We start from the raw sequence: 144,179 nt of genomic DNA on the forward strand, positions 1-144,179 counted from the left end.
AAGCCTTCGCTTGGTTTCCCCAATGTAGAGGAAGCCGCACCGGGTACAGTGGATGCAGTATACCACATTGGCAGATGTGCAGGTGAACCTCTGCTTAATGTGGAATGTCATCTTGGGGCCTGGGATAGGGGTGAGGGAGGAGGTGTGGGGACAGGTGTAGCATTTCCTGCGGTTGCAGGGGAAGGTGCCGGGTGTGGTGGGGTTGGAGAGCAGTGTGGAGCGAACAAGGGAGTCACGGAGAGAGTGGTCTCTCCGGAAAGCAGACAGGGGAGGGGATGGAAAAATGTCTTGGGTGGTGGGGTCGGATTGTAAATGGCGGAAGTGTCGGAGGATAATGTGTTGTATCCGGAGGTTGGTAGGGTGGTGTGTGAGAACGAGGGGGATCCTCTTGGGGCGGTTGTGGCGGGGGCGGGGTGTGAGGGATGTGTTGCGGGAAATACGGGAGACGCGGTCAAGGGCGTTCTCGATCACTGTGGGGGGAAAGTTGCGGTCCTTAAAGAACTTGGACATCTGGGATGTGCGGGAGTGGAATGTCTTATCGTGGGAGCAGATGCGGCGGAGGCGGAGGAATTGGGAATAGGGAATGGAATTTTTGCAGGAGGGTGGGTGGGAGGAGGTGTATTCTAGGTAGCTGTGGGAGTCGGTGGGCTTGAAATGGACATCAGTTACAAGCTGGTTGCCTGAGATGGAGACTGAGACGTCCAGGAAGGTGAGGGATGTGCTGGAGATGGCCCAGGTGAACTGAAGGTTGGGGTGGAAGGTGTTGGTGAAGTGGATGAACTGTTCGAGCTCCTCTGGGGAGCAAGAGGCGGCGCCGATACAGTCATCAATGTACCGGAGGAAGAGGTGGGGTTTGGGGCCTGTGTAGGTGCGGAAGAGGGACTGTTCCACGTGACCTCCCACCCACAGCCTCCAACCTCATTGTTCCCCAACCCCGCACGGCCCATTTCTATCTCCTTCCCAAAATCCACAAACCTGCCTGCCCTGGTCGACCCATCGTCTCAGCCTGCTCCTGCCCCACCGAACTCATCTCCACCTATCTGGACTCCATTTTCTCCCCTTTGGTCCAGGAACTCCCCACCTACGTCCGTGACACCACCCACGCCCTCCACCTCCTCCAGGACTTCCAATTCCCATGCCCCCAACACCTCAAATTCACCATGGACGTCCAGTCCCTGTACACCTGCATTCCGCATGGAGATGGCCTCAAGGCCCTCCGCTTCTTCTTATCCCGCAGGCCCGACCAGTCCCCCTCCACCGACACTCTCATCCGCCTAGCTGAACTCGTCCTTACACTCAACAACTTCTCTTTTGACTTCTCCCACTTCCTACAGACTAAGGGGGTGGCCATGGGCACCCGCATGGGCCCAGCTATGCCTGCCTCTTTGTAGGTTATGTGGAACAGTCCCTCTTCCGCACCTACACAGGCCCCAAACCCCACCTCTTCCTCCGGTACATTGATGACTGTATCGGCGCCGCCTCTTGCTCCCCAGAGGAGCTCGAACAGTTCATCCACTTCACCAACACCTTCCACCCCAACCTTCAGTTCACCTGGGCCATCTCCAGCACATCCCTCACCTTCCTGGACCTCTCAGTCTCCATCTCAGGCAACCAGCTTGTAACTGATGTCCATTTCAAGCCCACCGACTCCCACAGCTACCTAGAATACACCTCCTCCCACCCACCCTCCTGCAAAAATTCCATCCCCTATTCCCAATTCCTCCGCCTCCGCCGCATCTGCTCCCACGATAAGACATTCCACTCCCGCACATCCCAGATGTCCAAGTTCTTTAAGGACCGCAACTTTCCCCCCACAGTGATCGAGAACGCCCTTGACCGCGTCTCCCGTATTTCCCGCAACACATCCCTCACACCCCGCCCCCGCCACAACCGCCCCAAGAGGATCCCCCTCGTTCTCACACACCACCCTACCAACCTCCGGATACAACACATTATCCTCCGACACTTCCGCCATTTACAATCCGACCCCACCACCCAAGACATTTTTCCATCCCCACCCCTGTCAGCTTTCCGGAGAGACCACTCTCCCCGTGACTCCCTTGTTCGCTCCACACTGCTCTCCAACCCCACCACACCCGGCACCTTCCCCTGCAACCGCAGGAAATGCTACACCTGTCCCCACACCTCCTCCCTCACCCCCATCCCAGGCCCCAAGATGACATTCCACATTAAGCAGAGGTTCACCTGCACATCTGCCAATGTGGTATACTGCATCCACTGCACCCGGTGCGGCTTCCTCTACATTGGGGAAACCAAGCGGAGGCTTGGGGACCGCTTTGCAGAACACCTCCGCTCAGTTTGCAACAAACAACTGCACCTCCCAGTCGCAAACCATTTCCACTCCCCCTCCCATTCTCTAGATGACATGTCCATCATGGGCCTCCTGCAGTGCCACAATGATGCCACCCGAAGGTTGCAGGAACAGCAACTCATATTCCGCCTGGGAACCCTGCAGCCATATGGTATCAATGTGGACTTCACCAGTTTCAAAATCTCCCCTTCCCCCACCACATCCCTAAACCAGCCCAGTTCGTCCCCTCCCCCCACTGCACCACACAACCAGCCCAGCTCTTCCCCCCCACCCACTGCATCCCAAAACCAGTCCAACCTGTCTCTGCCTCCCTAACCGGTTCGTCCTCTCACCCATCCCTTCCTCCCACCCCAAGCCGCACCCCCATCTACCTACTAACCTCATCCCACCTCCTTGACCTGTCCGTCTTCCCTGGACCGACCTATCCCCTCCCTACCTCCCCACCTACACTCTCTCCACCTATCTTCTTTACTCTCCATCTTCGGTCCGCCTCCCCCTCTCTCCCTATTTATTCCAGTTCCCTCTCCCCATCCCCCTCTCTGATGAAGGGTCTAGGCCCGAAACGTCAGCTTTTGTGCTCCTGAGATGCTGCTTGGCCTGCTGTGTTCATCCAGCCTCACATTTTATTATCTTAGAAATAGTAAATGTGACTTTGTGCATGGGAAATTCTGTCTCACTAACTTGATTGAGTTTTTTGAAGAAGTAACAAAAAAAAACTGATGAGGCAGAGCACTGGACATTGTCTATATGGGCTTCAGAAAGGTGTTCAAGAAGGTTCCGCAATGTAGACTGTTTAGCAAGGTTAGATCACAGGGAATCCAGGGAGAGCTACCCAATGGATTAAAAATTGGCTTGAAGTTAGGAGGCAGAGGGTGGTGGTGGAGGGTTGTTTTTTTGGGACCGGAGGTCTGTGACCAGCAGTGTGCTACAAGGATCGGTGCTGGTTCCACTGCTTTTTGTCATTTATGTAAATGATTTGGACGTGAATATAGGAGGAAAGGTTAGTAAGTTTATAGATGACAGGTGGTGCAGTGGACAATGAAGAAGGTTGCCTCAGAGTACAACAGGACCTTGATCATATGGGCCAATGGGCTGTGAGGTGGGAGTCGGAGTTTAATTTAGATAATTGTGAGGTGCTGCATTTTGGGAAGAGAAATCAGGGCAGGACTGGTACACTTAATGGTAAAGTCCTGGAACATGTTTCTGAACAAGCAGACCGTGGGTGCAATTTCATAGTTCCTTGAAGGTGGATTCACAAGTAGACAGGTTGATGAAGATGATGTTTGGTCAGTGCATTGAGTATAGGGCGTGGGAAATCATTGCAGCTCTATAGGGAATTGATTAGGCCACTTTTGGAATACTGCATTCATTTCAGTCCTCCCTGCTCAAGGAAAAATGCTGTTAAACATGAAAGGTGCAGAAAAGATTTACAAGGATTTTGCCAGGCTGGAGGGTTTGAGATATAGGGAGAGGCTGATTAGGCTGGGGCTATTTTCCCTGAAGCATCGGAGGCTGGTGTGTCCTTATAGAGGTTTGTAGTATCATGAGGGGCATGGAGAGGGTGAATAATCAAGATCTTTTTCCTGTAGTAGGTGAGCCTAAAACTAGCAAGCATAGGATTAAGGTAAGAGGGGAAACGTTTAAAAGGGACCTAATGAGCAACTTCTTCACGCAGAGGATGTTGTGTATATGGAATGAGCTGCCTGAGGCAGTAATAGAGGCTGCTGTAATTAAAATATTTAAAAAGCATCTGGATGGGTGCATGACTAGGAAAGGGTCAGAGAGATCTAGGTTAAATGCTGGCAAATGGGACTAGACTTTTTTAGGGTATCTGATCAGCATGGATGAGATGGACCGAAGGGTCTTTACAACTCTGACTCTAAAGACAAATACAAAATATTTGTTCAATACCTCTGCCACTTCTTCATTTTGCATGGTAAATGTGAAAGTGAATGAGCAAATTAGGTTATGGATAGGTCAACTGAGATGCAGTAGCTGTCATTCAATGGGATATTTAAGAATATGCAGAGTAGATACATTTTAACAAGAAAGAAAAATTCCAACCAGTGGACCCATCGTGTTTTGGTTACCTAAGAAGTTAAAGATAGTATCTAACTTGAGTGAAAAGCTTTTAATTATGCAACAATGGGTGGTAGGTCAGAAGACTGGATAGAATATAAAAGAAACAGTAAATAATAATTTAAAGATTAATCAGAAGGGAAATTGTAGAGTAAGTGAAAAAGCTGGCTATAAATACAGAAATAGATACTCAGAGTTTCTATAGATTTATTTTAAATTACCAAAGTGCATTTTAGTCTCTTGGAAAGTGAGTCTGGAGAATTAATCATAGAAAATAAAGAGATGGCAGATTAAAAAAAGATTGCAGCACACTGCTGTGCAGAGGGACTTGGGTGTCCTTGTGCATGAATTACTAAAAGTAGGATTGCAGGTGCAGCAGGTAATTAAAAAGGCAAATGGTACTTTGTCTGTCATTGCTAGAGGGATGGAGTTTAAAAACAGGGAGGCTATGCTGCCGCTGTATAGGGTCCTGGTGAGGCCACACCTGGAGGACTGTGTGCAGTTTTGGTCCCCTTACTTGAGAACGGATATACTAGCACTGGAGAGGGTGCAGAGGACATTCATTTGGTTGATTCCAGGGTTGAGAGGGTTGCATTATGAGGAGAGACTGAGTAGCCTGGAATTATATTCATTGGAATTCAGAAGAATGAGGGGAGATCTTATAGAAACATATAAAGTTATGAAGGGAATAGATAAGGTGGAGGCAGGGAGGTTATTTCCGCTAGCAGGGAAACTAGGACTAGGGGGCATAGCCTCAAAATAAAGGGAAGCAGATGTAGGACTGAGGTCAGGAGGAACTTCTTCACCCAAAGGGTTGTGAATCTGTGGAATTCCCTGCCCAGTAAAGCGGTTGAACCTATCTCGCTGAATGTTTTTAAGGCAAGGCTGGATAAATTTTTGAACAGTAAAGCAATTAAGGGTAATAGTGTGCGGGCGTGTATGTGGAGCTGAGTCTCAAAAAGATCAGCCATGATCTTATTAATGACAGGGCAGGCTTGAGGGGCCACATGGCTAACTCCTAGTTCTTATGTTCTTAACTGAGCAAGTTTTTTTTGTTTGTTCATGGGATATGGTCATTGCTGGCTGAGCCAGCATTTATTGTCTATCCCTAATTTTCTCTTAGTCTGAGTGGCTTGTTAGGACCACTGTGGGCAGTTAGAAGTCAACAACTATACGATGGGTCTGAAGTTGCATGTAAAGACAACATTTCCTCCCCGAAAGACCATTATTGAACAAGATGTGTTCTTATGACAATTATTATATAGCTGCTACCAGGGCAGCTTTTAATCTCAGCTTTTTACTGCATTCAAATTTTGTCATATGCCATTGTGTGATTTGAACCCACATCTCCAGAGCATTGGCTTGAGTTTCTGGATTACTAGCCCAACGACGCTATGACTATACCACTGCCTATCCATTGATGATACAAAATAGGGAAGAAAGAGCTATGAAGAGAAAATGAGGCTGCAGAGGAATATTGATAGGTTAAGTGAGTGGTCAAAGGGCTATCAAATGGAGTATAATGTGAGAAAATGTCAAATTGTCCATTTTGGCAGAGAAAATAAACCTAAATGGTGAGAGATTGCAGAGCTCAGAGATGCAGGGGGATTTTGCTGTCCTCATGTAGGAATTATAAAAGGTCAGCATGCAGGTACAGCAAGAAATTAGACAATGAATAGCCTTCACTGGAACAGGAGTTGATTACAAGTAGGGAGGTTATGATTCATATATACAGGGCTCTAGTGAGACCACATCTGGAGTACTGTCTTCAGTATTAGTCCCTTATTTAAGAAAGGATGTAAATGCATTGGAAACAGTTCAGAGAAGATTCACTAGACTAATAGTTGGAAGGGTGTGTTGTCTAATGAAGAAAGTTTGGACAACCTAGGCTTGTATTCACTGGAGTTTAGAAGAGTAAAAGATGGCTTAATTGAAAAATGGAAGATCCAGAGAGTTCTTGGCTGGTTAGATGTGGAGGAAATGTTTTCTATAATGGGAGAATCATAGCTAGAGGTCATTATTTATAAATAAGGTATCACTCATTTAAGATAGTATTGTGAAGACATTTCTGCTCCAGAGGATTGAGTAGCTTCGGAACACCTGTTCAAAAAGTGATGAAAGTTGAGTCTTCAGATATTTTAAAGCAGAGATAGATTCCTGAGAACGAGTGCAATGTAACTGTGGGTTGGCAGGAGTATAGAATAATTGGACAGTCATAATCTTATTAAATAATGGGAAATGTTTAATATGCTATTTTCCTGTACCTACTTTGCATGTTTGTATCATTTCTCCTGTCTCTGCTTCTAAGGGATCAAAGCTTACTCTAGCTACCTGCTTCCTTTTCACGTGTGTAAATGTTCTCACATTTTTTTAACTCCTGACTAGTTCATTTTCATTATACATTTTCTCTTTGTATCGATTATTTTAGTTGGCCCTTTTCTGGTTTTTGGAACACTCACATTCCCCAGAATTATTACTTTCTATTCTTTACACATCATAAGGATCTTCTTCTAAACTTAAAACAATTTTAACATTCTTAATAAGCCACAGATGTACCTTTTTTGCTGAGTTTGTTTTTCAGTGGAGTTTAATTGATTCTTTAAATGCTTCACAATGTTAATTCACAGCTATTCATTTTAATCTGTTTAACCAGTCAATAGTGAGCTCCCCCTTAAATCTATATAATTATCTTTAAGCTCAATATTCTTGTTTTTTGTGTGATCAAAGTGTGTTATTTTCAAACCTAACATGGAAATGAATTGTATTATGATCACTGTTGCCTAGTGGATCTTTTACCAATTCTTTACCAATGAACTTGCCTCATTCCACAGTACCAGACCTAAATATTTAGGTTTATATAAATGTTTCCACCAAATATTGATCTAGGAAGCGGTCACCAAAATATTCCATGACTTATAATCCAAACCACTTTTCCCAATTTAATCGAGTCTATTTGAAGATTATTGAGGCTCTCCATAACTATTATATTGCCTTTGCTGTAAGTTTCCTCTATGCCAATCTGCTTGTGGCTCAGGTATAAATCAGATCTTTGCAATCTAGCAGTTCTATTCAGCCCCTAGTCATTCATACTTGGCTCTCAGGAAGCTGCCTATGTAGTTCTCCATTGTGTTGATTCTTTGTAACCAGATCTTTCCATTCCCTCTCCAAGTTATTCTGCAAACCTGAAGATAGGACCTTAACCCCAGCGTGGGGCGGTCAACACATCCTTAACTACCCTCTAACTACACTGTTCCTTGATAATACCTTCTGGGTCTTTGTACATGCCTCACTTTCAGTCATGCCCTCCTGTCCTTTACTACAGATCAGATCACAAGTACCAACACTATAGGATGTGTTAGTCTCTCAGAAGAAAATAAGTGTCCAGGTAACTTTTTCCCCTCCCTGATGCATTACAGTGTCTGAAGCTATAGCCCCAGCCCATCAACTAAGCAAAAGTTGCTCAAACTGTGGACAGTTCCAATGTGATAGAGACATATTTAATGTTCTAAAGATTGTTTTGTGATCAAAGAGCCTGGGAGTTCATGTACATTGACCTTTGAATCAGTCCAGTCCTATTGAAAGCAAAGGTAACAAAGTTTAACCGGGAACAAGCGCTAAGTTGAGAATTCTATACATTTGGGAATTTGGTGTAGAGGAAGAAATAGCTGTTTTTAGACTTTTTTTCAGCTTCCACTAAGTATTGAAGCCATTCATTAGGTAAGCAAGTAGGTGATTGGAGAGCTTTTAAGATTTTATCCCGTCCTGATGTGCACCATTCGCAGTTCTTTTGGTTTTTTGAGGGTTTAAGTTTAAACAGTTCTGGGGAAATGCAGATACAGCTCAGCTCTGATTTATAGATCACTCGGGACAAGCATTCACATGCATTGGCTGCAACACATCACCAGGCCCTACCATACTTATTTTGTTTTACTTAATTAATTAGGTTTAAGTTTGGAAATATAGCTCAACTGTTATCTGTTGTTATATGTGGTAATTCAACAAGTTGGACAAAAAAATCAATACAAGGCACCCGTCCATATAAAGGCATGCAACAAGTGTGGAAAACAAGAATGTAATCACGAAATAAAAATAAATTGAAACGCAATTACCTTGATGTTCTTGCAGAACGTATTGCCTAGTTGCTGAGCTTGTTGGGAATTGGGCTTGTCCCGGGAGGGAAAGGTTCGATCTCTGTGAAAATCCCTCGTTCTGAAATCCTGTCGAACGCTGCATTTTGAGTCCAACTTTTGTAGTCAGTGAGAAAGCGACTTAATATGTTAAAGACGTACAGTAAATATAATGTTTGTCGATGGGTTTCCAGGGAGATAACGTTCCAAACTATAACGAAATGTTCGGAAAATGAACAATTGGAGATTCTAGAGAGGAATTGGTGCATTCCAAACAATACTTCAAAGTTCCTTCTCGTAATTTACAACAGTTTTTATAAACGTCCTAGCGGTGTTATCCATGTGTGGAAAACAAGTTAGAAGTAGTAATAATTGAAAAAGTGCAAATTTAGGAGCTATAACATTATTTGTACAGTGATATTGAGATGCATTGTTAATAATGCCTTCCTCTTAGGATCCATGATCTCAGTTCAAATATCCCAGATTTCATCGGCCAAAGTTTCATTCAGTTGCCCATCCTATAGGTTGATGCTAGTGGTGATTTCGAGCTTTTATATATTGTGTGTGTAATATTTAGACCAAAATACGCAAGTACAGAGTTACTGGCTGCCAGGAGATTTGAATTGTCCGCCATGAGTAGAAGAATGGATTGAAAGTTGTGAAAATATATAAAGAAAATGAGACTATGGTTTGTGGGCTGTTGGGATCATGGGCCTTGAATTATGGACATGAAATGATAAAACTGGATTGAGGCTCTTGATTGTCAGTGTGTGGTGGAAGGAGAGATACTACTAGTTTGTATTTGCCTGGGATTCCTGTGAACACCATCAGATTCCAGTTCCAAGAAGACCCTGTAGCTATTGGGTAACTTCCCTGAATATTTTCTAATGAACCTGTTCAGAAATGTTATTTCATACCTCTGGAACAGGTGAGACTTGAACTTTGTTCTGGTGCCTCAGAGGGAGAATTACTACCACTGTGCCAAACGACCCTATGTAGGTTACATTCTTTTTTTCAAAACTTAATCTATTTTTCTAATCAACCTGTTCAGAGATATGGTTACACACCTCTGGAACAGGTGGGACTTGAACCCAGAACTCTTGGTTGAGGGGCAGGGACTCTACCACTGCCTCAAAAGCCCTATTTAGGTTACTTTCCTAATTAACTTGCTGTAATAAATTCCATATGTCTGGATTAAACCTAATTGATCTAATAAATCTTTGAAGACTTTTTATTACTACTGAGGTGATGGAGATCGGGCTGAAGATAGGTTTTCACTTTAGCATATTTCTGTTAATGAATTCAATTTGATTAAAAATGTAACTCTCCCAGTGATATTAACATTACTCTTCACAAGTGAATTTAGGAATTGTATGTGTACTTCTATAATCATAGTGTCAGCAGTGACTCAAATGGTAGCAAATTCATGTCTAAGCCACAAGGTTGTGTTCAAGTTCTCCTCCCGGGCTTGAATATCCAAATCAAAACTGACACTCCGTGCAGTCCTGAGGGTGAAATTTACTTTCAAAGGGACTATCTTTTAAATGAGACATTAAATCAAACAGTTAAATCTACCCATTAGCATACTGCTTTGTGGTAATTATTACACGCAAATTGGTTGCCAGGTTTCCTGCATCACAAAAACAATTTCACTTCAAAAAGTATTTAATTGGATCTGAACACTTTGAGACCTCTGGTGACCATAAAAAAATGTTTTATAAATGCAAGTCTTTCTTTATCTATAATTATTGGAAAAAATGAAATGAACTTCAAGTAAGCACAGGAATCTATTTCATCATTTGGACACTTTGAAAACATAACCAGCCCATTATTGTGGTGGTCAGCTCTTATAGAACTGTTCGCTAATAGGGCAGACAGCTGGGTCCCAACACAGGAATTTGCTGTGCCAGTTGGAAACTTAAGCATAATTTGCACGTCCTGGCAAAGTGCTTCTAACTAGTCACTTTCAGAATTTCTCAGTTTGACAGACAGCATTGATAGAACTGCAAAGGTGATAGTGCTAAATGAGGTTTATAATTCAGGGAATAGCATATTTCAGGAAGTGGTAATCCCACAGCTTCAGAAACGGAGGAAAAAGCAGGCAATGTAGGAAACCCTTATGAATATAATACACACAAGCTAATATTATTGGTGAAAGTGATGATAGCTTTAAGTTTTCAGCAAGAAACTACAGAAACATGGAGGGCTTGTTTGACAGAGGAGAGTAATGGACAGGAAAGGAGTTAGTACATTACTGGGTATTTATTACTGTCCCCTAAACAGTGAGAAAGAAATTCAAGAGCAAATTGTGTAAGGACATTTCAGAGAAATGCACAAATAATAGTTTGTCATGAAAAGGGAGTCTAATTACCTTAATTATTTTTAGCTGATTAAAATTATTATTGGAATTATTCACTATCTTTGCCCCAGAATATACAGAAGAGAACTTTTTTCCTATATTTCCAGTTCAATGGAAAATGAAGCTGCACTAGATCTGTTTCTGGAAAATGAAGTAGAGAAAGTAGAAAATGTTACATTTACTATGACCCCAGCTAATGGTAGTATCAGAAATTTCAGATCCCAAAGTGAAATCTGACTTGATAGACTAGGTTTACTTTTCTTTTTGTTTAAATGGAAATCAGTCACTACCATATTCATAAAAAGCTGTCAATATACATTTAACAAAACAATATGTTTATTACACAATATAGAAAAGAGACAAATTATATTTTACAGAATGAGAATCATTCATTCAATTCATTACAAACATCATACAGAAAGATTGTGGCATCATCCTTACAAGCACTCAAACCTCATTATGCAGTCACTCTAATTTCCAGGTTAAAGCTTCTTGCTCTGCTAACATAGCAGTAGTTTGTTTCCTTTTAGCAAATTTCTGCACTTTCACTTTTACATTAATGTATCTCCCCATGAGCCTGAAAACAAACTGCTAACTTAGTTCATTTTTAGTTAACACGGGTTCCCTAAATTCATTTCTTCAGCAGTATCGTAGGATGTCTTCCTTCCCCACACTCCATCACTACCTCCACCTCCCACCCCAACCACCTACCCCCCCCCCACACACACACACATATGCACTTGCATGCACACACACAAATGTTTCTGAAGGTTTACAAGATTAATTCCACAGATGAAAGCCTGTCTTCAGAGAAGAGCTTGAGCAGTTTTGGTGTATACTCACTAAAGCTTAGAAGGATGAGAGGACACCTAATTGAGGTATATAAAATGCTCAGGTGAATTGAAAAAGTAGATGTGGAGCAAATATTTCCCCTTTTGGAGCAATTCTAGAATGAGAGGTCACAGTTTTAGGCTGAGGGTTGGCTGATTTAGAACAGATGCATATGAATTAATTCTTTCAAAGGTTAGTAGACTTATGGAATTCATTACACAACAGTGCCTTTGGACACTGGAAATTTTTGAGCAGATGAATAGGTTTTTAATTATAATAGGTTAAAGGTTTATGGAGAGCGGCATAAATGTGGAATTGAGGCTGAGATGAGAACTGCCATAACATATTATATGGTGGGATAACAAAGTGTAGAGCTGGATGAACACAGCAGGCCAAGCAGCATCTTAGGAGCAGGAAAGCTGACGTTTCGGGCCTAGACCCTTCTTCAGAAAAAAAATTTTGTCAGCTTTCCTGCTCCTAAGATGCTGCTTGGCCTGCTGTGTTCATCCAGCTCTACACCTTGTTATCTCGGATTCTCCAGCATCTGCAGTTCATATTATCTCTGATACAATATTATATGGTGGAGCTGACTCAAGAGGCTGTATTGCCTATTACTGCTCCTAATTCTTACGTTCTTATGACTTTTTAGCACTTTAGGAGTTCTTACTATCTCTAACTGCTTGTAGACTGCTAATTACAGTACCTCTCTCTCATGGGCACCTTCCCCCTGAATGATTCTGTTTCTCATCCTCACTCTCTGGTGCTCGTGGAACTCAGAAAGTAACTGAGCAATTATCTCCCTAATAGGCTTAATCACATAGCTGAAATCAACTTTCTTTGTTCATTTCCAGGATATGGGCATCACTGGCTAGGTCAGCATTTATTGTCTATCCCTAATTGCTCAGAGAGCAGTTAAGAGTCAACAATAGTGCTGTGCTGTGAAGTTACCAATGTATAGGTCAGTCCCGGTAAGGACAGTCGTTTCCTTCCCTAAAGGATGTTAGTGAACCAACGAATTCATTTAAATATTGTTCTGAAGTCGAAGTGACTTTCTGACCTTTTCAAATAAAAACCCAGACCTTCAGAGAATTGAAAAACTATAATTCACTTTCCCTACGCTTTAGCAGCCAATTTCTCAAAATAATGTTATGATTCTCCACAAAGCAAGAAATGAACATGTGGTTAATAGTGATCATTATATAAATAAGTTTCAAGTAGCTAAAGTGATGGATGAAGAAAAATCAACAGCAAAACTTTTCACATGGAGGAGGGCCATTTTCAATGGTCTGAGGAGGGATCAAACATCTTTGGACTGGGAAAAAAACATTGGGCAGAGTAATAGTAAATGAGTAGGATAGGTTGTGAAGTTTCAAGTGCATCAAGCATATTACCATAATGAGGAAAGATGGGGCAGCCAAAGCTAGAGCAAAGGAAATAAATTTCAAAAGAAAATTAAGAAGGAAAGTTTATAATATATATATACCATAAGACCATAATACATAGGAGTGGAAGTAAGGCCATTCGGCCCATCAAGTCCACTCCGCCATTTAAATCATAGCTGATGGGCACTTCAACTCCACGTCCCTGCACTCTCCCCATAGCCCTTGATTCCTTGTCAGATCAAGAATTTGTCGATCTCCGCCTTGAAGGCATCCAACGTCCAGGCCTCCACTGCACTCCTTGGCAACGAATTTCACAAGCCCACTACTCTCTGGCTGAAGAAATGTCATCTCATTTCAGTTTTAAATTTACCCTCTCTAATTTTAAGGCTGTGCCCACGGGTCCTAGTCTCCCCACCTAACAGAAACAGCTTCCTAGCGTCCACCACTTCTAAGCCATACATTATCTTGTAAGTTTCTGTTAGATCTCCCCTTCTAAACTCTAATGAGTACAATCCCAGGATCCTTAGCTGTTCATCATACGTTAAACCTACCATTCCAGGGATCATCCATGTGAATCTCCGCTGGACACGCTCCAGGGCTAGTATGTCCTTCCTGAGGTGTGGGTCCCAAAATTGGACACAGGATTCTAAATGGAGCCTAGCTAGAGCTTTATAAAGCCTCAGAAACACATCGCTGCTTTTATATTCCAACCTCTTGAGATAAACGACAACATTACATTTGCTTTCTTAATCATGGACTCTACCTGCAAGTTAACCTTTAGAGAATCCTGGACCAACACTCCCAGATCCCTTTGTACTTCTGCTTTACAAATTTTCTCACCATTTAGAAAATAGTCCATGCCTGTATTCTTTTTTCCAAAGTGCAAAACCTCACATTTACTCACAGTGAATTTCATCAGCCATTTCCTGGACCACTCTCCTAAACTGTCTAAATCTTTCTGCAGCTTCCCCACCTCCTCAGTACTACCTGCCTGTCCACCTTCCTTCGTATCATCGGCAAACTTCGCCAGAATGTCCCCGGTCCCCAAAACTGAAAATCAGACAGTGTACACAGTGCACTGAGGAAAATTGAAAAAAATGTTGTTACAATTCTCATAGAGATAGATAACTTTTAAAAATATTTAAAATGCAAGGTTTTTTTATCCTAAGGAATTACAGGACAAGATTTTAAGACCTAAGACTTCCGCTGTAATTAATAAACAAAAATCAATATATTGGTTAAATGCTGTTTTGGAGGCCTTTAATACACTAAAGTAAAGTTGGCATAGTCCAGAGGACTAAGATAACAAAGCGTGGAGCTGGATGAACACAGCAGGCCAAAATGCTGTTTGGCCTGCTGTGTTCATTCAGCTCCACACTTTGTTATCTCGGGTTGTCCGGCATCTGCAGTTCCCCTTATCTCTAATAGTCCTGAGGACTGCTCTCTCATTAGAGAAAGACAACTGGTGGTTAGTTTATCCTAAGGGTCAACATGCCTCGAGCAAGTATGAGGTTAGGAAGGTGGGACATTCATGGTAACCTCAACCGGTGCTGGATTTGAACCTACATTTTTCGTCTCATTCTTCGTTACAAACCAGCCATCCAAAATAACTCCCATGTTGAAGTACAGAGAAGACAGCCCCATTTAACCTCTAATATGGCTAAAAGAAAAATTCTACACCACAGTTATATTTCATTGCCCACATTCACAGAGTTATACATTTTCTAGGAACCAACATCACTTCCAACTGGGTTGTTTCTCCTGATTTTGCAAAGTCAAAAATTCAAGTGGTATCAAAAAGTTAATTTTTCCTTCAGAAACATTTTTAACTAACCACCAGTGGGTAAAGCCCATTCTTCACTCCAGCCGTGTAAGATTGAGTTTTCTGGATTCCTTAGATTGCCACAGATGTATCCCTTTGACTAAATTGTTTATCCTGCATTCTAACTGACAGTCCACAGAAAAGTCACACCACGTGCTGTCTGCACTAGCTGTAATCCTTGGTCTATCTGATGCTTCCCTCTCCAACTCTCTCTGTCTGAGAACTTGGAGACAGGAAGTTCATCTATATCAGCCTTAGCTACTGTTGCATTTCTTTAAGGTGTAAGACTTTTGCACCTTACTTTCAGTAACTTTGGATTTAACCCACCATCTCTACTCCCATGTTAGCCAAGCCACAGGCAAACTTCAACAAGTCATATGACTCCTTTTTTTTAACCAATTAGTCAATTTATTTTGAATTAGAGAGATGCTTTGAAACATGAAATCTTATCATCATTTGTAAAACATCCCATAAATGATTAAAAATTATTGAATTAAGTTTTCAATGCTTTTTGAATATAAATGTGTAAACACCTTTTAAATATATGCAGGACAAGTAAGATCCTTTCCTGTATTTTTTTCAGTTCTCCATTAAATGTTTGGTTTGAGTAACACCAGTGATTCTTCATCAGATGGACCAGACTCAAAAATTAACTCTGCTTTCTTTCTACAGATGCTGCCAGACCAGCTGAGTTTCTCTGGCAATTTCTGTTTTTATTTCATGTCTCCAGCACCTGCGAGTTCCTTGTTTTATTTTTCTATAATGTTTTACCTGCACCAATCAAATATATGTAATAATTTGGAGTCAGATCCAGGCACACGATTTTAAGGATCTCCAGTTTTCTTCTGAATAAGCATCTATTTTATTCCTGCTGACTTCAATTTCCATCATTCATCATAGCAAATATCCTTTCTCATTTTGAGTGAGTTCTACAGCTTTTCCTCGGGTTATAAAATTGTATGCTTAGTTTAATGAGATTAAATCTGCCAAGAATAATATTGCTTATATTATGATAATATAATGTTAATATTATCAGGGTATTGACCTTTTAACAAAGTCTTTACAACTACCATCTAGCTATAAGTCATGAGCTCCATTCTCTTTCTTGGCTGTAGTTTTTTTGACTGTCCAACACTGTAAAAGCAGTCTCAGCCAGCCGTTCAACTATCTTCTTATAGCTTTAAAGGTAGAATTACTTTTCATCATTAAGTTCATTCCTAACATTTAAACTTTCACTGTTTTTCTCAGGATATGCAAGTTCTTAGCTGCTTCAAGAACATTATCAAGTTCAGATTAATGACCAGTCAAAAGATCCTGACAGCTTTTTTTAGTTTGTTCACTTTCTTAAAATTATTTTAAACTTATTTTTCTTTTATTTATTTATTATTATAGACTTTATCTATTCCTTTATCAAAAGAGCAAAAAAACACATGTATGAATGCAGAGCAGGAGTAGGCCATTCAGCCCCTTGAATCTGCTCCACCATTCAATAAGACAACAGCTACTCTGATTGAAACCTTATAACTGCATTCCCACCCACCCATGATAACCTTTAAACCCCTTAACAGTTTTGTCATATAATATTTGTAGACTCTATTTCCACCCATCTTTTCAGGAAACAGTTCCAACGACTCATGATCTCCTGAGAGAAAGATATTCCCTTAATCTCTGCCCAAATGGACAACATCTGATTTTTAAACAGTGATTCCTCGTTGTAGATTCATGAGATGTACAGCACGGAAACAGACCCTTCAGTCTAACTTGTCCATACCAACCAGATATCCTAAACAAATCTAGTCCCATTTGCCAGCATTTAGCCCCTGTCCCTCTAAACCCTTCCTATTAATATGCCTTTTAAATGTTGTAATTGGGCTGGCCTCCATCACTTCCTCTGGCAGCTGCCCTTTGAAATCTTTCCCCTTAAATGTTTGCCCTTTAGTTTTGGATTCTCCCACCCGGGGGAAAAGATCTTGGATATTTACCCTTGCATGCAGCTCATGATTTCATAAACCTCTGTAAGGTCACCCCTCAGCCTCCAACACTCCAAGGAAAATAGCCCCAACTTATTCAGCTTCTCCCTATAGCTCAAACCTTCAATGCTGGCAACATCCATGTCAATCTTCTCTAAACCCTTTCAAGTTTTACAGTTCACCATTAAATATTTAAGTTGAGTAACAGCAGTATTTTTTTAACCAGACTCAAAATGTTAACTTTGCTTTCTTCCTTCAGTTGCTCTGGACCTGCTGAGTTTCTTCTGCAACATCTGCTTTTATTTCAGGTCTTCAGCATCCGCAGTTCTTTGTTTTATTTTTCCAAGGCAGGGAGACCAAAATTGAACGCAGTGTTCCAAAAGTGGCCTAATCAAAGTCCTGTACAGCTGCAACATGACCCCTCAATTCCTACACTCAATGCACTAACCAACAAAGGCAAGCATTCCAAATACCTTCTTCACTAACCTACCTTCCCAAGCAGTCCACTTTCATGGAACTATGAATCTGCATTCTAATGTCTCTTTGTTCAGCAACAGAAGTTCTCCATGACTTCACCATTAAGCATATAAGACCTGCCCTGATTTGCCTTTCCAAAATGCAGCACCTCACATTTATCTAGATTAAACTCCATCTGCAGCTCCTTGACCCATTGGTCCATCTGATCAAGATCCTATTGTACTCTGAGGTAACCTTCTTCACTGTCCACTACGTCAAATTTTAGTGTCATCTGCAAACTTACCACCCATGCCTCCTATGTTCACATTCAAATTTATATAAATGATGAAAAGCAATGGGAGTTCCAGATTATTCCATAAGAAGAAACCTTCTCTCTATTTCTATTCAGTCAAAACCCATCAGGTGTTTATATGTTTCAACCAAGTCACCCCTACTCTTCCAAACAACAGCAGATACAATCCTAGCCTGTGCATACTTTCCTCATAAGGCAACCAGCGCTTATCTGGGATGAGCCTAATAAACCTTCAATGTACTGTAGCATAGGCTTTTAGACCCTTCCATAAATAAGGTGACCAGTGCTATGTACAGTTTGGAAATGTGACCTCATCAGAACCCCGTGTACTTTAAGCATAACCTCCCAACTTGATTGGATTCGACTGTACCCACATACAAACCGTTTTCAATTCATGCACAGACACCCGATCCTGCTACAGCTCAGAGCTCTGTAATCTCTTACCCTTTGAAATGCTTTGTTTTTATTCTTCCTGCAAAATGAACAGTTTCAGTTTCCCGCATCACACTGTCACATCTTCGCCCCCTCATTTAACCTACTTATTTTTGTGACCTCTTCAAAATGTATTTCCCTACAACTAATTCCCGTAGACTGCTGTCTTTCGTCAACATACTGAATTAAGTTGAGGCACCTGTTTAAGTGTGTAGATATTGCAATGTTAGTGTCCGATATAAAAGTATTTGCTATATATGAGATGGGATGTTGATGATTTTTCCTTTTTTTGTGCAATTGTTGATAGTTGGAGTTTTAAATTCAGTTTTTCAGAATAAAGTTAAATGAACGGTGATTATTTAAAATTATTCCGTTGCTATATATCCCTTCATGGATGTATTTTTGTGCAAAAGGTGATACAAGCTGTTACTAATAAGCGCTGTCCCTTTAAATGCTTCTGGACTTGAATACAATACTCCACAATAGCCAATGTTAATACGGTGTAGCTTAGCAACGCCAAGCCTCTGCAATGTAAACTGAAACTCGCTTTTTCTCCTTGTTGATGTACAGTGGGATCATTGGCAGCGCACAGACGCTTCAACTTAAGGCCCCGGGGGACGACGAAACAGAAACTTTCCATCATCTAGACGTGAATCCCGGGCAGGGTGGAAAACGTCGCTCGCTATGGGCTGCGCCTCGAGTGTAAAGACAACAGCCGCCGCATCGCCGCATGGAGATCCCCGGCCAGAACCACCCACCCGCAACACGCTCACTGATGCCGACTGCTCGGATCCTGCCGACCTCAACCAGCCCCCGAAAGAACACTCGAGTTTGGTCTCAGGCTGCGAAAGAGCAGACCAGGAGACCGGGGAGATAATGTGCCAATCCCGGTCATACGTAAACCAGAGAACTGCAGATCCTAAAGGCAAGTACCTACAGTAATGTTAAAAATACTGTTTATTTTAGATCTGAGGTTGATCCATAAGAAGTTTATCAGTTCCATAAGCAACTGGTTACAGCAACTTGACAAAGTGATTCAGACTTAGGGAACACTATATGTTACCTTTTGAGAATAGTTAATAAGCTGTGAGCCATTGGTCTCCCGGGCTCTAGTATAACACACGTGAGTGGTCTCCTAACTGTTGAACTTGGAATATGTCACCGAATCCGGTAAAAATTACGAGCAGGATCCAAGATTTTATCAACGCGGAAAGACGCTCTTCGGCCTGTTGTGTCCAAGGTAGCTATCATAGATCTATCTATCTAAATTCCATTTTCCAGCACCTGGCCTTGTACGCTATTTGGAGTTTCAAGTGTTGGTATAAATATTTCTTGACTCCCTTGAGGGTTCCCACCTCTATCACCCTTTTAGGTAATGTTCTAGAAACCCACAACCCTGGGATGAAACTAAATCCTCAATTCCCTCTAAAACTTCCTTTTTGCCTTAAAATTATGTCTGCTGATTATTGACCCCCTCCCCCCTACAAAGGGAAACAAATGTCCCTATCCACCCTGCACATCTCCTTCAGAACTTTGTACATCTCAATCAGATCCCCTCTTGTCCTTCTCTGCTGTGGAGAAAACAACACAGCCTATGCAGTCTGTCTGCATAGCTGAATCACTCCGGCCCAGCCAGTGAATCTCTTCTGCACCCTCTAGTGCAGTCACACTCTTTCTATAATGTGGTGACCAGAAAGGCATACAGCACGCCAACTTTGACCTAATTAACATTATGTACAGCTCTATAATAACCTCCTTGTATTCAATGTCTTGACTAATAAAGCCAAGTATCCCATATTCCCTCTTAACCACCTTATCCACCTGCCCTTCACCTTCAAGGATCTTTGGAGAGCAACACCTCAGCTTGTCTGTCCTCTCTGACATAATAATTACTAGGGTCATCTTTGCCTTTTACCTTTGGCTGTCAATATAGGCTTGGGATGTAACAGAATCTTCCTATTCTGTATTACCCAGACCCATAGTAGTTGGCCATTCACCCATAAAATTCAGGGAAGGTGTTTCCTAATGAATTGAAGTGCTGAGCTTTGCGTATTCTGTGATATGTGATGGGAGTTATAATTGTACTGAATTAAGTCATTCTAAGAATATGTTTCATTGCATTACTATGGAAATGTTGCATTATTCAAAGTGCTACCTTTTTGACAAAATGACAAACAAATATGTTACATGTGCTTGCAAAAGACACTTTTCAAAGAATGATGTCAGCTTCATTCCCTAAATCCACATCAGCTAAAATAGGTTTCTGGATCATTTGTTGCTGTGTGCCCTGGCTGAATGCAAACTTTCTGCTGCAGTTGCTTATTTAACATTTATGACTGTATTTTGAATTGGTTGTAAAACTCTTGCATGTTTTAAGGAAATGATAAGACACTATTTTAAATGTATCTACTGTCTCTGGTAAGAAAATGTGGAGATGATTTAACTGGAGTTCTCAATTTTATCAAATGGATTGTTAATGACCAACAAAATGGGAAATTAGATGAAAGCTAAGCTAAAGTGAAATATAGGAGCAAATTACTGCAGAAACTGAAGTCCATGCTGAAAACAAAAAACGCTGGAAATCATAGCCGTCAGGCAGCAGCCATGGAGAGAAACGTTAGCTTGCTCTCTCTCCATGGACGCCACCTGACCTGCTGTAATATCCAGCATTTTTTTGTTTTCAAAGAAGTGAAGTATATTTGTCCATGCTGTTGACCAAATTGCCAGTCAGAAATATTTTCATAAAGGAATCTGAAGGAAATAATGCACAAATGCATATACAGAGAAAAGTGCATCTAAATATTTTTTTCATAACTCATAAATATTTCCATGTTTCAAAATATAAGTGTTGCTTGGTCATGTATATACTCCTTTGTGGAAACACAGTGGTAAGATGGAATGAAAATCTGTACAAATACTGCTGTAATGAAACAATTTTCAAAACATAGAAACATTGCAGTTGTGGATCTATGTCCATGGATAATCAGGAATAAATATGGTTTTCTGTAATATTCAATTTAAGTTTACTAAAAAAATCCTCATGTTAGCAGTCTGTTCCTCCTGATTAGGAGTGTTTTAACAAATCGCAACCATTTCAACAAAGAATCACATTGCTTCTACAGTCTGAATGTAGTATAAGATATAAAATGTTTGAAAGTATCACACCTCCAGCGTTATTGCATTTTCTGTAATTCTGAGTATCTGAATGATTTGTTTCCTTTTTCTTTTGTTCATATTGTAGTGAAAATTAACAATAAAAAAGTTAATCTTCAAAGTATTCTACATCCAAGAGTTCACAAGTCAGAAGTTCAATCTGTACCAAAGTGTCAAAATTAAGTGACAGCTAAAGTCTAGGATTTAGAACTAGATAGAAAGAAATGAGGATTGTCAAAGTTAAAGATGTTGTGACCTTGTTCATAAGGAGATTCACCTAATTCATAAACTTTTACTAAATAACAGAATACAAGTCTTTTGAATGATATAGAAGTTGAGAATGAAGAATGAATAAAGAATGACATTATAGTTGCTACCCCCATAATTTTGGACTTGAGATTTCTACTACCCAGAAATGCCTAGAAGACAAATGGGATTGTCATTTTTCTGTTAATTTTTAAGATGTTGATCTGTTGTTTAATGATGCTTCAATGAATATTCATCACCTACAAAATTAAACACGTGATTTAACCTGCATCCCTTGCCTTTTGCTTTCGACCTGACAAAGTATTTATCTTCTGAATCCAGCTCACTTGTCCTGCAGCAAAATTACAGATGCAGTTTTTTCTATTAATTTAAAGGAAGCTGGATTTAATATTATAAACACAGATACCATTCATTACTTTCCAGGAACATGAACAAAATGAGAAATAGTGCAAAGGCATTAACATTTGCCTATTTGTAGGTGTTAATTTTAAACATGCAGGAAATGGTACTATTTTATATTAAAATATAAGATTTTATTTGTTCTGCCTCCTGTTTCTGGAGTAGAGGTCAATCTCAACAACTGGCAAGCAATCTGCACAATATGTGATGCCTAGATAATCATAAGAATTCGAGTGTCAGCCTGCTCACGCTTAGTGTTCACTAATAAAGTTCAAAAGGGGGTTACCGAATGATGATTTAGAGAGAATATCTAGGTACCATTGGTAGACAATTGGATAGTTTGTCCAAAATACAAAAATTATGGCAGTAAATTTAATAGACAATTTGTAAAATGTGGGTGAAAGTAATGTGACAGAAGTGGAATTAACTGTTTTTCCCCCTTCCCCTGTTCATGAACAGACCCAAGGTAACTCTAATTGTCCGTACAATTCAGCATCACTGTTTACTATTAACTTAGATATGTAATTTAGAGAGAGAGATTTCTTCAACAGCCAAGAGGGGGATGATTAAAGATGAACTAAGTACATCAGGACCATGAGCATGGATCAACCTGCTTACTTGGCATCCCAAGGATTATTGAAAGAATATTCAAATTAGACATCTTATTTTTAAGACTACTTATCATTTAAAAAAGCAGTAATTAACATATGATGATTCATCAGTTCAGCAACTGAGGTGAGGTTGGCAGCTTCAATGATAAAATGCTGAAGACAAGAGTTTGGCTGGCAATGGTTGAGTTTTTGCTCCATTTGTTCAGCATTGGACTATAAACAGTCTGAATCAAGGCATTTATGGCTGGCAAAATTGGAAGTGTTGCCTCATAAGCTGGTCAAACAACAACCTCACATTGCCAGATATGATTCCATGAGTATGACTATGTGCCAGACACTACCATCCCCTCTTGACTGACCCTCTAGCGGGATACAGTCAGTTTGGAGTTACCCTTGGAGTATTTATGATTGACAGCACAAATTACGAATTCTCATGCCAACAGGTCAATCATGGGCACCTTGATGGCGATCGCCTACTCCTATACACCAGCACCCCAACTGATAAAGCAGTACATCTTCAACATGACGGTCAACAGCCCCAATCAGGGATCTCATATTCCATGCCATCCATCTACATGACCTCATTACAATCTTTCCAGTTCTCACTGGACATCCTTTCATTTATCTGGTGCTTTCACTTGAAAGAAGCACTGATGGTGGAAAGGGCACAAAATATACTTTGTGTGGAGGACTTCAATACCTATCACCCTAAGTGACTTGGTCACTGACCAAGTGGTTAAAGTCTGAGGAAGGATCACTCACCCAAAATGTTAACTCTGACTTCTCTCCACAGATGCTACCAGACTTGCTGAGCTTTTCCAGCAATTTCTGTTTGCGTTTTAGAGTCTTGAAGGATTGGATTTATCTCTGGTGATGAATGATCTAACAAAATCGAAAAACCTACTTGACCTCACCCGCAGCAGTGCAAAGTATCCATCTTCAAATGAGGATATCCTTCTTTGGTATTACATGGTACTAGTACCATGCTAAATTGGATAGTTTTTCAAGCAGATATAGCAACTCAGAGCTGGGCATCAGAGATGTTCTATGGGACAGCAGCAGAATCAACCAGTTTTGTAAACACGTGACGAAGCATCTCCCCGATGCTACCATTACCATTGAGCTGGGGAGAGGGGAGGTGGGGTGGGATTAACTCTGGTACTACAATGGCAGGTGGCCATGTAGTAATACGAGGAATAATACCAGACACGTCTAAAAATGGAATATCAGTTTGATGAAGCAAGCTAACATCCTGGGAATTAATTTTAAGAAGTCTCTTGTTAAGAGTCTCATTAAATTCTTTAATTTTAGATTCAAACAGTTCAATTACTGTGGAGAGCAACAACAGGAGTAATGAAAGAAATTTGGGAGAACAGCTGTGTGTTTCGAAAGACAATCTAGACTTGGTTCCTGAGGATCAGGGCCAGACTATCAGCAAGGTCAATGTGAGTGTTCAGGATGATGTAAATGATCCAACACAGCCAGAAGCAACCGAGACACAACATGTTAATTTCCATAACCTAATGCTACATTGTGAAAGAGACCTGCTTATGAGACATGATGGTAAGAAATGTGTTCATTTGTATAACTTCTCATCAAGTGCCATTGCCTGTAGTTTTCTTCATTTCTCCATCATCTACTGCAGCTGCTCACTCTCGACTAACTCCACAGAGGCAGGTCTCCTGCCCCCAACTTTTACACACACTTAATACCTGACACTGGTCCAGCTTCCTCAGAGCCAGCTGTCAAAGTGAATATAACCTCTGATACTGCTTGTCTACATCTGTCAGTCAGAGCTCCCTGATTGGACCAGGTCAACAGCCCCAATCAGGGATCTCATATTCCATGACATCCATCTACATGAGCTCATTACAATCTTTACAGTTCTCACTGGACATCCTTTCATTTATTTGGTGCTTTCCTGTGCCTCACTAAAATGGCTCATTTTCCTGTATAAGCACAGTGATTGCTGCCAGGATATTAATGATCAAAACATAGTCTTCCTAATGTTGGTCTCAATTGATTTTCATTTGATACCATTGTGAGGTTTAACACATAATTATATATTGGGACTTTAGTTTTAAATTGAGGGTAAATTAAGGGGATTGTGTAATATTTTCAGCAGTCTGCCAGACAGTAAATTAGTTTTCTTGTTAGGGAACAAAGGAACAGCTGTATTGTTTTAGTGAGTGGAAGCTGCAAGGTATTTGTCCTTGGCAAAAATGATAGTTCTCTGAGTATGTCATGAGTATGTATCGAGTCTCCCAAAGTCCCACAAAGGTGTTGTAAAATATCTAGTTATAAACACTTTTGCTGGAAACTATCTCTCCTAAGATGAAAGTGTGTTGGGATCAAGTACAGATAACTAATAATTCTACCCAGATACATGGCCAGTGTGCTTCACATTGTCTTGAGGAAGATGGTGGGAAAAACCAATTTTGGTATCAGCTTATAGGCTTCCCTACAAATCCAGGAATATCGTGGACAGAAACAGAACTTGTTGGAAAAACACAGCAGGTCTGGCAGCACCTGAAGAGAGAAAGCCGACCTAGCATTTCAGATCCAGTAACTCTTCTTCAGAACTTACAGAGCGGCAGCCAGAAGTCAGCTCTGGGATTATAAATTACCTCGCGAAGGAAAAAAATAGAAAGTGAGTCACTGGGAGCTCAGAATAATTACAGTAGTCTCTGGAGAATGAATAGTCCACATAAGAGATGGAGTAACATCTAACTGTAGAAGAAAAAAATTTGATGATACGTAAAAGTACTCTTTTCAGTAGCTTAAAGCATAGCTTGCCGAAATACGTGTTTAGTCAATAGTGTTTTCCTTCAGCCATTTGTTACAGCAAAACTTAAAACATGATATTTTAATGTGGCTTGCTTCAAGCTATTAACTGTAAGTTGAAATTTCTCCAATCATATGGAGATCATAACATTTACTAATGAAGGTTGCTGAAGGTTGCTAATTGTTTATCCTCTCTTTAGACCAAGGCAATCTCTTTCACACATTGTGGATTCATACTTGCATCTAACTTTCTACTACTGAGGCACAACAGGCTCACTGTCATTGAATTTTTAAGCTTTAGATAGATTTTACTTGGATTGGGTGTGCTGTTAGGCTAGACCCATGTCATTTTTCAGCAGTCATAATTATGTTTTGCCATACTTATTTCTTCATTTAAATTCTTTCCAGATTGTTCAGTTTTTGGGGTGACCAACTCTTCTTCCAGCCTACCTAGTGACCTGTATCCTCCAGTTGTAATTGATAATGGCAGTGGGCTGATAAAAGCTGGACTCTCAGAAAATCATTCACCAACACATGTTTTTCCAAGTGTGGTAGGAAGACCAAAGAACACAACATTGAATGTTTTTGGATTATCAGAAAGGTGCACTTACGTTGGAGAAGAAGCCCAAAGAAAGCGTACTATTCTTCATTTGGTTGTAAGTAAAATGCTTATGTGCTGATATGGGAATAACCTTTTATAACCATTCCGCCTTAGTCTGCTCATCTCCATGCTGTGGATTGTGCCATTTCTTCAATTAACTCTCTATCCACTTAATTTGGCACATTGTTAGTGTCACTCAACAAGGATGGTTTGACTGCAATGTGAAAGTAAGGTAAGTTCAGGCTTTTGGCTTAGGTTAACACGAACTATTCAGAAAGAATAAAGATAGCTATATTTCATTCAGAGAATGTTTGCTACTGGATAAAAATAAGGAAGGTTTGATTTTGCAACCCTGATGTTTATCTAGCAAAAGTTCAACAAAAATGTTGAAATCTGTACATCAAAAAATATAATCAGTTCAAGGAGTGAATAGGTGCTGTGGAGAATCTTATTCGTGGGCTGATTAGTAGAAGCCTATTCAGATATTGATTAAGTTGTGTTTGATTGTAGTATCCAATTCAGCATGGACTGATTACAAACTGGGCAGAAATGGAAGTGCTCTGGAGGCATGCATTTGAAAATGAATTGCGTGTTGACATTCAGGAGCACCCAATTGTTATGACAGAGCCACCAAATAACTCCCAGCAAAACAGGGAGAAAACAACTGAGGTAATAATCTCATAACAAACTCTACCAAAGTTTCTCTGTGACAACGCTTTCAAATCCATTTGTAATTTTAAGCTCTTTAATCAGATCACCCTTCATTTTTTACACTCAAGTACATATCATCTTGTTTATACAGCCTACATCCATAAATTAAATCCTAATCTCACTCCAATGAATTGGTAGCATACCCCTTCTGAAGCTTGGTATGCAAAACTCAACACAATTCAGCTCGAATCTGGCCAAAGCTGGGTTATAACTGAAGCATTGTTTTCTCACTTCTTACTTCCAGTGGCTTTGAGTCAAAGACCAACATTCTATTAGCCTTTTTGATTACGTTTTACATTTGAGCATCAGCCATTAGTGACTTCTGTACAAGGATGCCTAAATTTCTTGCTCCTTTACAGGTCCTGGTTTCCTCACTGTTAAGAAAATATTCAAAGTTGATGATCTCACATTTCCCCACTTAAAATTTTATCTGCTATGGTTTTTGCTCCTTTGTATAAATTGGTCTGATCATCATAACCTGTTGTGCCTCCTTCATATAACGTTTAATCCACTCGTGATGTAAACATTGCAGGCAAATCATTTATTACCCATAATTGACATTGGGGTGACGGCGAGATCTGACAAATAAGTGGCTTGATATACCATTTCAGAAGTCATAGAACTGTACTGCATGTAAACCTGGTCCATGCTGACTAGATGTCCTAAACTATCTAGTCCAATTAGCAAGCATTTGGCCCATACCCCTCTGAACTCTTCCTATTCATGTACTCATCCAGATGCATTTTAAATGTTGTAATTGTTCCAGCCTCCACCACTTCCTCTAGCAGCTCATTCTACACACACAACACTGCCTGCGTGAAAATGTTGCCCCTTAGGTCATTTTTAAATCTTTCCTCTGTCACCTTAATCCTATGCCCTCCAGTTTTGGACACTCCAAACCAGGAAAAAGACCTTGGCTATTCAGCCTATCCATGCACCTCATGATTTTACAAATGTCTATAAGGTCCCCCCTTAGCCTCTGACATTCCAGGCAAAATAGCCCCAGCCTTTTCAGCCTCTCCCTTTAGCTCAAACCCTCCAACCCTGGCAACATCCTTGTGAACGTTTTCTGTACCCTTTCAAGATTCGCAACATCCTTCAAATAGCAGGGAGGCCAGGATTGAACACAGTATTCCAAAAGTGGCCAAACCAAAGTCCTGGTTGGAGCTGCAACATGACCTCCCGACTCCTATACTCAATGCACTGAAAAATAAAGGCAAGCATACCAAATGCCTTCTTCACTATCCTTCTACCTGCAACTCCACTTTCAAGGAACTATGAACTGGCACTCCAAGGTCTCTGTTCAGCAATACTCCTCAAGACCTTACCATTAAGTGTATTATTCCTGCCCTGATCTGCCTTTCCAAAATGCAGCACCTCATCTAGATTACACTCCATCTGCAACTCTTCAGCCCATTGGCCTATCTGATCAAGGTCCCATTGTTCTCTGAGGCAACCTTCTTTGCTGTCCACAACACTTCCAATTTTGGTGTCATCTGCACACTTACTAATGACACCTCCTATGTTCACACCCGAATCATTTATATAAATGACGAAAAACAGTGGACCCAGCACCAACCCTGTGACGCACTGCTGGTCACAGGCATCCAGTCTGAAAAGCAACCCCCTAACACCACCATCTGTCTTCTGACTTTAAGCGAGTTCTGTATCCAAACGGCTAGTTCTCCCTGAATTCCAGACGATCTAACCTTGCTAACCAATCTATCATAAGGAACCTTGTCAAACTCCATACTGAAGTCCATATAGATCACGTATACCATTAGTGAAATACAATTTCCCACGCACAAAGCCATATTGACTATCCCTAATCAGTTCTTGCCTTTCCAAATACATGTAAATGTAATACATGTACATGTAAATCCTGTCACCAGGATTCCCTCCAACAACTTGCCCACCAGTGAAGTCACCAGTCTATAGTTCCCTGACTTATTCTTACCACCTTTCCTAAATAGTGGCACAATGTTTGCCAACCTCCAGTCTTCTGGCACTTCACTTGTGACTATCAATGATACTGTCATCTCAACAAGGGTCCAACAGTCACTTCCTTATATTCCCACAGAATTCTAGGATACACATGATCAGCTCCCAGGGACTTATCTACCTTTATGTGTATTAAGACACTCAGCACCTCCTCCTCTGCAATATGGACATTTTTCAAGATGTTGCTATTTATTTCCTCAACCCACACTTCTGTGGCTCTGGAGTTGTATGTAAGACAAACCATGTAAAGATGGTAAATTCCATTCCATAAAAGTGAAAAAGTCATCGAGATGAGTTTTTACAACAATCTGATAGTTTTATAATCAGTTGATGATACTATCTTCTTACTCCAGCTTTATTTAATTAACCCAATTTCAGTTTCCAAGCTACAGTACCGGGATTTTAAATCATGGTTCCAGATCACTAATCAAGTTACTCAACCAATATGCTACAATGCTGTACCTGTAGGCTTGACATATCAGTTTCTATTCCTGCATACAAAATGAATGAATGTATACCAAACAAAGGACAGCACCAAAAAGACTGGCTTTCTGTTCTTATCCTTTGTAGGTAAATATTTATGACTCTTCCTAAAAGGCACAGGTTTTTTTTAGATTCCCTACAGTGTGGAAACAGGCCCTTTGGCCCAACAAGTCCACACCGCCCCTTGAAGCATCCCACCCAGACCCATCTCCCTGTAACCCACACACCCCTGAATACTACAGGCAATTTAGCATGGCCGATCCACCTAGCCTGCACATCTTTGGACTGTGGGAGGAAACCGGAGCACCTGGAGGAAACCCACGCAGACACGGGGAGAATGTGCAAACTCCACACAGACAGTCGCCCGAGGCTGGAATCGAATCCGGGTCCCTGGTGCTGTGAGGCTGCAGTGCTAACCACTGAGCCACCGTGCCACCTATTTAACTTCTCCACAATTAATTCATAAACGTACCCAACACCTATCTCTCAGATACACACAATAATAGTCCACATAAAAAGTGAAAACTCTAAACTGGCAAGTTAGAAGCACTGTAATGATTTTGAGTGTATTTCATTCAAAGTTTGCAACTAACATTCTGTTGCATCTGTTTTGTTCAATATAGATTCTTTTTGAAGCATTTCAAGTTCCCTCTCTATTTCTGGGCGTCCAGGCAGTGCTGGCACTACACTCCACTGGCAAAGTTACAGGAACTGTTATTGATTCAGGTAACATCATCTTTGCAATTGATCGCAGAATTATTTCCATAAATATCCATTGTATTTTCAGGGCTGGTGACCGCTGTACTGCAGGAGACAGTCTCAATTTTTTTGTAGAGTGGATTTGTGCTGATCACAAAGTAGGATGGCTGAGAAAGATGGCATTTCATCAATGTATTTAACTCTCCTGTTGATAATTTGCTTGTAGACTTCAAAATTTACTTAGTCCACCATAAAACATCCCACAAAAGGTAAAGATAATTTTGCAGTTTGAGACAGGATTTTGTTAAAACAATGCGGCAGGTCTGTGAACTGTTAACATTTGTAGTTGATGCTGTTACCCTGTTGCTATACCAAATTATCAATTGTTTAATAAAAAGAATTTATTTCCTAATTTTACTGCTTACAGGATCAACTGTGACACATGTAGTTCCCATTATTGAAGGAGATGCTTTGGAAAACATCACCCAGCATGTACACCTGGGAGGAGAGGACTTGACAGAGTACATGATGAGATCACTGGCTGAAAATAATAGCTGGTCCTTCACTTCCCAAGGTAATATTCACAACGTACCAACATCCACTAAGAGTACCACTCAATATAGGAAGATTGAGTCATATTTTTCAAGGAGTAGAAACCAAGTGATTTGCTACTTTATCCCTTTTTTGCACAATAAAATAATTCTGACATGAGATTCCAGTCAAGGTTCCTTAAGAAATGCAAGACTGTACTTACTTTCTGACAGGTTCTTTGTAGTGCACAACAATCAAGGGAAAGCAAACCATGCCTCCTTTTTACTTCAGTTGCATAATCTATGACTTAACGGTCCCAGCACTGCTGTCAGCCACTTTGACAGCTCCTATGAAAGGGTAAGTATGTAGAGGAAGTGCGGGTTAGGGTGCCTGGTGCACAGGGTGTCAAGTAAGTCGGATGCTAGATGGGTAGAGTTCCAAGTGGGTCAGGATAGGATTTCAGGGAGTTGGGTGCCAGGTAATTAGGATGTCAGGTGCACGGTGGCTAGTTAAATTATGCAGTGTTCAGGGTAGGTGGGAGTGAGTAGGCGATATCGGGCTTTGGATGCCACTGGATGCAGAACGTCAGGTCCCAGGGTACTGGTTCCTGTGCGGTGATCCCCCTGAATTTTCTTTTCCTGTTCCACAGACCTCTGAGGTCCATATGGAACCCAATGTATCAGCACCCAAATTGGCATGAACAGAGGCTTTGCAGTTTAGAGGTTAAATTGGTCCTGAGGCAGGCTAGAGGGTTTGGACTAGTGGCTGAGCAATGGGGACAAGTTGGGACATGCAGTTCCCCTACCTCCACCCTGAACAGAAGGGAGTCTCAATCAGAACAAAGGAGGGATGTTGGGTCTGTTTGCTGGCTTTTGGGACTTAGGGTGGAGGTGGTATTGGGTCAAGATCTGTGAAGTTTAAAGCTTCTGGGGAGATGTAGCAGGGGATCTGTAAGTTAGTATGGAAATCAGTTTAATGGCTACTCAGACTTTAGATTAGGTATTTAATACTCTGACTTTTCCTGTGCAATTTTTACTTGACTGCAACAGAACCATCTGAATTCTACAATTCCACAAGATTACATTTGGAATGCTGCATATAGACAGTTTTGGTCGGCCAGCTTTAGGAAGGATTACAACTATGTTACCATGACTACAGGATTTGATTGACAAGGAGAGGCTAAATATTTGAGACTTCATTCCTTTGAGCATATGAAGTTGAGGGGTAACTTCTGGAGGTTTATTAAAATCATGAGAGGCAAAGATAAAGTGAACAGAAAAGATCTTTTCCCTCAGGGTGGGGAGTTCAAAACTAGAAGGCATAAATTAAAGGTGAGAGGAGAAACATTTAAAAAGGAATTGAGGGTCAACTTTGTCATGCATTGTGTGGTGCGTATATGAAGTGAACTGCAAGAGGAGGTGGTAGATGCAGACCATTTATAACGTTTTAAAAGACATTTGGACAAGTACACGAATGTGGAACGCTTCGAGGGGTGTGAGCCAAATACAGTAAATGGGCCTATTTGATTTTGGAAACCTAATCAACATGGATGATTTGGACCAAAGGGTCTGTTTCCATGCTATATGACTCTACAACTCTATAAATTATAGAAGCAAATGGAAATCTGAATATTATCACTTCTCCAAAAAATCCAGCCCATAGAAAAATATAACTATAGTTTTAAAAAGGCAAGGTCAACGTAGTTAAAAGTTTCAGTATTCCTGTTTGTTATCTTTAATTGCCTTTGTACCAATTGCCATGATATTTTAATACATAATTGTTCATTAGTTAACACCAAACATCACCCTCATTCATTAACTGATGTGTATCCAATGCCAGTTCTGATCAAATGCGAAGCTGAAGAATAGCAGCTCTACTGCAATACGAAAAGATCACTGGTGTAGAAGCATTTCTTTCTTCTGATGTTCATTTGTTATTCTGCTTCTTAAAGAGCACAGGCCAGAGGAGAAGCACAGAGGTGTGGGTGAACATGTCAATTCAGCAAAGGACAATGTGTTCCATTCAAAGTTTCTCATATTACATTGCATTTTGCACACAGAAGCAAGACAATTTGTATAATCTGTCAGTGCCTGTGATTTTTTTTTTGTTCCTGACAGTCCTCCTCCCACCTGACTTTATCAGATATGGTTTGATCTAGTATTAAATAATGGGATCTCAATTATTAACATGGAGAGTATACCAGCTACAACTCAACTTCTAATGACTCATGGTAAAGGTGCAATATAAAACAGAGCAAGACAGACTAACAAGGCATGATATGCTCCTACTTGTTCTAGGTATTAATAGCCTGATGCAAGTTAATGTTAAAATACAACCCAGTAACCTGACTTCCAAAGTATTTTATTGATCTGGGAAATCTCAAAATGCACAAACAATAATTTAAATGATCCACTCTGTACATATTGAATTGTATTTTGTGTCAATTTCCAGCTGGGTTGGATATCATCAGAAACATCAAGGAGAAATTTTGTTACGTTGCCCTTAATTTTGAAGCAGAACTCAAGAACTTCAAGAATAATCCAGAAGAAATAAAGGAGGAGTATGCGCTTCCAGATGGACAAAATATGATTATCACAAGTCAGAAATTCATCTGCCCTGAAGTCATCTATAAGCCATTTTTAATAGGTAGCGGTTCAAGACATTTGACCATACACCGATCACCTGCTCATAGACTGTTGACAGTAGAACAATGTGTCAGTGCAAAATACCTCCTTCATGACATCTGTCTACTGACTGTACACTGTGTTCCACTGATAATTAACCTAGTGGTTATACAATTTGAACGGTATTTCTTTTCATTTCCATTTGTATTTCACCTCTAAACATGATTTTTGAGAATTATCTAATTACAACTGAATTCAAAAACGGATGCGGAAATAACACAGACGGTGTGGAGTGAAGTAGCAGATTTTTAAAAACTTTTGCTTTGGTGCAATGTATGTCTTGAAATAACATTACTTTATTTCAGGCAAAGACATACAGAACCTGCCTACATTGACACATTCAGTGATTGAGAGATGCAGTGAGGAGATCCGCAATGATTTGTATGCCAACATTGTACTAGCTGGTGGTAACAGTATGTTTAAAAATTTGGAAGAACGATTACAACATGAGATGTCAAACCTTGTAAATACAGGGATAAAGGTATTTTTACAGATTTTCTACAATCTTCTCCAGAAGGTCTAGACTCTTAACGGGATAGGATTCTTTGACTGTAACACCCCTACATTCTCAGCTACATTTTCATTTGTTCAGTATCTGCCTAGATACCAAGTGATTTTAGGCTACTTGATCACATCCTAACCATCTCCTGTAGATACCAGTCATTTATACTAGTTCCAGTGGAGGTTACTTGTTTGTAAAATTTTATAGTGTAAATTTATCAAGTCAAACAAAATGTTAATGTTTAAAAAACCCATTTGAATTGAACAGTCCTTTTCCTTTTTCCAAATCAACCTGACCCAATCATTTCTTTGCCGTAGAGCAAACACTTGCTAAACTGGCGAAATGGCAGTCTCATTAACTGAAGTTTCCACATACTCCTCTTTTTTTTCCTCTCTCCAGCCATGCATTTAATGGTCTCCTCATTTCTTAGCTCAATAGCAATAGTGGGGGTCAAATGTTATGAATTAGTGTTTTTGGGCAGACCAGCACTGGATAGTACGGTGGCTCAGTGGTTAGCACTGCTGCCTCACAGCACGAGCGGCCTGGGTTCGATTCTACCCTCACAAAACTGTCTGTGTGAAGTTTGCACATTCTCTGGGTGCTCTGGTTTCTTCCCATAGTCCAAAGATGTGCAGACTAGGTGGATCGACATGCTAAGTTGCCCATAGAGTTCAGGGATGTGTAGATTAGTTGGGTTATAGGTCTGGGTGGGATGCTCTGAGGGCCAGCAAGGCGGGACGAGCTGGGCTGATTTTGGGATGCAGTAGGGGGAGGGGAGATTTTGAAGCTTGTGAAATCCACATTGATATCATTGGACTGCAGGGTTCCCAAGCAGAATATGAGTTGCTGTTCCTGCAAACTTTGGGTGGCATTGCTGCGGCACTAAAGACATTTTTCCCTCCCCACCCTTATCTGCTTTCCGGAGGGAGCACTCTCTCCAGGATTCCCTTGTCCGCTCCACACTCCCCTGCAGCCCCACCACATCCAGCACTTTTCCCTGCAACTGCAGGAAGTGCTACACCTGCCCCTACACCTCACCCCCATCCCAGGCCCCAAGAAGACTTTCCACATCAAGCAGATGTTAACCTGCACATCTGCTAATGTGGTATACTGCATCTGCTGTTCCTGTTGTGGCCTCCTCTACATCGGGGAAACCAAGCAGAGGCTTAGGGACCGCTTTGCAAAACGCCTGTGCTCGGTTCGCACTAAACAACTGCACGTCCCAGTCGCGAACCATTTCAACTCCCCCCTCCCATTCCTCAGACGATATGTCCATCCTGGGCCTCCTGCAGTGGCACAACGATGCCACCCGAAGGTTGCAGGAACAGTAACTCATATTCCACTTGGGAACCCTGCAGCCCCATTGTATCAGTGTGGACTTCATAAGCTTCAAAGTCTCCCCTCTGTCTACCGCATCCTAAAACCAGCCCAGCTCGTCCCCACCTCCCTAAACTGTTCTTCCTCCCACCTATCCCCTCCTCCCACCTCATGCCCTACCCCCATCTCCTACCTACCAACCTGATCCCGCCCCCTTGACCTGTCCATCCTCCCTGGACTGACCGATCTCCTCCCTACCTCCCCACATATACTCACCTTGACTGGTTCCATCCCATCTCTGACTGCTCTGTCTCCCCTCCACCCATCCTCTCCTCCCCCTCTCTCCCTATTTATTTCAGAACTCCTTCCCCTCCATTTCTGAAGAAAGGTCTAGGCCTGAAACGTCAGCCTTCCTGCTCCTTTGATGCCGCTTGGCCTGCTGTGTTCATCCAGCTCTACACCTTGTTACCTAAAGGGAACAGTTGTTTTTTGGTCAATCTGACTAAATCCATCATAATCTGTATATTTTTAAATCAAATCTCCTTCCTTATTTTTTCCTAGGAGAAACAATATCTCCAACCTGACTTTGTGGCTAAAATTTCTCAACCACAGAACTACTCCTGAAGTGTGGTGATCAGACCGTCCCTGCTTTCTTATTCCAAACCCCATTCACGATACTCAGAATCACCTGCTTTACTAGATACCCTCATACTATGACGTTCAACCTTCCAAGATCTATCCACATGACACTGTCCTTGCAAATCAAAAATAAATGACAAATAAATCAATGACCACAGCCCTGACCCTTGAAGAACCTTATTATTTACCCTCCTCCAATCTGAAAAGCAACCATCTTGCATGACTTACTGTTTTTAGTCCTTATTTATTCAAGCTGACACTTTTTGTTAATTCATCAAACACTTATTCAAACATGGTCTGCTTTTTACAAACCTGTTGGCTCTCCTCTTCATTTCTCTGAAAGCCTGTTTCTTTTGTGCAAAACCTTACCCATCACTGATGATAAACTGAGTGTCCAAATGCCCTTGCTGTTGCTGAGATTAAGGTGTCAGTATTTGACAGTCTCCAATATTCTGGCATCATTTTTGTAAATCGAATTGTACAGTCCCAGCTGATGGTACTACAGACAGTTCAGACTCCAACCTGGCCTGATAGATCATATATTTTTGTTAGTTAACATCGTGGTCATTTACTGTAAGTAACTTGGTCACATATGGCTGCAGATTGTCTTAACAACAGAACAGGAGTTCACTATACATTGGACAAAAACAAAAAAAAAGCAAAGCTGCTTATGTTGAGCATAGTTAGAGAAGAATCTTAAAACACCTAGCAAAACCATTTCAGTCTATTCCTCAACCTCACCATGTTACAGAGGAAGGACCCTTCATTTCCTATCTTTAAGTCTTCTTAAATAACTATTCACAAATTGACAGCGTGGACTTTCTCAGCATTATAGTAACCTGTAGAATTCTAATTAACCAGTTCCAGTCTGAAGTTGCACAAACTGAACCTTTCTACTGAGGTAATGGGAACTGCAGATGCTGGAGAATTCCAAGATAATAAAATGTGAGGCTGGATGAACACAGCAGGCCAAGCAGCATCTCAGGAGCACAAAAGCTGACGTTTCGGGCCTAGACCCTTCATCTGATGAAGGGTCTAGGCCCGAAGAACCATGAAGGCCATGAGAACCCATTGGTTATCATGGAGACTGATGGGATCTGTTCAGCAAAATTTGCATAGATCAAATTCAATTATGACATGAAGGAAATAAATTGTAAATTATTTTTTAATTACAACCAACTAAGATCAGAAAGGAATTTGACTGAGTCAAACTAGATGGCAATTTTTTTTTCATCTGAAATTCTCTTCTCTCCTTCAACAGGTGAGGGTTCATGCACCTCCCAACAGGAACTACCTTTCATGGAAAGGAGCAGCCATTTTGTCTGATCTTTCCAATTTCCACCAAATGTGTGTATCCCGCCAAGACTTTGAAGAATTTGGAACCACTGTTTTATACAGAAAACTAAGTTAAGCAAGAAAGGAACACTTGCCTGAAATCCGAAGAAAAAGATCCATCATTAATAGAGTAAAGGCAGAACAGAAAGGATCAATACTTGCTTTAAGCCATTGCTCTTGCTCTACTTAATCATCACAGAAGCAATGGGGTACAGTGGGGTATCATGTGGTGATGTCATTGCTATTTGATATTGTTGCTGCCGATGCCCAATCTATTTGGGGAACAGATAGGGATGCATTTGATGGGAGGCCATTGGCCATGACTAGATTGTCAACTAGTTCTGGACCAAGCATCATTTTAGTTTGTGCCTTAAATGAACTTCATTAGGAACACCACAACAAACTTTAAACTTCAATCCTTAAAATGTTGACGCCTTCTTGCCAGACTACTACAAAGTTTTCAATCTCAGAAATGTGTATTCCAGTCTAACTTTTAGTCTTTTACTTGTCTGCAATAAAAATGAAACATTATCATTTTGTTATTTCCAAAAATACATTTTTGAGACCACAAGACCTGAGCAGCACTCAGCCTGAAAACATTCCCAACAGTGGAAGGTAAGACTGTTGAAATAAAGCCCCATGAGATGGAGGAAATTAAAAAATTATTTACAGCTCTTCTGCAGCAGTTTCTTAATCTTAAGAATTGTATCCACAGAGTCCTCAACAATCAGGTCAGTGAATATGTCTCAGAGATAGTAGGAACTGCAGATGCTGGAGAATCTGAGATAACAAGGTATAGAGCTGGATGAACACAGCAGGCCAAGCAGCATCAGAGGAGCAGGAAGGCTGACGCTTCGGGCCTAGACCCTTCTTCAGAAAATATCTGAACCATAACCAGGAAATGCTAGAAATACTCAGACCTAGCAACATCTGCAGGGAGGGAAAGGGTCTAGGCCCAAAACGTCAGCCTTCCTGCTCCTCTGATGCTGCTTGGCCTGCTGTGTTCATCCAGCTTTACACCTTGTTAACTTAGTGAATATGTCTAACCTCATTTAAATATTCTATACAATTCTGAATGTAAATTGAAAGCATATTAATTTGTGATTTATGTATAATGTTTTTGTGGGAAGAGGGGTTACTTACTTTGAAAGCAAAACTCTTTCCTGTGTAACTGTACTGAATAATAGAACTGAGCAATGTATACATTTTCTAATATGTAAAATAGTTAATATCTAACTTTTTTATATTGGCAGTAAAATATTATTCTCACCTTTTTGCCCTTTAATGAATAGTTTGCATGGTGTTTCATTAATAAAAATAAGAGCTGTGACTAGGTGGTCCAATTATTGTTTCATTTTCAGAAATGTTGTGCGCATTATTGACAGGGTCAGGTTTTCCATTTAGGAGTTCAGGTATGGTGTCAAATCCACTGTGGCCCATGACAAGTTTTTTTTTTGGAGCTATCATTGGCTCTTCTGCTCTTTTTGTATGCAAGTGGCTTCTACGGTAAGTCAGTTAGTAAATCACATGTCGTTGGCAGCCAGCCAGTCTCACCTGCACCCAGCACTTCCTAGTCTTGAAGGTTCTGGCACCATCTTTAAAGGGATTCCAGCATTCTTCCGCTTGGCCAGAGATGTTTCCGAGCATTACAAGGTGTTTTTATGATGTCACACTGAATACAGCTTCTCTGGATCAGAAAGAAAGCCTTTCCCAGTGAACAGCAGAAAAGGTCCTCCCTTTATACCTGGATGGCCTGGGCCCAAGTTGCAAACATTAGCAACTCTAAGATATCAATGCACCAGGAAACATTAAAGAAAGAGGATGATTGATCTGCTGTGCTCTGTAAAAATAACTGCCAACATCTTCTCACTGCATCCTAACCCTCAGGGTCACTACTCAGTCTGACTGTGTCGACCATGTCACATGGAAGGGGAGGTGATGGCCTAATGGTATTATCGCTGGACTGTTAATCCAGAGACCCAGGTAATGTCATGGAGACCCATGTTTGAATCCTGCCATGGCAAATACATAAGTATCTGGAATTATAAATAACTATCTAGAATTAAGAATCTAAATGATGACCATAAATCCATTGACGAATGTCAGGAAAAACCCATCTGGTTGACTAATGCCCTGTAGGGAAGGAAGCTGCCATCATTACTGGGTCTGGTCTACATGTGAAACCAGTCCCACAGCATTGTGGTTGACACCTAAATGCCCTCTGGGCAATTAGGGATGGGCTATAAATGCTGCCTAGCCAGCGATGGCTTCATCCTGTGAAAGAATAAAGAAAAAATGACACGCCCAGCTCACCATTACATGCATAACATGCACTGAAGGGCTCACACCCACATTATGCTGCCATTCCACTAATACTTAACAGGTACATGCACTTTCTAGTCAGAGGAAAGAGCTCACCGTCTAGCAAGCCCATGCATGTTCGACTGTTTCTGCACGCATTCCCATTAAACTTAAACCTTCTCTTTCTCACACTGCAGGTCAGTCTCATGCACAAGAGGAAGGAGAAGGCCCAACTGGCAGAGGGCTTCCTTATCTCCACGTCCTCACTGCATTGAAGAACTACGGATGAACTTGCAAATGAAAATTAAGACCATCTAACGCTGTTGAGGAGATAGGCATGGCAGAAGCCAGTAAGCAACATGATTTTTCCTCAATAATGCAGCCACATTTTTACATTCCTCTATGTAAAGTTCCTGCACTGGCTTAGGTCACTGTGAAGGTCCTGCCTTCTTAACCTTGCCCGTCATCCGAGGCATGGTGACGCTCAAGTCAAACCACCACGAGTTGTCTCCCCTTTACTTATTTTATATCAGTGGATGTGTTTCTTCATCTAACTCTCTCTCTCTCTCTTCTTCCACAGGTATGAGGGTCAACAGGCAGCCAATTTAAAGTAGGTACAGTGGCTGCCCAGCTCAAGCACCTCTAAGGATGAAGTCTCTGACACCTCAGACAGCCCACCAATAATGCATATATCTGAACCTTCTTTCAATTCACCGGATACTTTAACTAGAGTACACTAAAGCAGTCAATCTGATCAGCACATCACTAATATATGTCCAGATAGTGCAGGAGGAAAAGCCAAAGGTTTCAGACACTCAAGAGGACTACCAGACCAAGCAGCTGTTCTGATCCAAGCAGAAGAAATGGATCAGGATTTGGCCATAACTGACATACCAAATCTGCAGAGACAAGCAGGGAAACATCAGGCAAGGATGCCAAAGGTTCACAGCAGACACTGAATGAAAGATGGAGTCCACCCATCATTTGTGTACTGTGATAGCTCCAGCATTCAAAGCTTGGGAAGGGTGGCACATGGCTTAGAATCCTAGGTCTAGCAGAATGTACAGTGACTGCAGGATGTGAGCTCAGACCTGCAATTTGCTGGTTTACCCACAGATGCCCAGCATCAATGATAAGGGAATGAGGCACATCACCTTCTCTCTAGATGGCCCTTCTTCTCAAGGATACAGCTTCTGCCAAGGGGCACCAACAGGAAGTGAAACAACAGACAAGCACCCTAGATGTTTCACCAATTCTTTGGTAGATATGGACGGGTACTGGGGAAGTCTGAGCAGTTGTGCATTTCATGATTCTGGAACCGCACTTGTTAAGAATACACTGCCATTGAAACTGTACAATGCAAGACTCTCACTGTTGAAATGAGCAAGGGAGGTGGTCTGAAATGCATGTGTTTTAATGCAAGAAATATAATAGGCAAGGCAGATGAACTTAGAGCTTTGGTTACTAGTTGGAACTATGACATTGGAACTATGAGTAGTACTCTGGAACAAGAAAGGTGAATTCACAATGCTGGAAGAAGTGTTGTGCATCTTAAAAAGTATTAAGGTAGATAAGTACCAGGGTCCTGACAGGATCTATCCCAGAATATTGAGGGAGGCAAGAGGACAAATTGCTGGAGAATAGCCAATGTTGTCCCATTGTTTACAAAGGGTAACAGAGGTAACCCTGGAAATTACAGACCTGAGTCTCACTTCAGTGGTAGGGAAATTATCGGAAAGGATACTTGAGGACAAGATCTGTATGCATTTAGAAGCAAATGGATCTATTAGTGATAGGCAGCGTTGTTTTGTGTGGAGACAGTCATGCCTCACTAACAGAATGCTTTGAGGAGGTGATGAACATGATTGAAGAGGGGAAAGTGGTTGATGTTGTCTACATGGACTTCAGTAAAGTCTCTGACAAGGTCCCTCATAGCAGACTGGTACAAAAGGTGAAGTCACATGGTATCAGCGGGGACCTAGCAAGATGGATACAGAACTGGCTAAGTTAGTGGAGACAGAGTGTAGCGGTGGAAGGACGTTTTTCAGAATGGAGGGTTGTGACTAGTGGAGTTCCACAGGGATCAATGCTGGGACCTCTGCTGTTCGTTATCTACAGAAATGATTTGGAGGAAAGTGCAGCTGACTTAATTAGTAAGTTTGCAGACAATACAAAGGTTGCGGAGAGTGAGGAGGGTTGTCAGAGGATATAGATCAGCTGAAGACATGGGCAGAAAAACGGCAGATGGAGTCTAATCTGGAAAAATGTGAGGTGTTGCATGTTTGAAGGTCTAGTACCGATGGAAATTATACAGTGAATGGCAGAACCCTTAGGAGTATTGATATAGAGAGGGATCTTTGTGTGCAGGTCCACATCACTGTGGCAGTGCAGGTAGATAACATAGTAAAAAGGCCTTTGGCATGCTTGCCTTCATTAGAAGGGGTATTCACTACAAGGAGAGACAAGTTATGCTGCAGCTTTATAGAACTTTAGTTAGGCCACACTTGGAATATCGCATACAGTTCTGGTCACCACACTATCAGAAGCAGGTGGATGTTTTGGAGAAGGTACAGAAAAGGTTTGCTAGGATGTTGCCGGGTATGGGGGATTTCAGCTGTGAAGGAAAGTTGGATAGACTGGGTTTGTTTTCACTAGAATGCAGGAAGTTGAGGGGGGAGTGGCAACCTGATAGAAGTTTATTAGATTGTGAATGGCATGGATACAGTGAGAATTATCAGGTTTTTTCCCAGGGTGGTGAGGTCAATTACTTGGGGACACAGGTTCAAGGTGTGAGGGAGGAAGTTTAAAAGATATGTGGGAGGCAAATTTTTCCACACAAAGTGTGGGAAAGGCCTGGACTGTTTAGCCAGAAGAGGCGATGGAAGCAGACAAAATAGTAGCACTCAAGAAGCTCCTGGACAAATACATGAAGAGGAAGGGTAAAGAGGGATATGGTGAAGACAGTTAGTTTGGAAGAGCAAAACGTGTGGGTGCATGCTTGGAGGGCTGAAGGGCCCATTCCTGTGTTGCACTGGTCATTGTCCCAACTGTTGCGATTTTGTGCAGTGCAATATCTGTATTGTGTCAGTTGTTAGATTACAAGATGGCAGCCCTCAGTAAAACGCCTTATGGTGGAGGTTACATGACTATGACAAGTTAGGAGACACATTAGTACACGTTTGCCTTTCTTTCCAAACATTCCCTTAAAAAAATGCACTATGTTTATTTTGAGTTATTCACTAGCTGACAACTGTTCTCACGCATTAGCAATGTTTTCTTCTCATCAACTCTATGCATATGCATTATACACTGCCTTTAAATTGCGTTGGCATCTTAGAACATAGAACATAGAACATTACAGCACAGTACAGGCCCTTCGGCCCTCCATGTTGTGCCGACCTGTCATACCGATCTCAAGCCCATCTAACCTACACTATTCCATGTACGTCCATATGCTTATCCAATGACGACTTAAATGTACCTAAAGTTGGCGAATCTACTACCGTTGCAGGCAAAGCGTTCCATTCCCTTACTACTCTCTGAGTAAAGAAACTACCTCTGACATCTGTCCTATATCTTTCACCCCTCAATTTAAAGCTATGCCCCCTCGTGCTCGCCGTCACCATCCTAGGAAAAAGGCTCTCCCTATCCACCCTATCTCGCCCTCTGATTATTTTATATGTTTCAATTAAGTCACCTCTCAACCTTCTTCTCTCCAATGAAAACAGCCTCAAGTCCCTCAGCCTTTCCTCTTAAGACCTTCCCTCCATACCAGGCAACATCCTAGTAAATCTCCTCTGCACCCTTTCCAAAGCTTCCACATCCTTCTTATAATGCGGTGACCAGAACTGTACACAATACTCCAAGTGCGGCCGAACCAGAGTTTTGTACTGCTTCACCATAACCTCTTAGTTCCGGAACTCGATCCCTCTATAAATAAAAGCTAAAACACTGTATGCCTTCTTAACAGCCCTGTCAACCTGGGTGGCAACTTTCAAGGATCTGTGTACATGGACACCGAGATCTCTCTACTCATCTACACTACCAAGAATCCTACCTTTAGACCAGTACTTTGCCTTCCGGTTACTCCTACCAAAGTGCATCACCTCACACTTGTCTGCATTAAACTCCATTTGCCACCTCTCAGCCCAGCTCTGCAGCTTCACAAGGAAGAGGTACCAGAAATCCTTCAGAGGGTGAAGACAGATACGTCCCCTGGGCCGGATGGGACCCACCCTCGGATCCTCCGGGAAGCCAGGGAGGAGACCGCCGAGCCCCCGGCACCGATCCTCAACCCGTCACCGTCCTTAATGGTAAGTTTTTAACGGTTATTAATCTAAGTGACATTCCTTCCCTGGGAAATGTTGTTATTGCCAGTTAGTACTGTTATTACCATTTCTGTTGTCACTGGCTCCTTGAAAATGATCATCTGCATGAAAATGAAGGAACACTAAAAACTTCTTGGCAAGCAGTTGGGGTTTCCTCCTAGTCTGTGATGTTGCAGGTGCTCAACCACCTGCTGGCAGAGGTATCAAATAACTTTTTGGGATTTCCCAAGATGTTGGTGACACTGTTGGTCTGTCATATGCAGATAGCTGCATCAATGCCTGTAGACTCAATTTCAGACCAATGTCTGCCATCGTTGTTGGTGTTCCTGTGCAATTTTGCTTTCAGAGTGCTGAACTGCTGGTAGTGGCTCTCGAACATGCTGTTGTCTTAGGAGTTCAGTTGATGCGCAGTTTCTTCTGAAAATCAAGATGATCAAAGGAATGGCAGGATTTATCTCTGGAGCAGTTTACAGTGAGAGTGGTAACTCAGGTGCAAAAGGACTAACAAGGTATTGAGGCTACGATCAGATGAACTGGGATTTTAAGGAATAGCAGAGCATGCTTGGCTTATTCCCATCCCGACTTCATAATTAACAATTTAAGAGTTGCACATCAACAAAATCTTGAAATCTGTGGCATAGATTAATGGGTCAGGGAAAGAAAGAGAAAAATGGAAGTGAAGTAGAAATCAGAAAAATAGCCAAAAAAAACTAAGCCTTCTACGAAACAAATTCATTTATTATAATAAAAATTCTATCAAATCTTTAGTTATTTTAATCCTTGACATCTGACAATTTTCCAAATGATATCTTCAAATGCATATTTTGTATTGTCCTTGTAACAAAGGCTATTTAGGACAGACTAATGGACACTTTGCGCCACAGCCCCCCACACAGACAGTTCTTAATCCACCGCTGTTCCCATTGTTTAACTGCAGTCGACTTGTTTGGCGATTTCAGCATGGTGTTGCACCCACATCTGTTTGAAAGGAAAAAGGCTTCAGTCATCCCGTTCTAACCCTGAGACACCAAATTCCAAGTCAAACACATTTCACACAAATGGACAGTACTTTTGCTGCATTGGCATTATTTGCAAATATTGAAGTTAAGCTAAGCGTCGTCACCAAACTGATGGCAGATACGGGAAGCATATTATCTAGACAGATTCACAGTCAGAGCAATGTGGGGAGATTTTGTGGGCAACTTGACTTAATAATTATACTTCATTTTAATGTATAGTAACCATCACAAAAAAGAATTCTGACAAATGAAGCAGCTGGATCTGTGAAAAACCATCACTGGTGCATACATTAAGCAGGCGCTCAGTTGTACAGGTAAACAAATTAAAATCCTACATAAATTGCCTTTTAATTTATTTGCTGCTTACCTAGTACAGGATTTGGTTTCCTCTGTTGGACATACTCCTAAATTAAGTCTCCTTAAGTTGTCCATTTTCTGATATCCTGGTGATCTGCATGTAACATGAATATGATAGCATATTAAGTATTGTCACATGGAATACTTACGACACAGTGATACAGAGGGGTTTATTTACATGCCTTGCAATTTATTGGGAAAACAAAGTTTAAACCCGTTATGGTGCTTCAACATTTTGCTTGGGCTGATCAGCGGAAATGATTCAGTGCTTATGCTGAACAGGATTGTATTTCTCCATATGGAGTTTACTAAAGATGGCTTCCCACCAGCCTGGACACAGATCTACAACTGCAGCAAAGGAAGATTCAGTTATTGAACAGATTTAAGTACCCTCCATCCTCCTCGTCATGCCAAGAATTTGGACTGAGCACATATAAGGAGTGCAAGATTTCATTCTGAAATCTCAACCAAGCATCCTAGGAGAAGCTTATTTCCAAATTTCAATAACAATATTAATCAAAGAAAATGTTTACAATGCAAAGGTCTTGTTGATCATCAATGCTACTTCGGATTCTCTGCAGACAGCCCAATATTTGGCTAAGGCAGTTGCTAAATCATCATGTATGACAGCAGGTGAATTTTTAAAAAATTCTTCAACATTAGTTAGTGTATTTAGACATTAACGCAGAAGCTTGCAAAACCATTCATTATGGCATTAAAGAAAGCTCAGCATGATAAGAAAAACCAGGTGAGCATTAAAAAGCAAGATAGGAAAATTACCTCGCAAAAATATCAAGCTGAGAGGTTGCAAAGTGACTGGGTACACTGATTGGTTTCCCAAACTGCAGTTTTAACAGCTGTTTACTCTGTAATTTACCAATAATTCCGTCATTCACTGGTAACCAGTCCATACTGGGAACAAGCAGTTGGCTGGGAAGCAGACAACATTCATCTATAAGATTGTCATCAGGTTCAGTTGTATGATTTTCATCTCTACCTGAAAAAAAATTGCGAGAAGCATTAGCCTTTATAAAAACAACTTTATTTTCTTTATTAAACTGTTTATTGGGTTTTGTGTGTGTGTGTGTGTGTGTTCAAAGTTTACAATATTAAGTAATATTAAAAGCGAAGTACAGAGAGTCATCATTAAAAAAGGAAAACTTTACGAAGATGAAGGAAATATTACTTTTTCCTTCTGGGTAGCTATTCACCTTCCACCAATTATGCAGACTTTAATCTTAGCTACTGCAGTCCCAGTAATGTTTCAATTTAATTATACTCTGTCCTGCACAAAAGAGTCGACATTAACTAGTGCACCCATTGAAAAGCATCTTTCAGCTCCAAAACAATAGCCTATTGGCAGGAAGACAACATAAGCTACCGGGCATGAGAAATTTCCTTTATGAATATAAAAATTCAAAGCTCCATAATAAACAAAGTTAGCAAGAATTTGTATTATTGATCACCATCTCTATTCCTTCTCGTTAGGTCAGCGAGTCTGTGTATGTGTCCCCCGCACATATCCATTCCAAATGTTTGTTTCCATTCGTGGGGGAAATCACAAACTAGGGGAGTCACAAAATAATGGGTCATTTATTTAAAACTGAGATGCAAAAGAATTTGTCAGATGATACTAAATGCCTGGAATTCTCTACCCCTAAATCACAAAGTATTGAAATAGAGGAGGCCTAGAGTAACAGAATGGTGGGACAGGCCTGAGGAGATGAATGCCCTAGTCCTGCTTCTATTTCTTATGTTCAATTTAAATTTGCTGAGCTCCAGCCTTGAAGTTTCAAAATGTGGTGAATCAAAGCTCCAAATTAATTAATTTGTGTTTAAAAAAAATTTCGAACTTAGATTTATGGCTAGATGCTTCCAACTATATCCCAACAATGCAACTTCACTTCAATTTCAGACAACCATTTTTCAGAAACTGTTATTTTTTCTTTGACTCTTATCAAAATCCTGTGCGCTGTCTCTTGTGCTATGAGTCCATTTTCATGAGATACACAGATCCAGCTCACATAGTAGCACCCTTATCAGCCGATTATTTTAGTATGAGCAGGAATCAAACTAAGAACATGCAGTGCCAAAGTATCATATCAAATCACTATCATTCAAACTTCAGAACTGTTGTTTTAAGTTATCTGTGGAGAATATTTCACGAACCAATTAATAAACGTAAAGCTAATCTCAGACCTCATACTGACATAGTGCTTTATTTTTAAATGCTAGATCTTATTTCAGTATTGTGTTACAGACTCAATTATTTCTACAGTCAGAACAGTAAATTAATGTCCTCTTGGGGAAACAATATACCACAATTAGTTTGTCATTTTGTATCAGGTGCGGAGTGTATGAACACCCATAAGTTTGAAAAAAAAATGTTCAGGTTTACTTATTTGGAAAATTAAACTGAACTTCAGTAACTTTTATAGCAAACTTTAAACAAATCCAGCAAAACACATTCTGAAACTAGTATTACAGGACATAATGCAATTGAATACATCCAACCAGTCCTTAAGTAGCCAATCAAAATGATTCAAGAGTTTTTTTGATTAAAGTGGCAGACACAGATTTTCTGAATTAGATTGTCCTGCTTTATGCACTAAAAACACAAACTAAAGATGACCACTTGGTTCTTCAAGGTTGGTCTACCTTTCAATAAGGTCATGGCTGATCTGTTTGTTTCCAAAGTCTATACTCCCATCTATGCCTGATAACATCAGATTGTTCTTGGACAAGCGACACAACCCACTTTTATCTTAACAATTATATTTGACCTTGCCTTCAGCTCAGAAGGTGGAGGAGGCAGGATTATTGAATATTCTAAAGACTGAGGTGGATAGATTCTTATTAGGAGAATAAATCTAAGGTTACTGGGATGGATGGGAAAGTGGAATTCAAACCACAAACAGATCAGTCAGGATCTTATCAAAACTGCTCTTCAAGAATAAACAGCTTTTCCACACCCATTGCATCAAGATAGTTCAAGACGTTATAAACCTAAATCAAATCATTCCTCCCTCCATCTTCTAAACTTCAAAGAAATCAAACTTAGGCAATTCAATATTGCTTCATAAGGCAACCTACTTATTCCAGGTATCAAACTAGTTAAACTGAACTGAACCGCCACCCTACAATGCCTTTAAATTCTTCCTTACAGGAGATGGTCAAAACTACACATAGTATTTGATATATGGTCTCCCTAAAACCCTGTATAACTGAAGCATCACACCCCTACTTTTAAGTTTAATTCCTTTTGTGATAAAGTATAGGCAAGTTAATTGTTTAAAAGATTACCTTGTGGGATCAGCGGGGCTCATTCTTGCAGCAGCAACGGAAGCAGTGAGAGCAAGGACCGGGGGCTCCGGGTAGGTAATTTAATGCTTTAAAAACTGACCTCGAGAATGGGCAGAGTGCACGCTGAGCAGGAGCGGATACGGGACGGCTGAGTAAGTGAGGTAATATATTTGGGTGGTTGCTTTACCCGAAACACTACTTAGATAGTGTCTCCCACCCATCCTGCTCCTCTAACCAAAAAAAAGGTTCTGAACGCCAATTTGGTAAGTTACTAGTTTTTTTTTCAGTAGTCTGTTTGGGAATTCAGAACAGTGGGAATGGATGTTAGGGCAGTTGCATGCTCCTCCTGTAGAATGTGGGAGGTAAGGCTCAGTTAGGGCGCTTGAGAGTTACAAGTTAGCCAGGAAGGACCTAAAGAGAGAGCTAAGAAGAGCCAGGAGGGGACATGAGAAGTCTTTGGCAAGTAGGATCAAGGAAAACCCTAAAGCTTTCTATAGGTATGTCAGGAATAAAAGAATGATTAGAGTAAGATTAGGGCCAGTCAAGGACTGTAGTGTGAAGTTGTTCATGGAGTCCAAAGAGATAGGAGAGGCGCTAAATGAATATTTTTCCTCAGTATTCACACAGGAAAAAGATAATGTTGTCGAGGAGAATACTGGGATTCAGGCTACTGGACTAGAGGGGGTTGAGGTTCATAAGGAGGTGGTGTCAGCAAAAAGAAAGAAAATAGTTAAGTCTCCTGGGCCAGATGGGATTTATCCTAGGATTCTCTGGGAAGCTAGGGAGGAGACTGCAGACCCTCTGGCTTTGATCTTTATGTCGTCATGGTCTACAGGAATAGTGCCATAAGACTGGAGGATAGTAAATGTCGTCCCCCTGTTCAAGAAGGGGAGTAGTGACAACCCTGGTAACTATAGGCCAGTGAGCCTTACTTCGGTTGTGGGTAAAGTGTTGGAAAGGATTATAAGAGATAGGATTTATAATCATCTAGAAAGGAATAATTTGATTAGGGATAGTCAACATGGTTTTGTGAAGGGGAGATCATGCCTCACAAACCTTATTGAGTTCTTTGAGAAGGTGACCAAACAGGTGGATGAGGTTAAAGCAGTTGATGTGTATATGGATTTCAGTAAAGTGTTTGATAAGGTTCCCCACGGTAGGCTATTGCAGAAAATATGGAGGGATGGGATTGAGGGTGATTTAGCAGTTTGGATCAGAAATTGGCTAGCTGTAAGAAGACAGAGGGTGGTGGTTGATGGGAAATGCTCAGCCTGGAATTCAGTTACGACTGGTGTACTGCAAGGATCAGTTTTGGGGCCAGTGCTGTTTGTCATTTTTATAAATGACCTGGATGAGGGCGTAGAAGGATGGGTTAGTAAATTTGCAGACGACACTAAAGTCGGTAGAGGTGTGCACAGTGCGGAAGGATGTTGCAGGTGACAGAGGGACATAGATGAGCTGCAGAGCTGGGCTGAGAGGTAGCAAATTGAGTTTAATGCAGAGAAGTGTGAGGTGATTCACTTTGGAAGGAGTAACAGGAATAGAGAGTACTAGGCTAATGGTAAGATTCTTGGCGGTGTGGATGAGCAGAGAGATCTCAGTATCCATGTGCACGGATCCCTGAAAGCTGCCACCCAGGTGGATAGGGTTTTTAAGAAGGCATATGGTTGTTAGGTTTTATTAGTAGAGGGATTGAGTTTTGGAGCCATGAAGTCATGTTGAAGCTGTACTAAACTCTGGTGCGGCTGCACCCGAGTATTGCGTAGAGTTCTGGTCGCCGCATTATCGGCAGGATGTGGGAGCATTGGAAAGTGTGCAGAGGAGATTTACCAGAATGTTGCCTGGTATGGAGGGAAGGTCTTATGAGGAAAGGCTGTCGGACTTGAGGCTGTTTTCATTAGAGAAAAGAAGGTTAAGAGGTGACTTAATAGAGACATACAAGATGATCAGAGGATTAGATAGGGTGGACAGTGAGAGCCTTTTTCCTCGGATGGTGATGGCTAGCACGAGGGGGCATAGCTTTAAATTGACGGGTGATAGATATAGAACAGATGTCAGAGGTAGGTTCTTTACTCAGAGAGTAGTAAGTGCGTGGAATGCCCTACCTGCAGCAGTAGTAGACTCTCCAACTTTAAGGGCATTTAAATGGTCATTGAATAAACATATGGACGTACATGGAATAGTGTAGATTAGATGGGCTTCAGATTGTTGCGCCGACCTGTGAAACCATCGAGGGCCAAAGGGCCTGTACTGCACTGTAATGTTCTATGTTATCCTATTACCCTTCTTAATCATTTACTGTACCTCTGTACTAACTTTGATCTGCATTAGAAGACCTATCTCTTGCACCTTGGAATGCTGCTGTCATTCATTTTAACAATACTACATTTTTATTCTTCAGCAACTTCACATTTTCCCAATTTGCCATATTTTTGCCCATTCACTTAAACTGTCTGTAATGGTCTGCATTCTTGTTACATCAACTTCAAGGTGCTTTTCTATGTTTCTTGTATCATCTACATATTTAGTTACCAAGTCTTTAATACATTCATCTAAATCATTCATATAAATTGTGAAAATCACATCCTGCCAAACTGAGAAAGAACTATTTAAACATACTGTTTTCTACCAGCCAGTCAATCTTCTTTTCATGCTACTATATTACCCTCCAAATCATGAGATTCTGATTGGCACAATAACCTCATATGTGGAACCTTGTCAAACGCGTTCTGGAAATCAAAGCACAGTATTTCAACTTTATCTGCAGTGAATGCTACGCCTTTGAAGAATTCTAATAAATTGGTTAAACACAATTTCATTTGCACAAAACCATCCTGTCATTTCCTCATTACCTTGAGTTCTTCCAAGTGCCCAAACCTCCTTAATGATCGATTCAAACATATCCCACTTGACAAATCATGCAAACTGCTTCCTGTTTTCTGTCTCCTTCACTGTCAAGTACTAATTTTACTGGAACACGTAGGGTGACTTTGATCTAATTTTGACAGGTGATCACCATCTACCCCAACCCAATCTTATCTAAATAAGATATGTAATTTGCCTCTACCCCAGTTAGAAACAAACAAATAAACCTGGCTGAGGAAGGCAGATACATGCTTTGAACTTACAGCAGAGCCAGAGTTTAGTGAGCAGTCGGAAGAGCAGTGACATGCTGTCTTGGGTGTCAGATGTAGCAGTATATATTGGCAGACAACCGGGCTTAAGGAGACCCCATATTCGGATCACCACCATTAGTTCTCTGAGCATTCCAAGCGAGGTGCCATCTCGGAGGAAACTAAACCCTGGCCGAACTGGAGAACCCTGAAAATACAGATTGAGATACCAGTAAGATGCTAACGCACACACTGGTATGAAAAGGCAAAGTAAGGAGGAAGGACCGTTTTTCAGAAGATATTCTTCACAGCTATTTTGTTGCTGTATGTTCTATGTAAACTCACTCTCCTCAGTCATGTAAATGCTGGAATAAGCGGGGAGGGGTGGGGGGGGAGGAGGAAAAACTGATAGATTTCTTTCTCATTAAAGTAAATATAGTGATGCTACAGCAGGTCAACATAACTGTTCAATCTAACTACCACTGAAATCTTACTACTTGCACTCCATACTCCTGCCTTCTACATTAATATTAGCACACAGTGTGGAGCTGGAGGAACACAGCAGGTCAGGCAGCATCAGAGAAACAGGAAAGTTGACGTTTTGGGTTGGGACCCTTCATGAGGATAGTTCCTCTGTCTCCACACAGTGTTGTCTCTGACTCCAGCATCTGCAGTTCTTCCTATCTCTGAATATTAGAGTACATTAAGACATAATAATGGAACTTAAATGTCATATTTCTCAATGTTCCCCAAGAAACATTTCTACACTGTTCAGCATTTCTCAAGTTTCATGCCTAGGACACACTAGAGGTAGCCTAATTGTAAACTGTGTGTGTAAGCCCTACATCTGGCATCAGTTATTTGTAGGCATGCTGTGCATATTGTTTAGGCACGCAAATACTGAATTCTCATCTAAAACACCATTTTAAAAATAAAAATCACAGGAACTAAAAATATGCTGCAAAGGGTAAGGAACAGAAGCTGACTATTTTAACAAGATAAGTGCTCCCCAATCTTTTTCATGTGTTTTTTTAAAAAAGATTAGATTACTGACAGTGTGGAAACAGGCCCTTCGGCCCAACAAGTCCACGCCGCCCCATGAAGAATCCCACCCATCCCCCTATAACCCACACACCCCTGAACACTATGGGCAATTTAGCATGGCCGATCCACCTAGCCTGCATATCTTTGGACTGTGGGAGGAAATCGGAGCACCTGGAGGACACCCATGCAGACACGGGGAGAATGTGCAAACTCTGCACAGTCGCCCGAGGCTGGAATCGAACCCAGGTTCCTGGCGCTGAGAGGCTGCAGTGCTAACCACTGAGGCACTGTGCTGCCCGTTTTGATCCAATATTCATCTAATGGATGATCAAACCAAATTTTAAAAAGGCAATAGATATCTTCCGCAATGGACTCGCTATGACAAAGAATAGAAATAACATTTTTTATAAACAAAATAGACACAAAATTTGAAACAAATTGGCGTTAAATCAGTAAAGCAATGCAGCACCAGTACAAAATAATGTTTACATGTAGCAAAATAACACATCATCATTTAGCCTCTGTCGTGGTTCCTAATTGGAGGAACATTTTCACTTTCAGACAATGAAACTCTCGAATTGAAAGAGTAAACATCTTGCTCAGTTAACTAAAATACTTATGCGAAATTATTGATGATGCAGCCTTTAATCTTTGGGAAAGATTCTGAAAAGTTCTGATTTCTTATTGTGATGAATTCTCTTTTGACAGAAATATTTAAGTATACCACTCTATATTCGGGCTATACTCACTTGATTTGGCAAACTAGCCAGAAGGTACAGCACAAAGTCTCCAACCCACTGTATGAGCTGCTGAAGTGACTGTAACACCCAAGCATCCAGGACAAACTCTTCAGTTTTCAGGTTTATCATAACTTTATCAATATCTGAAACAAATGTACCAGTTAGACCCTTTAAACAACTGGTCACTTGAAGAACAGAAACATTAAGCATACTTTTTGTCTCTCATATACAGGTTTATTAAATCACAAGGGGCACGGATAGGGTAAATAGGCAAAAGTTTTTTTCCGGGGGGGGGGGGGGGGGGGGGGGAGTCCAAAACTAGAGGAGGCACAGGTTTAAGGTCAGAGGGGAAAGATTTAAAAGGGACTTAAGAGGCAACTTTTCCCACACAGAGGGTGGTGTATGTGTGGAATTAATCGCCAGAGGAAGTGGAGGAGCCTGGTACACTTACAACATTTAAAAGGCATCTGGATGCATATATGAATAGGAAGGGTTGGGAGAGACATGGGCCAAATGCTGGCAAGCTGGACAATATATACTTAGGATATCTGGTCGGCATGGGCAAGTTGAACCGAAGGATCTGTGTCTGTGCTGTAAATCTCCATGACTATGACTCTAATACGCTTCTACATCTATTTCTGTCATCAGCAAATTAGGATATATGACTTTCTATGGAAATCATTTGGTTGGGGGCTTTGCCACTGTTTGTTGTTCTTTTCCTCTTCATTGTTGTTTTTGTTATGTAAATTTATACAAGCTCCTGACCTTGACTCAATATTGAATGCTTTGAGATATCTGGCATGTTGACCTCTTCTCCAGTAAGTGATGACATAAAATAGCTTCTCCTTTACCTTAACAGGATTGCTTGACCCCAGTTAGACATTGTTCTCCAAAGAGTATGCACCCTCCTTATTCTTCCTACCAAAATCTATTACCTTGTATTTATGTTTCTGCAGTTTTCCTCCACATTAACTAAATTGCAACTTAGAGTCATCCGCAAATCTGAACTTGTACTTCAAGTCCAAACTGTTAATGCAAAAGATGAACAATGATTCAATCATCATCGATTATTAATACTGACCATTTGACAAATTGAGTAACTACCCTTAACCCTTGCTCTGCTTTTCTTTTGTAACTAGTTTTCTATCCATCTTGCTACTCATGTGACCCTACATCTCCTAAAGCTCTGCTATAAATATATCTATAATCTACAAACAAAAGAAAGCTGAAAGCAGGTTTGTAAACACTGGGTTTCGTCATTAACCTAAGGGGTCTGGAGAAAGGGTTGTGAAACTGTATTACAAATATAAATTATTCACATGGATTATAGAATAGAAGAGTAGCACTGAAAGTAAAATAATTCATTACATTTTTGTTTGAGAAAATCCAAAAGCATGCAAAGTCATTATAAAGATGGGTTGTCATAGATAAATTTCGGAACAGACAGATGCAGTCATTACTTTGCTTTTAGGTAAACTGCTTCACGTAGGATTGAGACAGTCAACCAGAGATGCTTGTTAGTACACTAAGTAGAGAAAACAGTAATTATGTTGTTTATTATGTGAATTGCAGGTGCACCTTTATCTTAGCTTGTATTTTGTGACAGTAACTGTAGTTTCAAAGCTGTAAGTCTTTTGAAATGTACCCTAACTGCAACAAAACAAAGAGAGAAATGATACAATCATAGAATCACAAAATCTCTACAGTGTAGAAACAGGCCTTTCTGCCCAACAAGTCCACACCGAACCTTGCAGCATCCCATCCAGACCCATCCCCTCTAACCCACCTAAGCTCTACAGGAGTTCGCTGCCCTTGTCCTTCTAAGTAGGAGGGATCATGAGTTTGGAAGATGTTAAACAGACATGGTGAGCTGTTGAAGTGCATCGTGTCTATAGTACACAATACAATCCTGTGTGCCAGTGATGCAGGAAATATTCATGATGAATGGAGTAAATGGGCTGCTTTATCCTGGATGGCATCAAGTTTTTTCAGCGTTGTTGAATCGACTTGGGAAGTAATCAGTATTCCATCACACTCCCAAACTGTGCCTCGCAGTGGGGAAACAGGAGGCAAGTTACTCTTTGCAGAATTACTCGGCTCTGACTTGCTCTTGTAGCCACAGTATTTATTTGGCTATTCCAGTTCAATTTCTGGTCGATAGTAAACTGCACAATTCAACAAGGGTAAGGCCACTTAATGTCAATGGAAAGCAATTAGATTCTCTTTTGGTGGAGACGATCATTGCCCACATTAGTATCACTTATCAGCCCAAGCCTGAATGTTGTCCAAGTTTTATTGCATATGGACATGGGCTGTTTCAGTATGAAGAATTGTGAATAGTTCTGAACATTGCTCAATCATCATTAAATATTCCCACTTATGACTTTACGACGGAGGCAAGTTCATTCACTGACAATGTAGCTGAACATCGTTGGACCTGAACATTACTCAGATGAACATCATCTGTGATGTCCTGGGGCTGTGACAGTGCAGTTCTAATTTATCTATAAACTGTCCAACTTTATCTTAAGATGTAGAAATTAGTTAACTAATTCAACAACTCAAAAGATGAACAAAACGTAAATCAATGATCCAAGCTCCATGTGTATTTGCCTTGGGTTTGGAAGAAAGGTGGCAACTGCATTTAAAAATAGACAGCTAGAACAATTAAAGTCAGAATTTTACTACAGCTTCTCTTGACTTTAAAAACATCTTTAATTTATAACTGAAACCTGCAAATATTAGCACCAGTATCTAAACTGGAGAATCAGAAGGCTTACATTTCCATCACTTGGCCTACATACACAAAATCAGGTACATACCAGTGTCAGTGTTTTTGCAGCAGATTTCAGTCAATCGTTCTCCAGGGCTCTTGTCCGGTGTGTTGAGCAGGTGTGGTCGAAGGAGTGATTTAAGTGTGGAACCAATTGCAATCAACAACAGCTTTGCATGGAAGTCACAGGCTCTTGCCAATGTGTTTGTTGACAGCTTACACAAAGATGCTTTCATGGCAATAATTCGAGTAGACAGAACCTTAAATCAAAGCAAACAAAACAACTTAAATGTGTGCATGGAAAGAGTGCTCCAAAGTTTCCAAGGAAGGAATATTTTAGTGAACTGAGCAAAGCTCATTGCTATCCCAAGATATCACTCAAGGAACGTTGGACGACTCTGGCCTATAGATGGAATGTTACATCATAAGCAAAATGTAATCTTCAGCTATCACAATGCAGCTGTGCTCTAAGTATAACATTGATACTAATCAGATACGCTAAAAAAGTACACATCTAAAGCTAGCAGATATTTATTTCTTGGAGAAATCAGAAAAATTGGAGCAGCCAAATACTTTGAGCTATGAACTCCAGAAAAACTAAACTGCAATTATGAAATATTTAACAATCTCATCTCAAATGCTAAGCAGATATTTTAGCACTTTTGAAATACAGTCATTGCTGTAATGGTGGAAACAAGACAGTAAATTTTCAAGGGGAGATGGTGACATTGTGGAAAATCCTGAGCTGGAAATCAGCAGCCCAGGTTAACGTTCAGAGGACACACATTCAAATCCGATCATACCAGCTAGTGTGATTTGGAATCAATAAAATCAAGAATTGAAAGCTAGCTTCAATAATGATGATCAAAATATTATCAAATGTCATATATACCCATCTACTTTACTAACATCCTTTAATGGAGGAAATCTGACATCCTTAACATGGTCTGTGCTGCACACTACTCCAGAAACACAGGAATATGAACAACTCTTGCCTGCCCTCGTAAATGGCCTAGAAAACCACTCATTTCAGGCAAATTAAGAATGAGCAATAAATGCTGGCCTTGGTTGGGATGCCATATCCATGAAAGAACATTTTTGTAAAAACACAAACAGCAAATGAATTATAGAAAAAACACAAAAGCAATTGTAGGTATAAAAGCAAAAATGCTGGAAATGTTCTAGTAGTATCTATGAGAGAGAAACTATGCAGGACAACCTACAGATGTCACTGGTTTTTGAGAAAGTGAAAAAAGGGTAGGATGGGAAAATGTACAATAGGGAAGGTTTGTGACACCAGTTCTATGTAACAAAAGATTAAATGACAATGAGGAAAGAACAATACCAAAGAAAATGGAACCGATGTGGTAGCTGAGGATATGACCTAAAATTTCTGAACTCACATTTGAATTCAGAAAGCTGTACAGTACTTCATGAAAAGATGTGGCATTGTTCTAAATTTATGTTGAGTTTCACTGGAACGCTGCAGGGGCCCAAGGACAAGTAGTCAGAGTGGGAGGCATGGTGGAGAATTAAAATGCCAGGTGACTAGATATTTGAATCACACTTGCAGACTGAATAGAAGAGTTTTTGAAGTTACACGTTCAATCTGTGTTTGGTCTCCAAATGTACAGGAGATCATATCATCATTCAGCAATTCAGTATACTAGATTTAGAAACAAAAAATAAAATCACTGTTCTACTTGCTAGAAAGCTTTAAGGCCTTTGACCATAAGGAAATAAAAGGACTCAAATCACATTTCCTGCACTATCACGAAAGGTGCAGGCAGAAAGTCTGGAACATTGTGGAATGAATCACTATATTGAGGAGGGAGCAGTCCCTTTGGAATACAACGACTGAGAGAGGCCTTAATGGTGACTTCACATTGGTGGTGAAAGGTGAATGATCTGTCAAGATTTGAGGCTGATAAACTAAGATTAGGCCCAAGCTGAGCTGTCAGGCCCCTAGTCCACATCCACTCCATTTCCGTTTTCATTCCTTTCCCTTCCTCCAAGAATCATGATAGGGGTTTCCTCAAAGGTCTGGCATGCTCCTTCCAGGTGAAACAATGATTTAACACTACACCCATTTTAATATACTGTACTTATTGCTCACAATGCAGTCTCCACTGCCTTGGGGGTCACCAAAACATAGATGGAATGATTGCTTTGTGTCACATTTCTGTTCCACCACTAGTTGTTCTCAGTTTCTGGTCTCCTGTAATTTAGTTCTCCATCTTGTTCCTCCTCTGACTTTGTTGTCCTCAACCTCCTGCAATGTTGCAGTGGAGTTCAATGCAAGCTCAAGGCACAATACCTCAGCTGTGTCTGCCACATGGAATTTGATAGCCTGCCAAACTCAATACTATGTGTAGCAGTTTTAGATCAAAACTTCTGACTGATTTTGTTTCCTTTTGCTTTATTAGATGGTGATTTTTCTCTAGAAAGAATCTCTCTCTTTATTTATTCCATTGCCACTATTTTTCATGCACTATGCCGCATTTGTCATGTAATCTCTTCTGCTATCCATCCTATCTTTTCCTACTTCTTTACATTTTACCTACTTTTTAAAAATCCCATTCTGAAGAAAATCATTGGCCTGAAATGTTAACCCTTTCCCTCCCTGCTGATGTTGCTAGGTCTGAGTATTTCTAGCATTTCCTGGTCATAGTTCAGATATTTTCTGAAGAAGGGTCTAGGCCCGAAACATCAGCCTTTCAGCTCAGCCCGCTGTGTTCATCCAGCTCTACACCTTGCTATCTCAGATTCTCCAGCATCTCCAGTTCCTACCATCTCAGATATTTGTATGTTGTTTCAGAAATTTGTTTTAGGTGCGAATTGTGGAATATATGTCAGCTTGGATGCCAGGAGTACTCCTCTGTTCCTTACTGAAGTGTCATATAGGCTTACAATCGAGAAAACAGGTGGTAACGTTTGTTTTTCATGTCAGTGGTAGTGTTGAACGGTTTCATTCTTTAACTCCAAGGCAATACCTTCAACAAAGCAGCACACCCTCAGCATGGGACAGAAGTGCCCAGATTATGGAGAATCCCTACGGTGTGGAAAGTCACCATTTGGCCAATCAAGTCTGCACCGACTCTTCAAATAGCATCTCACCAAGACGCAGTCCCTCTGTCCCCCTTTCCTGCATATCCCTGGACACTATCGGGCAATTTATCATGGCCAATCCACGTAACATGCACATCTTTGGACTGTGGGAGGAAACAGAAGCACTTGGTAGAAACCCAAATAGAAATGGGGAGAATGTCTATATGGAGTTTATACAGTCACCCAAGACTGGAATCAAACCCAGATCCCTGGCACTGTGAGGCAGCAGTGCTAACCACTAAGTCATCGTGCCACCCATGTGCTCAAATCCTTCCCGTGGAAGCCAAATTTAAGCACATGTGCCACCACCAAGCCAAATATTACACTTGAAGATGCCTTGAATAGTTTTAAGAAAAACTGAAGAAGTGAACAAGCAAGGATATGACAATGTACAAAAATTCTACACTGCTAATTTTTTTCTTTATTCTTATACAGGATGTGAACAGTATTTGTTGTCCATCATGACTGGAGATGAACGGATTGACTCTCAAGCCATTTCAGAGGGCAGGTAACAGTCAACCGCATTGCTGCAGATCTATAACTACATGTAAGCCAGATATGTTTTTATAACATTCTAAAATGGTTATATGATCACTATTAGGCTAACTTTCAATTTCAGATTTTACTGGATTCAAATTTCACATCTACCATGTTGGCATTGAACCCAATGTTCCAGAACTAAGGCTTGTTACTGCTCTGGATAACCTGCCTACTGATAATTACCATTCACTATAACACTGCCTCCCCTTTATTTATGTCTATATACGTTGTCCACTTCAAAATGTTGTCAAAATTAGAATGGGCCCCATCATACTGAGAGAAATCCTTTCTAAAAAAGGAAGTGGATAAATGTGTTTCTTTTTGTTTTTCAATATGAACTCAACTGGATACATTTCAATAATCTGCAAGGCTATGAAAGGCCATATGATCTCATTCTTCTGTCGTAACAAGCTGTGATTATGTAATTAAGGATTAGGTTGTATGTTAAGTACTCAGCTGTGAAAATATAATGCGTTCCAATGATAAAAAGCACAGTTTCAAATATCTGAAGCCATAAATAGCATTTTCCTAACTGAGTCCCATAGCCATAGTCTTCTGATTTAGTGAATGCACTTTTAACCAACTCAATTTAGAAGATACTAAACTGACAAAATTCGTGCTGCAGAAAGTTGCAGAATTGCCAAATCTGTCCTCAATTCCATGCCTTCATCACTCTCCAAGTTGAGGGCTGTGTTCCTTGAGCTCACATTTTGTCAGTAAGACAGGATTTAGCCAGGCTTTTGTTTGTATATAGAGGTTTAGTAATCAGTAAAAGTGAGTATTACACACAGACACATTATGTAACAGGCACAACGTGACACTCCATTTGTCTTTTACCTGTTGCAAAGCCTGATTCTGGCGTGTATATTCCTCATGTAATTTCTCCACTAGGTTTTGCACCATATTAGGCTGCACATGCAAAAGAATGTCCCACCAATCGTAACCAGTCACCATGCAGTACTCCAGTAGAAAAAGCAGGTGACGCAGTGATGTGTTCATGTCTAATGTGTGACCCATTGAAGGTGAGATCCTCAGCATACTTAACTGTGAGGGAACAAGATATCAAGCCAGCCTTCAAAATTTCGAGGAAAAGGACAATGTAAAGTTTCATTGTGAATACTGTAGTAATTCCTCTAACAATTCACACACAAGAGCAGAATTGACTCTTTCATAGTTTATTTCTATAATTTTATCAAAAATAAATCAACTGTCAAACCATGAAGAACCTTCAAAAAGTTAGTTAATTAGCTTTTTCTTACAATAAGCTTACAGTTTCCTTATACTATTGCCACTAATAGTAGGGGGAGCTGTGACATGTATTAACACTCAGTGTCACTGATTCAAGATTAATCAAACCAGTCCAGCTCTATAAGACTGCAAGTCATTGGAAAATAAAATGCAAATTCACTTAAGTAGTCCACAAATAGGAAAGGTGTAGTGAGTGGGAAAATGTTTCTGCAGTGTATAGCATTTTTCTGCAAGAATACATTTTCAAAATTTGAAATGACTGCTTAATTTTGTTAATGTTTTCCAGATGTACTTTTTAATTAATCTGACTTTGTTCTCACCTTTCCATGATTGTCTATTCCTACCAGTGCCAATGAAGTCCAGGACAACTGTAATGCTTTGAAGTGTACAGAAGATGCAGTTGTACGCTGTCGTTTAATAGCTTGGTCATCTGTTGGTCGCTGAGAGGGAGTGCTGTAGAAAACTCCCATTGTTTGTAGCGAAAGCCTGTGAACAATGTGAATAGTTCCATCATGGAATGCTAATGCAAGTCCTAAACAGAAAAAAAAGGTTTAGAAGTTAGTACAGATATGTTGTCTACATCAGACACAATATACTCCTGTAGCCCAGAGATTATCATTGGTTATCATTAGTATAGGATATTTAAGTCAATCATGGAACAAAAAGCTATCACGTGCTTGTTCAACAAACAACTACCTGATGAAAAGAGCACAGTTATAAAGAATATAATAACAGATAAACCCATTTTTGGTAAATCTTTCATAATTTCTGTTAAATTTTGATATCTATTAAATAAAGCATGTTCACCACAGCCTGATGGAGTGCACATTTAGTTCAATGTGGGAAGTCCAGGAAACTTTAAGTTCTTAACAACAATAAGTGCAATAAGTGTCATGACTTGGAGAAATTTAAGTGTTCGGTTGTCTCAAACTAACAGGAATAGGCAAAGGGTTTAAATTAAGTTTACAGTGCACGTATGCACAATGGATGGCCAAGGTCTTTTCCCGGGGTTGGGGGTGTCCAAAACTAGAAGGCATAGGATTAAGGTGTGAGAGAGAGACAAGATTTAAAAGCGTCCTAAGGGGCAACTTTTTCATGCAGAGAGTGGTGCATGTATGGAATGAGCTTCCAGAGGAAGTGGTAGAATCTGGTACAATTACAACATTTAAAAGGCATTTGAGTATATGAATAGGAAGGGTTTACAAGGATATGGGCCAAATGCTGGCAAATGGGACTAGAATTATTTAGGATATCTGGTTGGCATGGACGAGCTGGACCAAAGGGTCTGTCTCTATGCTGTAGAACTCTATGACTCAAAAGTCTGGTGAGTAAGATTGGTGAGTTGCAGGCAAAAATAGCCACATGACGTTATGATGATAATGAAGACCCAGCTCGAAAAATGTCAGAATAGGGTGTGTTCAGAAAACACAAGGAAATAAAGGAAGGAAATTAGGTGGTTATAATGATTATGGATAAAATTAGTGCTGTAGAGAATGGACACCCTGAAGAGATCAAGAACAGGATCTATTTGGCTAGACAAACAATAAAGGTACCATACACTTTTGATTATTTTCTATAAACCATCAGCTACTGGGAGAAATACAGAACAGCAACTTTGCAAGGATACTGCACAGAGATGGCGAAATTAAAGTAACCATACTGTGAGGCATCAATTAACCTATTAAAGTCTAGGATAGGATAATAAAATGTGAGGCTGGATGAACACAGCAGGCCAAGCAGCATCTCAGGAGCACAAAAGCTGACGTTTCGGGCCTAGACCCTTCATCAGAGAGGGGGATGGGGAGAGGGAACTGGAATAAATAGGGAGAGAGGGGGAGGCGGACCGAAGATGGAGAGTAAAGAAGATAGGTGGAGAGAGTGTAGGTGGGGAGGTAGGGAGGGGATAGGTCAGTCCAGGGAAGACGGACAGGTCAAGGAGGTGGGATGAGGTTAGTAGGTAGATGGGGGTGCGGCTTGGGGTGGGAGGAAGGGATGGGTGAGAGGAAGAACCGGTTAGGGAGGCAGAGACAGGTTGGACTGGTTTTGGGATGCAGTGGGTGGGCGGGGGGAAGAGTTGGGCTGGTTGTGTGGTGCAGTGGGGGGAGGGGACGAACTGGGCTGGTTTAGGGATGCAGCAGGGGAAGGGGAGATTTTGAAACTGGTGAAGTCCACATTGATACCATATGGCTGCAGGGTTCCCAGGCGGAATATGAGTTGCTGTTCCTGCAACCTTCGGGTGGCATCATTGTGGCAGTGCAGGAGGCCCATGATGGACATGTCATCTAGAGAATGCGAGGGGGAGTGGAAATGGTTTGCGACTGGGAGGTCTAGGATAGGAATAGTTTAAAGAACACAGACGATAGAAAATTCTCCTTCAGCTTCAAAACGCTATCTAAATGAGGAAAAAGGTCTTACTGGATCTGGTTCTGGAGAATGTGCGAGAGGTCAAATGTCAGTTGAGGAACTTGCAGACAACTATGACGTGGTGTTTACGTTTAGGTTAACTACGGAAAAGGACAAGTAGCAAACTTGTAGAAGTAGGAAAAAAAACATACTAAAATAGAAGACATCTATTTTAATTGGGATGAAAATGAATCTGCCCAAGGTAAATTGCAATCAAAGATTGACAGTCACAACTGGTACCTATATGGGTAAATTCCCACTGAGGAGACAAATAATGGAATGCAACGAAAGCCAGAACTCCCCAACTGATGACAGTGACAGATGTCAGATTGATAACATAAAGATGATCAGACTGAAAATGGGAAGGTCAGAGGGGAAGCAAAAAGCAAATATGTGAGGCAGAGAGAGTGAGAGAGAACCACTGGCATAACTCCTCCTTCTTCGGCAGTCCGTTGAGACAAAGTATGATTTACTTGCACTCCAGAGTTTTTGTTCCCAAGGTGACTAAATAGTCCACTCCTAGATCTTTATACCCTGCCAGAAGTGGCGCAGGTGTGCTTGAACAGGCAGGCAGGTGGCTTGGGATTTTGCACAATGTTTCTACTGCCTCCGTGTGGCCACCAACTGGTCCTGTCGGAGATTCTCAAGATGACTAGCACCTTTGTGAATGCTTCTTCTCCAGTTTAGACAGTGTGGGGCTAGAAATTCCAACAAGTCTATAGGGGCATTACACATTTTCAAGGAGCAGATAGACTGTTTTGGAAGTCTTGTATCAGGCATGTGAACAATGTGATTTGCCCAATGACAATGGCATAACTAACACAAAATGGAATCCATACGTTTTCAGTAAGCACTTACATATGGTAGGTCTTTGTGGTGAAGTTAAAGGAGGAAAAAAAAAGCAGATGCAGATAGAGGTAGAGGGCAAAATTAGAGGTACCAAAATTACTGTTTGGAATTTGACTTCATCTAGGATGAAGCTGCTGCCAAAATCATACTGAAAGAAAATGTAGTTAGATGTTAGATGGGCAGAAATGATAAGGCATGAGAAAGATTGGCTGTACTTTAAGTTGATAAGTCACCTTGACCAAATAGAATGCAAGGTTGCTGAGACAAATTAGGGTGGAAATTGAGGTGGCACAAGTCATGTTCTTCTAGTCTATTCACGGCTCATAATATGGTTTCCTCTACACTGCGGAGGCAAAATGCAGACTGGTCAAGCACTCCAGGGAAATCCCTCGTCCTGTCCACAAAAATGACCCCGAGTTTCCACTTGTGGCATTAGTTATCGATTCTGAGTACAGTGGGATGGATACAAAGGTTACAGACTTCTGCAAGAATGATGTAGAGGTGCCAGTGTTGGACTGGGTTGGACAAACTCAGAAATCATATGACACCAAGTTACAGTGCAACAGGTTTATTTGAAATCACAGGTTTTCAGAGCCCCTTTGTCATGCTCTGAAAGCTTGAGATTTCAAATAAACCTGTCGCATTACAAGAATGATTTAAGGTATGAGAGACTTCTGTTAACTGGATATGCTGGAGAGGCTGTGGGTCTTCCCTTAGAGATGTTAAAGAGGCTGTAGCATAAAGTACTGAGAATCATGATGGGTTTAGACAGAATATTGAGTGAGGAACTGTTTCCATTGGCATAAGACTTTAGAACTAGAGGTCACTGTTTGAAGTGATGAGTAAAAGAAACAATGATAACATTATACAATACAAGAATAGGCAGGAAAATACGTTGTGAAAAGAAAATAAGGTAGATACAATAGGATAAAATAGATTAAGTGAGAGGGCAAAGATCCAGGATATATAGTAGAGTTTGAAAGAATGTGAAATTGTCCATTTTGGCAGGAAGAATAAGAAAAAGTATCATATTACCTAAAATAATGCAGAGCTTTGAGATGGACGGATCTGTAAATCCTAGTATATGAATCACCAAAAGCTGGCATGCATTTTTTTTCTTTATTTGTTTCCAGGATGAGGGCGTTTATTGCTCAACTCTAATCACCCAGAGGTCAATTAAGAGTCAACCACATTGCTGAGAGTCTGGAGTCACATCTAAGCCAGATTGGGTAAGGATGGCAGTTTCCTTCCCTAAGAGGACATTAGTGAACAAGATGGGTTTTTCCCAACAATCAACAACTGATTCATGATTAGCATTAGACTCTAATTCCAGATATTTACTGAATTAAAATTCCACCATCTGCTTGTGTGGGATTTGAATCCAGGTCCCCAGAACATTATCTGAGACTCTGATAACAATTCAGCCATAATACCACTAGATCATTGCCTCCCCAATAACAAAAATATAACAAGTAATTGGGAAATTGTTTCTTGTGAGGTGAGTTGAATAGAATAGAAAAGTAGAATCTAGAGTATGGTGTACAGTATTACTACAGTTTAGATTAGATTAGATTAGATCAGATTCCCCACAGTGTGGAAACAGGCCCTTAGGCCCAACAAGTCCACACGGCCCCATAGAGCATCCCACCCAGAACCATCCCACTATAACCCACTCACCCCTGAACACTACAGGCAATTTAGCATGGCCAATCCACCTATCCCGCACATCTTTGGACTGTGGGAGAAAACCCACGCAGACACGGGGAGAATGTGCAAACTCCACACAGACAGTCACCCGAGGCTGGAATCAAACCTGGGTCCCTGGTGCTGTGAGGCTGCAGTGCTAACCACTGAGTTACCATGCCGCCCAGTTCAGTGATTTACCAGACTAATCCATACAATAGGTGAGTTTTCCTGTGAATAAATATTGGACAAGGTAAGCTTGCATCTGCTGGAGTTTCAAACAGTAGGAGACAACTTAATTTGAAACACGCAAGGTCCTGAGAGTTCTTGATAGGGTGCATGTGCAAAAGATAGTTCCTCTTGTGATCATTGTTGAAAAATCAGGGATTGTCAATGTAAGGCGGAGAGAAGGAGAAATACTTTCTCACAGACGATTGTGAATTTTCCTCAAAAGGCAATGGAAGCATAGACTTTGAATATTTTTTGATGGAGGTAGATTCATTCTTGACACGCAAAGGATGAAAGATTATTAGGAATAGAATGGAACGTGGAATATCAGATCAGTCATGATCTTTTGAAGTGATCTACTCTCGCTCCTAATTTGAATGTCTGCATGCGTGCCCCTAAGAAAAAAAACCATGCAACCAGTGGGTTAGCAACTAGAATAGACACCGTATGATGGAGGCAGACACAATTAGGACTTTCAAAAGGAAAAGTGTATAAGCACTGTGGAGTAATGATTTGCATGGTTGTGGGGGGGAAAAAGCAGACGAGCGGAACAAGGCGAGTTGCTGTTGTAGAGAGCTAACACAAACATATTAGACAGAACTGCTTTGTTCTGTGCTGTAACCATTCTATGAACAGTTTTATAATATAAATTTAAAAAGTGACATTGTCAATACAGTATATTGTCAAGTTTTACTCGATCAACAGTTCTTCATCACTGAATCTTTTCCTAAGAAAAGTCAAACTGGCCTGAAAACAATATGAATTGGACTTCAGCAGACAGAAGACAAGCAGCCATAGACTGCAGCCATTTCCAATGCTAACAGATGCCATCAAATACAGGTAACTCAAAAACCATACTCTACTTAAGCTACCAATCTGGGATTTGATGATCTGAAAGGTATTCTGTTCAGTTACAATCATAGCTGCTCTTTAGTGATTTCTATTGTGTGTTACTGTAGTTATTGTTCAGCAACTAGTTTATGCTCAGCAATTTCTAAATCTCACCATGACATAATCAAACATTATTAAACAGAGAATGAAGTCCTTCAGAAGTTCTACCCCAAGGAATAATAATGCCACATTTTATTGGACAACTGGGAAAATATTAACTAGATTTCCATTTGGATTTAATGTGAAGGACAGCACTAACCGAGTCCTGGGAAGAATTTGGTGTCTGTCACCACCTTTAGGTCAGTGCTGGTCAGTGAAATTGGAAGTTTGGGTAAACCCACAGCTGTTACTCGATCCAGATCATTGGTTGCAGATAGAATTCTCCACTTCAGAATGCTTGGTTGTTTATCACCTAACCAAAGCAAATCAAAAATTACAATACTATGAATGAAAGAAAAATACAAGGATATTGGAGATCACAAAATGATGGAGAAACTGAACATAAAATGTCTGAAGAAAAGTCATATTGGATGCAAAATATTTCTGTTTCTCTTTCCACAGACCTGACTAGTTCCTCTTCCATTTTGTTTTTATTACAATGAGTAAAAGGTGCATTCAATTTCAACAATAAATAGGCAACATGTTTCTCATGATATATTCAGTTCACAGACCACTTTATGCAGAAACTTACACAACTAGAGGAAAACTCAAAGCTCAGTTAATATGACAAGCTTCAGAATACAAAAACAGTATACAAAATTCATGACCTCTAGCTCTTAATTGATTGTCACACCAAATTCCAGCCAAACCACATGAGTATCCGATAAGAATGTACTCTTTGGGCAATAGCACAAAGAATATTAATCCAGCTACGAGAGCAATATTCTACCTCTTAGGTCAGTGTTAAAGAGAAACAGAAATTGGGAAAACTCTTAGCTTTCGGTATAAAATGAGATTGCCATCCCTGGTACAAAAGTTACCATTGTTTTAAATGATGCTTCATTAATTACTTACAACAAATGGTTTATGAAACTATCTCACGAATGTGACAAGCCTGATCATTTCCCTCATACACAGCCGAAGAAGCCCATTGATTTTAGTTACTCAGAATTTTTCAAAGAAACCTCACAGATATAAATCAATGCTCCTAAAAATTTCACTCGTTAGCAATCCCTGGAAAAAGAATCAAGCTAATTCAAAATCTAGCACAGATAAAATAGGCTGAGTGGTCCCTTCCATTCTATCACAATTACCTTTTCCAGTGCTAAAAAGTAAAAGACAATGCAATATACCAACTTCTTGAACCCTATGTCTACAATTATTCACAAATATTCTGCCCTTTTCATGAATCGTTTTTATGCTGAAACCCTTCTCTTTAGCCTAGTGTCAAACTTGTTTCTTAGACCACGATTTGACGTGATTTTGATTAAACTATAACAGCTATTTCAATGGAGTGAAGATCAAGGGGTGAGCCCAATAGCAGTAGCACAAAATGTTAACATCCACATTTTGCCAATAAAATTGTCACATGCAGAAGAATAGTACAATTGCTACGTGATTAGTTTTTCAACAAAATGTTTGATCTCAGCTTTGTATTCAGACTTCACTTAGGAAGAGCTCACAAAGTTCAACTTACTGGGGAGTCATCAAAATGGGGGAAGCATACCCAATATGATTTACTAATGAAAGCCAGGTTACAGAGGAGTATACATTCTCCAGAGAATCCATAGAATCCCTACAGTGTGGAAACGGGCCCTTTGGCCCCAACAAGTCCACAATGACCTTCAGAGCATCCCAGCCAGACCCATTCCCCAAACACACCCAATCTACACATCACTGAACACTATGGGCAATTTAGAATGGCTAATCCATCTAGCCTGCACATCATTGGACTGTGGGAGGAAATCCATACAGACACGGGGAGAACGTGCAAACTTCACACAAACAATTGCCCAAGGGGAAACAAGCCCAGGCCCCTGGTGCTGTGAGGCAGCAGTGCTAACCACTGAGCTACTGTGCCACCCGATGAATATACTTCTTGCAGCCTCTTTGAAAGAACAGGTTAAGTAACAAGCACTGCTATCTGCAATTTATATTTCATGAAACATTGTTTGAAGTAGTAATATCCATACTCACCCACAGGGGAAATTGGCTGAAAAATGTTATTCACTGGTAACCCTTCCTTCCTTAATGACCAACATTCTACAATGCTGCCAGTCAAACTGGAAGCACACAGTAATACCTGTAAGGGACATGCAATGTCAATTACTTGGACACACAAGTTTTTACTTTAGTAATATTGACAGACCTGAAACTAAAGATTCATTCTCTTAATCTGAAACGATTTGCTGCCATTTGTTACTTTCCTGCCAACAGTCAATTTCAATTACAGGTCACGTACAACAGAATGCTTGCAGCCTTTTACTCAACTCCTTTTTGACTATTTTTAACTTTAAAGAAGTTGGAAAAAAGTTTGACGTGCCCTCTTTCAGTGACTTATCAGCTTTACAGACTTCTGCTGCCTTCAAGCACAAAGACCTCTGATTGGTCCTCCAGCTTCAAAAGCCCATCCACAGATCTTAGTGGAGCAGCAAATTCATCCTATGATTAATTGACCATCCTGGGAAAAAAATCACAAGGAGTGATTATTTCTCTACTCAGCACAATGCAATCTTCTGAATCAAGCCTGATGATAAGATTCAGATGTCTGTCAGGAAAATCTTGCTCTCAGCCTTATTATGATCACGCTAAAGCACTAAGAGTGAAAATTTAAAAGTCAAACCATTGCTTGCAGTTATCAAACATATAAGTGGGCTGATTTTAGTGTACTCAAAACCCATGCACTGTACAGCTAAAATCAGACACTACAGAAACAGTTACAAAGCAGCAACAAGGAGTAACAAAAGTAAGAAAAAATGATGGTCAGGCAGCACCAGTAGACTATGTATGACTCCCTGTTAATGGTAAATGCACGCATTGTTCTAAAGGAGTTTCTATTCCTTGCACTATAGATTACCACCATATACCCATTCACCCTAAAACTGAGTACTGCACCCATTCTGAAGAACATGATGGCATGAGAGACAGTACAGAAATAGATAATGAGATTCATGAGCAAAAATATAGAATTTGGCCCTCCAGTCTACTCACTCATTTAATAAGATCATGGCTGATTGGATTGTAACCTCAAACCCACAAACCTGCCTAACACTGAAAACATTTTAATCTCTTTAAAAGAGCCTATCTACCACTGCTTCAAAAAAAAATTCAAGGATTTTGCTCCATCCATTTTTTTTCCCAGGAAAAGAACTCCAAAGACTTTCCACCCTGGGACACAGAATTACACCTAATTTCTGTTTAAATGAGCAACCCCTGATTTTTAAACCGTGACCCCTAGTTTAGATTCTTCTCTAAAAGGAAATATCCTCTGCACATCTATCCCATCAAGAACCTTCAGGATTTTGCATGTTTCAATCAATTCATCTCGTAGAGTTCTAAACTCCAAAAGAATACAAGCCTAGACTGTCTGATCTATTCACATAAGATAACCCGCACTTTCCAGGTATTAGTCTAGTAGACTTGGTCTGAACTACCTCCAATGCACTTACACATTTCCTTAAATAAAGTGTCCACTACTGAGCATAGTGTTCTGGATGTGGCCTCACCACAGCCCTGTATAACTGAAGCACAACCTTCTTACTTTTGTGATCAGAGATAGTGGGAACTGCAGATACTGGAGAATCCGAGATAACAAGTAGTATGGAGCTGGATGAACACAGCAGGCCAAGCAGCATCTTTGTGCTCAATTACACATACGATAAACAACAAAATCCTATAAGCATACCCAATTACTGCAGACTAACTTTTGTAATTCATGCACGAGGACACCCAGGTCCCTCTGTATATCAGAGCTCTGTAAACTCTCACCATTTAAATAATGCACTTTTTTACTCATCCTGCCAAAATGGAAAATTTCACATTTTCTCACGTTATTCTCTATTTTCCACATTTTGTTTGCTTATGTAACCTATCAATATCTTTTTGTAACTTGTGTATGCATTCTTCACAACTTATGTTTCTTCCTATCTTTGTATCACCAGAAAATTTGGCAACCATATCTCCACTCTTTACTAAATCATTATATAAACTGTAAACAGTTGAGGTCCCAGCTCCGAGCCCTGTGACACACCACTTGTCAAATCCTGCCAATCTGAAAAAAAACATTTATACTTGCTTCCTGTTAGCCAGCCAATTTCTGTCCATGACAATATGCTTTCTCTCAACGACAAGCCTTTAATTTCCACAATATTCTTGGATGCGACACATTATAAATTGCCAGTGGAAATGTAAGTATAGTACATCCACCTGTTTCCCTTTATCAGGATATGTTACCTCCTCAAAGAACTCTTCACAGGTTAAACAAACATGATTTCCATTTCAAAGTCATGTCAATTCTGCGTGATTACCTTGAACTAATCCAAGTGCATTTTCTAACTTATTTAATAATAGCTTCTAACATTTCCTTATGACAGATGCTAAACTACCTGGCCTGTGGTTTCCTGCTTTCCATCTTTCTCCCATATTGATAAAAGGACTTACATTCACTTCCTTCTAATCTATTGTCGCTGACTCTGAGAAGAGTTTTGGAAAATTAAAACCAATCCATACCTCACTAGCCACTTCTTCCAAGACCCTAAAATGAAGTCCATCGGAATCAAGGCTTGTAAACCCACAGCTCCAGCAATTCACTCATTACTATTTTTCCAGGGACTATGATTTTCCTGAATGCCTCCTTTCCATCCATTTCCTGGTTCATTGCTGCTTCTGGGCTATTACATTTCTTTCCCCGAGTGAAGGGTGATGTAAATTATTTGTTTGATTTGTCTGTTTCCTTATTTTCAAGATGAATTCTCTAGTCTGACATTCTATAGGGCCAGCACTCACTTTGTTGACACTATTCTTTAAATATTTATATAATAAACATTTACAAATATTTAAGTATTTTAAATATTTAACTCAATTTAGATTTATGGGTAAATTTCTCTAGTCCTTCACTTTTCCCTCAAATTTTTAGGTTTTTTTTAATATTCCAAACAATCCACTGACCGGTGACTTGTCTTTGCATAATTATATGCATTTTATTTTAGTTTAACACTGCCTTTCATATGCCAAGTAAATCACAAATGGATGCTAGCAAGTTGTGAGAAGATTGTAGCCCAGGGTAAGGTTCTGGATGTAAGTTTGCTCACTGAGCTGGAAGGTTAGTTTTCAGACGTTTCGTCACCATTCTCGGTAACATCATCAGTGAGCCTCCGGTGAAGCGCTGGTGTTATGTCCCACTTTCTATTTGTGTGTTTAGGTTTCCTTGGGTTGGTGATGTCATTTCCTGTTCTTTTTCTCAGAGGGTGGTAGATTGGCTCCAAATCAATGTGTTTGTTGATGGAGTTCCGGTTGGAATGCCATGCTTCTAGGAATTCTCGTGCATGTCTCCGTTTGGCTTGTCCTAGGATGGATGTGTTGTCCCAATCAAACTGGTGTCCTTCCTCATCTGTATGTAAGGATACTAGACATGACCCACTATCACTAGTATTCTTACATACAGATGAGAAAGGACACCAGTTTGTTTGGGACAACACATCCATCCTACGACAAGCCAGAAAGAGACACGCACAAGAATTCCTAGAAGCATGGCATTCCAACCGGAACTCCATCAACAAACACACTGATTTGGAGCCCACCTACCACCCTCTGAGAAAAAGAACAGGAAATGACATCACCAACACAGGAAATGACATCACCAACCCAAGGAACCCTAAACACATAAATAGAAAGTGGGACATAATACCAGCGCTTCACTGGAGGCTCATTGTTGATGTTACCTAGAATGGTGACAAAACATCTGGAAGACGCTCTTTGGTCTGCCAGCTGAAAGAACTGACCCCGACCGAGGGCTGCAGACTGGCGCACTCCAAGGTCCAGGACTACATGCTGAGGGACGCGCTAAAACTTGGGGCAGCCACCGCCAAGGCGCGGTGGGGAAAGACCACTGTATGAAACCCCTTGTCCAGAATAGAAAAAAGGGCCCTATCTGGTAACTGGGCCTAGCTGGCGCCTTTCCCAACTGGTCAGGGGGCCAACTGGGACTGTGCAGGGAGACGACTGCCGGGGTGTTTTCTTTGCTTTTTTTTTCCTTCTTTGTTTTTTTCCTTTAGTTGGTGTATGTACTCCCTGGGTAACCCGGAGCAGCTTGCATGATTGGGTAGGTGTGTAAATATGTTTTATTTTTTGTACATCTTATGAATAAAGTATATTTTTTCAAATAAAAAAAGGTGACAAAACATCTGGGAACAAACCAGCAAGCTCAGTGAACCAGCTTACATCTGGAACACAATAAAGACCCACTCTCTTGTGGACCAAGAGGAGGAGAGTGCTGTCTTGGAGGTGAAAGTAGGACGTCGGGTTGGCTGTGCACCCTTGCAACCAGTGGATCTTAATGCTGGCTTCGGCCTAATGCTGGTTCAGGGGAGCAGTCAACCTGCAACAATGGTTGCGGCAAGTGCTCGTGCCCCAGGTCAGGGGGTCCGGAATACCATCCGTGTTTCCGTAAAGAAGGTGGATGAAGGTGCACCTGTGGACCGCACCTTCTTCGTGAAGAGGGTTGTGTTGGACTGTTGTGGGTTCGCTGCTGCGGACATTTACTGCCTGCAGGATTTCCCCAGAGGTTTTTACGATGTGACCTTCAGGAGTGCCAAGCTTTGCGAGCGCTTCCTGGAGGTTTTCAAGGAGAAAGGAGGTGAGGGCCCCCTCTCTGTATTGACCGCTGTCCCGCTGTTTGTGATGCCAGCGCAGAGGAGGCGTATGGTGACTGTACACATGTACAAATCGCATGTGCCAGCAGTTGATGTCCTGACATTCCTTGGAAGGTACGTGAAGGTGGAAGGGGACCTAACTGACATCATGGACCCCTGTGGCATCTGGACCAGTAAAAGGCAGGTCAAGGTGAAGCTGAGGATGGGTACAGACGGGAATGTCGTACACCCACCGTCCAGCTTTGCGATCGGCGGGAGCAAGGGCTACCTGACCTATGCAGGGCAACCTAAAGTCTGCCATGCCTGTGGTAGGTCAGGTCACATGGCAGCCGACTGCAAAGCCACCATCTGCAGGAAGTGCAGGGAGGAGGGACACCTTGCAAAGGATTGCCCACAAGAGAAGCGCTGCAACCTTTGCGGGGAAGCGGGCCACCTCTATAGAGCATGCCCGCAGCGGGGGACCACCTACGCCCAGGTTGCCGGCAGGGGCAATGCGGGGCCAGCACCCCCCCGGAGGAGAGGAAGGCACCAGGGCCCAGCAAGGACCCCAATGATGTGCAGGAGGGCCCAGCCCCGCAGGATGGGCCCGAGGCCAGCAAAGCGCCCCTGCAGGCTCCGCTCCCCCCCCACAACGCGGAGTCGATGGAGGCGGCGACAGGCGACCCAGGGGAGTGGACGACGGTCCGGAAAGCGAGGAGGAAGGTGCGTCGACAGGCCCAGGAACCGCAACCATCAGGCGGGAAGAGGCAGCTACAGGGGGGCTATAAGAGCTCCTCTGACGAGGGGGATTCGGAGAGGGCCCGCCCGAAGCAGAAGTTAAAGATCTCAAGGGGGAAGGAAAACAGCACCCCGCTTCCAGGTGGCGGGAGGTGTCCTGAGGCTCCCTCCGACACCCAGTCAAGTGCCGCTGGGGCACTGGAGGGCCCCCTGGAACTTCCAGGCAGGAAGGAGGAAACAGCGCGTCCCCAGCCTGACCCAGAGCCGGACCCTCCTGCCTCCGCACCCCTGTTGGGGGGATGTCACCCGGAAGGCAGCACGGACGGTTTCTTGAGCCCGGAGAGCATCCAGCGGTTAGCCTAGGCAATGGGCATGAAGGGACAGATGGAGGGGCTGGACCTTGGACTTGGGGAGGGTACTGCGGTCACTGCCCACAATGGGGGTACGAGTTGCGAGCATTAATGTGCACAGTGTCAAGTCCACCGCAAGATGTGTATCCACGTTGGCCTACCTGACCACCATCAAGGCGGACCTCCTGTTTCTGCAGGAGTGCGGGATACTGCACCTCGGCAAGTACGGGAAATGGTCCGGCGCCTGAACCTGTGGGCCTTCGATCTGGTCAGGGGGTAACAACTGTCGCTCCTCGGGCCTGGCTATTCTGCTGCAGGGGTGCGACTTCACCATCTCTCAAGTTCAGGAGGTGGTGGTGGGGCGCCTCCTAGTTGCTGATGTCACCTACAGGAACGCTCCCCTGAGGCTGATCAACGTGTACGCCCCAGCGGTACGGAGTGAGCGGTTGGCTGTCCTGCAGCGGTTTCCACCCCTGCTGGCTACGTCCAGGCCGGTCATCCTAGGCGGAGACTTCAACTGCATCATCGATGCAGATGGAAGATCCGGCGTGGGGACAGCGGGTGGGGAGAGTCAACTGGATGTCACGTCCAGATTCCTGATGGGCATGGTGAAGGACGCCAAGCTGCTCGACGTCTTCAGCACCACTGGAGACGGAGCGCAGCGGAGGTACACCTGGTCGCGGCCAGACGGGTCTATTCGCTCAAGGATAGACTTCCTGTTTGTGTCACGGGCGTGCTCGGTCAGGTCCACCGGCGTCAAGCCGGTGTTCTTCTCTGACCACTGCCTCCTGCTGGCCGACTGTCACTTACAGGACGACCAGCCAGCCGGCAAGGGGACGTGGAAGCTCAACACGACTCTGTTGACCCCAGAGAATGTCGAGGAGCTTAAGAGGGAGTACGCCGGTTGGAGAACCGTGAAATCCCTCTGAGTCTCCGGGCGACTGGTGGGAGACAGTGAAGGAGAACATCAAGAGGTTCTTTGTCCTCAAGGGTGTTCGGAAGGCGAGAGAGAGGTGGGGAAAGCTGTCGCGACTCCAGAAAAGGGTGCAGAACCTGCTCCTTCTGCAGTTGATGGGGGTCGAGGTCACGGAGGACCTCCGCGAGGTGAGGGGCCAGCAAGCCTTGCTCTTCACCGCGGATGCCTCCAGGATAGTCTTCCGGTCCAGGGTCCGCTCCGTGGAGCAGGACGAGACGTGCTCGCGTTTCTTCTTTCAGAAGGTGCACAAAGAGAGCTCTGTGCTTAGCCGGCTGAAGGAGGACGACGGCCTCGGTGACGTCGTCTCGGCCCGACATTTTGAGGATCAGCAGATCCTTCTATGCTGGACTGTACGACACGAAGCCCACGGACAGCACGGCCTCCGAGTCGTTCCTGTCGTCTATCACGGAGGTCTTAGACGATGGCACGAGGGAGTGGCTGGACCGGCTGATATCCCTGGACGAGCTGACCAGTGCCCTCAAGTCCTTGGAGAGGAATAGAACTCCCGGAAGCGACGGCTTACCGGTCGAGCTGTATTCTGCTCTGTGGGACCTGGTCGGCCAGGACCTGCTGGAGGTGTACGATAGTGCGCTTCGGGCAAGGGAAATGTGCAAGTCCATGAGGAAGGGCATCATCAACCTCATTTACAAGAGGAAGGGGGAGAGGGAAGAAATTAAGAATTGGCGTCCCATTTCACTATTGAACGTGGACTACAAAATCCTGGCCAAGGTCATAGCCAACCGGGTCAGGTCTGTCCTGGAGCCGGTGATTCACCCTGACCAAACCTGTGCTGTGCCGGGCAGGAAGATCGCTGAGAGCTTCGCGCTCATCAGGGATACGATCGCCTACGTACAGGACAGGCGGTTGGACACCTGCCTCATCAGCCTGGACCAGGAGAAGGCCTTCGACAGGGTCTCTCATGCTTACATGAGGGACGTCCTCTCCAAATTGGGGTTCGGGGAGGGCATCCGCAATTGGATCTGGCTGTTCTACGCCAACATCATTAGCGCAGTCTCGATCAACGGGTGAGAATCAGACAGTTTTCCTGTTAGATCTGGAGTCAGGCAGGGCTGCCCGCGCTCTCCTGCCTTGTTCGTGTGCTGTGTGGAGCCCTTCGCCGCATCCATCAGGAAGGACGTGAGCCTGAAGGGCGTGACTATCCCAGGCAGCGGAGGCCTTCAGGTCAAGACCTCCCTGTACATGGACGATGTCGCCATCTTCAGCACCGATCGTTGGTCGGTGAGTAGACTATTGGACATCTGCGGCCAGTGTGAACTGGCCTCGGGTGCCAAAGTCAATAGGGGTAAGAGCGAGGTCATGTTCTTCGGGAACTGGGACGACCGCTCCTTCATCACCTTCACCGTCAGGACAGACTACCTGAAGGTGCTGGGTGTTTGGTTTGGTGGAGTTGGGGCGTGCACTAAGACTTGGGAGGAGCGTATCACCAAACTGAAGCAGAAGCTGGGCAGGTGGACGCTCCGGTCCCTCTCCATCATGGGTAAGAACCTGGTTGTCAGGTGCGAGGGGCTTTCGGTACTGTTGTATGTGGCGCAGGCCTGGCCTATTCCCTGGACCTGCGCCGCTGCGGTTACCCGGGCCATCTTCCACTTCATTTGGGGGTCAAGGATGGACTGGGTCCGCAGGGACACCATGTACAAAGACCTGGAAAATGGGGGAAAGGGCGTACCGAACGCCACCCTCACCCTGACGGCTACCTTTGTGTGCGGCTGCATCAAGCTGTGCGTAGATCCTCCGTACGCAAACATCAAGTGTCACTACTTACTGAGGTTCTACCTGTCCCCGGTGTTGCGAAGGATGGGCCTGGCCTCGTTGCCGCGGAACGCTCTGAGTAGTTGGACCATCCCGTACCACCTGTCCTTCGTGGAGAAATTTTTGAAGGGAAACACCTTTGACCACAAGGCCGTCAGGCAGTGGTCAGCACGTAGTATCCTCGGGACCCTTCGGGAAAAGGAGAGGGTGGATCCCGTCGTGTGGTTCCCCACACAGACTGCCAAAGTCGTTTGGCAGAATGCCTCATCGCCAGAACTTTCAAACAAGCACAAGGACATTGCTTGGCTGGCGGTGAGAGGGGCTCTGCCAGTGAGATCCTTTATGCATGCCTGGAATCTCTGCGCCACCGCACGCTGCCCTCGAGGTGCCTGCGGGGGGAACGAGACTGTCGATCACCTCCTTCTGAAGTGTGCCTATGCGCAGGAGGTCTGGAGGGGGATGCAGTGGTATTTGTTGAGGTTCGTCCCGAGCAGCTCCGTGACGCGGGACTCCGTGCTCTACGGGCTGTTTCCCGGGACGCACACCGAGACCAACATCAACTGCGCCTGGAGGACCATCAATGCGGTGAAAGACACTCTTTGGTCTGCCCGCAACTTGCTGGTCTGCCAGCTGAAAGAACTGACCCCGACCAAGTGTTGCAGACTGGCGCACTCCAAGGTCCAGGACTATGTGCTGAGGGACGCGCTAAAGCTTGGGGCAGCCGCCACCAAGGCACGATGGGCAAAGACCACCGTATGAAACCCCTCGTCCAGAATAGAAAAAAAAGAACCCTATCTGGTAACTGGGCCCAGCTGGCGCCTTCCCCAACTGGTCAGGGGGCCAACGGGGACTGTGCGGGGAGACGACTGCCGGGGTGTTTTCTTTGCTTTGTTTTTTTTCCTTTTTTTTTCCTTTAGTTGGTGTATGTACCCCCCCTGGGTAACCCGGAGCGGCTTGCATGACTGGGTAGGTGTGTAAATATGTTTTTTTTGTATATCTTACGAGTAAAGTATATTTTTTCAAAAAAAAAAGTGACAAAACGTCTGAAAACTAACCTTCCAGCTCAGCGAGCAAACTTACATCCACAAATGGATGGGTTGGCCCTTGGAATGTTTTTTATTTGAGGATGGTTTCAGGAATGAGGGATTTCAGCTATGTGAATAAACTGGAGAAGCTGTGGCTATTCTCCATGAAAGATGAATGGTTGTGAAAATTGAGAGGATGTATTTAAAGTCAGAATACAGTCATAGAATCAAAGAGCTGTACAGAATGGAAATAGACCCTTTGGTCCAACTCATCCATGCCAACCGGATATCGTAAATTAATCTTGCTGGATTTGCCAGTATTTGGTCCATATTCCTCTAAACTCTTCCTATTCACATACTGATCTCTGTGCCTCTAGCATCTAGATAAAAGGGCACAGACTGAAGGTAATTGGCAACGACCACATGAAAAATAACTTTTTAATGTGGAATATAGTTAGGATCTAGATGTCACTGCTTTAGAATATGCTAGAGACAAATTCAATCATGGCATTTAAAAGGGAATTGAATTATTATCTAAAACGGAACTACGTGCAGGGCCAAAGGCAAGGTGTGGCACAAGATAAGTTGCTTTTGAGGCATGATGGGTCAAATAGCATGTGACTGGTCTGTAATCATTCTATGAAAGGTGATACTTTATGCATCAAGCAACTAAAGGGCTATGAAAAATGTGAAACAACAGTGTATTACTTCTGGTAGCCAGGCAATTTATACCAGCACAAGAGAATATATGGTGTGGCTAATAATCTGAATTAAAAACACACTGCTGAAAATGCTCAGCAGATCTGGTGGCATCTATGGAGAAACAGCTTAACTTCTGGTCAGTCCTGAGTTATTGAAGCTGTTTGTCTCTCCAGAAATGCTGTCAGACTTGTGAAGCATTTCTCATCTCCACTGATTTTCAGTATCAGATTGGTGATCGTATGTAGATAGTTATAACACAGCTTCCTTTATTCAGATCAGCTACAGAAGAATTCAGATGCATAAGTGAAGATTTCAATGATTATAGCCTCACTGAATGTTATTTTGATAAAGTGCAATTAGTCTCTTAACTATCAACCATCGCAATGTTTATGCAATATGGATACTAATACCAATTCTCACACACTAACAGCATGGATGGTATATTGAGAGACCTTTTCATCTCTGTAAGCAACGACCACATGAAAAATAACTTTTTAATGTGGAATATAGATTATGACTTTAAGACAACCAAAATAATAATCTCAAAATGAAACTAGTTATGTTTCGATATATTTGCATCAGAAAAGGCTTTTTGATAATACAAGGAACTATAACACATTGACTGGAAGACACCTGAATTCTAACTTTAAAGTGCTTTTGCATGGGACTGGCAGCAGGGGTGTGCAGGTGGAGAAATAAGGAAAGAATGACATTACCTGCTCAGATGTCTCTCTTGTTAAAAATTTCAGATGTGTGACAGCTGGATACTTCTCCTTTCGAGCACTGTCTGTCGTACAACGCATGAAGAGTGATGGAAGCAGTTCAGTGTCAATTTTGCATTTCTCATTTACAACACTCACGCAGACTTTATAAAATTGAACAGGAGAGGAGCTGCTGCCATCCGATGTCGTCACCACGATGTTCCCACCACCAGTGAATGCAATGTCTGCCAGGGCAACTCTGCTTCTCAAGCGTGATAAACTCTCTGTAGCAGTGAGAACCTGTCCACTCGGTTTCAGTAATGACACAGTCACTAGACCACTAATGGTTACAGCAATCCAACCTTCCATTGGCTTCCCTCCAAAAAGTGTCAAGGAAGGGGAGAACTTCACTCGAGAAAACTTCTCACCAAAATTGGATGCTCCAGACTGGTAGGGAATGAGGTAAAAGATAAAATAAAAGCAATCTCAAAGTTCCTGAATTTAAGGCTCACAGATTAAAGAGAAAAATGCAGTTCTGTGCTACACTCAGCCATGTGACTGACCGTATCAGGCACTGATTCTTTTTTTCAGACAAGATACTGGATTTTGACAGGTAGTTAAAATATTGCTGAAGACTTTGACTGTAGCATATACCTTTTCTACATGCAAGGCCAACTTGACACCGTTGTGTAGCCACGACAAGGCTACAATGGGGTCCCCGTCCACTGAACTCCCAACTGTGCTATCCCAGCTGTTTACCAGATGATCAGTCATACTCCAGCATTTCACCCGACCATCAGCATCAGCAGATAATAACCGAGAACCTTCAAAGGAGACAGAGTGAAGCAAAATAATATACATTTTAAATAGGCAACTCAATTCAAAAACATACATTTTAGTAACAATTATGATACCATTCAGTTCCTGAGCTAATTTTTCTTTCCAACTACATTAAATTTGAAGCCAGAAGATAATTCAGTCAACAATGTAGCAGCTATCCACATAAAGAAATGTGTATGTCATCTATTCATTATGAAGCATTGACCAGGGTGACCATGCCTCTGCGAAATATCGAGAAAGAGTTTTTCTCTGCATTTTGTGGTAAAATCAACAGTACGCTCTGCATTTTGTGGCTTCCATACATACAGCGTAAAGCAGAAACATTATCTCAACTTTCTACCTAACACATCTTTAAATGAGAGTACAGGCAATAGGGAAAAACATTGAACAGGTCAGATCTTAAGCCCTAAACTTTCTGTACCATCAGGCACCACCAATTAGAAAGAATAACTGATCTTCATCAGATTATAATTTGTTATGCATAGTTATTTATTTATCAAATTTGTGGTGCTCCTACATATCTAGACTTGCCTGTTCATTTCACAATTGAATCTTGTGGTGCTGGGACAGATTGCAGGTTCATTAAAAAAGGCTTACCAGATTGATCCCACTCCAGAGAAGTAATCACTTCATGATGACCTGAGTTAATCGAGTAAACATCCCAAGGATGTTCAGTATCCAAAATGTGAATCATATAAGTAAGATCTATAAAAAAGATACTGTTAGGAAACTCTGTACAGTCTCATTGCTAAAATATTCTCAATTAAGCCATGAATAAGCAAAATACCAAAAAATTCTGGAAACACAGAGCAAGTTGATTGGGTCTACATACTGAAAAAAAAAATACCAGGTTTAGGAACAAATGTAAAGAGAAAGAAAGCTCAATTTCAGGTGGACCGGTCAGCATTCAGTAAGAATGCAAAAGTTGGTACCTCCCACAAGACAGTAAAGCTTGGGGCTTGAACTCATTGTTGCAAAGTATTTATCAAGACCCCAGTATGTTGGAAATTCCTTTCCTTTTAACAAGTGCACTGCACTGAAATAGTTCAAGTTGGCAACACACGTCTAGTTCAAAATTTTGGTTATCATCTTTTGCAATTGTTTAAATCCTGTCAGAGGCAGAACATAGGGAAATTGTTTACAAGCCATTGGGTCAACTATCTTGTCGCATCAATATTCAACTGTTACGGCAAATGCTTTTAACTTACTCCAGTCCTCTGTTTTGACTTCTATTTAGAAGTTACAGTTTCCTAACAGCATCTTGGATATTTGTCATATTTGGTACAACTCCAGTATATTTGAAAGCTTTTCATTTATTTCTAGTTACACTTAAAAAAAAAAATTGGGTTGGAGTTTAAATCAGGAAATGTTATTTTAGTAAATAATCTAAAGCCAATCTCTCTTCCTCTTACTGCTGACAGAAACAAATTTAATTCTCACAATCTGCTGCTTTTGTAGCCACAGTAATTCTTTGAACCTATCCATTTTGATATTTACCAACAGACAGAACAAAATATCTTAATCCTCAGAGGTATGGGCTTTGCATTAAAACAAACTTGTTCAATAATGTCAAGTCAAAAGCATGCAGTGCAAGAAAAATAAATAAATATTACATTTATATAGGACTTTTCATAATGTCAGGATATCTTAAAACACATCTTGAAATAAAGCCACTATTGTAATTTGGGAAATGCAGAAGGCCAAGTTGTGTGGAGCAAAATCTCACAAACAATAATGCAAATGAAAACACTAGTCTGTTTTCAGACATTGATTGGAGAGATAAACAACAATTACTACACCAGAAATAAGCACCATACCCTGCCCTAAATTGTGCCTTGGCATCTTTAACATACATTTCAGAGGACCCCAACAATTCAAAGGTGGTACCTTCTCTCATGGCACATTATTCCCTGTTAAAGTGACTGATGTTTCAGCATGTATTTGTGCTCTACTCTTTGAAGTGAGGCTTGAAGGCACAAGTACCCCTGACCAAGCTGCAAAAATTGATAACTGCAGTATGATAGATTCTGATTAGGTGGCAAGGCTTTCTTTCCCTACATTGATAACCGAAACATAAGTTGATCACCTTAAATTACTGTTGAGATCTTATTCTCTGCAACTGGACTGACATTTCTGTTCACCTAACAACAGTCACACGCTGTTTACCAAGCTGCTTTCAAGTTTGCAAAAACTAGGTCAAAACGTTAGCGAATACTGGAGATACTTAAGAATTTTAACTCAAAATGAACTTTATTACATCTGAACAAATACAGTGAAAAGATGAGGCAGACCAGACCCAAAACCTGACCTTGTTCTTGCTCTTCCTCGTTCTTCAGATCCGTTGTGAAGGCAACCAGGTTTCTGCAGGACCAAGCACACACCAACTGTACAGACGGACAATAATTGCTCTTCGGCCGCTTCTCCCACTCACATACATACGCTATATCCATGTTTACTGTTTCCTCAACGTCCAGAGCGCAAAGGCGCCCAACCAGCAGCACACAGCGCGCAGGCGCGCCTCATCCTGTCCCACTCAGCGCAAGCGCGCCTCATCCTGTCCCACTCAGCGCAAGCGCGCCCATCACTGGATCGGCCTATTGACACGGCGCATGCGTTACTTAGGCGAGAGATAATGGGAACTGTAGATGCTGGAGATTCCAAGATAATAAAATGTGATAATAAAATGTGAGGCTGGATGAACACAGCATGCCAAGCAGCATCTCAGGAGCACAAAAGCTGACGTTTCGGGCCTAGACCCTTCATCAGAGAGGGGGATGGGGGGTGGGAACTGGAATAAATAGGGAGAGAGGGGGAGGCGGACCGAAGATGGAGAGTAAAGAAGATAGGTGGAGAGAGTATAGGTGGGGAGGTAGGGAGGGGATAGGTCAGTCCAGGGAAGACGGACAGGTCAAGGAGGTGGGATGAGGTTAGTAGGTAGCTGGGGGTGCGGCTTGGGGTGGGAGGAAGGGATGGGTGAGAGGAAGAACCGGTTAGGGAGGCAGAGACAGGTTGGACTGGTTTTGGGATGCAGTGGGTGGGGGGGAAGAGCTGGGCTGGTTGTGTGGTGCAGTGGGGGGAGGGGATGAACTGGGCTGGTTTAGGGATGCAGTGGGGGAAGGGGAGATTTTGAAACTGGTGAAGTCCACATTGATACCATTGGGCTGCAGGGTTCCCAGGCGGAATATGAGTTGCTGTTCCTGCAACCGTTACTTAGGCGATGCGGCTCTTTGAGATTTCACTTTGAATTGAGAACGTTTTGTCAATTAACGGATTTCTGTAGTTTTTAAATTATTGATAAATGGTAGAAAGTACAAACATGTTTACATGTTTTCCCTAGGCGATTAGTTTAAGAATCTCTGTTTGTGCAAACCTTCAGATTTTGTTTTTGTTTTGATTTTAAAAGAATGTTAGAATCAAAGGTGCAGTCCCTCATTGACCCATTCCAATTATTGAAGTGTTTATACATTTACTGGTACCTTAGTTAAATTACTGGGAGAATACAACAAATCACTCCATTATCTGAAAGTGAAATGAGAATATAAGATAACAAGGCGTGGAGCTGGATGAACACAGCAGGCCAAGCAGCATCTTAGGAGCAGGAAAGCTGACATTTTGGGCCTAGACCCTTCATCAGAAGGTCTGAAACGTCAGCTTTCCTGCTCCTAAGATGCTGCTTGGCCTGCTGTGTTCATCCAGCTACACTCCTTGTTATCTCGGATTCTCCAGCATCTGCAGTTCCTATTATCTCTGAGAATTTAAGCATATATCTTTTTGTTTCTATTTTACCATGCTGCGGTTTTTCTACATTTTATTTTACATTTTCAGCATTTCTACCCCCTTTCCAGATGCATTTTCCTTATTCTAACAACAGCTTCTCTATTGGGGCACATTAATAAAATATATAAATTTATATAGGCCAAATAGTTATTTGTTACGTGTGTATCACTTTTTAAACACAGGACTTGATACGTTTAAATGACTTTGTAACCTGGGGATCATTCTTGAAGAGAATGAATGTCACCTAAATAGTTTCTAAATCGTAATTGCTGTGGTGCAAACAGAGGCCATTCAGTCCATTGTCTGCAAAAGCCTCTCTGATCATTTCAACTTGGTGCCAAACTCTGCCTTTTCTCTGTAACCCTGCATATTATTTCTCTTTAAATAAATCTTGACATTTCCCATCAAATGTTTCATTTCAATTTACCTCTACCAGGCATTTTTAGGCAAAACGTTATGAATCAGAAACAAAAATAGAGATTGCTGAAAAAGCTCAGCAGGTCTGGCAGCATCTTAGAAGATCAACCATAGATAAAATTTCAAATTTGTTGACCCTTCCTCAGAATTGATGGTAGCTAGGAAAATGTTGGTTTATATGCAGAAGATAGCAGAGGGTAAGGAGTAAATGATAGGTGGGATAAAGCGCAAAGAGAAAGAAGAACAATTGGACAGATGAAGGGCTGGATAATGATCTGGTTAGGAGGATGGATAGCAGTTAATGGGGACCAACAATAGGTAATGGTGAAATGAAAGGGGACTAACAATAGTTAAAATATGTAATGGCAGGTTATATGATAATAAGGCCTGTTGTGTGGGGTTGGGGTCTAATCCATAGGAGAATTCAGGCCCTAAAATTATTGAACTGTATTGAGTCGGGAGGGGTGCGATGCACCCAAGTGGAAAATAAGGTATTTTTCCTCCAGCTTGTGCTGAGCTTCACTCAAACACTACAGCAAGCCTGAGACAAAGATGTTGACAGGGAACAGGGTGTTAAAGTGACAGGCAACTGGAAGCTTAGGGTCTTTTTTGCAGGCAGAACTTAGATGTTCTGCACAGATGTCACCCAGTCTACGCTTTGTTTCTGCAATGTAGAGGAGCCCACATTGTGCGCAACGAATGCAGTGGACTAGATTGTGTGAAGTGCAGGTAAAGTGCTGCTTCATCTGGAAGGTATGTTTGGGCCCTTGGTTGTTGAGGAGGGAGAAGGTAAATGGACAGGTGTTACACCTTTGGCAGTTACAGGTGCCATGGTGTTCTATGGGTTGCTGGGTGTTGTGACCAGGGAGTCACAGAGGGAACAGTCGCTGCGGAAGTCGGACAAGGGAGGGATGGGGAATATATGTCAGGTGGTGGCATCTCGCTGGAAGTGGCGGAAATGGCAGCTGATGATCTTCTGAATGTGGATGCTGGTGGGATGGTAGGTTAGGACAAGGGGAACACTATCGTTTTCTGGATGGAGGAGAAGGGGTGAGGGTGGAAATGCAGGAGATGGATCGGACCTGGTTGAGGTCCCTGTCAAAAACTGGAGAATCCTCAGTTGAGGAAGAAGATGGGCATTTTAGTGGCTGTCTTGTTGAAGCTGGCCTCACCAGAATATATGCAAAGGAGACAGAGGAACTGGGAGAATGGAATCTTTACAGGAAGCAGACTGCGAGGGTGTATAATCCAGGTAGCTGTGGGAATCAGTGGGTTTATAGTAGATATTAGTGGCCAATCTATCCCCAGATATGGAAACAGAGATGTTGAGGAAGGGAAGGGACAAGCCAGAGATAAACCAGAGATAAATGAAAATGAGGGCAGGGAGGAAATTGGAATCGATATCAATTAACTTTTCCAATTCCAAAGAAGAGAGGGAAGCAGCACTGATGGCATTTTCAATATATCAGAGAAAGAGGTGTGGGTGGGGTCCATAATAGGATTGGAACAAGGAATGTTCCATGTACCCCTGAAGAGACAGGCATACCTGGGGCCTAGACAGGTACACATGGCCATCCCTCTGACCTGAAAAAAATGAGAGGAGTTAAAAGAGAAGTTGTTCAGGCTGAGGATGAGCTCGGTCAAATGGAGGAGAGTGGTGCTGGGTGGGGACAGTTCAGGAAGAAGTGGACTGCCCTGAGACCATCCTAGCGGGGTTTGTATGTGTAAAGGGATTACACATCCATGATAAAGTGGAAGTGGCTGGAACCTGCAAATTGGAAATTCCGAAATTGGTGTTAAGCGTCAATGGAATTGCGGATATATGTGGGCAGGGACTGGACCGGGGAGAATAGACTGAATCAAGATAGGAAAAGATGAGTTCTTAGTTTTTGAGAAGATTTGTAGTTGTGTTGTGGATGAGGTTGTACACGTGCTGGGCAACCTTTTTCTTGTCCACATTTGCTCCTTTTACAAAACATTTTACAACTGTGCCTTCTGCATCTTGATCCTCTGACAAGTGAGAACAGTTTCTCCCTATCTATACTGTCCAGTGTCATGAGTTCGAAGGCTTCAGTCAAGTTTCCCCTCCACTTCCTCCATGGCAAGATAAATAGCCCCAGCTTCAGTAATCAGTCCTCATAACTGATGTTTCTCATTCCTGGAATCTTTCTCATAAACCTCATCTGCCCTTTCTACAATACATTCGCATTCCTTCCTATAAAGTCTGGTGCCCAGACTGTTTACAGTGCCCAGCTGAGGTCTAACCAGTGTTTTATATATGTTAATCATAGCCTCCTTGGTCTTGTACTCTCTGAACCTATTAATTAAGCCAAGAATGCTGTATGCTTTATCATTCGGCTGCTCCAGCTGTCTTGCCACCTTTAACATCCTATGTATGTATGCACTGAGTTTTGTCTGTTCCTGCGCACCCTTTAGAATATACCCCTTATTTCATATTGTCTCTCCTTTTCGTTGTACCAAGGTGTATCACCTTGCACTGCTCCACATTGAACTTCATCTGCCACCTATCTACCCAATCCACAACTTGTCACTGTCCTTTTGAAGTTCTGTATGATCATCTTGGCTCTGTTCAAATGTAACCCATCTGTCCTGTAAAGGTACCATCTCCCCCACAGCCAGTTCCAGAAATCTAAAACCTTCCCTCCTGCATCACCTTTTCAGCCACACATTCATCTTTCTTAGCTTTTTATTTCTGTATTCACTTTTACATGGCACTGAGTGACATCTGGAAATTGTAACTTTAGAGGTCCTACTTGCTAAGTTTATACATTGCTTCCTAAATCATAATTGCAGCACTGTATCCTCCTTTCAATCTGTCTCTTTAGTGCCGATGTGGTCCATAACCTCTGACTATTCACCCTCCCCCAGCAGAATGTCTCATAGCCATTCTGTGACAATCTTGACGCTAGCACTAAGGAGACAATGCACCATCCTGGAGTCACATTGATTGCTGCAGAAAGGTTTATCTGTTCCTCCAACTAAAGAATCCCCCATCAATAGTGTCTTCTCTTTCTCATCCCCTCCTGTACATCTGGGTCAACTGTGGTGCCAAGGGTGTGGCTCTTATACTCCTCCAAGGATTAATCCTCTCATCAATATCCAGAATGGAAAACCAATCGGTGAATGGGACCTCTGACTCCTGCTTTACTCGCCTGTTTCTCTTGGACAGACTGGAGTAATCTATTCCCTGTCTGACAACTTGCAGTGGCCACCCCTCTGAATGTGTTGTCCAAAAAGTTCTCTGCCTCACAGAGGCACATCAGTGACTGTAGCTGCCATTCAAGCTCTGAAACTTAGAACTTGAAATTGTGCAGCTGATGACACTTCATGCACCATTGCTTATCCAGGTTATAAGAAGCTTCCACTGCTCCCACGTGCCACAGGATAGGCATTCTGCTTAGCCAAGCTGCTATTCCATTTCTTATTTACAATTTTGAGTTGCTTTTTTTCTTATTTTAATAATACTTGTGTGCTATTAACCAGAAACTGGGAAGAGTAGGAAGTAGAAATTCCTTATCACTCTTTTCATCTCCTATGCTTATAAATTACTACTTTGCCTGGGCTAGTTTAGAAATCAGAATCACTGTGGATGCTTACATGGTCCGAACAATTCTGTATTTTAAAAATCTGCAAATCTATGATGATTGACTGTAATGGAGAAAAATCGTTACAAAACCTAATGATGTATAACTCTGTGGCAAATTCAATCTTAATATTAGCCTATTACTTTACAACAGCTAAGAACCAAAGCTGTAATTTTCCTGGCTTCAGAAACCTTGTGACTACTATATGCTGTACAAGAAGAAAAAAATACTGCATTTGTTAAAATATTATTCTGGAATTATTGAAATTCTAAAACTAAATGGAGTTCTGGCTGAAATTCCACTGAGGATGTGGTAGGAGATGAAAGAAGCCAGTCGGAAATTCATCCCCATCCATAGTTCATAAACTCTATTTAAAGTTGCAACATATGACAATTGTAAGAACCTTGAATAATTTCTTCTTCCTCAACTCAATGCTGATCACTTAACATATATACTTCCGCATGATTTAGTTTACGTTTCCACTAGATTTTCATCAATTCAGCAAATTTTCATAGAGTCATAAAGCAGAGAAGGGCCCCTTTGCCTATTGATTTGCACTGACCTATCTACATTAATATTAATTTTCAGCAATTGGCCCACAGCTATTTCAAGTGTTCATCCATGTACTTTTTAAAGATGTGAGATTACCTGCCTCTGCTGCCTTTCCAAGCAGTGCAGTCCAGATTCCCACCCCACTTCTGGGCGCTTTTTATTTCCCTCAATTCCTCTAAACCTCCTGCCCTTCGCCTTAAAATTATATCCCTCTTTCACTGGCTCTTCAACTAAAAGGAACAACTGCTTCTTATCCATCTGTCCATGCCCCTCACAGTCTTATACACTTCAATCAGATCCTCCCTCAATATTCTCTGCTCGAAAGAAAACAATTGGACCTTATCCAGCCCCTTTAAAATGCTCCAACACCAACAACATCCTACCAACAAGCTAACAAGGAATCCCACGATGTGAATAGCTGGCAGATATTGCCAGTTTTCCATATAGTTATAAATATTAAAACTACCTATTCAAAATGCATGCTCACACATTCTCTGCTCTGAATTAATTCAACAATGTTTTGCTAACAGAGGTCAATATAAGAAAGATTGACTGATCAAAGTATTCACATTTTCCAGCCCAAACATCCTTCAAATCTCCACAGTAGACAGCAGGTTTCAAAATATACTCACTACTTTTCCTGACAATGATATATTAATCATCTTCCCTAACGCTTAATAGGTAAATACTTCTAACCATGTGGACCATGACCCAGGATCAAACCATGAACACTGTTGTTAGTTGACCTCAGACAGGGCAGACTTGTGCCAATAATTCTACTCTTGTTCACTTACTGTTGATACCTCTGGGAAAGACAGCATTTATGAGTACATCATTGGATGCACACTCAAAGATATTTATATATATATTCTCAATCTTTATGTCTCTGCACTATTTTCTGTTTCCATTAGAATCTTGTCAGGCAATCTTGTGTCAGCATTTGCAATGGTCCTTGAGATTGGCCTGAATAAAGACTTCTTTATGACTATAGTAAAATTACAGAGAAGTGGTTATACTGCAGCAAGTAACTCACCTCCTGGCTCCTCAAAGCCTGTGTGCCATCTACTAGGCACAAGTCAGGAATGTGATGGAATACTCCCTACATTCTTGGATGAGTGCAGCTCCAACAACATTGAAGAACCTTGATACCATCCAAGACAAGCAGCCCACTTGAATGGCATTACATCCACAAGCATCCACTCCTTCCACCACCGATGCTCAGTAACAGCAGTGTGCACTATCTACAAGATGCTCTGCTGAAATTCACCAAATATCCTCAGACAGCACCTTCCAACCCATGACAACTTCCATCTGGAAGGACAAGGTCATCAGAAATATGGAAACCCCACCACCTTCAAGTTTCCCTCCAAGTCACTCACCACCCTGACTTGGAAATAGGTCACCATTCCTTCATTGTCTTTGGTTCAAATTCTTGGAATTCCCTCCCTAATAGCAATGTGGGTCAACAGCAGGGGGACTGCAGTGGTTCAAGAAGGTGGTTCACCACCACCTTCTCAAGGACAACTAGGGATGGGCAAGAAATGCTGGCCAGCCAGCGATGCCCACGTCCCACAAACGAATGGAAAAAAAATACATCATTCTGGTAACCGTAGCCACAAGAGAATACATTCAGCAATCCTAGCCAAAAATTATGACCGATGAGGCTATAGTTGGAGATTTAGGACCGCAGTTCTGTCTTTGACCAATGATATGTTTGAGTGTAATTTTCTACAACAAACGCAGGATAGTGCTGTGACGTCAAACCATTACCATTTATGAAAAGTAGAAACACTACTTGAATCAATACACTATCAAGATCCCCACCTCAAAATAACTCTTAACAAGCATCAGAGATAATGGGAACTGCAGATGCTGGAGAATCCGAGATAACAAAGTATGGAGCTGGATGAACACAGCAGGCCAAGAAGCATCTTAGGAGCGCTGCTTGGCCTGCTGTGTTCATCCAGCTCCACACTTTGTTATCTCTTAACATGCACCAGTTGTTTTCTGAAACAAAAACAAAAATTTCTGGAGAAACACAGCAAGTCTGGAAGCATCAGCGGGAATAGTTGAAAACAGAGTTAGTGTCTTAAGTTTAAATAGTATCAGAGATAATGGGAACTGCAGATGCTGGAGGGTCCAGGCCCGAAACGTCAGCTTTTGTGCTCCTGAGATGCTGCTTGGCCTGCTGTGTTCATCCAGCCTCACATTTTATTGTCTTAGTGTCTTGAGTTGGTGACTCTTCATCAAAAGGGGTGGCACAGTGGCTCAATGGTTAGTGCCACTGCCTCATAGCACCAGGAATACATGTTCAATTCCACCCTTGGGTGACTGTCTGTGTGGACTTTGCACATTCTCTGTGTCTGCACAGGTTTCCTCCGGTGCTCTGGCTTCCTCCCACTGTCTAAAGATGTGCAAGCTAGGTGAATTGGCCATTGTAAATTGGCTGTAGCATTTAGGGATGTGTAGATTAGGTGGGTTGTAGGGGAATGGGTCTGGGTGAGATGTCTGAAGGTCAGTGTGGACTTGTTGGGCCAAAGGGTCTGTTTCCATGCTGTAAAGATTCTATGATACCTGCTAGGTATTATTGCACATATGCTCAGGTTTACTCAATCATTATAAGATTAAAACGAGACTTGGGTTTGTTGCAGGCTCCAATTGTTTTGGATGTAGGCACCACTTTGGTCTGATTCTAAATTAGAGATTGAATAAATTTGTACTATACAAGATACTTAGTAACCACTCGAGAGACTAAGAGCGCATCTTTCAAAATGAGCACAAGCTCGAAGAGTTGAAGTTTTAATAAACTTGAAAATAATTCAAAATCATTTTTATGTGTTGTAAAGATTAAAAGTATGGCTAGGTCAGAGGAGGGAGAAGATAGATTTATGCAGGGCTGAGAAAATCAAATTCCGTAGATTTGCTCACTATTGATGGAAACGTAGTATAAATCGTATTATTACATTGCCTGGTACAAAAGTATTGATCTACATTTTGAGAATGTCTAGACGCACCCTGAAACTAAATTTACCAATTAGTTTTGATGACTGTTTCAGCCTAACTTTGCCTCTTATCTCGGGAAGGATCTTTATCCTCCATTCTCCTTACTTTCTAGCCACAGTTTTCCGAGTTAACAGTGCAGATGTGCTATCAAAAACCATCTGGTAGCTGCAGGGAAAGCATGGGTTTAAAGCATGTCAGTAGCCACGGAGCCCCTGTAAACAAATCTGGCAGAAAGAAAAAGACAACCGTCTCGCTTTTGATGAAGAGAAATAGCCGGCGAAGCCGGAGCCCTCGAGCCATTGCTATGGACGCCCTCCTCCGCCATTTCGTTGGCATAACACAGTAGGAAGCGCTGTGATTGGTCTGGACCAATCCAGTGAGAGGCCGCGTTGTTGAAGGTGACTCAGGGAACAAGATGGCGGCGGCAGTGAGGGCAAGTGTCCGAGCGGCGAGAGATCGGAGGCTGAGGGTACCGGCTAGAGCGGCCCTCCTGCTGGTAAGGAGGGAGAGGGAGTGGGGTTTACTCCTAGGCACTGAAGTTGTGGTCAGGAATCGAGGCTGATCTCTGAAAGTTCACATTGTTCCCGGAACCTAATCAAATATAACCGGTAGTTGTGTGGATAGATTGTAGAAGTTGGGCTGTTCACCTTGGAGAAGGAGGTTACGAGGAGCGCTCTTCAAGGTCGTGGAGAGATCTGGACAGGCTCCATGCTGTGAAACTGTTGCCATTGGCAAAGCGATCACACAAAATCAGAGGACTTCGTTTTTAAAGTGACTGGTGAGAAAAGCTGCAGCGAGATGAGGAGAAAGCATTATGCAGGATCTGGAATTGACTCGCTGAGAATACAGTAGAGATAGATTCAGTTTGAGAGATCTGAAGTACTGTGGATGCTGACTATCTGAAATCAGAAATGGAAAAGTCCAGCAGACCAGGCAATGACTGTGGAGTGAAAAAACAGCATTTATTTTTAAATTGCAAAAATATACTTTATTCATTTCAAGAAAATTTTTTTATCTACATTCACAGGTACAAAAGCAGTTCTGTACAGTCTGTGCATATCAAGAAAAACAAACATTGGAATTTGACATTCTCTGCAGTTGTTATTAGCAAAGATGTTTCCTACACACGAGGCAGGGTACTTACATACATAGAGGCAAATGACAGGGCCTGATAACTGACCAGACCCATACTAAACTTTGACAGAAAATCCTTAGACAGTAGTCACTGCACCTTGGCAGCAGCTGCCCCAAGCTTTGGTGCATCCCTCAATACATAGACCCAGATTTTAGAAGGTGCCAGTCTTCAACTTATCTCAAGAGGGTTGGAATATAAAAGCAGCGATGTGCTTCTGAGACTTTATAAAGCTCTAGTTAGGCCCCATTTAGAATACTGTGTCCAATTTTGGGCCCCACACCTCAGGAAGGACATAGTGGCACTGGAGCGTGTCCAGCGGAGATTCACACGGATGATCCCTGGAATGGTAGGCCTAACATACGATGAATGGTTGAGGATCCTGGGGTTGTACTCATTAGAGTTTAGAAGGTTGAGGGGAGATCTAATAGAAACTTACAAGATACTGTCTTCAACATTCGGTCGAGGTCACCTGTTTGCATTGGAAGACCAACAAATTTCAAGCAGACCAAAGAGCGTCTTTCCATAAGACCATAAGACGTAGGAGTGGAAGTAAGGCCATTTGGCCCATCAGATCCACTCTGCCACTTAATCATGGCTGATGGCATTTCAACTCCACTTACCCGCATTCTCCCCATAGCCCTTAATTCCTTGCGAGATCAAGAATTTATCAATCTCTGCCTTGAAGACACTTAATGTCCCGGCTTCCACTGTGCTCCGTGGCAATGAATTCCACAGGCCCATCGCTCTCTGGCTGAAGAAATGTCTCCTTATTTCTGTTCTAAGTTTACCTCCTCTAATTCTAAGGCTGTGCCCCCGGGTCCTAGTCTCCCCACCTAACAGAAACAACTTCCCAGTGTCCACCCTTACTAAGCTGTGCATTATCTTGTAAGTTTCTAATATATCTCCCCTCAACCTTCTAAATTCTAATGAGTACAACCCCAGGATCCTCAACCATTCATCGTATGTTAGGCCTACCATTCCAGGGATCATCCGTGTGAATCTCCACTGGACACGCTCCAGTGCCACTATGTCCTTCCTGAGGTGTGGGGCCCAAAATTGGACACAGTATTCTAAATGGGGCCTAACTAGAGCTTTATAAAGTCTCAGAAGCACATGGCTTTTTTTTATTCCAACCCTCTTGAGATAAGCGACAACATTACATTCGCCTTCTTAATCACGGACTCAACCTGCAAGATAACCTTTAGAGAATCCTGGACTCGTACTCCCAGATCCTTTTGTACTTTGGCTTTATGAATTTTCTCACCATTCAGAAAATAGTCCACGCCTGTATTCTTTTTTCCAAAGTCCAAGACCTCACATTTGTTCACTTTGAATTTCATCAGCCATTTCCTGGACCACTCTTCTAAACCGTCTAAATCTTTCTGCAGCCACCCCACCTCCTCAGTACTACCTGCCTGTCCACCTATCTTCATATCATCAGCAAACTTCGCCAGAATGCCCCCAGTCCCTTCATCCAGATCATTAATATATAAAATGAACAGCTGCAGCCCCAACACTGAGCCCTGCGGGACACCACTTGTCACCAGTTGCCATTTCCAAAAAAAGAGTCTTTTATCCCAACTCTCTGCCTTCTGTCAGACAGCTAATCCTCAATCCAAGCCAGTAGCTCACCTCGAACACCATGCACCATCACCTTACTCAGCAGCCTCCCGTGAGACACCTTATCAAAGGTCTTTTGGAAGTCTAGATAGATAACATCCACTGGGTTTCCCTGGTCCAACCTACTTGTTACCTCTTCAAAGAATTCTAACAGGTTTGTCAGGCACGACCTCCCCTTACTAAATCCATGCTGATTTGTTCTGATCTGACCTTGCACTTCCAAGAATTTAGAAATCTCATCCTTAACGATGGATTCTAGAAGTTTATCAACAACTGAGGTTAGGCTAATCGGCCTATAATTTTCCATCTTTTGTCTTGTTCAATGCTTTTCCAGATGTCTCTGTCCAGGCAAACAGCCCATAGATCACAAATTCGTGAATCATGGGGATGCTTGGGACGAACCTCAACAAAATCCACTGCATCTCTTGCCAGGTCTGAATAGGGATAGTCAGAATGGATTTGTGCGCAGGAAGTCATGTCTGACAAATCTTTTAGAGTTTTTTTGAAGAGGTAACTAAGAGGATAGATGAGAGTAGGGCAGTGGATGTTGTCTATATGGACTTTAGTAAGGCCTTTGACAAGGCCCCACATGGCAGGTTAGTCATGAAAGCTCAATCGCATGGGATCCAGAGAAGGCTAGCTAAATGGATTCAAAATTGGCTTGATGGTAGGAAACAGAGGGTGATGTTTGAAAGTTGTTTCTTGGCCTGGAGGTCTGTGACTAGTGATGTGCCACAGGGGTTGGGGCAGGGGACTTTGCTATTTGTTATTTACATAAATGATCTGGATGTGAATGAACAAGGCATGATTATTAAGTTTACAGATGATACAAAATTAAAAGGTATCATTGATACTGAAGATCATCAAAAATTGCAGAGGGATCTTGATCAGACAGGGAAGTGGGCTGAGGATTGGCAAATACAATTCAATACAGATAAGTGTGAGGTGTTATATTTTGGAAAGTCAAACCAAGGGAGGACTTATACAGTAAATGGTAAGGTTCTGAGGAGTATCAGAGATAATGGGAACTGCAGATGCTGGAGAATCCAAGATAATAAAATGTGAGGCTGGATGAACACAGCAGGCCAAGCAGCATCTCAGGAGCACAAAAGCTGACGTTTCGGGCCTAGACCCTTCATCAGAGGTTCTGAGGAGTGTTGTGAAACAAGTATATAGGTCGTTGAAAGCAGTGTCACAGGTGGACAGGGTAGCGAAGAAGGCATTTAGATAGTGGCCTTCATTGGTCAGGCCATTGAGTGTAGGAGTTGAGATGTTATGTTACAGTTGTGTAAGTTGTCGGTGAGGCTGCGCTTGGAGTATTGTTTACAGTTTTGTCACCCTTTTATAGGAAAGATATAGTTAAGCTGAGAAGTGTGCAAAGAAAATTTACGAGGATTTTGCCAGGACCAGTCGGCCTGAGTTATCGGGAGTGGTTGGCCAGGATAAGACTCTACTCGTTGGAATGTAGGAGAATAAGAGGTGACCTTATTGAGGTGTATAAAATCATGAATGGCATAAACTGGATAAATGCATATAGTCTTTTTCCCAGGGATGAGAAACTGAAAACTAGAGGGCAGGGGTTTAAGGTGAGAGGGGATAGATTTAAGTAGGACCTGAGGAACAACTTCTTCATGCAGAGAGTGCTGCGTATATGGACTGAGCTGCTGGAAAAAGTGGTTGAGGCAGGTACAGTTGCAACATTTAAGCAACATTTGGATAGGTACATGGATGAGATAGGTTTAGAGGGGTATGGACCAAATGCAGGCAATTAGAACAAGCTGAGTGGGCACCATGGTCAGCATGGACCAGTTTGGGCCAAAGGGCCTGTTTTCATGCTATATTACACTATGATGCTATGACCTAAGACAGTAATGTCAACATGACATCAAGATGGTCCTATGAAATGTTTTTGAACTGAGGACTTCAAGCATTTTACATCAGAAAATATTGCATCTACATTTAATTTAATGATTTTGCTTTGGTTCAGATGATTTTGATGACGCCCATTCACTTATGTTCCCTTCTCAGGAATTGTTAGGAATTGTTAGACCCTGCTCCAACCAGTAGTGAATTTCCAGCGATTTCCGAAGGATTCAAAACTGCATTTGAATCCAGGATCTCCCTTATTTTTCTGCTGTACACCTGTCTGTATACCATGAACCTGTTGTAACAATCATAAACGACAAGATCACATATCCAAAAGTAGCTGATCTAGAATAGTTTCCAATTTTAACAACTTCCCAACAGTGACTCCACATGAAAACATAAGAAATGGAATTAATACGTTACAGCTCATCAAAACCGTTCTGTCATTCATTAAAATCATGGCTGAACATCCGCATTAATACTGCTTTCCTGCACTATTTCATTTGGGGTTCTCAGTGACAAAAAAAATCCATCAATTTCTTTCTTGAGTATACTCATTAATTGAGCATCCACAGGAGTATACTTATAAATATCACAGCTCTGTCAAGAAATTTCTCAATGTCTTATTTCTGAATTGCCAGCCTACTGCTGTGACACTATGACACTGGTTCAGAGGGGGATGGTGGTGTTGATAGTGTTGAAATTCTTTGATAATACCTTATGATCGTAAAACTTCTTACTCACTAGTCCTTGCCTTTCCAAATGTGATTACAGATAGTATTTGTGCATTGAAATTGTCTCTCTCAAACTTGATTGAGTTTTTTTGAGGACATGACCAAGAGGATAGATGAGGGCAGTGTGGTAGACATTGTTTGCATGAAGTTTAGCAAGGGCTTTAACAAGGCCCCATGTGGTAGACTGGTTAGTAAAGTTAGATCCATGGGATCCGGGGAGAGCTAACCAATTGGATACAAGATTGGCTTGACAGTAGGAGACAGAGGATGGTAGTCGAGGATTGTTTCGCAGATTGGAGGCCTGTGACCAACAGTGTTCCGCAGGGATTGGTGCCAGGTCCACAATTGTTTGTCATTTATATAAATGATTTGGATGAGCATATACTAAGTACGGTTGCAGATGACACCAAAATTGCTGCTATAGTGGACAATGAAGATGATTATCTAAGAATACAATGGGATCTTGATCAGCTGGACCAATGGGCAAGAAGAAGGAGATGAAGTTTAATGTAGATAAATGCAAGGTGTTGCATTTTGGTAAGACAAACTAGGGCAGGACTTACACAGTTAATGGTAGGTCCCTGGGAATGTTGTTGAACAGAGAAACCTAGGGGTTTAGGTACATGGTTCTTTGAAAGTGGCATCGCAGGTAGACAGGATGGTGAAAAAGGTATCAGAGATAATAGGAACTGCAGATGCTGGAGAATCTGGAGGTAACAAGGTGTAGAACTGGATGAACGCAGCAGGCCAAGCAGCATCATAGGATCAGGATGCTGCTTGGCCTGCTGTGTTCATCCAGCTCTACACCTTGTTATCTCATGGTGAAAAAGTGTTTGGCATGCTTGCCTTCATTGTTCAGAGCACCGAGTATAATAGGAGCTTGGACATCATGTTAGGGCTTTACAGGACATTGGTGAGGCCACTTTTGGAGCACTGCGTACAGTTCGTGTCACCCTGGAATAGGAAAGATGTCATTAAATTGAAAAGGGTGCAGAAAAAAATTAGTAGAGGGTTTGAATTTTAAGGAGAGGCTGAATAGGCTGAGGCTTCCCCCACCCAGAGCATAGGAGGTTAAGGGCCATCATTATAGAGGTTTATAAAATAGTGAGGCATGGATGAGGAGAATAGCTTTTTTCTGGGATTGGGGCATTCAAACTAAAGGACATGGCTTTAAGGTGAGAGGGGAAAGATTCAAAAGGACCTATGGGGCAACCGTTTCTCTCACACTGTGGTGCATAACAGGAATGAGCTGACAGAGGAAGTGGCAGAGGCAGGGACAGTTACAACATTAAAAGACATTGGACAGGTAGACGAATAGGAAAGGTTCATGCAAAGGATCACTTTTGCAAAATGGTCATTGTTGCTGTGATTGTAGTTGTTACAAAGCTACAGTAATCAATTTTCTGGAGTTATCACCCAAACAGAAAATAAATGACCAAGTAAGTTGAGGTTGATTTTAGTTGAGACAGCAATAATATTGTGGGATCATTAACAATCCTGTGGAACAGAAAGGGAACATTGGTTTAAACTCTCTTCTGAACTATAGCATCTACTTCAGTGGTATTGCTACAGTCAACTAATCTGACCGCAAACCTTTTTTTTCTTATCTGTAACAACTTACATTTTTAATTTTGTATTTATGCTTTTCATTTTCAGACTTCAGCTGCTGTCAACAGAATTAAGACTCTTCTGCAACAGAGACCAGAATGTGTAAGTGAAATTGTACTTGTTTAAGATTAACAGGTTATGTAGCTGAGTTCTTTTTTCCATCTCCGCAGGTTGTGCACTTTTGGAACACTGCATCAAAATGTGGAGGACATAGGGTCATTGAAAAATAGATGGGGTGAATACATTTTGGTTCGGCAGTAGAATTAAAGCAGTGTTTACTGACAGCTGTGGGCAATTATGCATTTGTGTGTCGTTTGGAAATGCATGCTTCCAAGCACTGACGTCATCACATGGTACTGTGTCCCTGGTGATTGTAATTTTACCAAGTTCCTCTCCTCACTTGACCTACATATTTAAAGCTATTACTGGAACGGTTATTGTATCTTCCACAGTGAAGAGTCGAGCAAAAACAAAATTCTCCCACTTTCTTATTACTTACCATTAATTACACATTCTCATTTTCTAGAGAACAAGCACACTCTTAATAATTTACAATAATTTAAATATATTTATATTTTTCCTGTGATCCTAGAGAAAAGATGGATTATCTTATTGGGGTTTGTAAGGACATTTATTTACTATTGATGTATATGTACAGTTATGGGAGTGCCCTAGTTTCATTTCAGGAGTTATTTTGCAGGTGTATTTAGTAAAATTGCACTGATCCTGCTTTAATGCAGTTTATTGTTTACAGAGTTTTCCCTTTTATTCTTCAGGTTGGTTTGAAAGTTGGAGTTCGCACTCGTGGCTGCAGTGGTCTATCATATGTAATAGAGTACGCAACAGAGAAAGGGAAATTTGATGAAGAAGTTATTCAGGATGGTATGGTATATTAACAGTATCTTAATTCATGATGAAATCTTGTCAAGTCTACTCCACTTTTAAAAAAAATCAATCTAAACTAAGCATTCTTAGTTTGCTGGGAATTTATTTTTTCCTTTTATGTATGTTAGCTTCAGAGCCAAACTTTTTCATAATTTTCAGGTCAACAGTTTGTGGCAAGTGGTCTGTTGCTTGGGCTTGCTTTATGACAATGAATTTGCGTCAGAAAGTGAGAGAGAACTGACTGATAGTGAGAGATAGTAGGAGCTGCCGATGCTGGAGAATCTGAGATAACACGGTGTAGAGCTGGATGAAGATCGCAGGCAAAGCAGCATGATGGTGTGTGTTTGATATGCAGGAAACCTTGTCTTTACAAGGAATATGGAACTTTGATTTTCAAAGGAAGATAAACAAAATGTCTTGAATTAGCATAGTGCTGTTCAAGTTGTCCTGATGCACTTTATAGTCATTTAAAGCACTTTGTGTAGTCAGTGTTGTAGTCATAGCAACCACTTGGTCCACAACAACCCTCCACGAACAGCAACATGATAATGACCAAATAATCTTGTGTTTTGTGATATTTATTGAGGCATAACCATTGACCAGAATGCTGGCAATAACTTCCTAGCTATTCACAATAATGCCATGCAATATTTTATATCTGCCTTGGCTTTGGTTTGATGTCTCATTCAATTGATGACACCACTGACAGTATTGTAGTCTTTCAATAGTGTACTGGCACGCTAGGTTGGAGTTTTGTTCATGTTTCTAGTGCGAGACAGATCACAACCATTTGATTAGGTAGTAATTTGTATTTAAAGTAATAAAAGCCATCTTGTTTAAGAGCTATAAAGTAGCATTTAACATTGATCCATATAAAGTGATATTAGAGCAAATGGCCAAAAGTTTGGTCAAAGAGAGAGCTTTTAAGAAGAGTCTTAAAGAAGTAGAAATGCAGAAAGAGTTTGAGAGGAAATCCAGGTCTTGATTCAGACATATACTTACTGTGATTAGATTAGATTAATTTAGATTATATTGTCATGTGTACCTGAGTATAGGAGTACAGTGCTGTCCAGCACCATCTTAGAATTCAACAGTTAGAATTAAAAACAAGAGTCAAAATTAAAGAAACAAAGAAAAGGAAATGTCCAGATCTCTACTGCTGCCATGATTCTTGAGCCGGTCTCACCAATATTGCCTGTGCTGAGAACATTAATTTAAAGTGATGTGTAAACAAAGCATGGGTGCTTTAGAAAAAGCTTTTTCATGCAGAGTAGTTTATCAAGAATGCAGTGCCTGGAAATTTGATGGATGTGGGTTCAACTGAGGCATTCAAGTTGACAGTCCACTGTAAGCTTCTGACAATTTAATTAATAAATATTTTTCAAACTGCTTTATCTCACACTTTTATTCAGTCCATTCATTGCTTTATTTCCTTTTCAGGTGCGCGTGTGTTCATTGACCAGAAAGCACAGTTAACCCTGCTAGGAACAGAAATGGATTATATTGAAACAAAACTCTCTAGTGAATTCATTTTCAATAACCCAAATATTAAGGGAACATGTGGATGTGGTGAAAGCTTTACTATGTAATTAATCATAAAATAACTATTTATCATGTATATAAAATTAAGGTTGTGTGACCCAATTGTTGAGCTTTGTACTTTTCTCAAACTCCTTTAAATATAATGTATATGGATTCTTACAGTAAAACAGTACATGTCTGAGTTTACCAAAGGGAACTTTAAACCTGTAATAGTAATAGCCATCGCTAAAATGAAATCTGAAAATTTCCATCTATATTTGCATCAAAAATTAGCCCTTTGGAAAACAAGAATATAATCACCCTCCTTTACTATTTTGTGTACATGAAGCATGTGATTAGAATCTTGTAGTTTTGTGGGTGTTCAATTTGAACACTTGGAGGAGAAAAGTTACAAGTTCAATTTTTTTTGCTATCCCATCTTTTGTATAAAGAATGATCATTGCTGAAGCCTTGCTTGATCATGTGCAGTCTTTGGTGGTCGTGTGTATAAAACTGAATAGTGCTTAATATTTTTACAGATGGTGGAAAGGGATTAATTAGTCAAGCATAACTTAAAATACACATTCTAGTAAGTAATAGTTTGCCTGAATTCGCAGGCAATTGTGTAATTTGGGTGTTTTATTTTGTTCATTTACAGAAGTGCCTAAGTCAGCAAATAAATTGAGATTTAAAAGCACTCTGGCAAATTAGTAATTCGTAGATAAAAGTATTATTATTAATATTTTGCTTAACATGTTCCCATTATTAAACAATTATGCATTTGTTAACAGACAGGGGTTTGTGTTAATGCAATAATTGGAACACTGAAAAATACAAATGTCCCCAACTTACAAACACTTCGAATTTGTAAAGAATTTTAAAGATCTAATATACGAAAATATTAACACTGCCTGTACTTACAAATGGCTATTTTATATTGTCCTGCATCGTGTTCCAACTTGCAAAAGAACTCGAGTGGAACTGCTTCCCAACATGGGGACTGTCTGTAATCTCATGATCTTGGATGTGCAACAAATTTACTAACTTGCTGGAGATGTTAGCATTTTCAGCCAAATTCTGCCAATATATTTTTACAGTATATCAATAGTTTGTATAAAAAGAAAATAAAGATAAATTCAGCAAAATTGTCAAAATCTCTAAATGTTACATTTTAAGAAATGGGATTAGAAACCACTTGGGTGCAAAGAAGGGAATAGAAAAAATAAAACATCATCTCTCTTTATACTGTTATATGGCTTGAGACAATGAATAACATTAAAGACAAGGATTTTGAATTAAATTCATCTTTAACTCTCCTCTATACTCCACTGATAACATGAATGATGTAACAGGCTGAAGTTTCTGTTTGCTAACAATTTCTACATATTATACAGAAACCTTTAAGACAAAGCTAACCAGTGTACTTGAAAAGTTTATTTATGAGAAAGTCTGCCTTCTGGAATTTATTAATACATTAGTCTATTGGATTCACAAGAAGATAAATACTGAATAACCTTGACTGATTTTTTTTCCCACTATTTCTGCATTACAACTGAAAATGGGGATGATTTTAGCAGAAAAAGACTGTAATTTGTAATCAAAACTGCAAAAGTGACATTTAGTAACCAATTGGAAAGTGATAATTTTATTAAAACGGAGTGGCAGATTGTAACAATTATGAAAATAACCAAACTACAGAACAATATTTTGTAGGACAAATGTGGGCTATTTTTTGAGAGTCAGTCAGCATGAATGTCTTTCAAAGACAAAACCCCTTGTTGGTGTTTTTAGAAAATAATGCAAATAGTAAGCAGGTCAAACAAGCTAGCTTCTTGAAAGAAAAGACAACCTGACCACTGAAAGAAATCAGTCCAGTCATCTTGTTTTATATTGTGGGATGTTTGGTCACATCGTAATTTAAATCATTAATCTTAAACTGCTGGCTACTGTCCCAGCTACAAATTATCAAATCTATACTAATTAGGAAACTGAAGCTTGGACTTTTCAGGTCTATTTAACTCAAATCAAATAACATATTTACACAACAAGCTAATGAGGGAGCAGCTGAAGAAGATATCAACTGCACTGCAATTGAAAATATAATATTAAGCAGACAGAACAATGCTGAGAAAATAATAAAATTCTGTAGATCTGTTAAAGAAAATTCCCTAAGGTCTGAGTGCATCAGTTGAATATCATTTTTCAAAATTTGTTTACTAAGCACATACTCAATGAAACAAGAAGTTATTTTATTTAGAAACTGTCAATCCTGGTGACTAAATTCACACCATGTGTAAATCTACCAGGTAAGTAACACCTCACAACACTTCATATATTTCAGTCTAAATCCGACATTGCATTTTTCTCCCTTAATAATGATATACACACCAAAATCCATATTGACTCTTGCCTATTAATTCTTGAAGTAAAACTAATACAAATCACATGCAGAAAATGTTATTACTTTCTGCAATACCTAATGTTACCTACAGATACATAACTAAACATTCTTTACAATGTGTTAAAATATTTTCCAGCAACTCACCATATTAGAGATAAAATACTGTTCATGTACGTGCGCTTCTTTGCTATGCAACCCAGGATGGCTTGAGTTTAGACTTATAGACTCATCGGGGAACTCTCGGTAAGGGGCTTGATCACACCAATTCTTATTCGTTGCAGACTCTTAGATGAAGAATTGGCAAATGAGAAAAATCTGAAATTGACATATCTCTGGAATTATTCAGCTTCTTCTATCTGTGCCCTGGCCCCACCAAGTACCAGGTGGCTCCCACAGGCTGGGTAGTGAAAAACAGACTAGAATTGTTCATAAGTTAGATAAGCCACAGCATTCAATATCACATAAACCAGTCTGCAGAAGACATTTACTTTCCCACCAATATTGAATATACCAGAAATCATTAAAAAAATAAAAGTGATGCGCCACTTTTTTGATGAATCTTCAAAAGTGAACATAATGTTCAAAAAACGTTTTTGTGGTTTTAAGCAGATAAACAAACCAAGAACTTTATATCAATAAATCATGGCCCTTGCTTTTAGTTCCTTATGTGTGATTACGCAGCAAGGAAGATTTTACACAAAGGTATTTTGGCTGCAGATTAGACACAACAATATGTACATATCCAACTGAAATAAGATGGGGATAATTTCACAATCATCTCTTCTGTTCCAAGTAGGCAGAAAGCAGAGGTACAGGAGGCAGAAAATCTGTACCTTTGTTGCTTACTTCTGTCTGCCGTTTTCCATCACAGTCAGAACCTGTAAAAGATTGGACAAATAAAGTTGGATAGCAGGTTCAATTATATGCCAAGTACATAGTTAAATTAACAAAGCACTGATGTAAAACTTACTTTGAGAGACAAGGTCCAAATACTGACAAAGGGCATGAAGCAATAATCTCTCATAGCTGAAACAGAAGTACAAGTGCATGGTAAGTGATCCGTAGGTACAAAATCAAAACAAAAAAAATCACATTTATCCAACGCTACAAAACGTTCTTGCCAAACAAAATTACAGCTGAATTTTTAGCCACGACTGGTCTTTCCTGGTTACCTACTGTCCAGATGAAATTTTGTTAGTGCTGTGGTTCTAATATGACATTGAAACATTGACAAATAAAATAAGGTCGCAAAAATACAATATATTATTTTTCACATCAGTTCAAGCCATATTGATTCCCTCCACCCACCCACCACCACCCCTCCCATCCTTGCCAGTAGTGAATACTTGGGATGCAGAAGTTTTTTTTTCACTTAAGATTTAACATGTTGCTTTTAAGAAATCATATTACCTGTTTTCCAGCATTGCTTTGTACACAGACTGTGGTTGTATGGCAAAGAATCTTGTCAGCTCCTCTTCTAGAAACTCCAGGGTACCCTGAATGAAGGAATGTCCAAAACAATGCTCATCACACGATTGGAAATAAAATGTGCCCTGGCCATTATCTGTCCTTCGACCAACAGCAAAAACACTACCTGGTTATTATCTCATTGGCCTATGATAAAAATGCAATACATGACTGCCACATTATCCACATTGCAATGGTGATTCTGCATTTTAATTAAATATCAAGCAATGTGAGGAACCAAGGTTGGGAGATGTACTGCATAAATATGAGTTTTCCTTTCTCCCCCCACATAAAATTTAGTAATTTATTTGGTGACTGCTTCTAATAAACTATTTCCTGTTTTTATGCAGCTGATATTGGCAGTGCAACATCGTAGTTTACAGAATAACAATGCACAGGTGTAAATTTCTCTATCTGTAGTTTGCCAGAGTCATAGATTTATTACCAAACTAAATTGATTTAGTGACATAGATTTAGTAAACTAAGAGTAACGGTTGAGAAGCAACCACTCGTACTCAGTTCACTTTTAGTTTACATTTGTGAATTACACGAGAATATTCATTGGCAATTTTATAAAAATATTGTCAGTGTTAAGGTGCATCTTCTACCATTGATAACTAATACTGTAATATGAGTCACATCAGCGCCACTATATAGACCATCTTTGGAAAGAATTCTTCCTAGTCAATTTATGAAGCTCATCAATTTATTCGCTATTCACATCATTAAGGAGAGATCTATTCTGTTGTTTCACACCTCCAAAATCAGGACTGAAAAAGACCAAACTATATATCTAGCTCAAAGAATTTCCATCGTATCAGTGTGGGAACAAATGTGACACATGCTACAACTGTCAAAATATTATTCAGAGACTGAATATTCTGACAGTTGTGTGGAATCAAGGAACATAATTGTGTGTTCTACGCATAGCTATAGCACATAATGTTACTCATTACTCATGTGTTAACATGCATTTTTGAAAATTAGACCCTCAGGGCTATTGATTCAGTCTTTTCAGAGAAAATCAGCTAGAATCACAATATGTGATCCCGAAACAAAACACTAGTTTTCCAAGCCAAGGGTTCAGAGATTCACCATGTTGCCAGGCATGGAAGATTTGAGATATGGGGAAAGGCTGGATAGGCTGGGACTTCTTTAACTGGAGCGTTGGAGGTCAAAAGGTTACGTGACAGAGGTTTATAAAATGTTGACAGGTATAGCTAGAGTTGACAGTAGTTGTCTTTTCCCTAAGATGGGGAATTTCAAGACTAGGGGCCACATTTTTTAGGGTGAGAGGGGAAAGATTTAAAGAAGACATGACACAGATTTTTTTGTACAGAGGGTGCTTTGCCCGTGAAATGGACCTCCAGATGAAGTGTTGGTTGCGGTTACAATTACAATATATAAAAGACATTTGATGGATATGTGAATGGGAAAGGGATGTGGGCCAGGAAGTAGGCAGTTGGGACTAGTTTAGTTTGGGATTATGTTCAACAAGGACCAGTGGGACCAAAAGGTCTGTTTCTATGCTGTATGACCTTATGACTCCGCATCCTGGGTTCAGCACAATGGTAGTTGCCAGTGCAGCTCAAGCTGCAGCACTGAAGTGCAGAATAAATGTGTAAGTGAATTGGAGATATGATATGGGTGGCATGGTGCCTCAGTGGTTAGCACTGCTGCCTGACAGTGCCAGGGACCTGGGTTGATTCCACCTTCAGACAATGCCTGTTTGGAGTTTTCACATTCTCCCTGTGTCTGCATGTGTTTTGTCTGAGTGCTCTGGTTTCCCTCCACAGTCCAAAGATATGCAGTTTAGGTGGACTAACCATGCTAAATTGTCCATAGTGTCCGGGATGTGCAGGCCATGTGAATTAGCCATGGGAAATGGAGAGTAGATTGGTGGATCAGGGCTGGCAGTTCTTCAGAAAGTCAGTGTGGACTCATTGGGCCAAATGGCGTGCTTCTACACTGTTGGGATTCTGTAATTCTGAGATTTCTAGAGGCTGGCTTGTGACGGACACTAACGTCCATGGATGTGGAGTGCGTGTGGCCGCTACCCATACAGTATTACCTGGGCTGTTGGTACCCAATTTCCAATATGGAGTTCATTTGGAGCAAATGTCAAACTGAATTCATAGTGGCTGACTTTGATTTGCTTCTCAACTCTTACTGACATCTAATTTGTCAGGTGAGTTTGATAAGAAGGAAGTCTGAATATTAACAAAGCAAGTTTTGGCATTAAAAAGGCATTTAGCAAGCAGTCATGTCTGTCGACTGGCATCTCACTGCTGCCTTGCTAGGATGTCTTCACACCACCTCTGAAAAGCATAAAACGTGGAGTGAGATGATCTTCAAGTGGAGAAGAGCCTCGTTGCACTTGTTTGATTCCGGCACATATCTCACCACAGGCTACGTTGCTCAGATCCTGATAAGATTCTGTCCGTAAAGGAAGACCTCAATTTTCTGTGTTAAATTTCATCTGTTATTTGTCTGTTAGTCTGTAAACTTAAGTTCCGTTGTAAGCAATACTTTGTGCTTCCACGCCTCCAAGTTTGGTATTAATGAAAAATGTTGATACTTTACTCTATATTCCAATATCCACATCATGCAGATACAAGGGTGTAACAAAAAAGCAGTGGTACTTAGCACCGACCAGAGGGAAGTACCACTGTGTACCATCCAGCAGGCTGTATAATAGCTATTAACCATTAGTCCTTATTTCTGCATTTAATCCATTTTTTCTTCCAATCTGATACTGACCCTACTATAACAATTAGCTTTATCGTCACATGTACTCACATGAGTACAGTGAAGAGTTTGCAAGTCACCATTTACAGCACCAACTTAGGTACAAATTCTTAGAAAAAGGAAAAAAATACAGAAATAAAAAGTCCAGAAATAAATTAGACAAATACAGACATAAGAGTTCAGAATAACAGTCCTTCCAACGTAGACCACACTGGACTTCACCTTGAGGCTAGGAGTGCCGGGAGACACGTTCACACTGAAGGCAGGAATTCAAGCCCATGCTGAGGTTGAGAGTTCAGGTCCCGTGCTGGAGCCGTAAATTCAACACCATGCTGAGGTCAGGAGGTGAGCCCAGGCTGAGGCTGGGAACATGCACTGGCTTTAATCACAGATATTGCCGATGCCGATGTCATTTGTAGACAAAGTGTAAAAAGAAAAAAAAACGCAAAATGAAAGGAAAAAAGGAAAGAAGTGGATGGTGTGGATGAGTTCTGGTTTAGGAATCCTAGGCTGTCACCATCTTGGAGATTATTTCATCAGCCTCAATTTTGTTAGAGTCTTTAATGTGGTACTTTGGGAAATTCATAGATACCACATCTTAAAATCTGCGTTATCTCTCCATAAATAATTAAAACTCTCCATCTGCCTGTTGATTTTATTCCTCTGGTTTTTGTTTCTAAAAACCTTACTCACCACTGCCATTAAACTGTGGTTACTACCCTAGTGCCTTAAAAGTGGCTAATGAGATAGATGATGCTTTAATTTTAATTTGCCAAAGTTCTCCATATTCGGGAAAGATTCCTTTACAATGAAAAATAGCAAACGTAACTTATCCAATTTGGGAGGGAGGCAGGAAGCAGGGCAGCGCCTGCCATGTATCTCTGGAAACTCTAGCAGGTTATTTTCAAAAGTTCAAAGTAATCAGACAGAGTCAACATGGTTTCTGAAAGGGAAGTCATGTTTAACTAATTTATTGCAGTTCCTTGAAGAAGTAGCATGTTGGAACCAATTCAGAGATAGTTTACTAGACTAATACCTGGAAAGAGTGACTGTCTTGTGAGGAAAGCTGGAGAGTATCTTGTATCCAGTGGAGTTTAGAAGAGTCAGAGGTGACTTGGTTGAAATATATGTTTGGCATCAAGAAGCCCTACCAAAACTGAAGTTAATGAGAAAAGAGAGAGAAAAAAAATTTCTGCTGTTTGGAGTCTTAATGAGAATGTAACTAGTAGTGTTGGTCAGGGGATGTAGTTAATTTGGACTTTCAGAAAACTTTTGACAAAGTCCCACATAAGAGGCTAATTTGTATAATTAAAGTCCATAGAATTGGAGTACTTTATTGAGGTAGACAAAAAATTGGTTAGCAGACAAAACAGAGTAGGGGAATCCAGAACCATAATATCCTAGAATTTTACAGAACAGAAAGAGGCTATTCAGCCCACGATGTCTGTGCAAGCTCCGAGGAGACGTAACCCGGCTGGTCCCATTATCCAGCACTATCTCTGTGGCCCTCTGGATTCATCACTTTTTCATGTATATCCAGCTCTCTTTTGGAGACCTCCTGTTAGGGTTTGCCCCGCTGCTCTCATGGGCAGCATATAGTGGGTCCTGGCATCTCTCTGGGTAGAGAAGTTTCTCCTCATCTCATTTCTGGCTTTGCTGTTGATGGTCTCAGACTGACATACCAACTAGTGGAAACAGAATATCCTTCTTTATCCTGTCGTAATTGTTCATAATTTTGAACATCTCAATCAGGTCACCTTATAATTTTAACCCGAAATAAAGGTCACCTTTTAACATGTTCTGAGGAAGGGTCACTCGACCTGAACATTGGCTCTGATTTCTCTCCACAGATGCTGCCGGACCTGCTAAGGATTTCCAGCAATTTCTGTTTTATTTCACCTTTTCTCTGCTCAAAGGATAATGGGCCTATCTTTCCTTGTATGTAAAGTCCCTCATTCCTGGCATCCTTCCAGTGGATCTTCTTTGTAATCTCTCCAGGGTTTTAGCGTCTTGTCCTGAATGGGGTATCCAGACTGAACATAAATACAGCAAATGTGGTCTGACCAATACTTTGTAGAAACATAACATGACTTCTTTACTTTTATAATCTGTGCCTCCATTTATGAACCCAAGGATTGTATAACCTTCATAGCTGTTTCAACTTGCCTGGCCAGCCATCCTTACAAGGGGTAATCCTGTTAGAATAGAACATAGAACATAGAACAGTACAGCACAGAACAGGCCCTTCAGCCCACAATGTTGTGCCGACCATCGATCCTCATGTATGCACCCTCAAATTTCTGTGACCATATGCATGTCCAGCAGTCTCTTAAATGACCCCAATGACCTTGCTTCCACAACTGCTGCTGGCAACGCATTCCATGCTCTCACAACTCTCTGCATAAAGAACTCGCCTCTGCCATCCCCTCTATACTTTCCACCAACCAGCTTAAAACTATGACCCCTCGTGCTAGCCATTTCTGCCCTGGGAAATAGTCTCTGGCTATCAACTCGATCTATGCCTCTCATTATCTTGTATACCTCAATTAGGTCCCCTCTCCTCCTCCTTTTCTCCAATGAAAAGAGACCGAGCTCAGTCAACCTCTCTTCATAAGATAAGCCCTCCAGTCCAGGCAGCATCCTGGCAAACCTCCTCTGAACCCTCTCCAAAGCATCTACATCTTTCCTATAATACGGCGACCAGAAATGGACGCAGTATTCCAAGTGCGGTCTAACCAAAGTTTTATAGAGCTGCAACAAGATCTCACGACTCTTAAACTCAATCCCCCTGTTTATGAAAGCCAAAACACCATATGCTTTCTTAACAACCCTGTCCACTTGGGTGGCCAGTTTAAGGGATCTATGTGTCTGCACACCAAGATCCCTCTGTTCCTCCACACTGCCAATAGTGGTGAAAAATTCTTTCACTCAGAGAGTGGTGAGCTGTCGAGTTTGCTATTACAGAAAGTGATTCAGGTCATTTCTGAAGAAGGATCTAGGCCCAAAACATCAGCCTTCCTGCTCCTCTGATGCTGCTTGGCTCGGTGTGTTCATCCGGCTCTACACCTTGTTATCTCGAGGCTAAAACATCATTTGTTTTCAAGAAGAGGGAATCATAGAATCCCTACAGTGTGAAGCCAGGCTAAAGAGCATCCCACTCAGACCCAACCCAATTCCCTGCAACCCTGCATTCCCCATGGCTAACCTACCTAGCCTGCGCATTACTGGACACCATGGGAATGAAGCATGGCCTAACCACCAAACCAGCACATCTTTGGACTGTGGGAGGAAACCCCAACTGACATGGGCAGAACATGTTAACTCCACACAGACAGTCACCAAAGGGGGTAATTGAATCCACATCTGTGGTGCTGTGAGGCAACACTTCCAAGTAGTGAGCCACTGTGCTGCCCCTGTGGAAGATGTAAGCGAATCAGAGTGTGGCTGAGAGTCATCACAGTGGAATTCTGGGAAACATAACCGCAGTCACCATGACTGTACAGGAGCCATCTGCAGGACACCTTCCGTGAGATGGCAAAGAAGGGCATTGAATCAAAGGGTGGCTGAGAATCATCATAGTGGGATTCTGGGGGATATCGCCACAGTCAATGTGATTGTACAGGTCAAGCCTGGTGTCATGGTAAAATTGGTGTTTCCCCACCCTGCTTTTTCATCTGACCAAAAGAAAGAGAGCTCTGTGAGCAGGATGACTGGCAAGGCTAAAGTGTATAATGCAGTAGCCATTAAGAGAGTCGGCCAGTTTTAGAACGGAAGTGCTGAGGCTTCTGCTTGAGAGGTTTCAGTGTGAGGAGGCTAAGCAGGGATGCAGGTAAGGGCTCTGTAACATTATCTTCTTGCTGTCTCGACTGAAGGCAGTAGGGATGGCTGTTAGGACAGAGGCATGCTCCTCTTACAGGATGTGGGAGATCAGGGAGAGTTCCAGTTTCCCAGATAGCTACACCTGAGAGAAGTGCGCTCAACTACAGCTCCTGCCAGATCGTGTTTTGGAAGTGGAGCTGGATGCACTCAGGATCATCCAGGGTGCACAGAACATCATTGATAAGAACTACAGTGAAGTGGTCACTCCTACGATGCAGGCTGCAGATAGCTGAGTGACCACCAAACGAGGTAAACGGGGAAGGAAGATAGTGAAGGGTTTCCTTGTAGCCATTCCCCTCATCATCAGGTATACCGCTTTGGATACCGTTGGGGCAGATGACCTTGAAAATAAAGGGCATAGGTTTTAAGAAACTGAGGGGCAACCTCTTCATGCAGAGAGTGGTGTGTACATGAAATGGGCTGCTGGAGAAAGTGGGAGGTACCAAAGCAACATTTAAAAAATCATTTGGATAGGTATATGGATGAGAAGGATTTAGAGGGATATGGACCAAATGTGGGCAATTATGACACCATGGTCAGCATAGACCAGTTTAGGCCGAAGGGCCCGTTTCCATGCTGTATTACTCTATGAAACCAGTCTTTTGCGCATAAGCTACATATAGTAATTACTGGAAAAGTTCTGCAGGTCTGGCAGCATCTGTGAACAGAAATCAGAGTTAATGTTTTAGGTATGGCGACCCTTCCCCAGTTCTGAGAAAGGGTCACTGGGCCTGAAACATTAAGTCTGCTTTCTCTTCACAAATGCTGCCAGACCTGCTGAGCTTTTCCAGCAACTTCTATTTTTGTTTCAGATTTACAGCATCGCAGTTCTTTCTGTTTTTGTGTAGTAATTACTGTTTTAGTCTACTTGTACAGCTATATAAAAACTCTCATCTTATTACACAAGATTCCTGCAGTACTAACCATGGGAATTTGACGCCGTCTTAAAGTAACACGGAGTCTTCGATCAATTCGCTGAAAACATTCCTTTCCTGCATAGGCCGACTGCTCTGTAAGAGGAAAAAAACGTTGTAAATGTCACATAAAACGCAGTTCATGGTTTTGGCTCAATCTTCTGAAAGATACATACTGCCTTGGTCAAGCAGTCAACAGTGCAAATACTTTAACTATTGTGAATATTCTTGTCTCGTAACAATATTCAAAAACTTAGTGAGACACCTTGAAAAGGGGTCTTAAAATTTGGAGCAAAATTTTCTTGTGCTCAATTCAGTTTGCTGCTGTTTAAATTTAGGGTAAATTTAAACAACTGCACATATTAGTTTAGCAGGCTGACAAAGACTCTGCAAAGTTATTTAAAACTGAATACTTGCGCAAAATTGATCAGGTCAAGTTTGCACACATTTCTGTAGGCTAGGGAATATTCAACTACTTTAACTGATTTTTTGTTAAGAAGTCACTAACACAGTGAATAAGAGAATCAGACTGATTTTAGGAAAATTTATTGTAGTTTAGCACATGGCTAGGAGATAAGAGACAGAGTATATACCACCTTGTGCTCAGAGGCTACAAAGTATCTGTTGTGGAGTATGTATGTTACTAAAAGGAACTGATTAATTAAGTTGGCAAAACTAACAAAAAGAGAATATAACTAAGGGTGTTGTCATCCATTTTAGATTTAAGAAAGAGAGTATCAGGATGTTTTGCAAATGGTAAAACAAGGATCTGTGAAGGAACTAGTTAGTTATCATACACAGTTTAGATTAGAAAGATGAGGAAGTTGAGCTTTACCTGTATACTTCTTTGGTCAGGCTGCTTTCACTTCAATGTGCTGCATCTCAGGAGGATATACTGAACTTGGAGTGGGCACAGCTTAAATTTACCAGAACACTGCGACTAAAACAGTTCATCTACATTCAATAAACTTCAACATAAAATTCTTTAATTTTTCCTATCCTCCTCTCAGCATCACATGGTCCCTTCATTTTCTCAATGTGTCTCAATTTCTGAGGATAGACCATCTAATGACTTTCGTTATAGGCCCACCAAATTCAGACAACAATATGCTTCCTCTTGCCAGTTCTTTTAAGTAGTCTCTTCCATTTTCCAAGCTTCTCAGTCACATAGTTCTGATGATGCTACCATTCACAACAGTGCTTCCAAAATGTCTTCCTTCCTTCCTCTAGCGAGGTGGCACCTCCTAAGTACATCCTCCCTTCCCCTCACCTAGCATTATTCAAAAGGGACTGTTACCTCTACTTGTCCACCACTCTCAATGTGTTGTCCACTTCCTCTGACTGTCTGGGTGAATACCACAGGAAGTGTAGTGCCTGCATTTTCATTTTCTCTAATTTTCCAAAACCATAAGTACTTCATCCAAATAAACTAGCGCTTTACTTGTACTTTTTTCAATTTAGTATACTGTATTCATGGCTTAAAGTCCTTTACATGGAAGAAACCAAGTGCACACTTTGCAGAACACTTCCACTCAGTCTGGAAGCATGACCCAGTTATCTGTCATTTTAAGTAATCGTCTTGTTCTCAGTGTGTGCAGTGTTCTAGTGAAGCCTAACATAGCTCGAGGAACAGTTCCTCATCTTTTGATTAGATACTTTAGTCTTCTGGACTCAACACTGAAATCAACAACTTCAGACCATGAACTGTGTTCTCCACTTTAACATTACTAAGTGCCAGTCTGTATCTTGTTTGTCTGTTTTTGTTTTTGATTTTAAGAGTTGTCCTTTCTCCTATATTAATGCTGACTTTGGATCCATGTTCTATTTCCTTAATACAACAACTACCACACCTTTTGCCTTGTGTCCCATCTCTCCTTGTTCCTTTAAAAATATCTGACCTTCCATGTTGTACCACTGATCTACTCCTCTTTCTCAACAGCATAAAACCCATCATATTTCTAACTCTTTCGTGACTATGGTAGATCATACTGGATTCAGAAAATAAACTCTTTACAGATGGCGTCAGATGACAGCACTACGCTCATGCCCTATGAAGTATGAAGAGTGATTTAATCAAGGTGATTAGAACGATAGAGAAGTAATAGTGTAACTAAAGAGGAACTATTTGTTTTCCAGAAGGGAAATCCAGAATAAAAGGAGCACATTTTTTAAATTGCCTGGTCAGGAGTGAAAATAGGGGCTATCTTTCAATGCAGAGCATAGTAGAAATTAGAGGGAACTTTTCACCAAAAGGTTGTAGATTCAGAGTAAAATGAATTTTTCCAATGAAGATTTGATAACATTTTTCTTGAGTTAGGAAATCAAGGAATATGAAGCAAAGATACAAGTTAAATGCAGGTAAAGATAAGCTACGAGGTAAATGAATTTCAAACAGATATTTGATTCCCATGTTCTTAAGGGTTGTTTCTTACTCCCTCTTTTGTTCTGTGAATGCAGATGCACTTTTCCTTTGCTCTTCTTCTTCGCTTCTTCCTCTAGGTAATGTAGAAACTTCTCTTGTTCCTCACCAGTACGGTTCATGAAATCATTCCAGACCTGAAAAATGGAATTTAACCACGATCTACCAGACACATTGTGCAGCAATAAAAACCTAACTGGGAAAAAAGCTGTCATCTCTTGTATCAACTTGGCTTATTTGTTACCCAGCAAATGGTAAATTTTGCACTGCAAATGTTGTTTAGCTCAGTTTATAATTTAATAAAATCTGTGCTCACAGGGAGGCGTTTCAGCAAATTTCAAGATTCTGTATTTGAATATTTCTTCAAGCATTACCTTTCAATCCAATATCAAAACACTGAAACAGAGTGGAAGGTTAAAACACTGAAACAGAGTGGAAGACGAAAACAGCAAAAATACATTCCTAATTATTAGAATCAGCTCTGTTGCAATGGCAAGCTTTTCATCTCCTTGGACCTACAGTCACATGGTAGTGCCCTGTGAAAAAGTGTACAAAGCTGAAATCATGGCTTACAGGGAGGTTAACTAAAAACATATCAATTGGGAGTGATCTTTATTTCATTGTGAGGGGCACACAAACAGTAGCGAAGTTGAACTGACGACATGGACAACTCAAGCAGAAGTAGCAATTTGTACAAGCAGTGCTCAACAATGCAACTACTTCTGTTCTAAAATGGAGGAAAGAGGAAAAGCTTGCTTTTGCAAAATGCATAGTTAGCAGATCAAGAATGTAGAACTAAACAAATCACAAACTGGAAATAAGAAGGCATTGAACAGCCAGACCAACTCCTGCTGTGTGATGATTGAATCTGCTGGAATTTTTAAGTTCAACACTAAAAATATTACCTCAATTTTATTATTTTTCAATGTCGAATTATTGGTCTTCTTTCTTCTGTTTAAAGACTGACACAATTATAAATTAAAACTGTGCACAGAATTCTGTAAAACTAACCTGACAAATTGTAGGGCACAAGAAACTTCAAATTTTCATGTGATCCAATGATGCATTTGCAATTCCACATAATTCCTCACACAGGAGGCAATTATCAATTTAAAAGAAACCTACCCACGCATCTGGAAATAGAGTATCAATTTCACATGTTGTAAGCAGGAGAGTTTCATGTTTTTCCAGGAACTTTCACCAAGAGTTATGGTTATCTAACATTTGTGCACAATACTTGTTTAAAGTTTTGGAAAAGATCTGTAGCTTGAGTTGTGGATGAGGTTGTTGACTTGCTGTCCGAGCTGGCTTGTTTGTTTTTGTTCGAATGTCTCATCACCATGCTAGGTGACATCATCAATGGAGCCTCCTACTGGATTGCAAGGATTGGTTGGAGCAGCAGTTAGAAGGAAATGGAATTTACAGGAGCTACGGCATGTGATGGATGGCAGTTGCTGGAAGGGAGATAAACTGAAGATACAATCAGGTAAATGGGTGACATCCAGGAAAGGTTGGAGGGGTAGGCAGGTAGTGTAGGAGTCTCCCATGGCTCCCCCATCTCAAACAAGAACGCTGTTATGGAAAATGTTGCAGGTGATGGTTTCCAAGGGGAATGTAGGACTGACTGTCAAAAATGGAGCAGCTTTTACCGCCACAAATTTTTCCTGTCCTCCACCTGGGATTACCCAGCATTTATCTAAATTAACCCCCATTTGCTATTTTTCAGCCCACCGACCAATTTCATCAAGATCTGTTTCCTCAAGTAAACAGGTATTGTGCATAAGTGTTACACTGGCTCTAATGTAACAAAGGGTATGCCAGGTTCCAAGCCTGACATCAGTAGTGGGCAAGTAGTTGGGAGGAATCCTGAGGGACACGATGTATATGTATTTGGAAAGACAAGGACTGGTTAGAGATAGTCAACATGGCTTTGTGCATGGGAAATCCATGAGGGCCTTGGTGGAAGATTGCTTTTCAGACTGGAACTCTGTGACCAGCAGTGTGCCACAAAGATTGGTGCTGGGTCCACTACGTTTTGACATTTTTATAAATGATTTGGATGTGAACATAGGAGGTATGGTCAGTAAGTTTGCAGATGACACCAACTGCAACGGGATCTTGATCAGATGGGCCAATGGGCTCAGAAGTGGCAGTTGAAGTTTAATTTAGGTAAATGTGAGGTGCTGCATTTTGGAAAGCCAAATCAGAGCAGGTCATATGTTTAATGGTTAGTTCGTGGGGCGTGTTGCTGAACAAAGAGACGTTAAAGCACAGGTTCACAGTTCCTTGAAAGTGGAGTTGCAGATAGATAGGATAGTGAAGGTGGCATTTGGTATGCTTTCCTTTATTGGTCAGTGCATTCAGAATAGGAGTTGGGAGGTCATGTTGCAGAAGTACAGGACATTGGTTTGGCCAATGCAATGCGATGTGCAATTCTGGTTTCCCTGCATTAGGAAGGATGCTGTGAAACTTGAAAGGGTTTAGGAAAGACTTACAAGGACATTGTCAGGATTGGAGGGTTTGAGCTGTAGGGTGAGGCTGAACAAACTGGAGCTATTTTCCCTGGAGTGTTGGAGGCTGAGGGGTGACCTTGTAGAGGTTTATAAAATCATGACAGGCATGGATAAGGTAAATGGACAAGGTCTTTTCCCTAGAGTGGATGGGTTTAAGGTGAGAGGGGAAAGATTTAAAAGGGACCTGAGGGGCAACTTTATCACACAGATGGTGATGAGTGTGTGGCATGAGCTACCAGAAGAAGTGGTGAAAGCTGGTACAATTATAACATTTCAAAGGCATCTGGATGGATATATGGATAGGAAGGGTTTAGACGGAAATGGACCAAATGTTGCAAAATGGGACTAGATTTATTTAGGATATCTGGTCGGTATGGGTGTGATGGACTGAAGGGTCTGTTTCCGTGCTGTGTATCTCTATGACTCTTTATGAGAGGTACTGCATTTTGGTACAACAAACAAGGGTAGGGTTAAACAATTAATGGTAGGTGCTTGGGTAGTGTTGTAGAACAAAGGGCCTTGGGGTCTAGGTTTACAATTCTTTGAAGTTTGTGTCACATATAGACAGGTTGGTCAAAAAGGTGCTTGGCATGCTTGCATTCATTTCTCAATCCCTTAAGTATAGGAGCTGGGAAGTCATGTTGAGGTTGTTCAGGACTTTGGTGATGCTTCTTCTTGAATACTGTGTACAATTCTGGTGGCCCAGTTACAGGAAGGATACAATCAAGCTGGAGAGGGTTTAAAAGAGATTTACAGAATGTTGCCAGGTATGGAAGGTTTGAGTTATAAAGAAAGGCTGGGATATTCTTCACTGGAGCTTAGAAAGTTGACAGGCAATCTAATAGAAGTTTATAAAATAGAAATGTAGTTGTCATTTCCCTGGGATGAGAGATTTCAAGACTAGGGGCACATTTTTAACGTGAGGGGAGAGAGATTTAAGAAAGACATAAGAGGCAATTTTTATACACAGAGGGTGGTTCGCATGTGAAATGAACCTCCTGAGGAAATGATGGATGCAGGTACAATTGCAATGTTTAAAAGACATTTGGATAGATACTTGAATAGGAAAGGTTTGGAGGGATATGGGCCAGGAGCAGGCAGGTGGGACTAGTTTACTTTGTGATTATGTTCAGCATGGACTGGTTGGACCAAAAGGTCTGTTTCAGTGCTGTTTCCAACTCTAAGTCTATTCATGAGCAAAGTCAATGGTTTGCTGTTCTCATGAAAGAATGCACAAAGCTAACAAAGAAGAATTACCAAAGCACAGATTAAAATCTCAGAATTTACAATGAATGAAATTTGGCTTGACGACCATAAACCCACGACCATGATTATAAACTGAATAATCAGAAGACTGGTTTAAAGAAAAATAAAGAATCTCATGTCATAAACAGAATCTGAGTCATTAATTCATCATTAATTAATGATCTTGATGATAGTTCATTTTAATCAAGATACAGATTTGTAAAGTTCTAATTCAAAAGTCAAGTTAATAAACTAGAATACCTCAACATAGTCATCATTACTACAAGCTTCTGTGAAAATTGTAGGAGAGGCAGGATCTGTCTGGTCTCCTTCATCCTTGGTACAGTCATCTTTCTCTATAAGGTTCATCAAGTAATGAGCTAAACAAAATAAAGAAAAGCACAGATGTGTTTTCACGCTGTAAATTCAGTAATGAGTACTAAGCAAGGTTTGCTAGTTTATAATCATGAAGTAATCACACTGAGCCAGTGACTGGACTTGTCTATATCCTATTCTATTCCATGGAATTTAAATTAAGCATAACCAACATATAAACCTTGAGGCTGCCAGCTTTCTTCTTGTGTAATATCAAATATGACACACTATCAGTTAAATATTAAATATCACAGATGCTGGAAATCTGCAATAAAAACAGAAATTGTTGGAAATTTCTTTCAAAGAGTCATTTTGGACTTGGAATGTTGACTCAGTTTGTCTCTCCACAGATACTGCCAGATCTGTCAAGTTTCTCCAGTATTTTCTGTTTCCTTATTAGCTCAATTACCAGCTGGGACTTACAAAGAAAAGGTCATTATACTAAATAACAAGGCTACTCATACATGCACCATTAGTTTGAGTCTGAAGTAGTCATTCTCACTGACTCAGTGCTATCAGCCACTGCTGTAAGCAGAACTATGTCATCTGCATTTAGAAGTTTCCCTTCATAGTCAAAATTCTTGTTACATGAGCACAACATCCCACTAACACTTTGAAAACTATTTCTTATGTGGACTGCATACTGAAATCTCTACCCCTACATGGATTTCTCCTACTTTTGGAAGGTAAACTAACTGAAAATTCAAGTAATGTCAATAAATTATTTATTTTGTTTATAGTTGGTGAATAAACTGATTAATGATTAACATTAATTTATTTCATCAGGCTGAACTGTAACTCAGAAGTGAGATTTGCCATACTACATGAATTAATTGAGTTAACGTCTGATTAGTGCCATCCCTGAATCTAGTAAGTACCAGGCTCAAAGAAAGAGGTTCCTCAATCTGGGTCTTACTTCCTTAACAAATTTCTAATTTCTTCACCTGGAAGCAACACTTCACCTGCACTTCAGGAATCTAGTCTACTGTATTCGCTGCTCACAATGTGGTGCCCTCTACATGGGGGAAACGAAGCGTAGACTTGGCAACCCCTTTGCAGAACACATTCTGCTCACAAAAAAGACCCTAAACTACCTGTTGCCTACTACTTCAATGCACCACCTTGCTCCCTGGCCAACATCTTTGTCTCCGGCTTGCTACAGTGTTCCAATGAAGCCCAGCACAAGCTGGAGGAACAACACCTCATTTTCCACTTGGGGACCCTAGAGCCCTCTGGACTCAATATTGAGTTCAATAATTTTAGGGCCTAAACTCCATGTCCCAGCGCCCCACCCCACACACCAGGCCTTAGAACATAGAACATTACAGCACAGTACAGGCCCTTCAGCCCTCGATGTTGTGCCGACCTGTCATACCGATCTGAAGCCCATCTAACCTACACTATTCCATGTACATCATATGCCTTGTTACCACATAGCCTGCCATTATCTACCCCCTGTTGTTTGTCACTAACAGTCCCCATTAACAATTATTCACCCTCCCAGGCTAATTGTTAGCAACTCCTTTGTCTGTCCAACTGTCTTTCTCTCTCTTTGGGCTCTGTCCTATTGTTTACTCCCTACCCCACCCACCTCCCTACTTTCTGCATATAAACTGACAATTGCCCAGCCAACATCAGTTCTGAAGAAGGGACACCAGAGCCGAAACGTTAACACTGTTTTCCCCTCCACAGATGATGCCAGATCTGCTGAGCTTTTCCAGAAACCTTGTTTTTGCTCCTGATTTAGAGCATCCGCAGTTCTTTTGGTTTTTATTAAATTTCTAATTGGACCTTCTTCCTGCAAACCCCACTTGCATATCATCTTGAGAATTTATGTACCTGAAGAGATGCAGTACAGCAACTTGTCAGTCTTGCTCAGAGAGCTGACAGAGTAGTAAGCATGAAAACGATGGAAATGTTGTAAGAATATCAGAACCTTTGTGTCATCCCTCAGTTACACACCATTCAAATTTGAGCAACTCAAATGAGCACTGGATGAACACAGCAGGCCAAGCAGCATCTCAGGAGCACAAAAGCTGACGTTTCGGGCTGGTTTTACCATCATGGACAGCCTCTTAACAGCTAACACGCGTGTTCCAGCAGGAATCAGTGTTTACAAAAAAACCTTTGATTCATTTTCCCTTCCAGAACCTAGGATGCTAGATTAACTCTAGTATTAAAACCACTCTTCGAACCAAGATTGCATAACGGAGCACTAATTCTAAAGCGTCAATTTGACAATTCCATTTGTCTCCGTCTCCAACAATTCTATTCAGAAGAAGTGCACCGTTAGAGGTACCATCTCCTGGAAAACATAATAAACCATAGCCCTGCCTGCTTGCTGTACTCCATATATTATATTCCAAACTATCTTTGAAGGGAAAGAGAGTTCTTTGTGTATAGTAAAACAAAGAACTGCAGATGTTGAACATCTGAAACAAAAAGAGAAATGGCTGGAGAAACCCAGCAGTTCTGGCAGCGCCTGTGAGAAGCTGGAGTCCACTGACTCTTCATCAGAACTGTTAGGTATTCTTTTTGTGTCTCAACACTGATCGTTCAACATCGTTAACATGGCGCTGATCTGAACTGTTTTTCAAGCAGAGTGCTGTTAAATATGAACAGCTCTGTAAAAGTCTGCTGATCCGTTTGCCTATATTTCAAAAGTGATTAATCGGTTGCAAAATGCTTTACAGCACCACAAGTTGTGAAAGCAACTGAATAATAGCAATTTGCATCTTTCTATTTAGTGTATTTACTCAACAAGCTTTTAGGAAAGTTGAGTACAACAAGCACCAGAAACCAGTTACACTTTCTAAAAGAGCACAATATCCCGGATTGTTTAATTCAGTTAACGTTCTTTTTGAATACCTGACTAAATGCAATTTAGATCAGTAAAGGAAACCACATTAACATTTAACTATAACAGCAATAAATGCAATTAATAATTCAAGCTGTCAGTCTTGCTGGCAACAGAAAATGAGCATTTTGGAAACCCTGCATTCTTAATATCCAGTCTTACTGTTCTCAAGTCTCCTCAAACTTTTTCTTCCTTTTGCCTTGGGAATGAGATCAGAGTTGCGAATTGCTTGATTGATGTAGTATTGTTTACGTTTTGCAGGTGATATACGCTTTGATGGGGAGTAGTGCAGAGGTGGAAGGCAATCTTCAATCAAACTGAGAATAGAATTAGGTAGGAGCAGAATTAAAAACAGCTTCATAATCTATTACAAATAATGCAAACACTATGCAAGAATTGGATTTGCTGAAATGCAATGTATGCAGATTAGTTCCCTCTAACTTGTCTGAGGCTCTGATTCTGCAATTCCACAGGCTTTGGCAACCTGCTGATACCTCATCTGACAGGTCAGTAGTTGTTTTTCATTCAGCAGGGGAACATCAGTTTCAGCTCATAAATTCAAAATGGAAAATTCAAAACCTCAAAATATGATTAAGCCATTTCTTAATTTCATGTGCAATGAACTGAACTGGCAGGAGACTGGCATCTGTGATGCTGGGGATCTCTGGATGAGACTGAGATGGCTCATCCATTCAGCACTGCTGGCTGAAAATAGTTGCAAATGCTTCTGCCTTACTTTTTGTGCTACGTGCTAGACTCCAGCATCATTGACAATGTGGACATTTATGGAATCTCTTCCTCTGATGAGTTATTTAATTACTTATCACCAACCACAACTGGATGCAGACCTTAGATATGATCCATTGGTTGTGGAATCATTTAGCCCTATCACTTGGTCTTTCTTTATGCAATTACCCCGTACAGAAATGAGAATTGTTACTGACTTGAGAAAATCAAAGAGTATGGTGATAACTTGTGTAAGACGTAGCTGAGATAGAAAGGCCACTTGACGGCACAGCAATATCAGGGGGCAAATAGCCTACTCTGTTTCTTATTTCCTATCTATTTTAAACCTGCACTTTGATGTTTAGCATGCAAATATTCCCCCATTTTATAGCCTCACCAAGCTAAAATCTCTTTTTAAGGCATGCTTGATGCTACTTCTGGCATGGCCATTTTTATTTATTCATTCACTTATGGGACTTTGGTGGTTAGGCCAGCGTTGCCCAGTGGGCAGTTAAAAGTCAGTCATACTGCTGTAGGTCTGGGCCAGGTAAGGATGCATCCTTCCCTAAAGAGCATAAGTGAATCTGATGTCTTTTCTCCCCAACAATCAATACTGGTTATATGGTCATCATTAGACTCTTAACTGCAGATTTGTATTGAATTCAAATTCCTTCATGTGCCATAGCGAGATTCAAACCTGTGACCCCAGAATACTGGATTAATAGTCTAGTGACAGTCCTGATTTAACTTATTGTAGTCACAAATGCCTAAGTACAGTGGGAAGTTTTGTTTTGTGAGCAGTACAGGCAGATCATAACATAACATACTAGGACATACAAATCATTGCATGTTTATACAGAGCCAGGCTTACAAGATTACAGCCGTACAGGAGGTGCACAAAAGCAAGGTCAAGATTAGATTTCAAGTTAGATAGGTCTATTCAAAAATCTAATAACAGCAGAGAAGAAGCTGTTCTTGAACCTGTTGGTACATGTGTTTAAACTTCTGTATCTTCTGCCTGACGTTAAAGATTGGATGAGATTACTATCAGGGTGGAAGGTATCTTTGATTATGTTGGCAGCCTTTCCATGGCAACGAGAAGTGTAAATGGAGTCCACGGATGGCAAGTTGGCTTTCGTGATGGTCTGGGCTGGCTGCTGAAGTTTCTTACAGTCCTGAGCAGAGCCTATACCAAGTCATTACGCACCCAGATAGAATGCTTTTTATGTAGTATCTGTAAATGTTGGTGAGGGTCCTTATGGACACGCCAAATTTCCTCAGCCTCCTGAGGAATAAGAGCCTGTTGTTGTGCTTTCTTGACCACTGCTGCTACATGGGATATCCAAGATGGATTGTTGGTCATCGTCATTCCAAGACACTTGTCACTTTCGACCCTCTCCACCTCCACTCCATTGATGTAGATAGGGGTGTGTCCTCTTCCTTTCTTCCTGAAGTCAATGATCAGTTCTTTTGTTTTGCTGACAGAGACTATTATCTATTGCACCAGGATACCAAGCACTTTATCTCCTTTCCTGTATTCTGACTCACTTTTTTTCGATATCCGGCCTACAACAGTGGTGTCATCAGCAAACTTGTCGATGATATTCGTATGAAATTTGGCCACTGTCATACCTATACAGGGAATACAATAGGGGGCTGAGTAGGCATCCTTGAGGGGCACCATTGTTGAGGATCATGAAGGAGGTGCAGTTGTCTCTTCACTGATTGCGGCCTGTGGGTCGCAGGAAGCTGGGGATCCAGTTGCAGAGGGCAGAGCCAAAAACTAGGTCTTGAAGTTTTGAGATTAGTTTCTTTGGGATTATAGTGTTGGAAGGCAGAGCCGTAGTTGATAAGCAGGAGTCCAACATATGTACCCCTATTATCCAGAAGTTCGTTGTGGATCTATTTCGCCAGTAGGCATATTGCAAGAGATCAAGGCTAGAATGAATGTGGACCATGCTTAACTTGTTGAAGCACTTCATGAATATGGAGGTGAGAGCCACCGGTTGGTAGTCAGTAAGGCATGTTGCATATGTTATCTTTAGTACTGGGGTGACAGTGGTATTCTTAAAGCAGGTGGGGCCTTCAGATTGTAGCAAGGAGAGGTTAAAGATGTCAGCGAATACTTACATCAGCTGGTACACAGAGGTGTTGAGCCCTGCACTCTTCACTGAATCAGGACTGACCTCCTGGATTGATGATATCGAGAGAGCAGGAATATGCAGAATCATAAGGTTGTATTGATGTTTCAGTACAATTCTATTACAACTGATCATCCACAACACCTCATGGGATGCTCAATTTGAACTGTAGGTCCGTTCAAAATCAATCCTATCTAGCATGGTATAGTGTTACACACCATTGAGTATACCTTCAATATGAAGATGGGATTCGGTCTATACAACCAATGCTGCCATGGCCAGACGTATCGGTGAATGAAGTCAAATATCATTTCCAATCTTGTTGCTTCCTTCATCAGCTGAGCAGGACTTCATTAGGACTTGGCCAGCTGAATTCATACATAAAATTATAAGAAACTGAAACAGGATAGTGAATTTCTCAAGCCTGCCCTGTCATTGAACAAGATCATAGCTGATCTATCCCAGGACTTAAGTCCTCTTTCATGCCAGTTCCTCCCCTAATATTTCAAAAATCTAATGATATTGTCTTGAAAAATCTTCAGTGATCTAGCTCTGCAACTCTTTGGGGTAAGGAATTCCAAGCTTTCAGTGAATGAAAATGAGAAGAAATTCCTTCTAATCTCAGTTTTAAATGAGTATCCTATAATTCTGTTATGTCCCCAGCTCAAGATTCCTATACGAATGGAAACATCTTATAAACATCTACCTTTTCAAGAATCCTCAGAATCTTAAATGTTCTAATAAGATCACCTCTTATTCTTCTAAACTTTTAAAAATAAAAGTCTAACTAGTTTAGCCATTTTTGATAAATCAACCAGTTCTTTCCAGGAAATAGTTTAATGAATCACTTTTGAATGGCTACCAATAGCAGTATGTCCTTCCTTAAATATGGGGACCAAACTGCGCACAGTACTCCTAGGTGCAGGGTCACCAGCATCCTGTACAGTTGTACAAATATGTACCTATTTCAAAACTTCAACCACCTGCAACTTTCATTTGCCTTCTTAATTACTTGGTGCACTTGTACGCTAACTTCTTGTATCTCATACCTAAGCACACCCACATCCGTTTTTGGAATCTCCCTTCTTTGAAATAACAGTCTGCTTTTTGATTCTTCCCTCAAAGTGCATGACCTCACTTTCCTGCATTGAACTTCAACTGCCAGGTTTTTGGCCACTTGCTCAACCTATCCTTTTCCCTTCTTAGATCCTTATTTCATCATCACAGCATGTTTCCCAACCAATTTTTGTATTATCAGTACATTTGGATATGTTACACTCTGCTCTCTCCTTCCAGTCTTTACTATAAACAGGAAACAACTGAGGTTTGTTATGGAGATCAACTTGATATATTTTTAAGAGGACATCAGCAGAATAGACATTGTTTATTTCTTACGCACATATGGAGAGGGAGTCTTAACACTGTGAAGTTTAAAACTCATTCAGATTGCTAACGGAACGTCTCCATACTTTATACAGATTACAGCATGCATGTTACAATTCTCACACTAAAATAGCCATGTGTCCCATGTTATCTTTGTTTTCCATAGTCTTTCATTGGTACATTCTGTTCTTTTCCCCAAGGCCTCTGAAACTACAACTTGTATGATACTATTCTTAAATATCTAGTTTGCTATTAATTTTGTTGAACATCTGCAGTTCCCAAATGGTTTGAAAGCCCTGTTTTTTCACTGATTACTTCACTAAAGCTTTCATCCTAAACTAACCTAATCATTTCAAGGCCCTCAGAATGATCCTTTTGCCCAGTTACGTCCTTCCAAACTGAAAAAGATGCATTACTTCTGACTCTCTGTGTTTTAATCAATTCTCAATTCATACATTACCTCAAATTCCATGAGCTACTACCTTGTTCAATAACGTTTTTTGGCATCTTATTAAATGGCATCTGGAAATCCAAACATTCTACACTACTGTTTCCCCCATTATCGAGTCTGCTTCTTAGATCCTCAAAGAAGTCAAGCAAATTTGTCAAACATGACTTCCCTTTCACAAAGCCATGCTGACTCTATTTGGAGATAGTAAGAACTGCTGACGCACACTATGTTATCTCTGACTCTATCTGACTGCTTCAAAATATTCTAAATCCGAAGTCCTACTTTTGCATCCGTAATAATGGATTCTTGGGTTTTCCCAATGACAGATGTTATGCTAACTGGTCAACAGTTTCTCACTTTGTGAATCCCCTTCTCTTCAACAAGATATCACATGAATACTTTTCCTTTCAGCTGGAAATCTCCCAGATCGAGCAAATTCTGGAATATTTCATTCAATGCCTCCACAATCTCTGGAACTACGGTCTTTAAAACCCTTGGATACAGGCCATCAGGTCCTGGAGATGAGCTTTCCTTCAGTCCCATTAATTGGTCAAATACTTTACCCCTTGAGATGGAAACTGTTATTTTTTTTACCATTGGCATTGTGCTTACCTGTTATCTTTGGGATGTTTGCAGTGTTCTTCACTATGAGGATTGATGTAATATTTGTCAAGGTTTTATTAAGGTTTAAATTATCTGCCATCTCCCTATTCCCATTATTAAGGCCTCAATTGCAACCTCCAAGGGCCCTATACTTACTTCAACAGATCTTTTTATTTTCATATACCAGTAGAAACTCTTTATGGTTTTAGATTTCTTGCTGTTTTACTTTTATGATCAATTTTCTCCCTTTCCATTAACTTTTAAGTCCATGGCTGGTTCTTAAAAAAAAATTCCAATCCTCTAGCCTGCCACTAGTTCTCACTGCTTCGCACACTCTAGCTTCTGATTGGATACTCGGCTTAATTACTTCTGTTTACCATGGGTGGTTTTCCTTCAGTCATAGAGATACACAGCACAGAAACAGACCCTCTAGTCCAACTCATCCATACTGAGCAGATATCCTATATAACTCTAGTCCCATTTTCCAGCATTTGGCCTATATCCCTATAAACCCTTCCTATTCTTATACTCATCCAAATGCCTTTTAGATGTTGCAATTGTACCAGCATCCACCACTTCCTCTGGCAGCTCATTCCATACACGCACCACCCTCTACATGAACAAGTTGCCCCTTAGGTCCCTTTTAAATCTTTCTCCTCTCACCTTAAACCTATGTACTCTAGTTTTCGACTCCATCCCCCACCCCACAAAAAGAACCTTGTCTATCTACCCTATCCATGTCGCTCATGCTTTTATAAAGCATTATAAGGTCACCCCTCAGCCTCCGATGCTCCAGGGAAAATAGCCCTGCCTATTCAGCTTCTCCCTACATTTTTGACCAGAATACATTTTTGCTGAACATTATGAAATATTTGCTTAAGCATCTGCAACTGCTCATATTCTGACTTTTCCTTAGTACTCTAAGAAACAGTCCCTGGCGCAGTCTACAAACTTCTACACTGCCATTCCCAACTTGTGTGTCCAGTAAATATACAGATTAAAATGACCTGGACATGCATAGTGCCCTTCTTACACACCTCTATTATTTATTACTTTATACTAGTAGATGGAAAGTATTCAGCCTGGAGCTCGGTGACTAGTGGTGTTCCACAGGGATCTGTTCTGGGACCAATGCTCTTTGTGATCTTTATAAATGACTTGGATGAGGAAGTGGAAGGGCAGGTTAGTAAGTTTGCCGATGACACAAAGGTTGGTTTAGTTGTGGACAGTGTGGAGGGTTGTTGTAGGTTGTAACGGGACATTGACAGGATACAGAGCTGGGCAAAGAAGTGGCAGATGGAATTCAACCCAGAAAAGTGTGAAGTGATTCATTCTGGAAGGTCGAATTTGAATGCAGAATTCAGGGTTAATGGCAGGATTCTCAGTAGTGTGGAGGAACAGAGGGATCATGGGATCCATGTCCATAGATTCCTCAAAGTTGCAACCCAAGTTAATAGGGTTGTAAAGAAGGCATATGGTGTACTGGCTTTCATTGGCAGGGGAATTGAGTTTAAGAGGTTATACTGCAGCTCTATAAAACTCTGGTTAGACCACACTTGGAATATTGTGTTCAGTTCTGGTCACCTCATTACAGGAGAAATGTAGAAGCTTTAGAGTGGGTACAGAGGAGATTTACCAGGATGCTGCCTGGACTGGAGGGCAAGTCTTAGGAGGAAAGGTTGAGGGAGCTAGGGATGTTTTCATTGGAGCAAAAATGGATGACAGGTAACTTGATAGAGGTTTACAAGATGATGAGAGGCATAGATACAGTGGATACGCAGAGACTTTTTCCCAGGGAGGAAATGACTATTACGAGGGGGCATAATTTTAAGGTGATTGGAAGAAGGTATATGGGAGATGTCAGAGGTAGGTTCATCACACAGAGTGTGGCAGGTGTGTGGAATGCACTGCCAGCAGCTGTAGTGCAGTCAAATACTTTAGAGACTTTTAAACGACTCTTGGATAGGCACATGGAGGATAGTAAAATGTAGGGTATGTAGGGTAGATTGATCTGAGTAGGATAATAGGTCTGCGTAACATCGCGAGCCAAAGGCCTTGCACAGTGCTTTACTGTTCTTTTTCTATGTATGTTCTATGTTCTATGTACTTTGTCTCACAATGAGGCACTACTTTGGGGCCTGTAGATAACTCCCATCCATGACTTGGTTCTCTTGCTCTTCCTTATTTCCACACAAACTGATTCTGCATCCAGATCCGTTACATCAATATATTTACTCACCATCACACCTTTATAACAAAGCTACCCTAAGGGTCCCAACCCAAAACATCAACTTTCCTACTCCTCTGATGCTGCTGGCCTGCTGTGTTCCTCCAGCTCCACACCGTGTTATCTGACTCCAGCATCTGCAGTTCTTACTATCTCGGAGTGAATTATATTCCCTCCCTCATTTTCCTTTCTGCCTACTCTTGCAGAACATCAAATACACTTGTGTATCGAGTCCCCAGACTGTGTCATCCTGCAACCATGTCTGCGTACAAACTATCATGTCATAAACATTTATTTCTATTTGTGCCATCACTCATCTATCTTGTTACAAATGCTGCGTGCATTCAGATAAAGAGTCTAAATATTTGACTTTCTGACATTATTATTTATTCCGGTTCTAATTTCTGCTGCACTCTTCTACATATAATTTGTTCCTTTCTTCACTACCCCATAATTCTGCTCTCTCATTTCTTTCCAATTTTTAAAAATTTTCTTCAATTGAATGCCCTCACCATTTGTCAGCTTAAAACCCACACTTTAGTCATGTTGCCAAGTTCCTCTTGGTATTGGATATTCAATTCCTTCACCCAAAGTACATTCCGTACCTATGCCATTCTCAATGCTTCCTCCAAGTTGTGTTAAACATGCTGGAGCAGCTAGATGCTTTGGGAGCAGGGAGGGGAAATTCCTTTGGTGTCATTACCTGGTTTGGTTCCTTGAGTCTGACTATGTCAGATCGATGCTCGACTAGTGCCTAGGTTGATGGCAAGTGGTCCATCCAGTTTCGTTCTTTTTTTGAAACTGTTTAGCAGTTGTCACAATTGAGTGGTTTGCAAGGCCAGTTCAGAGCGCAGTTAAGCATCAACCAAATTGTGGTTTGTCTGGAGTTAAATGTACTCCAGACAAGGCAAGGACAGCAGATTTCATTCCCAAATGGACCTTAGTCACAGGACAATAATGAACTAAATGTGTTTTTATGTTAAGTGACAATGGTTTCATGGGTGTCATTGGACTTAGAATGTTGGATTTTCAAAAAAAATTAAATTCTACCATCTGCTGCAACAGGGTATCAATCAATGTCCCCAGAGCAGTACCCAGGTCTCTGGATTACTAGATCAGCACGACAGTATCACCTCTCCTAATCTCTGGGGGAAGGCAATTGAGATGCTGACCAGATGGGTCTTTTTCACTGATGTAATTAGGAGCACCATCAGTTATGCAGCAAGAAAAGAAAACCTGCATTCGTGCAACGCTTCACACAATTTCAGGATGTCACAAAAGTACTCAGAGCCAATGAAGTACTTCTGAAATCTAGTCACTGTGCAGACACAGAAGCCAATTTGCAAACACAAACTAATTAACAACTGAGCTGAAACCACAGCATATATTTTTCTGCTTCAGTCTTTAGTATGCTTCAAAAGGAACAAACTTGAAGGTGCAAGACCAACAAACATGAAATAAAGACGGTGTTTTTTCCAACCAGATTCTAATAGTTTTCCACAATATGTTATTGTCTTTTAAAAAAAAACGTCAAAAAATGTAGTGTCCATTTAAGATCAAAAGAATGGCTGGATGAAGAAATCAATTTCAAATTTTTCATGTGGACCACCAAAATTTAACACCAACATGACAACTTTAACACAGTATATTTTATAACAGGCAAGTATTTAGTCAAAAGCAATGAATGAAACTGTAATAGAGGACAGCTGCCAGAAAACCGACATACTGAATGACTCGAGATCTCCAGTCCCGGTCTAACATTTCTGATAGTTGGCAAATTGGATAGGTAAAATTGGCCGCAGCTGTTTTTGGCCATTGTACTTTAGTGAGGATTGCTATCAAGTCCTGGAACAGGTGTATGCAAATAGTACTGTCAATGAGTGATTTCAGTTATGTGTCCAGACTTGAGAAGCTGCTGTCGGTCCCCTTAGAGTAGAACAGGCAGGAGGAGGAGATCTGATAGAGGTGTTCATAATCATGGAGGATGTGAAAGCAAATGAGAATTGGATACAAATTCAGATGGGTTGGTAACTAAATGACACAAATTCAAGGTGACCGGCAAAAGAATAAGGGGCAACAAAAGGATTTTTTTTCCTGTTCTTACAAATGCATTGTTTGGAAGGGCACTGGAAGCAGATTCACTTGTAACTTTATCAAAGACAAATGCATAATGCAGTCAGCAAATCAATTAATCTACCAGAGGTCTTGCACTTGAATGGCCATCTCCTATGCTGGATCTTCAGAGGTGTGTAAAAATATCTCTGAACCGGTTATGTAAAAATATCAATGATTCCATGATCGAGATGCAATAGTACTGCAGATCATAAAGGAAGTGAAGCAGCAGCGTATGTGGCTCAATGACCTTTTTAAAAAGCCTTACATACGTTGAATTTTCAGGCTGACAGTTTGGAACTTTTAAAATCAAAAGTGTCTGCAACAGTGCTTAGCACAACAGCCTAAACATTCCTGATCAAATGAGATACAGATTAACAGATGGTATTTCTAATGATCCATCCATATTTTCAAAAAAACTCAGAAAAGAATCTGATCAACTGTTATGCAATGAACAGGAAAGTAAATGCTGAACAGATGTGCGGTGACATTCTATGATCTCCAGAGAGTTATTCCCACATAAGCAGCTCTACTAATCCCAGAGCAGCTGGATTTGAAAACATTTCGGAAGAACAGCACACTGAAAGGGCTCTTGTGGCACAGTGGTGATGTTCCTACTTTTGAGCCAGGAATTCTGGATTCAAGTCCCACCTGTTCCAGAGGTGTGCAATAAACTCTCTAAACAGGTCGATCATTTGAAAAACAAAAGTACACCTGCAAAGTTTCAGTAGTGCAATGGTTACCACCTTCGCCCAGCACACAAGAGATTCCTTGGCTCGAAATCGAGCAGCAATAGCAATGTAAAAAAAGCTTGGAAACTCATTCGGGTTTGATTCATGATGACAGCCACTTCAGCGCAGGAATCCTGGACTCTGCAGTTAAAAATAAATGAGCGGAGAAGCCACAAAACAAAGGGTGACTTGCAGGGTTTAACTCCTTTCGACACCACATACGTTCCCGATCTACCGAATCGAAACAAACAAGTACAAAATTGTCGATAATAATGGGGCCTCCGCTATGTTCTGATGCAACTCCCCACCTGGCAATCCACCCATCAACAAATACCGCCCCCTCCTCACTCTGATTGGTGTAAGTGTAACCTGGGAAACCAGAGTACCCTACCATCGGTCTGCGATCTGTCAATCAAAGTGATCCACCCTTCATCGATAAAACTCAAAGCCACAGATACCTCAGGAAGCTCAAGGAAAGAACGAGCATAAGGCATTACTCACAGACAGTCGTCGGTTGACAACCGCTCCGACACATCGTTTCTGTTCGCTATCACCATCTTCATTGACAGGACACGTCAAGCCGCGCACAGAGACAACCCTACCAAGCCAAAGACCCACTAGCTACGTCACTCTCCACGTGCATCCGGCGCTGGCCGGAAGTGATGTCTCTCACTCCGTAATGTGTCTGCTCACTACAACGTGAGGGAATGTTGGAAAACGTGAGCGGTACCTGTGTAGAGAGTAAGAGAGTTTATCGTCTTTAGTCCAATGACAAAATATTGTTTCTATTTGTTTGAGATCTCCATCATTCGCCCTGTTGAGCCTCAATCCTCATTCACAAGGCTACCCCTGTTTCCCCAGAGATAGCAAGAACTGTGAATGCTGGAGTTAGAGATAACACCGCGTAGAGCTGGAGGGACACAACAGGCCAGGCAACATGAGAAGGGCGGGAAAGTTGACGTTTCGGTTCGGGACCGTTTTTTCAGAAAACCCTGTTTCCCCATCCCACTGCAGTCATCCGAGTGATACAAAAGTTAGGGCATGGCACTGGCGTGCTTTCATTGAGTGGCTTAATAGGCAAAAGGGCTGAATGGCAAACTTCTGTAATCATGTTCCGAATGGTACTATGAATTCAAAATAAAACAACGGTTGGATAGCTTCAGCGGAACTGGTTACATCTACGTCCCGTTATCGTCTTTTTGTCTTCTACCGTTATCATGTACAATTTCAGTTTCCCCGAGTTTGATTCTTGATTCAGCGCCCTCTCATTGAATCTCCTTTATTTCAAAGCCGCTGATAGCTTCTCCACGTTTTTAGATTCAACGAAGGTGCAGAAAATATTCACAGGGCTGTTGTCGGGGTTGGAGGGTTTGAGCGACAAGGGAAAGACTGAATAGAACGGAGCTATTTTCTCTGGAGTATCGAAGGCTGGGGGAGGGGGGAACCTAGGAGAGACTTACCATGAGGGGCATAGATAGGGTGAATAGCCAAATCTTTTTACCAGGGTAGAGGAGATTAAAACTAGAGGGCATAAGTTTAAGGTGAGAGTGGAAAGATTTAAAAGGGACCGAAGGAATAACATTTTTCACTTGGGGGGGTGGTATGTATAAGTAATGAGATGCCGGAGGAAGAAGTGGTGGAAGTTAGAACAATTAGGACATTTTAAACGCACCTGGATGGGTACATGAATAGTTTAGAGGGATATGGGCCAAATGCTGGCAAATGGAACTAATTTAATTTAGGTTATCTGGTTGGCATGGATGAGTTGGACCGAATGGTCTGTGTGCATGCTGTTCAACTTTATGACGCTGTGAAACGTTGTTATCTTGAAATGTTAATCCCATTTCTTGTACTTCCTGCATTTTTCATTTTAATTTTGCTGGGGCAATTGTCAACCAAAGAAAATTGTTAATACAGTGATATATGATGAAGATTGTGACAGATTGGGAACTTATTTAATTAAGTGAATAAGCTGTATAAAAAGCGCTGTTCAAAAAGAATATGCTAATAAAGACAGACTTGCTGGTTATGTTTATTCTAGAGTGTTGTGGGTAGGAGTTGGAGGTATGGTTGAGCAGTGTTGCTGTTAGTAATTTTCTGATGTCAGCTAATCATTAGGAGTAAGATCTGTTCCAGCATTCTCAGGCTGATTTGGCCCATGGTCCAAAGATAGGGGAAGTGATTATTAAAAGGAAAATTCCATGAAAGGTATATTTCAAAAAGCAGGTCTGAATGCTATAATCAGATATGCCGTAGTTAATATTGCAGCTCAACTCCACTTTTTTTTAAAACATCTGGTATGAGCTGTTTTGAGTTGGAATGCCTATATTTTGGTTATAACATTTTTCATTGACTTGTTATGCATTCCGTCTTGCTTTGTATACAATTAAATATTACATTAGTCACCTGTATATCATTTGCTGTATCAGTTGTCATCATTTTCAAGATTGCTTGTATTACCCTTTCAAATGGACTTGTTTAAAAGTCTTCTGAACTGGTAGGATAAAAATGTTCCTTTTTCTATAGAAATTAAACTTTTAGATTATGGCTTCAAAATTGATTGTCCCTAACTGGTGCTTAAAAGGCTGGTTTCCACTAGCCCACACTTGCATTTGTACAGCTTCATTGAAGACAGCCACAAGAATACTGAGGGTGGGAATGAAAATTGTTCCACAGATTGAACTGGATTCTCTACTGTTTCTTATTTGCTATATTTGCTGTTGAAATTAGAAAAATATAAATGAATGTTTTGCCTCAAGAACATCATTGCATGGCAATGATTCCCATAAGCAATGCAGCAACCCAAACATTCCTGCACATGTTACTTTAATTTAAAGTGTCTGCACAGCCATGTTTACAAATTAAAAGGCCCTTCAAGTTAAGAATAAATTGTCCATGTACTACATGCACTACAAAAATAATTGGAGAATGTAATATTTTAGATAGTTGGAAATCAAAAGTGATGCCTTAGTTTGTACAAAGCAACGGTCAGATCCCATTGAGAATATTTGATTCACATTTGAGTACCGATCCTCGGGAGTCGTATTATATTTGAAAGGGATATCCTGGACATTCATCAGAATGATGTCATTTATAAAGGTTAAATTAAAGATGTGCTTGCTTTTATTCCCTTCAGTTTAGAATGTTGATTGGCAATTAAAGTAATAAAGGAATTACAAAATATAGTTATAGATAATGTACTGGGGGAGTTCAGAACATGTTCTTAAAATTGCGTGTTCTTAAAATTGCTTGAATTCTGGAAATTTTTACTCAAAGTGTAATGCAAATCTCAAACTCACTCCTCCAAAAGACTTGCGTTTTGGATCCATTGCCATTTTCAAAACTGAAATTGAACAGATTTAATTGTTGGGTAAAGGTATCAATGAAAATAAAACACAGGCAATTGAAGCTATGCTACAGAACTAAAGAGTGGTGTGAATGATAGAACAGGTTTATCAGGTCCTGACCTCAAGGTCAAATTATAGAAACTCTCTCTCACAAGAGAAATAAATCAATTTTAAAAGTTTAACTAGTAAGAATATTTAACTTGTATGATGAAACAATCATCTTTATCTGATCAAACACAACTTTGCAAAGTTTTTGGTTTTTGCTAATGTTAATACTAAGGAACACAGCACTGGTACTGAAAAAGCTATGTTGAAGATCAGATCAGTGATGTTATGGAGGACAACACTAATACTGTGCTGAGACAAACAGCACTAATTTTGAGGAATATAAAGCTTAACAACCATTTAACTTTTTGCAAGCTTCGTTATGTTAAATATTAAAATCAGAAACAAATAGTCAGCTTTTGTTATTCACCAGGTACACCTCTACTGAGGTAGGTTTCTTCTGAAAAGAATAGGAAAGTTTGAAGGGGAATAGTAGAGCAACTCTTTACCCCAGTTGACTAGGGGACCATGCAAAATTTGCTGAAACGTTTCTGCTGACTTTTATGTTCCCTGGAGTTTTTTTTAAAAATCTATTTAATTTCTACTGTATGACTGTTCTGAAACTGGATCTTCAAAGATTGCTTAAGTGCATGTAAAGCTGCACATGTCACAAGCTTTGTATCTGGGTCATATGCTTTTCAAGAACGTACATGCAGTGCAGCTTCTGAGGGTTTTAATGAAGCACCTGGCTTTAAACAGCAGCTGTTGGTGGAAGCCCTTTCATACAAACAGCTTTGTTAGCTTTTGTCTGCCTCTCACTTTGTGTTTGAACCTGAGTTGAGATTTCCTTCAAAGGATATTATTTTTATGACCTTTTTGGATAAGATTTATTTCTGTTGTGAGGATTATGATGCATGATTGAGGTGATTATACATATTCATGTGTTGCCACAGCTTTCAGGACTATCAGCCAAACCTGGAAAATGTGGTTAGTGTAGTCAGATCTTTATTGACCAGCACTAACACAATGAGCCAAATTGTCATCTCCTGTGTTGTAAATATCTAAGTTTGTTAGAGCTGTCATCATTCAACAAAGACCAGGAGACCTTCACATGACGATGAAATGAGAGTTAATTTACACAGAGGCCTGTGCAAAGAGTCAAACCCTGTATGTTAACTGTGTAGCTATTGTTTTAATTCTATACAGATGAAAATATTATGAGGTTCACCTGAGCATTTCAAGTGATACTTCTTTGGAGACAGTTGGTAGGCCTGACTGTCACCCTCACTTCCGTATTTATGTCTGTACCTGCAAATCCTTTAAGAGGGAGCATGTGGTGTCCAGTGATGTTTGAGGCCTCCCAAACCAATGGATACAACAGGGGATGGAGGGCATCATCTCCCACGAGAACCAAAGTTTTTTTTTCTTTGAAAGTTTAATTTTTTTTGTTACAGTGTCCCTTTTAGTGGCTGTTACTTGTAAGTAAATGCCTGAGTAAAGATTAGCTCAATTTCTATCCTTTGCAAACTAACTTTTTCTAGAGTATTTCTGAGTACCAAGCTGCTGAAAAGTGTTAGATGCGTGGACTTGTTGGGCCGAAGGGCCTGTTTCCACATTGTACGGATTCTATGATCCTATAGTCTCTCAAAAATGAAGCTCAGTGAGTTCACCTGTCATATTCTGCTCAATCTATCCACCTTATCGCTCAACCATTGGCAATCTTTTGCCATCACTTCACGTGCTCAACCCTCTACACTTAACTCAACTACAAGTCTCATATAGAATAGATCATAGAATCTCTTACAGTATGGAAACCAGCTGTTCAGCCCATCAAGTCCAAAGATGTGCAGTTTAGGTGGATTGGCCATGCTAAATTGCCCATAGTATCTAGGTGGACTAACAATGGGAAATGCAGGATTACAGGGATAGGGTAAGTATGTGTCTGGGTGGGATGCTGTTCAGAAGGTCGGTGTGGACTCATGAAATCACAGTATGGAAGCTGGCCATTTGGCCCATCAAGTACATGCCAAACCTGTGAAGGGCATCAAGCGCCCCACCCCCCTGTTATTCACCCCAACACTACATTTCCCATAGCTAATCCTCCTACCCTGCATCCCCTGACACTATGGGCAATTTAGTATCGTCAGTCCATCTAACCTGGACATCTTTGGTCTGTGGGAGGAAAGCCATACAGACATGGGGAGAACACGCAAACTCAACATAGACAGTCGCCCGAAGCTGAAATTGAATCAAGTCCCTAGTGCTGTGAGGCAGCAGTTCTAACCACTGATCCACTGTGCTGCCCCTAAAATCTTGCACCTTCCAGATACTTCTTGCTTGCAGGAGCAACTGGCCCATAATAGGAAGGAGCAGATACCGGCTGGAAGGAAACTGGTACAGCTTATTTCTAGAGATCTCTGGACGCATCATGTTCTGAATTATTGATATAGCAGCTACTGGAGTCATTGTTAACTAGTATTCCTAAATACCATTTAGGATTACAGCATATTCCTGCCTTAAGCCCCTCAATTTCTACTTTACTTACATCTTGCAATGAAGCTGCTGGTGGTAAAAACGCACCTCATACTTTTCCTCTAAATTTTCCTTCTGTATTTATGTTTTCAGATACTCAAGAAATTCTGCCAAGCCATAGCACAGCCTGACAACGACGAGTTAAATAAAGCCAGATGTCTGGTATAGAAGCATTGTCACTTGATCAGATGCTCACAGCTACCACCACTAGCACTCCTCGTACTTTAGAGGATACTAAACAGTCAGGACGAACACCTGTTGGTCATGAGACTGCTCAGTATGGCTAGAGGGAAATGCAAGCATATGTGTTAGGATCACAGACTGGCTCTGCTGTAGAAGGTTCAGCTGATGACTTTCATGGGGCGGTATATAGGAAAAGCCTGATTAGCAAGTCATGCTTGTATGTCAAAAGATTTGCCAAAAAAACCAGGAAAAAATGGACGACCTCCAACATTAACTTGGTGCAGCGCTTCATGCAGATATGAAGCTCGCTTTTCCTAATGTGTATGCAATGGTTCTCCATGACAGCATTTCATACTCTGTCATAATGCAGCATCTGGTGGACAATATCTCAACTTTCAGCGCAGCACAAGCAGAAGCCGCCTAACATCACAATGCGGCACTAGAAGTTCAGACTGATCTCATAAGATTTAAGCTTGCAAGCAGAGGTTGGTGCCTTGCAGTTGCAGACTGTTGCTGTCATGGCTGAATATACCTGTGCTGACTAGGGCTTGCAGGCTCTCAGTGGTGCAGTAATCTGAGCTGCAGCAAATTACTAGCTATGCTGCGGACTTGCTTCAAGTAAGTGACAGTTATTCCTTGGCTCCAGCCATAGCCAGTGCCCCTGTTGTTGTCTCATTCAGCCAGCCTAGACTACTTCCATTCATGCACAAGGATGTATGTTTCAGTTTTAATGTACCATTGAAAGTGTTGGATAAATTTGGCTTGGTATTTCTTTTAGTTCCTACTTTTTTTTTCTAACTTTTTTTATCATTTCAGTGATCGTATGTAACAGACGGATTCAAAGATGGGGAATTGAGGAGCAAAAATGATATGAGGATACTTTCAGGGGAACTGGAGTCTCATTGTCACTCACTGATAGCCTCTCAACAGCAATGATGTCCAGGATTCTTCCTCACTGCTCCTCGCCTATGTGGAAAGCCTGGTGACGAGAGTTGTGCCTTCATGTTACCTGGAATGTGTAGGACATTTTAGCTCACACAGTCTCTGGAATGTTTAGGGAGACCGTGGCAAGCAACTGAAGGGTTACTCCTTGGACTCCAGATTCATTATTTGAAAATGTTTGCTTCATAATATTCCTGATTATAACATAGTTCATTTTCTATCAGCAAAGGTGTGGTCAGGTGATGGAGAAGGGTCCTGAGCCAGGGGCACAGAGGCTTGCCACCAGTCACCTTCTAGTTCATCAATTTGAAGGGGCAAGAATGGCTGACTTATGCAGGATAAAAGCATCATGACTGCAGCCATGGTGGCGGGCATTCACCAATGTGCATGGTTACATACTGACTGCTTGTTAAGTGGTTGGAATCCTTTGTGGACCTCGTACATCTCCATGTTGTGATCAGACACACTCAGAGCCACAACTGTTTAATTTGTGGTTTTCCTGCACCTTTGGGAAGCCTAGAAACCTTGGCAAAGCAATGTACTCACTCTTGATTCCCTCTGTGCACAACCTCTCCCTTTTGTACCTCAGGCCAAGAGTGACTGATAGAACCATTTTCTTCTGACTCTAACAACCTGTGAAAGCTTACCAATAAGTTGATGCAATCTGCTTCCGCTGAAAAGGAAGTTGTGGTAAAGTTTTACAATAATATTTGGGAACTTGGATTCTGAATTGTGGTAAATGTGTTTTTTAGTTCTGTGAAGTTGACTTTTTTTAGTTAAAAGTTAGCCATTTTCAACTGAGAGCTCAAAAGAGCATTTCCAATAAATCATGTGACCAGCTAAGTGACCAGATGAGTTACCCAGTGAGAGAATAGCTGAAATGCTCACTAAGTTGAGTGTTTAATAACCTTCAGAAAGAGAGATCAGAGTACTGAAGAGAGCATGTTCAGTTCAGAAGAAAAGATTCATATCAGCAGAAGTGCAGTTTTAGTTTTGACATTCTCCAGGCCATTAGAGTTGAAATGAAGACTTAAACTGTTTGAATAGTCCTAGCGGCCAGGAATGGAAAAACCCTGAGCTGCTCAGTGAGGAAAGATTATTGAGTTAATCAGTCTGTGTGCCTTTGTGAGAGACATCCGGTGAAAGTGCTGAATGTCAATGAAAGGAAATGCTGAGACTGACCTGGTTAGTTGAATAAGAAGTTTTAAAGTGAAGAAAGGAGCGATACTACACTGGTGTTGAGTGGTGGTGAAGAATGTTGCTGGGGGAAAAAGTTAAATATTTCTTTTTACTGCTTATGATATCACTTTTCAAAAATGTCTATATATTTGTTTTAATTCTATTGCCTAATAAACTTATGTTCTTTTTTCAATATACATGCACAGCCTCACATGACTATTTTTACTTACTAACCACACCATAACCAAATTGCAAAAGTAAGCTAACAGTCTATCAGGTTTATCTAGGTTTCATTCTGGAAGTATTACCCTCCCCATGGATCATAACAAAGTCATTTCCAGAAGGCATTCGAAGAGGTGCCGCACAAAAGGTTGCTACTTGAGATAAAAGTGCATGGTGTTAAGGGTAATGTATTTGCTTGGATAGATGACTGGTTAATTAACAGAAAGCGAAGAGTGGGGATAAATGGGTGTTTTTCTGTTTGGTGATCAGTGGCTGGTTGTGTGCCTTAGGGATCAGTTTTGGGACTGCAATTGTTTAGAATTTACAAGATTTGGAGTTGAGGGCCAAGTATGGTGTTAACGTTTTGGATGACACTAAGCTGAGTGGCAGAGCAAAATGTGCAGAGGACACAAAGTCTGTAGGGGGATATAGATAGTTTAAGTGAGTAGACAAAGATCTGGCAGATGGAGTACAATGTTAGTAAGTATGAGGTAATTAAGGAATATTGTCCTTTATTGCGAGAGGGATGGAGTGTAAAAATAGGGAGGTTATGGTGTAGCTGTATAGGGTGCCAGTGAGGCCATGCCTGGAGTATTGTGTACAGTTTTTGTTTTCTTATTTGACAAATGAAGTACTGGCACAGGAGGAGATGCAAAGGACGTTCACTAGGTTGACTCTGGAGTTGGGAGGGTTGGCTTATGAGGAGAGATTGAGTAGACTGGGACTATACTCTGAGGGGATCTAATAGAAGCTTATAAAATTGTGAAGGGAATAGATAAGTTGGAAGTAGGGAGATGGTTTCCACTGGACGGTAAAACTAGAATTAGGGGCATTGCATCAAAAAAAGGGGGAAGAGTTTGGACTGAGTTGAGGGGGCACTTCTTCACCCATTGGATTGTGAATCCGTGGAATTACCTCCCCAGTAAGGCTGTTGAGGCTACTTCATTGAATGTTCTATGAGGCAAGCATAGATTAAGGGTAAAAGAATTAAAAATTTGATGAGCGGGTGGGTAAGTAGAGCTGAGTCCACTAAAAGATCAGCCATGAACTTATTAATGTGTAGAGCAGGCTATTTGGGTCAGATGGTCTACTCCTGTGCCTATTTCTTATGTTCTTATCTTCTTGTATGTTCTTAAAACCCTTCACCTGAAAATCCCATGATGATGTAAAGATTATTAATAAAAGGTTTGAAATGCGAAAATCTATACAACTACCCTGTTGAGAAAATAACACACACAAGCTTCTAGTCTGAGGAAGAAATAGTAAAAATCTGCTGGGTTGTCTTAAATATATTTTGGCCAAGTAACAATGAAATTCAGAAAAAAAATTACTATTCACGGTTTGACCAAGTGTTGTCTGCAGCAAGCTGATGGTGCTGGGGTGGTTACCTGGAGTAGTTATAACCAAAGTCATTATTCTGGAGACAATGATGTAGACTTCGATTTTCAATTTATATACTTTAATGGGAGGGACTTCAGAGTTTTAGAGGACAAATACTGTTCCTTCAGGAAAATTATCTCTGCATTCAAAACCAATGGCTTTAATGCCCACAACCTGTGTCATGCGACCTCACTTTGAAAGTGTTGGTGTCTCACTGACTCCAGTTGAGCAGCTTGTATTTTTTTGCAAAGAAAAAGTTTTTCCTGCTGCAACCAGTCTGTTCTGTTTTGCAAAGCGTTCTTTCCAAATCCACGCTAGAAATATATGTCCAGTCAATGATATTTTAAGTTAACACCTCAAATAACACATAATATCTTAAAAAGTTAACAACAAATTAAAAACAGAAAATCTGGAAATTCTGAAACAAGTTAATGGGCAAGACTTTTGGCCCCACTGGGGCTGAGAACAAAAGCAAACAGGTTCTCAGCTTAGATTCACCAGCTGCCATACTGGTTCCCTGGTTTCATCTTGTCGCTGAGCTTTTTTTTAAACAGAGATGGATCAGGCAACAGCAAGGTTCCCACCCACATGTGACAGTAGATATTGAGGCCAATTAAATAAGGCCAACAGAGCTTTTCCAGTTGTCTGACTCCATGAAACTTAGGATGAGTCACCTCCTTTTAAACAGCAACTGGAATTCTGGGGAAAAGATTTATTTACAGATATCAAATCCTAGTGAGCTTATTGAACCTCCCATCCAGCATTATCCATGAGATGCAGTTGCGAATCACAGTCCAAAAAAGGAGGGAAAATCATCTCTTGTTTCTTGCAGATTTTTCTAGAATCAACTGTAAGATAACATTGGTGGTGATATTTGCACAACTGTTATGAATGAGATTGACGAACAAAAATGTGACATGGATCACAACAACAACTTGTATTTAATGTATTGTTGGTGCAGCCTGATTTATGAACATCTGACTTATGAATGCTTGTACTTAACAATGTGATCTGCCACAGGGACATAAGTGTAAAGATGCAACATACAACCATCTTCTATCCTTAAGAAAGGCTCCTTTATATTGTCCTGCATTGTTGTTCCAACTTATATACATAGAACAGTACAGCACAGTACAGGCTCTTCGGCCCACAATGTTGTGCTGAACCTTTTCCCGAAACCTAAGGTCCATCTAACCTCCACCGCTACCTTACACTATCATCCATATGCCTATTTAATAGCCACTTAAATGCACCTAGTGAGGCCGACTCCACTACCCTCTCCGGCAATGCATTCCACTCCCTGACCACTCTCTGAGTAAAGAACCTACGTCTGACATCTCCGTGATATCTACCTCCTTTCACTTTAAAACTATGTCCCCTCGTAAAAGCTACCTCCACCCTAGGAAAAAGTCTCTGGCTGTCTACTCTATCTGTACCTCTGATCATTTTGTACACTTCTATCAAGCCACCTCTTATCCTTTGTCGTTCTAATGAGAAGAGCCCTAGCTCTCTCAACCTTTCCTCGTAGGATCTTCCCTCCATTCCAGGCAACATCCTGGTAAATCTCCTCTGCACCTTTTCCAACACTTCCACATCTTTGCTGTAATGAGGTGACCAGAATTGGACACAATAGTCCAAATGTGGCCAAATCAGACTTTTGTATAGCTGGAGCATAACTTTATGGCTCTTGAACTCAATCCCTATCTTAATGAAAGCCAACACACCTTACATCTTGTTAACAACTCTATTCACCTGGATGGCCCCTTTCAGGGGACTGAATATGAACCCCAAGTTCC

General features: G+C 41.2%; 4 protein-coding genes across 8 annotated transcripts; 2 read left to right on the forward strand and 2 right to left on the reverse strand.

The window, feature by feature from the left end:
• The first annotated feature begins 18,666 nt into the window (after positions 1-18,666).
• Positions 18,667-37,621, forward strand: LOC125465631 (actin-like). 2 transcript variants are annotated; one of them, XM_048559358.2, is made up of 9 exons: positions 18,667-19,028; positions 23,845-24,096; positions 25,726-25,973; positions 26,429-26,587; positions 29,737-29,839; positions 30,240-30,386; positions 32,795-32,989; positions 33,333-33,508; positions 36,747-37,621. In XM_048559358.2, the coding sequence occupies exons 1-9, from the start codon at positions 18,788-18,790 to the stop codon at positions 36,894-36,896; spliced, it is 1,671 nt and encodes a 556-aa protein (XP_048415315.2). In that variant the 5' UTR covers positions 18,667-18,787; the 3' UTR covers positions 36,897-37,621. The 2 variants fall into 2 exon arrangements, with proteins under 2 accessions (XP_048415315.2, XP_048415316.1); XM_048559359.1 differs by lacking the exon at positions 26,429-26,587.
• A 6,545-nt stretch (positions 37,622-44,166) lies between these two features.
• Positions 44,167-83,383, reverse strand: med16 (mediator complex subunit 16). 2 transcript variants are annotated; one of them, XM_048560219.2, is made up of 14 exons: positions 82,947-83,381; positions 81,236-81,343; positions 80,453-80,622; positions 79,814-80,245; positions 68,885-68,990; positions 67,008-67,160; positions 61,015-61,226; positions 60,284-60,490; positions 55,848-56,058; positions 53,035-53,168; positions 51,257-51,449; positions 45,606-45,822; positions 44,836-44,919; positions 44,167-44,427 (listed from the first exon to the last, which is right to left on the reverse strand). In XM_048560219.2, the coding sequence occupies exons 1-14, from the start codon at positions 83,086-83,088 to the stop codon at positions 44,301-44,303; spliced, it is 2,496 nt and encodes an 831-aa protein (XP_048416176.2). In that variant the 5' UTR covers positions 83,089-83,381; the 3' UTR covers positions 44,167-44,300. The 2 variants fall into 2 exon arrangements, with proteins under 2 accessions (XP_048416176.2, XP_059494432.1); XM_059638449.1 differs by lacking the exon at positions 81,236-81,343 and having other exon boundaries at positions 82,947-83,383.
• Positions 83,384-92,361: 8,978 nt separating this feature from the next.
• Positions 92,362-102,515, forward strand: LOC125465748 (iron-sulfur cluster assembly 1 homolog, mitochondrial-like). The gene is made up of 4 exons (XM_048559526.1): positions 92,362-92,488; positions 99,004-99,057; positions 99,732-99,837; positions 101,281-102,515. Exons 1-4 carry the CDS (start codon positions 92,408-92,410, stop codon positions 101,427-101,429), a joined length of 390 nt encoding a protein of 129 aa, XP_048415483.1. The 5' UTR covers positions 92,362-92,407; the 3' UTR covers positions 101,430-102,515.
• r3hdm4 (R3H domain containing 4) lies at positions 94,236-133,202 on the reverse strand. 3 transcript variants are annotated; one of them, XM_059638585.1, is made up of 10 exons: positions 133,055-133,202; positions 122,342-122,496; positions 119,209-119,327; positions 115,203-115,326; positions 112,781-112,866; positions 105,173-105,258; positions 104,733-104,788; positions 104,596-104,640; positions 103,907-104,046; positions 94,236-96,908 (listed from the first exon to the last, which is right to left on the reverse strand). In XM_059638585.1, exons 1-10 carry the CDS (start codon positions 133,114-133,116, stop codon positions 96,792-96,794), a joined length of 990 nt encoding a protein of 329 aa, XP_059494568.1. In that variant the 5' UTR covers positions 133,117-133,202; the 3' UTR covers positions 94,236-96,791. The 3 variants fall into 3 exon arrangements, with proteins under 3 accessions (XP_059494568.1, XP_059494567.1, XP_048415481.1); XM_059638584.1 differs by lacking the exon at positions 94,236-96,908 and adding an exon at positions 99,523-102,438; XM_048559524.2 differs by lacking the exon at positions 94,236-96,908 and having other exon boundaries at positions 103,928-104,640; positions 133,055-133,200.
• Positions 133,203-144,179: the final 10,977 nt, after the last annotated feature.

Source organism: Stegostoma tigrinum, chromosome 30, assembly GCF_030684315.1.
Source record: "Stegostoma tigrinum isolate sSteTig4 chromosome 30, sSteTig4.hap1, whole genome shotgun sequence".
NCBI lineage: Eukaryota > Metazoa > Chordata > Chondrichthyes > Orectolobiformes > Stegostomatidae > Stegostoma > Stegostoma tigrinum.

Excerpts from the sequence above, each read along its gene's own strand:
- med16 (XM_048560219.2), bottom strand. The coding sequence starts at position 83,088 with ATGGATATAGCGTATGTATGTGAGTGGGAGAAGCGGCCGAAGAGCAAT. Across the intron at positions 60,491-61,014 it reads GAATAGACAATCATGGAAAG|TTAAGTATGCTGAGGATCTC; the intron begins GTGAGAACAAAG and ends GTTCCCTCACAG. Across the intron at positions 56,059-60,283 it reads AGAATCAGGCTTTGCAACAG|GTTCTGTCTACTCGAATTAT; the intron begins GTAAAAGACAAA and ends CTTTGATTTAAG.
- r3hdm4 (XM_059638584.1), bottom strand. The coding sequence starts at position 133,116 with ATGAAGATGGTGATAGCGAACAGAAACGATGTGTCGGAGCGGTTGTCA. Across the intron at positions 122,497-133,054 it reads TTGTCAACCGACGACTGTCT|TTTGATTGAAGATTGCCTTC; the intron begins GTGAGTAATGCC and ends TTCTATTCTCAG. Across the intron at positions 104,641-104,732 it reads TTTGGACCTTGTCTCTCAAA|GTTCTGACTGTGATGGAAAA; the intron begins GTAAGTTTTACA and ends AATCTTTTACAG.
- LOC125465631 (XM_048559358.2), top strand. The coding sequence starts at position 18,788 with ATGGGCTGCGCCTCGAGTGTAAAGACAACAGCCGCCGCATCGCCGCAT. Across the intron at positions 19,029-23,844 it reads GAGAACTGCAGATCCTAAAG|ATTCAAACAGTTCAATTACT; the intron begins GCAAGTACCTAC and ends CTTTAATTTTAG. Across the intron at positions 26,588-29,736 it reads ACAGGGAGAAAACAACTGAG|ATTCTTTTTGAAGCATTTCA; the intron begins GTAATAATCTCA and ends TGTTCAATATAG.
- LOC125465748 (XM_048559526.1), top strand. The coding sequence starts at position 92,408 with ATGGCGGCGGCAGTGAGGGCAAGTGTCCGAGCGGCGAGAGATCGGAGG. Across the intron at positions 92,489-99,003 it reads CTAGAGCGGCCCTCCTGCTG|ACTTCAGCTGCTGTCAACAG; the intron begins GTAAGGAGGGAG and ends TTTCATTTTCAG. Across the intron at positions 99,838-101,280 it reads TGAAGAAGTTATTCAGGATG|GTGCGCGTGTGTTCATTGAC; the intron begins GTATGGTATATT and ends TTTCCTTTTCAG.